At 29.9% G+C, this 120,831-nt stretch overlaps 9 protein-coding genes across 13 annotated transcripts; 5 read left to right on the top strand and 4 right to left on the bottom strand.

Annotated features, from left to right (window-relative positions):
- Nucleotides 1–8,088: 8,088 nt before the first annotated feature.
- On the bottom strand, nucleotides 8,089–9,780 carry Mthfs (methenyltetrahydrofolate synthetase). Of its 2 annotated transcripts, none has more exons than XM_015512210.2 (5): nucleotides 9,489–9,780; nucleotides 9,181–9,346; nucleotides 8,668–8,795; nucleotides 8,477–8,604; nucleotides 8,089–8,406 (listed from the first exon to the last, which is right to left on the bottom strand). In XM_015512210.2, exons 2-5 carry the CDS (start codon nucleotides 9,289–9,291, stop codon nucleotides 8,186–8,188), a joined length of 588 nt encoding a protein of 195 aa, XP_015367696.1. In that variant the 5' UTR covers nucleotides 9,292–9,346; nucleotides 9,489–9,780; the 3' UTR covers nucleotides 8,089–8,185. The 2 variants fall into 2 exon arrangements, with proteins under 2 accessions (XP_015367696.1, XP_015367697.1); XM_015512211.2 differs by having other exon boundaries at nucleotides 9,520–9,780.
- Nucleotides 9,781–10,634: 854 nt separating this feature from the next.
- Nucleotides 10,635–11,404, top strand: LOC149058456 (uncharacterized). Its single transcript, XM_089220061.1, has 3 exons — nucleotides 10,635–10,848; nucleotides 10,939–11,061; nucleotides 11,139–11,404. The coding sequence occupies exons 1-3, from the start codon at nucleotides 10,713–10,715 to the stop codon at nucleotides 11,402–11,404; spliced, it is 525 nt and encodes a 174-aa protein (XP_089076187.1). The 5' UTR covers nucleotides 10,635–10,712.
- LOC149058455 (uncharacterized) lies at nucleotides 10,798–15,008 on the bottom strand. Its single transcript, XM_089220062.1, has 5 exons — nucleotides 14,719–15,008; nucleotides 14,308–14,594; nucleotides 14,117–14,199; nucleotides 13,931–14,008; nucleotides 10,798–13,528 (listed from the first exon to the last, which is right to left on the bottom strand). The coding sequence occupies exons 2-5, from the start codon at nucleotides 14,329–14,331 to the stop codon at nucleotides 13,267–13,269; spliced, it is 447 nt and encodes a 148-aa protein (XP_089076188.1). The 5' UTR covers nucleotides 14,332–14,594; nucleotides 14,719–15,008; the 3' UTR covers nucleotides 10,798–13,266.
- Nucleotides 11,665–12,787, top strand: LOC107164386 (E3 SUMO-protein ligase ZBED1-like). The gene is made up of 3 exons (XM_015512192.2): nucleotides 11,665–12,134; nucleotides 12,208–12,321; nucleotides 12,400–12,787. Exons 1-3 carry the CDS (start codon nucleotides 11,665–11,667, stop codon nucleotides 12,785–12,787), a joined length of 972 nt encoding a protein of 323 aa, XP_015367678.2.
- A 232-nt stretch (nucleotides 15,009–15,240) lies between the features above and the next one.
- On the top strand, nucleotides 15,241–16,380 carry LOC149058454 (uncharacterized). The gene is made up of 2 exons (XM_089221334.1): nucleotides 15,241–15,399; nucleotides 15,479–16,380. The coding sequence occupies exon 2, from the start codon at nucleotides 15,719–15,721 to the stop codon at nucleotides 16,331–16,333; it is 615 nt and encodes a 204-aa protein (XP_089077460.1). The 5' UTR covers nucleotides 15,241–15,399; nucleotides 15,479–15,718; the 3' UTR covers nucleotides 16,334–16,380.
- Nucleotides 16,319–18,552, bottom strand: LOC149058453 (uncharacterized). Of its 2 annotated transcripts, XM_089221335.1 has the most exons (4): nucleotides 18,330–18,552; nucleotides 18,184–18,263; nucleotides 17,163–17,504; nucleotides 16,319–16,606 (listed from the first exon to the last, which is right to left on the bottom strand). In XM_089221335.1, exons 3-4 carry the CDS (start codon nucleotides 17,446–17,448, stop codon nucleotides 16,389–16,391), a joined length of 504 nt encoding a protein of 167 aa, XP_089077461.1. In that variant the 5' UTR covers nucleotides 17,449–17,504; nucleotides 18,184–18,263; nucleotides 18,330–18,552; the 3' UTR covers nucleotides 16,319–16,388. The 2 variants fall into 2 exon arrangements, with proteins under 2 accessions (XP_089077461.1, XP_089077462.1); XM_089221336.1 differs by lacking the exons at nucleotides 18,184–18,263; nucleotides 18,330–18,552 and adding an exon at nucleotides 18,006–18,075.
- Nucleotides 18,553–21,099: 2,547 nt separating this feature from the next.
- LOC107164411 (MBT domain-containing protein 1-like) lies at nucleotides 21,100–31,352 on the top strand. Its single transcript, XM_015512234.2, has 16 exons — nucleotides 21,100–21,423; nucleotides 22,770–22,906; nucleotides 23,828–24,071; nucleotides 25,186–25,394; nucleotides 25,778–26,026; nucleotides 26,093–26,222; nucleotides 26,303–26,437; nucleotides 26,501–26,618; nucleotides 26,696–26,814; nucleotides 27,982–28,229; nucleotides 28,303–28,527; nucleotides 29,399–29,642; nucleotides 29,699–29,826; nucleotides 29,887–29,994; nucleotides 30,120–30,257; nucleotides 30,317–31,352. Exons 1-16 carry the CDS (start codon nucleotides 21,402–21,404, stop codon nucleotides 30,455–30,457), a joined length of 2,595 nt encoding a protein of 864 aa, XP_015367720.1. The 5' UTR covers nucleotides 21,100–21,401; the 3' UTR covers nucleotides 30,458–31,352.
- Nucleotides 31,353–32,498: 1,146 nt separating this feature from the next.
- On the top strand, nucleotides 32,499–66,748 carry crp (transcription factor cropped). 2 transcript variants are annotated; one of them, XM_015512231.2, is made up of 7 exons: nucleotides 32,501–32,994; nucleotides 36,718–36,943; nucleotides 58,505–58,670; nucleotides 59,410–59,499; nucleotides 63,389–63,585; nucleotides 63,659–64,006; nucleotides 64,078–66,748. In XM_015512231.2, exons 1-7 carry the CDS (start codon nucleotides 32,912–32,914, stop codon nucleotides 64,204–64,206), a joined length of 1,239 nt encoding a protein of 412 aa, XP_015367717.1. In that variant the 5' UTR covers nucleotides 32,501–32,911; the 3' UTR covers nucleotides 64,207–66,748. The 2 variants fall into 2 exon arrangements, with proteins under 2 accessions (XP_015367719.1, XP_015367717.1); XM_015512233.2 differs by lacking the exon at nucleotides 59,410–59,499 and having other exon boundaries at nucleotides 32,499–32,994.
- On the bottom strand, nucleotides 65,235–118,067 carry nan (transient receptor potential cation channel subfamily V member nanchung). Of its 2 annotated transcripts, XM_089220893.1 has the most exons (17): nucleotides 117,811–118,067; nucleotides 112,646–112,824; nucleotides 98,364–98,448; nucleotides 98,115–98,291; nucleotides 97,152–97,341; nucleotides 96,720–96,873; nucleotides 91,162–91,312; nucleotides 89,569–89,672; nucleotides 89,241–89,323; nucleotides 84,634–85,093; nucleotides 82,048–82,227; nucleotides 80,270–80,421; nucleotides 79,458–79,567; nucleotides 76,815–76,996; nucleotides 73,735–73,851; nucleotides 68,439–68,564; nucleotides 65,235–66,306 (listed from the first exon to the last, which is right to left on the bottom strand). In XM_089220893.1, the coding sequence occupies exons 1-17, from the start codon at nucleotides 117,899–117,901 to the stop codon at nucleotides 66,148–66,150; spliced, it is 2,700 nt and encodes an 899-aa protein (XP_089077019.1). In that variant the 5' UTR covers nucleotides 117,902–118,067; the 3' UTR covers nucleotides 65,235–66,147. The 2 variants fall into 2 exon arrangements, 1 of the variants encoding a protein (XP_089077019.1); XR_016190491.1 differs by lacking the exon at nucleotides 65,235–66,306 and having other exon boundaries at nucleotides 68,535–68,564; nucleotides 73,735–73,838.
- Nucleotides 118,068–120,831: the final 2,764 nt, after the last annotated feature.

The following is a 120,831-nucleotide window of genomic DNA, read 5'->3' as shown; positions in this document are numbered from 1 at the left end:
ACGCCCTGTGAAAATAGCTTGGTTATCAGTTGTAACTTGTAGTTATAATACATTTATAAATCTATAATATACTATTCATATGTTATACATACATCATATCACAGCATCTCCTTCGTTAAAAATTAATCCGAAAAATATATTAAGTATTTTAGTTTAAGAAATATATCACTCCTATTGTAAAAATACCTAAGTTATAATGGGTCATCAGTTAAAATTAACAAATACTGATGTGTTCATTTTTAAATATTTATTTTGTCTTTACATTTTATAATAATTGCATTTAGAGCCTATTTTTAATTTTGTAAATTTTCAAATACAAGAATACAGCGTTAATATAATTTATGATTTGTGATTATATTAATTTATAGCCATATGGTATTTGTAAATTTGTAATATATACGAGTATATACATTATACATAAATATGCTTATTGAATACTAGAATTGGGAATTTACAATTTAGGAATGTGACTAGTATTCATTTATAAAGAATTATGAATTCATTAATATTTGTATACACTATATGTTAAACATTTTTACAATAGTTATTAGTTTATTGTTTATACTATACTTATTAATAAGCTTATAAAATAATTTTATTGTAAATTAATTGTAACAATAATAATTTATAAAATACAACATAATATAATGCATTTATAAATATATGTCAAACTATAAAATGTAAGGTAAAATTTATTTATTTTAGAGAAAAACATTTTGTCGATCAAGTGTAAATGTATAAAAATATATTGATTACAATAAATTAAGGGTACTACCTAATTTGCTGAACTGCTAATTTACTGAACTAGGGCCATTGCGGACGTAGTGTGGGAAAATCAAGTCCGAATGGGCCTATACAACTACGTACCAAATTCCAAGTTGTTCAGTCGAATATCATATTTAATATGAAATAAATTTCGTGTATTTATAAACTGGATTATTACGATTATATTATGTTCATTGATAAACTTATTAATTATTATACTTATATTGTATTTAAATATCACATATTAATCATAGGCATAGGCGTGCGCACAGGGGGGCTGGGTTGGCCGCGGCCCCCCTGCGACCTCCGGCTTTTTCTTTAATAAATGCATAGATATGTATATTATACTAGACAGCGAACATTTTTAGATTTTATAAAAAAAAAGTAAAGCCAGTTTTAATCTAATAGTATAAATAAAATATAAATGTGATTAATTTATTATTTTATTAATTAATCGATTATCATCATACAAGAATCTTTAGTTCGGACCTTTTTAAAGGCCCCCCCCTGCGGTCAAAGTCTGCGCACGCCTATGATCATAAGTCCATTGGTCCATGGGTATAACTTCGGGCCTTATATACAGATAAAGATATTGTATTGTATCTGTGATATTTACGTAATGTGAACGTAGTTTTTCTGTGAACGAGCATTTAGAAATACCCACTCAGTAGCAAACTATCACAGTAATTCGATTATTACTCAGATATATGTAGTATATTATTATGATGTGTGTAATTTAGAACCCGTAGGGCTATTCGTAACATTAAACCAGGTTGGGTTCATCTTCATTTAAATTATTTGAAAGTAAATGTGCTTACTGTATTGTTTCATATTTAAAATTTAAAAAACAATAACTCTAAAAATTAAAAGTTATAAAAAAATTACTATACATATTTCTTATGTGTAATGAAGGGCACCGCGAGGGGGGTGCAAGGGGGTAAAATTGCACCGCTCTGGCTTTTAAAAAAAAGTCGTGGATGTCGCTCTGCTGTACAGTAGGTTACAAGTGGGTTACTGTAGTAATGGATGGAATTAAATTTGAATCCAATGATATCATATCATTGTATACGAAAAACGATTCTGAGCGAAGACGGTTTATCTGTCTAGGATATATTAATTATAGATTATTAAAAATAATTATCAATTCTTAGATTTAAAAAGAAAATTTTTTATGAATTACTAGCATAAAATAATTTACGAATTTTCGTGATTTTTACATAATATGTTGTCAAAATTTGAACTTTAAATGCTTATAAAAAAAATCGTGCCTACGAATTTTTAATATTTTTTAACTGCTATTTTTACAATGTGTTAGAAGCCTTGTATTAAATTTTCAAGCTTTTCTACCAAACAAATAAACTTTTATCGATATTTATAGAAAAAAAAACTAAAAAAGTTGAAAAATTAAAATGTCAGTAAACAGCTCAAAACAAATCTAAATATTTTGAAAATTTTATCAAATATATAAAATGCCTATATAAACATTCAGTCAAAATTTCAAGTATCTGTGATAATTTGTTTTAGAGTTACACCAAAATAAAGAAATCGCTAAAAGTGAAAATCCAATGTTGTAAAAATTTAAATTTCAAATGCTCATAAAAATTTAATTTGAATTTCCGGTGGAATTTTTATTTGTGATAAAGATTGAAAAACTAGTAAGGAATCTTGTATTAAATTTTTAAATCTTAGTTTAAAAAAGAAATTTTTTTATTAATTACTAGCTTAAAACAATTTGCGAATTTTTGTGATTTTTACGTATTTTGTCAAAATTCAAAATTTTAATGCTTATAAAAAAAATTGTGACTATGAATTTCTTTTAATTTTCAACTGCTATTGTAACAATATGTTAAGAGCCTTGTACTAAATTTTCAAGCTTTTCTGCCCAACAAATAAATTTTTGTCGATATTAATTAAAAAAAAACTAATAATGATCGAAAATTTGAAATGCCTATGAATAGTTCAACTTAAGTCAAAATTTTTTGAAAATTGCATGGTGGATAGAATATACTTATATAAACATTAGGTGAAAATTTCATGTATCTATGGTCATTTGTTTTAAAGTTACATCAAAAACCAAAATCGATTTTGTCGAAAAATGAGTGTGCGTAAAATTTCCCGTTTTTCCCTTAATTTTTAGTTTGTTTTTCTCAATTATTTAGAAAAGTATTAAGAATTTTTTACTTTTGACCACCCAAAGTACCAACTAGATTCACTTTCTGATCGAACGAGGTACTGAAGTCAAAAATCGAAGCATTTTTACTGCCCCAAAACGTGATGACAGACACAAAAAAAAAAATAAAAATAAAAACACACATCATACTAAAATCAATACATTCATTGCTCCGCTCAGAATCTAAAATCTATGTTACCTATTGAAAAGATTTTTTTTGCATAATTATCTATTAAAAACTTTGTATCCGACGAAAAAACAAAAATAATTTTGTATCGTCATATAATTTGAAAAAATATTTCTACGTATTTAATTAAAATAATTTAAACATTATTTAGAAATCAAAGTATACTATGCACGATGCGCCTCCCTGACAAAATCTCTGGCGGTGCCTATGTATGTAATACTTGTTATTTACTATACTACATACTAGATTATTCAAAAGATCTATTAAATGTTAATAACAGTGTAAATTGTAAGAATTGTGACAGTATTAATGTATAAAAATAAAACACCAGTATATAGGTAAGTATTTTTACTATTTTTTAAATAAAATTATAATGCATGAACTATTCAGGGTAGACTACGTGGCTTGATTATGTGCAGAACGGCCAGAACGGGACATAAAAACCTTAACAATTTTTGGTAGCGCCCGAGGTAGTACTTAATAGGAAACTCTTCTCACATACTCCTGACACCCCTGATAATGTGTGGGTAGGCAATCTAACACTACAATACAATCTATCCACGACGCGGTCGCGGTGATAATAGCGGTCAGTCGGAACGACGATTGTAGCACAGAGGAAAGGAAGCAGTTAACTTGGGACTTTGCATGCATTTAATGACTATGTTTGCGCGCTCCACGGAAAAATAATTTTTTTCACTCTCCCTCCTCACCCCCCCCCCCCCAAAAAAAAAAAAATATATATATATATATATATATATATAATATAAATACATTTTATGAAACAAATCATAAATCAGTTGTTTTGCAATATTGTATTGGATAACTTTATAGTAATACAGATTCTAACGTAAACCTAATCTTTTTTTCAAAGTGAATATTCCATTCATAAATATACATAATATATATATATTATATTAAAAAAACAGATCAACACTTATTATATGCACAATGATTAATAATATGTGTTTTTATATCAGGTTAAATACATAATATTTATTATCAATTATATATAATAAAATGATCAATACGTACCTTATAATTTTTTTCTTGACTTTTGAGAAGTAAAAGTGTCAATAATATCATTAAAATTAATAGGTTTTGTTAAATCAGCTTCAATGTTGAGGTCGTTGAGGATTGCTTATCGATTGCTCCCGCATACGATTTTCTCCCATTGTTGATCTTAAATAATTGTTGACACTTGTATAAAATTATCTTTCCGTTGAGCAATTACTTGAAGCCTTCAAGTTGAAGGTGTACATAGAAACATTCTTAGAGCAATATCAATATAAAGATACACTTTAACTGAACTATTCTGTTTTATGAATACCAACATATATTGAACAAAATAACACATTTAGGTACAATTTTACTCTCCTGTAGTAAACTTTTTAAATATACCCTAAAATGAATACATTTAATGAGGAATGATACATCCAAATCTTCCGAATATAGTTTCTGAAGTTGTTAAGCCTTAAGGCTAGAATTCTAACGCTCCTATATTCTGGTTTTAGTTGCTTTAGTCTTATAGTGGTAAAAGAAATCAAAAACTAGTATTGATGGAAAAGTTCATTCATTTATTGTTTTCGTTTTTCTACTTCAACTATAATTTTATCTATGGTTACTATATACTAATTACGTGGTTACCTTAAAATCGATAGAAGCGGATCCGTCATCGATGAACACTTTTCTAAGATTTTTACGTTTATTGGAAGTTGTAAAGTCTTATTCAATCCCACATTTTTCAATGACAAATTTTATGTAGTATTCGTAAGTGTCATAAATTCGTAAGTCTCTTGTATAAAAAATCTGCAAAGTCTCATATATCCCAACCATAATGTCCAATTCCATATCAACTGGCCGTACATTTGACACGATGCGTCAAACTTTTGACGTACCATGTACGGAAATAATTTCATAATACATAGTTTTGTACCATTAAGAAATGTTTATTGAAATTTACAATAAATAAAATAGTAAATAAGTAATATGATATATCCGGGCCGCAGGGCTAGCTTAAAGAAGCGGACCACAGCGGGCGGTATCAGGCCTGTAGAGGCGCGATATACTTTTACAGATTGGAAATCTGTTTACAAATAAAAGTATATGATATTGAATGGGTAATATTGAATTATACACGGACCTTAATAAGTCGTGATTCAATATCAACCGGTAGTGAAACCTATGTAGGTGCACTATAATCTGAAAAGAGCCTTTTTAAGTGAGCCGACTATGAACAAACCCGCGTATGAAGCCGCTGGAATTTGTTCATAGAAGACTTATTGGCGTTGGCCAATCCGCAATTGCGCTGGATAATTGTAGCCTTGGGGCGAGTGCCTTCGCTGTCGACTGCCGCACGTAGAATCGTCGGTTGTCACCTCGTTTTGACGAGTAACTTCGCTGCCGTAAGTAGAATCGTCGGTGGCCGCTTCGTTTTGTCGAGTGTCTTCACTGCCGTCGGTATGATCGTCGATTGCCGCCTCGTTTTGACGAGTAACTTCGCTGCCGCAGGTAGAATCGTCGGTGGCCGCCTCGTTTTGTCGAGTGTCTTCGCTGCCGTCGGTAAGATCGTCGATTGCCGCCTCGTTTTGACGAGTGTCTTCGCTGCCGTTGGTAAGGTGTTGACGATAGTATTGTTGGCGGATGAATGAATGTTGCTCTGCTACTGTGATCGGTATATATACTATTTCCCGTACCGACTCGTAAACCACCGGTGTGCCGCCGTGCGTAACTGTGTTTGCCGTCGGTACGGTTTGCCTCGCTATTTGGTCAATTTTGGAGTTTTAATTATTATGATGGTATATTTTATTTCGTCACGATCTCCTCTTTCTATAGCCATATTTGTTGGGAATGTACAACGCCTAGAAGGGTTTCAAATTCGCCCCTCAATCTTTGTGGCATTGTATTTTGTAAATTCTGTTTTGTGATTGGTGGTCCTGAAAAGGACCGTTTTATATGTTGGTAATATACTAGGCTCCGTTACACATTTTTCTATACATGTTGTATCTATCTATTATATCAAACAAAAAATTGACATGAAAACCATTTCTAATTTCTAAAGATAATAATTGTTTTAAAATACCACTGGCTTCACAACGTGTGTTTTCTAAGTCTCATTACTCTTAATTATTTTTAGGTCATAGATTATTGATGTCCAATATTTTTTTCAAAGACTTGCAGGCATAATATCTGGCATACTATCACCGTAGCCATAAGTTCAGCTATATGACTGGTAGGTATGATCTAAGCATAAGAAACAGTATATTATGTAACGTTCTCTCTTCACGACCTAACCTACGGTGTGCGTTTTGTTTATATTACGAGGTCTTGGGGTCTCGACCTCGGCGTGTGTTATCATTACTAAAGATCAATATTTCTTTAAGTAAAACAAAGTAATCAATGTGTATACCTATAGGTGTATTGTATTAAATAATGTCTCTTGTAAAAACTTAATTGCAATGCTCTACCGAGGGAGAAGCCCTCCTACATTGGGAATCAAGATTCCCAAAGAAGATCACAAAATCCACGATATAAAAAATAATGAAAATCTAAAGATCCAAAACTGAAGATGAAAAATCTCAACATCCCTTACAAAAATCAATATTTAAAATTTTTGTTCAGAAATGTTTTGAGATAAAACTGCTTAGAAGCCTTATTTTGATAAGCTTCTTCAAAATAGTCCTAAAAATGAATTTTTAAAAAAGCTCCAAATTTAAAAGGGTCCAAAAACGAGATCCGGATTTAAGGGGGCTACGCTCAGAAATTAGCCAGGCATCCACTTGGATTACTGGTTGAGTAAGGGCAGGCGGTTAGAGCATTAATATTGTAGGAAATGTGATAATTTAATCTCTGCAACTCACTAACCGAAGCCAATGTCACCTTAGGTGTTGAAAGTATAGAAACCGTATGTGTAATTGTATGATTGCACTTTTGTTTTAGTATCTCATCTTTAATGTTTCATAGGCTACTTGATAATTTTTTCCAGTTGTTTTGAAATACGTGTCTACCGAACCAAAAATCTCACACCTTGCTACTGATTTTTAGTGTATACATCAATAATCAAGATCAAGAGACTATATTAGAAACTCAATTACTAAAATTAGAATTATACTGATTTGAGTATGACGACTCTGATTTAAATGTGGTACAAGTATACTCTTGAATGTTTTGTATTACCATTCAGACACAAATTTAATAGCAAATCTTTCATATAAACTATTTATTTAGGTATTTGGATGGATTCTAAGTCATTACTAGTTTAGTATATTGCTTTATTTAAGTAAATGTGCTAGAAATATTGATATGTAATCAAAATTAAATTTAAAAATAATAACTAAATAATTAAATGACAAATCTTTAATTTTAATCATAACTCAGGAATGTAAATAAATTATTTCAATTATTTCAATTATTATCTGATGTAAAATGTTACTTTATTTTAATTAATGTCCTACTTGATTACCTTGCTGAACTGCATTCATAAGTTATGCAATAAAATTGATCAAATTTTTGGGGTAGACCATAGACACTAGATTTTTTTATGGTATTTAAATATGTACAAAATTTCATAAATATAGGTAAAATGGTAATATTTTTAATTTTAGGAACTATAACAAATGATAATAATATGGACAATTTTTAATCTTTTTTTAAATAATATATATGCTAAATAATCTAAGAATAATCAATATATTATGTGCATTTATATATGCTCAAAAAGGTCAAATATACAAAAATATGCAAAATAAGTTAACATATTAGTAATCTAGAATTCATGAATCGAATTTATGTCATACTCGGGTATAATTTTGGTAGCGTGAAAAAAATGTGCCAAGTCATAAACATCCAAGTTCTAATAATGAACCTTGTGAAGTTTCACACCATTCAGACTTGATTTGTCCACGCTTGGTCCCAGTTTAGTAAATCAGCAGTTCAACAAATTAAACCAACTCTCAATTAATGCATAACATTCTTAACCTTTCACAAAAATCATAACATTTATTATTATTTCTATACATAAGTAATACAAACATATTATATATAACACTAATTTATAATCATAATAATTAAGGACAAATTAAAAAGTCAATCAAACTATCATGTTGACTCATGGGTATGTCATCACATATTTGTTCACTAAATGCTAATCCAATGGTTTTCAAATTATTAAATGGATATTTCTTTTTATATTCAATTATGCATCGATCATAATAACCTTTTCCTCGTCCTAATCGTTTTCCATCTATGGTGAAACCCAAGCCTGGCACTATAATCAAATCTAAACCACCTGAACACCAAATAGTAAATCTGTATTATTCAAAGAACATGATAGATAGTAAGTACCATTAATAAGGTACCTGTTGTTAATGCATCCTCATGCATATCATTATCGGCTGGTTGTGATATATTCCATTTGGTTTTAGGCAAACTATTAATTTCATCTAATGATTTTATCTCCACCATAAGCATTTCAAATTTGTTATACCTAAAAACCAAATTATTACTTAAAAAATGTATTAAAGATGTTTGAAAAAAACTATTAACACACTTTGGAATAAAACATGTTTTTTTTGAATGAAAAATGTTTTCAACAATATTATTTGTTTGGACTTCAGAATCCATACTGAGGTATATTGACACTCTGTTGCTTCTTGTGTACACTGGATGAGATAATACCTGAAAATGTGATATTCATTATTCTTCCTATTAATTAAAAATATATTTAATTAAAACAAGTAATTTATAAAAATATGAACAATTAATAATTGTAAAATAGTTAAGTATTAATGTATTATAGCGTATAATATATTTCATTAATTGCGATCTTTAGACTATTCAACTTTAAAATAAAGAGTTAAAATATAAATAATATAAAGTATAAATATATATCCTGTATATAATGCATATAATTAAATATTATTTAATAGGAAACCAATGAATCAAGTTATAATATATGATAAAAGTAATAAAATTAAATATGTTCCAAGATAGGTAACTTTAAAAACAACATTATAATATTAAAGTATTTAAAGCATGTTGATTTATAATTTATACAATTTACCTTGTTAGTTATGATTTTTGATTGTTCTTCGATTTCACTAGCAGTCATATGAGACAGTTTTTTTTTTAAGCTATTGCGTAAATTTGTTTTAGCAATGTTCACTAGCTCCATGATGCCCAGTAGTTGATTAAACTTCGAATTATGAATATAATTACTGGTTGTTCAACTAATGATAAAATGTTAAAATTTAAAAGAATACATACTTAATGTGAAAATATGAAATTAACAGTTAATTAATTTTAAATAAAGAAAAACTTAACATGTATCCACATAATATGATATGTAAAAATCCAGAATCCATATCTTACCTTCAGGCTTCGATGTAATTAGAGTACTTACCAGTATTAATAATCATAAACTAGACCATTACAACAGGTGGCTATGGCTTTTATGTCTGAAGAAAAAATGTCCATATCAGTATATCACTGCCGTAGTCCTATCATTTATCACTACCATGAATCATGATAGACTTCGTGAAGACTTTAACACAGAATTCTGTGACTATAATCTTACATTGTTACATCATTTACTACATGGCTAAATAATTAGCCATGATTTACTATGGATGGAGCCACAACGGCACAACGTATTATTTAATATTTTGAATAGTGTTGGGCAAAATATATCGATATTTTAAAATATCGATACTCCGTATCAATATATTGATATTTTTGTATCGATAATAAGTCAGTAATATTATCGTAGTATCAACTGATATTATTCCGATACAATACAAAAAATATCTAAATATAACTCGAAATATATAAAATCCCAATAGTCAATACTCAATAATATACACTAAATGCATTATATTATTATGGGTGATATTCATTTTTGGTCAACTGGTTATTGCCTAACTTTTGTTTTCACTGCGTTCAATTTAAGAAAAAATGAGTTCTGTAAAATACAAAACAGTTAAATCTATATTTAATATTTTAATTACATTGATATTTCAGAATAACCCTTCGAATCATCACTGGTGCTCCCTGGTATGTAACGAATGAATCTATTCATAACGACTTACAAATCGAAACAGTAAGTAAACTTTCAAAACGTCACTATAAATCCTTTTACATAAAACTGCCATCGAACATTAATCACCTAATTCAAAAAATGTCCTCAAATCTTATCCCTGACCAACCTCCACATAGACTGAAAAGAAATTGGAATCGTGACTTACTACTCTGAAAAAAAAAATAACAACAACATCAATAATTATACAATCTTCCTTGCTACACCTAGATATATAATATAATTGTCGCGGAAGTATTGCGAAAACAGTTCCCGCGGCGCCGTCGGTTTCAAACTGAAAAAAAAATATAATATAATATAAATTATAATAAAACCTAAATATTTGTGTGAGGGGTATTACCAGTGGGTGACTTCCCCTATCATGTGAATCATGCTATGTTCATTTCTAACAGTTATCATAATGACTTATTGTACAGATTATGTGTATAGATTGTCTTTTTCTTAATAATAAAAAAAAAAAAAAATTACATTGATAAATATAATTCTAAGTGTAAATATGCATGAAAAATGTAAAAACTAGTGGAAATACCACAAATTTAAAAACACATGTAATGCGGCATCACAAACAGATACTTTTGGACAATGTAGATGATCCTACAGCTTCAAGTATTGAAAATACTGCAGAAACAGATAAAGGTATAAATATTAAATTTATAGAAATAAAATACATATATTTATTCATGTTTCGTACAACAAAATAGTTTTTTTATACTGTATTTATTTTAGAAGCAACTATGTTAGCTTTAAATGAAAGACCTGAAACAAATTCACAAGATGAACCTCCTACTAAAAAAAGGAATATCCAAGTATCAATCGACCAAGCCTTTCATTCTGTTCAATCTTTTTCTGGTAAATATTTAATTAAAATGTTGATAAAACCATGTTCATATTTCAATGACTTATAAAAAACATTTTTAATATTATAGAAGGAGGAATAAAACATGCTAAATTAAGCAATACTTTGCTATTCATGATGGCCAAGAACGGTCTGCCATTAAGCATTACTGAAAAACAAGGTTTTAAAGAATATTGTAAAATCGCTACTCCACATTTTAAATTGCCTAGTAGGCATACAATATGTCGTATGCTAGACAATAAATATGAAATTATTGAGAATGCTTTCAAAAAAGTTTCAAGTTCTAGTGGCATATGTTACTTTAACAACCGATATGTGGACCGATACTATGAATAGTAAAAGTTACCTTGGAGTAACAGTTCATTTCATAAATAATAAAGAAATAATGTCTGGAATGTTGGATGTTTATCCTTTATCAGAAAGACATATGCGGCTGATTGTCTCGCAGAAATATTGTTGGAAGTTCAAAATAAACGGAACATAACCAGCTCAAATGTAGTATGTAAGTATGTTTAGTCTCTGATGGAGCACCAAACATTGTTAAAGCCATTAATGACACTTACAGTGATCATAAACACTTATATTGCTTTGCCCACATGTTAAATCTTATACACCAAAAGGCTATTTCAAACATACCAACTTTGGTTTCACTTCTGACAAAAATAAAACAAATTGTCACATTTTTAAAGCACAGTGTTGTAGCTTCTGACAAATTAACTTCTTTACAACTCCAAGATGGGACAAATAAAGAATCTATATTGAAACTAAAACAAGAAGTTCCGACAAGATGGAACTCTACTTTTTATATGCTAGAAAGATTTAAATTATTGGCTATATCAATGGTTTTGTTTGAAATTCCTAATTCACCATCAATGATAAATGTAACAGAACTTAACGACTTAAAAGACATAATATATCTACTTAAACCTCTAGAATTGGTCACTAAAGACATTTCAGGACAAAACTACATAACAACAAGCAAAGTCATCCCACTAGTACATACTATAATGTACAAAGTAGAAAACCTGGATGCTAAAAGTGATGTTGGTAAAGCTTTAAGAAAAGAGTTAATAACACAAAAAAATAAATATTTTGAAAAAATTGAACATTCACATATAGTTGATATTGCTTGATCCCAGATTTAAGAAAGCTCACTTCAAAATACCTATAGCCAATTCCAATGTAATCCAGTATGTAAATAAAGAACTGAAAAAAATAATTGACTCTGATAAACAAACTACTCAACATTTAAGGTAATGTAATAATAATATATATTTTTTAATGTTTATAATTGTCATTTTTTATTATAACAATTACAATTTTTATTTTAGGCCAGATCCTAGTTTAATAACCGAAAGGAATGAAGACGATGGGAATGATTTATGGAGTTATCACAAACAGGTTACCTCAAATCACTCAAATGGTATTGCAAGTTCTAATTCTGACATGGAGCCAGAACTTAGGCAATATCTTGATTTACCTTTGGTCAAAATTGATGAAAACGTACTAGAAGTTTGGGAGACTTATAAATCAGTGTTTCCCAATCTATTTAAATTGGCTCAAAAGTACTTTTCTTCTGTTGCATCATCGGTTCCATCAGAGCGATTGTTTTCAAAAGCTGGTAATATACTCACGGAAAAACGTAATCGAATTTCTGAAAAGCGCCTTTCTAAACTTTGTCTTTTACAAACGATTGCAGATGAATACTGGGACATTTAATACAAAAATAATGTTTTGAAATCAAATTGTCTTATTTTGTTCTAAATTTATTAATATTATATTATTTGTATTTCATATTAAACCATCATTCAATGAATTTGATATTATGACATTATTTCTGTTTTCTGTAATTATTCAAAGGGTTCATACAAAAATATTGTACTATAAAGTTTAAATTATGAATATGATGTACAGTCAGTGGACACGTCATAACAATATCAAAAATATCGATATTTTATTAATAATATTTTGTTATATCGATAATTCAATAAAATATAGTATCGATATTCTCAAGAATTTGCCCATCACTAATTTTGAACTTTGAAGCCGATTGCCGATATTAGCGAAATAGCGACGAGTCTCCGATTCAGGTGTTCAAGATGCGCATGCGCAATTTATTTCGTTGCATAATTGTTATCATTGGGCCGTACTCAAGGTCAAAATATAATAGTATAACATGTGGATAAATAAGCGACGAATTATATCGCGCATGGGCATATCGAATCCCTAATTCGGTGACTCGTCGCTAATATCGGCTTCATTCTTTTGTATTGGTATAACAACGCTGTGGCTCCATCCATAATATATGATCTAAGACTATAATAATTAATATTATTAATAAGGCAATCAAACTCCGCTTCTGTCGCTTCTGATAACGTCCAGAAATGAGTCGCAGAATTAAACGGCCGCAGGTGGCGCTGCGTATGCCAAGGTTGTTGCTTTAATCGGCGTATATTTTTTCTGTATCAAATAATAAATTATAGGCAAAAATACATAGATAATATATAATATATTAACTGTGCAAAAATATAAAAGATGTCCAAAACAAAATAAAAATCTTCAAATAAAAATAAAGTCACTTAAAAGAAAAAATACTAGACTGAGAAAGTGAGAAAAAAGCTATTTGTCTAAATTAATCTATATTGTGATACAATATATTTTTGTATGATAAATTAAATTTTTAAACATTTAAAATTGTTTACAATATATACTTATACAATATACTTATATAAACATTTGGTGAAAATTTAATGTATCAATGGTGATTTGTTTTAAAGTTACATCAAAAATCAAAATCGATTTTGTCGAAAACTGATTGTGCGTAAAATTTACTTTTGACCTAGCCTAACCTAACCTGCTTACCTGCGCCAAGGATATTCACTTTTACATCGGAAACCACCCCCAAAGTTTGAAATTGAAGCATTATTTCGACTTGTTATGCTGTACACAGACACAAAAAAAAACACACATCATTGTAAAATCAATACATTCATCACTTCGTTCAGAATCTAAAATATATTATAATATATTTAATATTTATGAACGTACAAATTTGGTGGCCCTGAAAAAATCGTTTTAAATGGTTTGTTTTTAAAAGAACCGTTTATATTTACTGCCGACGTATACGATTTCTGAAAATAAAACATGATTTTTTTTTTAATATGGCGTATTATGAATGATACGATCAAAACTTTGGTCATTTTTTAAATAATTAGTGTTATGGTACTTTAAGTACTTACTCTGCATTTTAGCACTCGGGGCATTGGCAATTTTCTATATCCCTGGTCATAATACTTATTAAATCCGATACCAGGATTTATACCACAAATTGGTCCTATACACTACCACATCTTTCCAGGATATTTCTACGATATAACCATTCAAAAATGTATTACGTATCAGCTACTGAATCAGAGTTACATCTTGTTAATATATACGTTTTAACTTTCTCCAAGTTCGTTTAATGTGAATGTGTTGAGTGCGAATCTGAGCAAAATTTTTAGAATGATTTACAACACTATGATCACTAAAACATAAGTTTTCGTTTTTACAGTATTTTATATATAGATAAACAAGGATTTTAGGTTTATAAACGACATTTTGTATGCTTAAAAGTTTGTAATAACAGCAAAAAAATCTTAAATAATTACCTAAATTCAATTGATGGAAGATCCATTTGCAATCAACAGGTTTGAAAATTAATTATAATAGATAAAAATACTGTATTATTTGGTCGTATGATTATGGAATAGTTATAAGCACTATAATAGCGTTTTCGATTTGACGCACTTTTTGCACTCAGTGCGCACTGAGTGCAAAAACGTATTCGATTTGACCAAAATTCTGTGAACTGGTGGAGTGTTTTGTATTCGATTTGATTGCAGTGCAACACTCGTGTGCACTCAGTGCGCACTTTCTGCACCGCCGATTTTGTGAGTGTTTTTATTACTATGAACTTAACTTCTCTATTGAGGGGTCAAAATATTATATTTTTTTCCCCCGGTAATTTGTTTTAAAATTGTTATTATTATTTGATTATTTTTGTTTTAATTATTATTATTTACGACAAGTTTATTAATTAAAATTAATTTAAGTTATTAATTAATTAAATTCTATTAATTAGAAAATTTCATAAATTATAAATACATAATATTATGGATAGTATACAAATAATAACATTGATGAAATCGGGTATTCTATCATCCTCTTCATCTTCGGACTCATCTGATGACGAAGAACTATATTCAGTGATTTGTAATGGAATACATCATGTAAAGCCCAAAGTTAAGGACTTTGTGGTAAATGTTGTACATAGTTTTACCGATGACGAGGTATGTTTAACAATTCATAATTTAATAAGTATTAAATAGAGATTCTTATTCAATTGCAGTGAATCTTCTTTTTTTGTAGTGTTCAATAGGGTAGTTGAATTCCTACTGAATATTTTGCCTAGTATAATTAAAATGCCTACTTCAGATTATGGCAAAATACAATGTGCCTACGAGTTTCAGCAAGTAATACTTAAATAAAACTCACTATATAATAAAAACTTTAAAAAAATAAATAAGATTGCTTAGAAATTAATTTGAAACTTTTTTTTTTAAATGTTAGATTGCAGGTATACCTACTATACCTGATGTACTTGGTGCTATGGATGGTTCGTATATAAGCATTAGAAAACCAAAGCACAAAATTCGATCCACATATGTTAACCGACATCATGACTGCTCTTTAACTTTGCAAGGTATTTGCAATGCAAAGAAAAAATTTGTTGATGTTTTTACTGGAACGCCCGGTAAAATGCATAATGCCCGCATACTTCAACACTCTTTTGTATATAAAGACGCATATTTACAACAAGTATGTGGATCAAAGTACCACATTTTAGGTGATGCAGCTTATCCGTTAGAAGAAAATATTATAACTCCTTTCAAGGATTATGGAAATCTTACAAACAATGAGAAATTATTCAATAAAAATCATGCCAAGACAAGAGTTGTAATTGAGAATACTTTTGGCTTATTAAAAGGACGTTTCCGCCAATTGTTAAAATTAGATTTTTCATTAGCTGAAAAAGATTCAAATTTTATACTAGCTTGTTGTGTGCTACATAATTTGTGTACAGATGATGATGATCTCGTTCCTGAGCAACCACCTGTAGAAGTAGAAGAATTACCAGAAAATGTAACTCTTAACATTCACCCAGGAACTCTCCAATCTCGAGAAAAAGGATTTCAAAAACGAAAAATATTATGTTCTTTGTAGACTTTGATAATTTTAATTTTTAGAAATATATTAATACATTTTTTATGACAGAAATCTATTTGTTATCCAAAATTTTTTTAAGAATATCCATTTTTTCTTCATGACGTTTTTGACGTTCCAGTTCTCTCTTTTGTCTGCCTTCTTCTTTTTCTTTATGCATGGTAATCAGCAGATCATTCAGAGAAGTCTTGGCCTTCTTTGTAGCTTGTGGCTCAACATCTTTAGTTATCTTATCATCTTTTAAAATTCTTTTCAGTCCAGAACTAGATGTTCCTAATAATGTAAAATGTAATGTGTTTATTAAACAAGGTTACACAGCAAAATTTGTTTTAGTGTGAGAAATGAATGTATTGAATAATAAATTAATTTAGAATTGTGCAATAGCTCAATTTAGTTAGATTAATTACACAAAATGAAAAATACACAGTCATCAGTGTCGGGGATGGGCTGTTGGATTCAGTGATCATGTACCTAAATATTGCATACAAAAATATGTACAATACCATACCTACGTCTATACCTAAATATATATTTTTATATTATATAATAATGATGGAGGTTTGACTTTTTACTTTTAAAAGTTTACTTAAATATTATTATTCTTATATAGCTTATGGTTTTATCATTAAAGTGGAAACTATAATACAAATATAATTTTGGGTTTTGTAATTTCGTTTCTGTGTAATTAAAGATATAATAGATTATTAATAGTAAAATAAATTACTTAATAGCAGTAACATCATCATGTGTTAATAGCACATGCTGTCATGCTGATATATAGAAACCATATTCACTCAAAATTGTAATTTGTTGCTAAAATGATACTAACCTACACAAACAGATGGTTCAATAGAATCATCCAATGCTGTTATCTTACTAAATTCTTCATCAACGCTACTGAACTTGGGAGATGATCCAGAAGTATTGTTGTTTTTCATATATGCTTTGTTTCTTTTTAAAACAGTTTTATATCTATTTTCAATTTGAGCTTCTGTAAATACACAACCTATTTGTTCTACCATATCTTGTTTGATTCTTGTCCACATTGCCTTTTTGTTTCGGAATTTTTTCATAGGGCCTATTTGTTCCATATACTTATGGAAACAGTTTAACATAAATGATGTATTTCCATCTGTCCAAAAGGTAGTATTTGTGGGACTTTTATTGTCAACTGTTAACACAATATTAGTGTATTAAAATCACACATATGATTCTGTGAAACAGCTGCTACTTAAGTATTAAAACATAAAATTATGAAAGTATAAATATTAAAAAAATAAATGATTTTTGTATTTAAATAAAAACATAGGTACAAAACTGTAGTGTATTTGTGTCTCTATTAAAATACAATTTTTATTTGTATATTGGAAGATATTAATACAGTAATTCAGACACATTTTGAGTTAAATTTGTAAACAAATTTTATTAGCATTTGTACTTTTAAAAATATAAATATAAATATCAAATCTACCGTTTGTTAATATTATTTATCGACTACAATCTACAAGATGATAACTTATAGTATAGTAAACACTATTACAATGTAATATTTAAACAATCAATTTAGGACACTGCTTTTTAGAACTACATTAATTAATTATTAAAAGAAGCATGCAAAATTGAATGAATAGCCACAGTAGAAACATATATAAATTATACATATTTAGTTAACCTGACAATGAAACTGAATTTTGTGTAAGCAACTTTTCATTTTCTGTTTTATTCATAAACAGTTTATCACTTTCTATGATTTCTTCTGACCTATTAAGTATTATGTATAGAAGCAAGCACATATTGGAAGAAACATATTTTAAGTAATTAATATTATTAAGATTATAATTCGATATTACCTTTGAATATTTATATATTCCTCTTGGTTGCATGTATGAATTGAAGTGTTGGAATACACATCAAAACATTTATTACAAATCTGCAGTATGAATAAAAATAGTATTGATAATTAAATTAAAAACCAATTTTTAAAGTAGGTACTCACGTAAAATGTTTCAGTATCGGAATCAGACATTTTACATTTTTAAACTTCTAGGTACGAGGTACGACTATGCCACTATGGAAAATTTATTAAGTAAAGGCAAACGGAAACGACAATTATTATCACGTACAATTATTATAATTAATTTATTAATGAGAAATAAAATAATCGAATGTGTGTGACATAATACGTCCTACCTACAGGCTACAACTTTGTTTCGAACAAATTGGCGGTAAAATATTATTTATCATGGTTAAAAATGGTTATGACATGTATTTCATCCATGATGATTTATCCATCCATGATTAAACATGTAATCATATCTTTTCGTATTTGATTTGAATGAATGAGTGCATAGTGCACCGTGCACTAGTGTAGTGTCAGTTCAATTTCAGTGCACACTTTTATTGTCAAATCGAAAACGCTATAAAATACACTGAACACCGTAGATTTAGGAGTTAGGACCAGTTGTACCGTCTCTGATTAAAGTTAACCGGAGTTTAATCGGCCGAATTTGCACGGTTTAAATATCTGTTATCGGCTGATTAAGCGTAATCGAAGTTTAACCGTAGACGGTACAACTGGCCTTACAGCAACAAAACATTATCATTTTATTTCATCAGTATTTAAGTATTATTATATGTATACATATATCTTAAACCGGATTAATAGGAATGTGTAGTAATTAAACCATAGACCATAGACCTATTATAATAAATCTATGCACAAAATTAATACATTTTTCATGGAAGGACTCTTGGAAATCTTAACAGATAAGCTGATACCTACCACTTGTTGTCCATGTATTGGCGGCAGATTGATAGTACCGCTAGGGCAATATAGAACTATGTACATTCAGGGGTGTCATTTCAGGTTTTTTTTCGGGTGTGCGAAGTTTCAAGCAGGCCATTTTGAAATTTCGCCAGGCCATATAAAAATAGATATACATACGTATATGTATATTATCCTGCATTCAATTATTTCCATACATTATAGACCGGTTATTACAATTTGATTTTAATCATATAAATAATTGTGCATTCGTGGCTCGTGCATTATTTTAGGCTTCAGCAAGGCACAGGCCAATTGTAACATTCTAAAAGTAAGGGGTGCAACCGCACACCCTGCCACCCCCCAAATGATGCCCCTGTGTACATTTATTTTATAGTGCCGGAGCACATGGGCCAGTTTTTTTCTATGTAAATCACAGAAAAGATTTTCTTTGTACCTAATAACATAATGTAATATGAGGTTAAAATTTAGGTGTATGAGATGAACATTTTTATATATATATAAAAATTATTTTTTTAACTTATACTTATTTATTGTTTTTGACTTTTTGTCAAGTAGGTATTGGGATTGAGAATTCCTTGAAAATTTTTTGGAATAATTGCCAATTTTCTTGAAATAGGAATGATTCTTTCTAACTTTTTTACTGCGTCTTCATTTATAACTTTATAAGTAAATGTATAATATATTTAAATTTATCATATTTAATGCATTTGAATTGATATGTAAAGCACAGGTGACAAACATTGTAGTTTTGAGTTAATTCTGTCACTCCTATCAATTTGCAGGCTCAATTTTTTTTTTCGTCGCTTTTAAACTGTTACTTATATAGTTATATTATACGAGGTACATTAAATTACAGGTGTTTAGTTATATAATATAGTATATAGTATATACATTAGATAGATACTTTAACATGTTATATAGCTTTATGTAGTATTGTCTATTATATTATTATTTTTCGATTGGCTCAAATTGTGAAGATAAAAATATCAACAATTCATCACATTTTTACATCTCCCACGTTACATTTATACCCAAATTAAAAAAATTGTCTAAAATCTAACTTAAAATCCTCATAATAAATTAGATAGATATATTAAAAATCAAACGATTTACAAATTTTTACAAACATTTGAAAAAGCGTGTAAGAAGACTCTTTTCTGCAAAAAAAAAAAAACATTTTTGAAAAAAGGCTAGCCCCGTAAAGTAATTTTGTATCAAAATTATTGTTGATTTATGATTTATGATCAACTAACTTTCTTTAAATTTTCAATCATAACAACTAATGAGGTATTTTTTATTCAATTTTCAAGTTTTTCGACTGAGTGCAAATTGTTTTTTATCAATAATTTAAAAAAAGTAAAAAATTCGAAATTTTTTTCCCTATAAATAGCTCAAAAAAGTTAAAGTATCATGAAAATTATGAGGTGTATGGAAAATCTAAACATTCGTTGAAATTTTAGGGATTTATATATAATATATATACTAGCAGTGCTTCAGGGATCTGCCAACTGCCAATCTTAATAAGTAATGTAAATTTATAAATATTATTTTAATTAATATATTATGAGATATTTATGTTTATTTTATGTGGTTAATTTGTGAGTTTGACGGTAAAATTACGAAAGGTTTGGGGTTTAAACAATTTTATTCGCTCGCTAACTAAGTTTCTCACTTAAAACTAATTACCTATTTGGATATTCGTTTTCAGGCATTGTTATAATGGCTTATACATTTATAATTATAAATAATAATGTGTTTTTATGTTTCTTACCCTAAAATAAAATGTACATTCTATATTATTGTTTTTCAAATTTAATTTTAAATATGCATTCCACAATTAATATAAAATGGCTAATGATATTTTAAGAATTATAATGGTATAGATATTGGCAATATTTGTTATTCAATTCTTATCATCGTTATCATAATACGTTCTGATACCGCACACATCCCTCTACCACCACCACGATTAAAGATAGATCTTTAATCCTGACCACCACCAACCCTATGAATAAATTGTTATCATTTACTGGCAACTGGCGAAGTGGCGTATGTTTATATCTTTCCTTTATTTTCTATTCTATTATTTGCAAAAATGTACCTAACCGTGTGCTTGGTGGCTCAACATTTTTTATAATGAAACAAATTCACACGTCGATCATCCATGTAATGTTCTATTCATAACTTGTTCGTTTGTCGTGATCGATGTCGATCCTATGCCATTACCAAATTCAATTTAAGTATTTCGATTTGTGGATTTGATCTACACTTTTCACGACAATGGATTATCCGGTTCATAAAGGTAAACAATCTTACAAAATTCTACTAGTTTATTCCTCAATCATTCATGTTATATTTATTAGTTTGACAAAGAAAACTATGTTTTTAAATTTAAATTGTGATCATAAGAATAATAAAATTATGGTCATAAATTAGATTAAATTTAGGTTAACCATATTTTAATTATTGCAGAAGTTATAAGTACTACTTGATTAGTTCTATTGATTTTAAATGTATATCTAAATAATAATAAATAAACAATTTTAAAACTTTAGACTGTATTTTCTATAAATATTATTTTGAAGTTATTAATTTATTATTCTTTAAACATAGGTAGTTACCTATCTCGAACGAGACAAAGTATCTAGGTATAATTTTAGATAAACGTTTAACTTGGAAACCCCATCTCCAAAACAAAAGGAAACTTGCCAACAGTAGACTCCATCTCTTCCGACCTCTTCTTAAATCTAAACTTAATCTAAAAACCAAAATGTTATTGTATAATACAATGATCAGACCTGTCTGGTCATATGGTATTCAAATATGGGGGATGGCCAAACCCTCAAACATTCGCCCCATCCAATCTTTCCAAAACATTGCCCTACATACTTTAACTGGTGCTCCATGGTACATGACAAACCTTTCACTTCACAACGACCTCAAAGTTACAAATGTCAATGACTACGCCAAAATTCACTACCACCGTTTCCACTCCCAACTCAACTCCAGTACTAATCCTCTCATTAAAGATATGGCTTCACTGCATATCCCAGGCAACCCCCTCGCAGGCTCAAACGTAATTGGAATCGAGATCTCCTTAAGTGATCTAAATCCGACTATAAGTTCTTAGGTGTTACCAATGGGTGACTTCCTTAAAAGTTGTTGTTTTTTTTTTAAATAAACTATGTATATATTCTATATCAAAATTACTAAATGTGCTTGTTGTACAGATTGTTTTTGAATAAAAAAAAAAAAAAAAAAAAAAAAACATAGGTAGTTAGTAGTTACTTGTTTATTTCTAAGCTGTTGTATCTACTTTCTACCTATTAAATTATTGGTTTAATTGATCACCGCAAATGGTTTTTGATAAAAAGTATTAACATATGAAAATCTTCTATAAAGTTAAACCCTAAAATAATGATATAATTATGTATAGGTACCTATGTAGTTTCATCTAATAATTAATTATTTAAAACAAAATATGATTACATTATAATAAATAATTTTAGTTATATTTATTAAAAATTAGAATTTCAATATTAATTTTAAATTTTTTAATATTTCTAGTACATTATTGTAAATTAATATAATTTTGTCTAAAATTAAGTTGTTAATTTAATATTTATAAGACATTTTATTTTATTTTAGATCATATGAATTTTGTATGGATGAATGGAGAAAATAATATGTTTATTCCCCATTCTGAAAATGAACACACTACAGCATTAGATCCGGTGTTCTTCAATAACCCTATGCCACCGACAGAAACTATTCAACCAAGAATGGTAATTATACATATTTATAACTATTCAATTTACTGTGTGGTTAATATTTATTTTTATGCATAAATACATGACCTACTTTTAGCATTGAGTTATATATGGTTATATATAAATATAATTGATTAAAATGTTAGTACACATGTGTGTATTCCAGTAAAACACAATAACCAGTACTTGATAAAAACTAATTGTGATAGGTTAGGAAGAAACCAATTTTATTATCAAACTGAATTTATATTATTAGTTATAATATACACCTAAATTATTTCGTTTGATCTCAGTTTTTACTAAAGATGAAAACTATGAGAGGTTGAATCCAAATTTAGTCCCTGTAATTTGTTTTAAATATAAATCCCTAATTTAGCTTATTGATTAAAAGTATTTCAGTATAATATAAGAATATTAAAGAATATTTCATGAAATGATTTAAAGTTACTTAAAATACAATTGACCCAAATACATTACATTCCAGTTGAAAAGCAGCCAATGATTGTCTGAGTTAGTACTAATTACTGCTATCATAATCTCATGATATATTGTATATTAAAAAATAAGTTATTAAAGAATAAAATATATCCATTAACTTCAGCAAAAAATGTTTTGTCAGGTCAACTTCTTTGATCTTTAGGTCTTAGAATTATCAAAATTTTAAACTGCACTGAGAAGAACTTTATCTATGTTATTGCATTTAAATTTTTTTGACAGAACTACCCAATTAATGTATAATTAAATGAAAAAAATAACCTAATATTCTCAAACCAATAAATAGTTTTTATGTAAAATTTGCCATGTTGTACGTTTGTAAGATGGAGACCACACATGCAGGTACAACATTCCTAATTAAATTTGCGTTGTTATTAAGAATGCGCTGTATATAATGTTAGTTATTAATTTTAACAAAATTAAATTAAATTATGTGTTTAGGAATTGAACAATTACATGTTATACAATCATCAAAAGGATGTGGATAACTCAAATAGAATATGGAAATTTCAAGCTCCACGTGGTATTCAAAATATTGGGTTTTGTGAACAAGGAAGAAAAATAAACGTACCTAGCTCACGAAAAATTAAACCTATTCAAAATCCTGCATTAAAATTAAAAACCCCTATCGCATATCAAAGAGATTCAGATCCTAACATGTTACCTATTGAAAAAGAAGGAAGAGGTAAAAATATACTTTAAATTTATACATTGTTTTATCAATTTATTTGTTAACAATGATATTTCAAATAGTATTCATTTAAACTAATAATTATCATAATGGTTTGGTAACATTTGATTTTGATTTGTAAATTTTATTAATCATGTAGAATAAAAAAATATAAATAATAACTGAATGTACTAATAAGTGGCATAACTGAATAACATTTTTTTTTTAAATTACCACTTCTTTTTTTACTAAATACTAAATTGTATGTAACAAATTACCATAGTAAAATATTCCTTGGGCCTAGTGCTATATAGGAGTGTGCTATAGAAATACTAGCCTTATTATTTTAGAATACATTAGGTATCTAAATATTCAACTCTGCAAAAGAGTATTGTTACATTGATTAATTTTGATAATAATACAAATCAGCTTTCCACAATAGTTTATTATATATAATTTATAATTGTTTTATATTGGGGTGCTAAAATGTTATTGCCTAATGGCTGTACAACCTTAAATTAAGGTACTGTGTTAACATAATATTATGAAACAAAAGAAACCAGTGGCACTGATACCAATAATAGATATTATTTTATACTTGTCAATTATTTTTCAGAACTTTTTTTTTTGACATGCAAAATAATTTTTGTTTATATTATTGTATTTTTTTTGTTTTTTGAGAATCAACTTATTAAATATATAATATGGCAGTAGCGGATCTGAAGGTCATTTGAGAAGGGGGTGAATTGGTATTAGAGATTGATAGGTACTAACAAAGGCGTAAGTGAATACACATATCCGATTTTCATATTTAAAAAAAATACCTTTTTTTTATCATTAATTTAACAGTTCGAAGTTATTGTTATGAGTTATGACTTTATGAATTTCATATTCATTTTATCGTACGGCGCTATAATTCAAGTAAAATAAGCCCTAGGGAGGGGAGTAATCACCACAAGGCCCTCCTAAAGTCTGCAACAGACCTATGAATATGATAATTATTAATTATGTATCTATTAATATTAAAATCAAATGTTATATTTTAAAAACTTTCAAAATATCTTTTATTGTATTTGCTTAACAAAATAATCTAAACGGTAAATATTACATAATTATTATGTTTTTACAGCTGTTTGTATGAATTGTGGTGCCATTGGTGTTAAACATTCATTTTACACAAAATTCAGAAATTTTTGCAGTCAAGCTTGTGTTAAAGCAGTTATGGTAAAGACTGGAGCCTATGGTTGGGCTGGAGAACCTAAAATAAAAAAAAATATTGCCGAAGAGCTAGAATCATCTTCTACTTCTGTAAATGATGAACATTTATTAACTGAAATGGTATGTTTTTTTGAATTCAAAAATCTTTGAATTACTATCTAAAAAATTGAGATTGAATATCAGTTAAAAATCAATGTATTTAATTCCTTTAATATTTAGAAGTACATTAAATACAACAATTATACACATTTTTTATTTATTACACATTATCACTGTGTTAAAATGAATATAATTTGGCACTTTTTTCTATGAACTATTGTCTATGACAACTAAAATGATTTAACATGTATTTCTGCATCAGTAGCTATGACTGATTAGCCCACCTTCCGCCTAGTAGAATTACTATTTGTTGAGAAAACTTCTCATTTGATAAAGAGTTTGTAGATGTGAATAATATTGTATATTAAAAATAATTTAAAATTGAATGATTATTTATTCTTTAGCCCAAAATTGATGTGGATATAGATAATTATCTTATTCCTGCTGCAAATAGTGAAGTTAAAGATCACCAAATTGTGGAAGATGAATCTGAATCTGATGATTCACTTTCTTTTACTACTTATCCTGTTGAAGAAGATTTACTGTTTCCTCCTGATAAAAAACCTTGTCGACCAATTCCTCAAACATATGATTGGGTTAATTATTTGACTAACAAAAATGTTGATGTTGTTCCTGTTCAATGTTTTCGTTATGTATGTATTAATATAGATAATAGTTTATATCTACAAGTTTGACACAAAAATTAATTTTATGAATAGGCTCCTATGGCTGATTGTTGGGATGATATAGTAATTGGAATTAAAGTTGAAGTTGTTAATACAGATTGTGATAATTTTAGTGAAGAATTTCCTGACTACTATTGGGTTGCTTCTATAGTTAATATTGCAGGTTTGTGTTTTTTGTGTATTGTATTATATTATATACATTATAATTACTATAGAAATAAATTAATGAAACTTTATTTCTAGGATATAAAGCAAAGTTACGTTATGAGGGATATGACTCTGAAGAAAGTTGTGATTTTTGGGTAAATTTATGTTCTAGTGTTGTACATCCAGTTGGATGGTGTGCAACAAGAGGTAAACCATTAATACCTCCAAAGTGTAAGTATTAAATTCAATAAATTTAATTTAATAATATTGTTTAATTTACTTAACATTTTTTAGCTATTCAATCAAATCAATGTGATTGGAAAGATTTTTTAGTCAAGCGTTTAACAGGAGCTAGAACATTACCTACAAATTTTTGTTTAAAAATATTTGAATCTTTGAAGTCAAAATTTCGGTAAAATTTTAGTAAATTATTATATATTTTTAACTTATTTAAATATGCTCTCTTAATCACACATTATTGTGTTTTAGAATTGATTTGAATTTGGAATTAATTGACAAAGAACATATATCAAAAGTTAAGGTAGCAAAAATTCTTAATATAATTGGTAAACGGTTAGAACTAAGGTATTATGATGATGAAGAACAAGGTAAGAACTTTTTTTGTACACTCTGATACACACCTTTCTCATACAAGGGTATCCTCGGGTACTTAAAGTTTTTTCTATTTTGGTCAGCTCTCAAAAAAATTGATTTTGTCAGCTTTTGATTCTGAACAGCTGCAGCCTTAAAAATGCCTTACTATATTCATTTTAATAAATCGTTCGAGAGTGAACACTCAGTTAATTTAAGTATGTCTGGTACAACCATTGCAAGCAGAAACCCCGTCATCTGAGTTTATACTTATATGAGACAGATTTTTAAGTTAAGAAATGTTGGTAGTGCAATATTTGTTTTCTCTTAGACCCATGCTTAACATAGATATATTGCATACATGTAAAATCATTTTTTTGTGATTTTTGATTGATATCTTGTAATGCAATTATAGATCATAATATTTTTGAACATTAGAAATATCGATTTTATATTTTATTATAAGTTTTTAGATAGTTAAATGAATGTTAAATTGTTTTGGGATAATATTTTAGACAAATCGATAAGTCATACCCTCAAAGATATTACCTTCTATTATTTTTGTATTGAATAATTTTACTCTAAAAATACTTAAGAAGATGCTTCACACATATTTGTTGTCTCCGTCTTACAAGTGTGTAACATACCAAATTTACACTTAGCAGATCATGTTTAATTCCGTTAGTTTAAAGATTTGTGTAAATTGACCTATTATGAAACTTGTTGGTAAGAACCTAGTAGGTACGTGGTTTTTTTTTACAATAACTTAGTTTTTAAGTGAGTTATGAGCATTTTTAATTTCAATTTTTCATATACATATAACTTGCTACAAAATTGAACTATCGTAAAATAACACACATACAAACACAAATAATGTTCTTATTATTAAGTTTCATAACAGGTTGATTCACTCTAATTTTTAAAGAAATGGAGTTAAACGTGATCTGCTGAGTGTAATTTGCAATGTTATGCATTTGGAAGATGAAGACTACAAATGGTTGTGTAGCGGGAAAAAAATGATTGTACATGAAAATGATTTGACTATGTTGTGAATGGGCCAAAAAATAAAATAAATAGTGCACTAATATTCTCTTGATTTAATCTCGAAGAACTAATATATGTATAGTGTTATACAGTTTTATAAATAAAATATTAACTATCAATTAAAATTATATAATTTATAGTATTTTGGGTACATGAGGACTCACCATTAATTCATCCAGTTGGTTGGGCTGGTCGAGTAGGCCATAGTTTGTGTGCTCCTGATGAATATTGTGATAGAACATCGAAAGGTTTACGCGACAAAGATGATGCTACAGAAGATCTTTTTCCAATGTCAATACCATTTAAGTCAGGATTTGAAGTTGGAATGAAGCTTGAAGCAATTGATCCTTTAAATCTTGCATCCATATGTGTTGCAACAATTATGAAAGTAATGATGAAAACAATATTTTGCTTAAAAATTAAAATATAATATTTATTTCATAAAATGTGTTATGTTCTAGGTGTTGAATGATGGCTATTTAATGATCTCTATTGACTTTTATAATAGTACGCCAAAAGATTGGTTTTGTTATCATTGCACTTCAGCAAGTATTATGCCAGCTGGATTTTGTGAAGCACATGGTATTAATTTAAAACCACCTCAAAATTCTATTAATCCTTTTGTATGGAAAGACTATCTAGTCAGTTCTAGCAGTATAGCAGCTCCAGAACATCTCTTTGATATGGTATGAGTTATACATAAATTATTGTATTTATATGTACAATAAATTAATAATTTAAATAAACATGGGTTTTCGGGGTGAAATATTCTATCTAAAATTTAGTTTGTTGACTTAATTCCATAATTTTGTATTTTTAAACAAGACATTAACAACTAAATATTATTTACAAAATAATAATGTAAATTATGTTATGTTCATGCTGTTTGATAAATAAAAGCCTTAGCCTATAAAAATATAGTCATTATATTAAAATTTATTAATATGTATTAAGTAGGTACTAAACTTGAGTAACTAAAGGTTAAGTTGTGCACGGTAGTTTCACAAATTATTTGAATGTTTTCTTAAGATGATGTCACTCTCGTCATTTTTTGTATCTGTGTAACTCTTGACTGTTCTTGTATTACAAATTATTTATTAATACTTAACTGTATGTCAATGTTGTGCGTTGTCGTATCTCAATATTGTATGTGATTTTGACTGCATTGATACATAGTAATGTAGTAGCTTACATGAATTAATTTATATTTTATTTGAAACATTCAACATTTTTCATAAAATTTGTTTTAATATTTTAAATTTTGAGCAGATCAATTATATGTCTATTTTAAAATCAATTTTCTTGTGAATGTCATCGCTTTTTGAGGTGATATTAATACTTTGATTTTCCATTTTATCATCTTTTCTGGATGGAAACTGGGTTTTTAATTAGTGATTGGGGGGGGGGGGGTTATACATTTTTTTAAAATTTTAACCCATATACAATGTAATTAATAATTGTCTATTAATTTTTATAAAAATAATGCTTGATACTATACTAGTCAGTACTACCTGATTATGTTAATACTTATACATTTAAATTAAAAACTGTCTCTAGGAAATACCCGATCATGGATTTAAATGCGGTATGAAACTTGAGTGTACTGATTTAATGAATCCTCATTTAATATGTGTGGCGACTATAGTAAGAACAGCAGGAAGGTTAATTGAAGTTCATTTTGATGGATGGGAAAATGACTTCAACCAATGGTTAGATTGTTGTTCCTCTGATATATTTCCAGTTGGCTGGTGTGAATTAGTTGGTTATAAATTAGAAGGACCTATCACACAACCCATGCAAGGTAATAATTGTAAAACTTAAATTCATTTAATTGATTTAATTAAATTTTTTCCATAGAGCATCGACCTAGTAAACATAAAAAGAAAAAATCACGGAAACATCAACGTGTACAAGCCAAAAAGGTTACTGTACCACCTTTAGTAGTTCCTATAAAGGTTCCTACTACTTGCTATACTTCTGTGGATGTAATAATATAAACATTATTATTATGAAACAATACTAATATTATGCATTATTTTATTTAGGTTTCTCAGAAATGGACTACTGACAGTAAAATAACTTGTGGAAGAAGTCCAGTTTCAGCAGCAGAACCTATTGGTCCAGATCAATCTCTACCAATTGCTAGTGTAAATGTTGGTATTATTTTTATTTTTAATTAAATGTATACAAATAATTATTTTATATATATCATCTTGGAACATTTATGAAAATATATAATAGATTGAACTTTAAATTAATTAACATTTATTTGTTCAAGAATGCAACAAGTATTAAAGAAGATGAACTAGAACGATCATTTTTGGAAAAAGATACAAATTTATGGAGCAAAAAAGATGTATCAGAGTTTTTACTTTTTAATCAGTGTGCCACATACTGTGATGTTTTTTTAAGTCAAGTAATTAGTTGAAAATGTCTATAATTTATATATTTTATTATACATAAAATTGTTTACAGAATATTGATGGTATACAATTATTGAATCTCACCAAAGAAGAAATTATACACATGACGGGAAATAAAGTTGGGCCATCACTGAAAATATTTGATCTTATACAAAAATTAAAAAACAAATCTAAAAGAAAAAAATACCTGTGAATTGACCTTATAACTTATGTTTGTGGATTTATATGCATCATATTTTATGTTATAATATTTAAAATGATAATTGATAATAATAATTATTATAACTACCTATGATTATTAGATCAAATTAAACTAAATGTTAAATAAATATGTATTTAGTATTTATAGTTAAATTACTAAATTGTCTAGTGAACAAATGAACACTATTCGACTTAGATTGGTTAAATAGTTTTAATTTGTATTTTAATTAATATTAGGAATAATAACAGACTAATAATGGAAATCATTTTTGCTCAACTAGTATTTTTAAATCTGATTGAAATAATATTCATTATTTTTAGAAAATTTTAATTTTTTATGAAAGATTGTAATATTCTAAATTATGTTAAACTGTTTATCATAGTATACATGGGACTAAGGGAGTTTCATATTAACACCAATAAAAGTGTTATTTTACAAATTCTTTACTTATTAGAGACATGATATGGCTATTTTAGTGTCAAGTTTTTAATCGGATGACTAAAATCATTTAAGAAATCACTTGTGTATAAAATATTACAAATTAAAATATTGCTAGAACGATTTTAATACTATTAATTTTTTTTTTTTATTAATATTATGATATGATAAATTCAAACAATAATACTGTATCATTATAAGTTTGTATGATATTTATTAATTTTTTATTCAACTTATGTATAATTTTAATATTTATTTTGATCATAAACAGCTAATAGCAATCACGATGGGAAGGGAGTTAACATACCTTTTCCATCACCACTGTGGCCTTTTTTATACTTACTAAGCAATAATTTGTACGCATTATTAGAATTAGATGTTATTGTAACATTGTAATACAATCGCAATCTAATAAAATATAGTTAAGTACTATACTATTGAATATTGATTTTTGACTATCTTATGGTTTTTTGTCATTATTATGATCTTTCGATAGCCAATAATTCATAAAAGTTAAATTAATTATTCACGCTAAGACAACGATAATACTTGACTTATTATATATTATTTTATTATTTTTAGAAATGTATCCCTATGAACGAATTATTCACAATAAATGTCGTGCACATGTATAAGAAAATCATACATGAGTCATAATTATTGTTAAAGTGAAAATCGTCAAATGTTTTGATGTATATAGAATATTCAACGAAGATTGGTAGGTACCATAAATAACTAGATACCAACATTGGCGATCAAAAACGTAAACTTTAATAATATTTTGAATTAATATAGTGGTGTACTCAAACCATAGTAAACAGTTATAACATTTAATAATTCAATGTGCCCATTTAGACATCAAGTATTCCTTTAAATCGACGGAAAACCATAATCACATTATTTTTACGTTCCCATTCTCCCATCAGCAAATTGAAGCGATACGTTTTAAAAGGTTGAAATACCTACCTACCAAACTGAATATATTATAAAAATTTTTATCGAGTACGACTTTAGTACTTGGACAGTGTGCCTGCTAGGTCACATCTCCCTAGAAATTGAATGGTCGGCAATACCGATCAACAAGTGTCAACGTTTTTAGAAATTGGACGCGACTGAGAGGAATTCGAAAAATTTCTTCATTTTGGGTCGTCGTAACATCACGGAATTTGAAAAAAATTGGAGGGGCAGGCTTAGTGGCCGTGGCGTACCCCGTACATGTATTGTGTGCTTTTCACGGTCGACGGAATGAATCACGTCACAGATAGTGTCGCTCCCTGGCGGACGTTACCGGGCCACCGCGGTCCTTGGCCATCGCCATATACCCGTCCGGTCTATCCCCACCGCCGCTGACGGGCCGGCCCGCATGTGAGCAGTACCCGTGTCAAAAAGGCCGTTTATCGGCCTTTATGGCCGTTTTGGTTGCCACTGATCGGATAACCCAAGTTGGTGGCCTTTACGTCAGGCCGTAGTCGCGACCGAAGGTCGCTGAGCGTAAAAAATGTTGGGAAAAACATGGTGGCCGCGTGCGTGGCGTACGAATACGCGCTTGTCGCTCTGGCGGCGGCATCGGTGCGCGGCGCAGCGGACAGCTGTTTCCCGCCATAACGCAGTTCATTGTGTTGGCGTACGTACGTGCATCGGTTACGCGCGCGCGCCATTTTTTTTCCTCGTCAGCTCCCCGTTGCCGGGCAAACCGCCGCCGTCACCGTACGAACGCCCCGTCGTCGAAACCGCGCGCAACCCGACCAGAATTTCGCGTCGTCCGCCAGGCGAAATTCACCGAGGTATAATAATTTTAGTAGTAATTAATAATATCGACGATCGCGGAATAATTACAGTTCGTGTGCGTGAGGTATCGTTTGGAGAGTAAAAAACAAGGGGGACGTAAGTTTGTTCTGACCGTGCGCTACCCCCTCGCCAAAACAAACGCCCAAAAACCGCCTGTCCGGTTCGCCATCGCCGTAGTCTCGCGCGCGACCAACGTCGGATCGGCGTTTCGCACGTATCATGGACACGGCTATAACGATCAGATCGGAAGACCGGTTCGACGATTTGCAGCACTACGACCACGAGGATTTGAACTATTGCAGGTGAGTGGAATTTTCTGTTTTTGTGCGGGAGGGGATGGGGCGATATTTAATTATTGGTATCATTTTACAAATTAATGTCGGTTTTCGAATCTGTCTGCATGTGTGTGTGTGTGTATGAGTGCATAGTTATCTGCCGTGTCGTACACGCCCGTCAGCTGTTGTGTGCGGTGTGTTTATCAATGTGCGAGAATGAAAACAAATGATCGATAACAAAACCATCGTTGTTTATCATTTCCCATCAACAGCCGACTCTTTGTGATGACAACATACGAAAGTAGTTGAGATGTTGGGCTATATTGACGACTAGTCGGAGATCGGCATTTAATCGGTGTATTTAATCGCGTAGACAGAAATTGTATTTTGCAATTTTATCGCGGCCATCGTTTTACTGGAGTTTTTTTTCACTACTAGGAATTATCATTTTACTTTCGAAAAAAATCCTCTGGTTGGATCGCCCCCAACTCCCCAACTACTAAAGCAGGCTAGGCCTCGCGCGCGGCAGATGGTCGATCGGTCGCCGGCATCCAGCTGTTGTGCCAGCTGTCCTCCCCTATTGTTGTCGTCATCCTCACCGCGCGCGCTCTCTTGTGCGCCGGTGTGTGTACTAGTCGCCGCCGGCAACCGGTTTCGACAGGCACAGCTGTCAAAACGGCAGCGTACACACCGGTGGTGTATAATAATAATAATTATTATCATTATTATTTTAACTACAAGGCATACACAACGACGACGGTTCAACTATGTGCCCCGTCGTGGTGTTTGGTTATTTTTTTTATTCGTTGTCAGAGCATCGGTGGCCGGCCGGCAGGCTACACGGCTATGTAGGCCACGCTCGGTATTCATGGTGGCCCTCGTGGAAGGAAGGCCGCACACCGCCACACCGGCCGGCCGGCCGGCCGGCGTGCGTGGTTCCGTGTGCGGCGGTCTGAGGAGCGGGGCACGGATGGTTGGAGCGATCAAGACTAGCCGCCAGCCAGCCGTCTGCGGTCGGCAGTGCGCGCGCGCTCGATTTCGCCCGTCCGTCCGTGGGCAGAGCGTCACCGCCGTCGCCGTCGCTACCCATCCTGTCTGGAGGTCACGGCGTCGCGCAGGCGAGGGTACTCTGCCGCCGCCGCCGTTTACAGCTGACGAACAGAGATAATAATTTGTATAGTCCAGGACGGAACGAAATGCGTGATTTCGATGGCTGGTGGGCGGAGGGGGCCAGACGATGATTATTTATGGCAAAGAAAAATGATAGTAATAATAAGCCGCACAAGGACACGGACGTGCAAAAAATAGAAAGAAATAATAAAAGAATCGTTGATGGCGGTGGTAAAATTTAGAGAAGGAGAAGAGTGCGTGCTGACCACGCCGAAACGAGTTCGAAAAAAATATTATACCATAATAAAATGACCATAGATATGACGTTATTCTATGCCCACCTACTTATTTTACTTTTATTGCCATTGCGTCAGGTTAGGTTAGGTTATGTATATACAAGTATATTATTATGTATGTTCCTACAACCCAGCTTTGGTCTTAAAATATCCTCTTAGTCATGCGCACATGAGTCACTGAAGCGTGATAAGGTTAAGCTTTTTGTGTATATTTCGTCGAACGGCTGAAAAGTTACCCATGTTCAGATGTCAAGTAGTGTAGTTTTTTATCCACACGTAGTATTTAACATTATTTCTACCAGGTTGCATGTTGTTCTCTGTGTGATATACAAACGTCTATACTGTCAATGTACTCTCGAATATACACCGTTCTAAGTCTAGAGTTTTACATGGCAACCATACAAATAAATCATTTACATTATGTGTAATACGTTTAAACAGTAACCATCAGGGTTATGGTATCTTCGCATTTTTACCTGTAGACAAAACTGCTGTATGTAAAACACTGCGTGTTTCACTCGTATATTTTACGAATTAATATCTACCTGCGTTGTGTATAAATACCATATTAATATCAAATTTGCATTAAATTTCGTGTTTACTATATTTATATTTGGACTTTGAAATTAGTTAAAACTATTATTATGTATAGATGTATCAAATTGCATAATAAACCTGTTAAAAGATGCCTATTCAAGATGTTAGGTAATACGCTATATTGTGTTTCTCTATTAATCCAAATAACGGATTGAAAGAAAATTCTAGATGAATTCTATTGTTATTTTCGAACCACAATTTTGATTAAACATAGATAATGCAAAAGAAAAGTTGAGAAATAGGTGTTTTAAAGAAGTACTTTTAAACGAACTAATAATTGTGATAATTTATAGTAGGTAACCAATATTTTTAAATTCATTGGCTTTTTTGGTGAACAAAGATCGATACATTTTATTTTTAAATTTGTATTTTTTTTTAGATTTTTTACTGTTTGGTAGTCACGTGTCATTTTTAAAGTAACAGAATCGATAATTTTTTTTTGTTCAACCCTGTTAGCACAACTACACCGTTAAAAAATGTGTGGAAACTTCAGTACTATTGTATATTACCCATATATTATACAGTTTGTATGGTAACAAACTAACACAGTTTTTTGCTCCTTGTATAAATATATCAGAAAATAACCCTCCCGTTAATATTTGTCTATATCGCTCTGACATTATATCGTGCCACGATGAAAAGAAAATACTTAACATAATATAAGCGCTTGCAAAAATAAAAAAATTAATGATGTATATTGAATTAATCACTGCTATCGTCCTATTTGTTGTACAAGTTGTTTTGCCATGCTTTGATTTGTTTAGTGTTTGTCGAGTCAATACCGTTTATAACTTGTTTATTAGATAAAGTATGATGATAATGAAATGACGAAATGAAAAAATTTATCAGAAAACTCTTATGATATTATAAAACAATACCTAATATAGTATATCGGCGTGGTATTACGGGTATAGTACCTACAATTTCGAGTTATAGCGGATTATTAATTCGTAATTATTAAAAATGTCAAAATGTTCTCTATACCTGTGTGATTTCTTTACTTTTTTAGCCTAATGCTTATCCTACACTTACAATGATAATTCTATCAAAACACTATAGTAAGGTTAGAGTAGTAGTTCTAAGGTTGAAGCTCTCTTGTCATCGATTAAAAATTTAAATAAAAATAAGCATATTAGAAAATGCCACACTACCAAATCAAGAATTAACTTCGTATTGTAAAATATGGGACTGTAATTTGTATTCAATTTAATTATATTTTATTGTGCGTACATGTTTGGGGGCGTGGATAAAACTTGAAGCTCTGATTTTAGTATTTTACTCTATATTCTATAAGAGTCAATCCCATTTTTAGGAGTTTTGGTCTCAATTTAGTTGAAATTTTTATGGTATAAAACCTTTTTATTTAAAAACTTATTACCTACATTGTTAATATAATTGGGTATGATTCCAGAGCTGATTTTATTATAATAAATACTTTTTATTATGTATGCTTTTATATTTATATGTATACTAGTACATAGTTTTCGTATTTTGCATTTTTTATGTACAACCATACAAAGTGACCTAGAACCACCGTGTACATTTGCGATCAAACATCCTGCAATTAGGGTTTCTTTACACCTATCGTTCTTTCAACGTTTTATAAATATTGTTGACAGCAATGATACCTATTATTCCCATTTAATTATTGGCACCGTAGGATTATTTTTGGAGTTAGCTATAAATCACTTGTCTCCTACCTTTTAACGTTTCAATATACTGATATTAAATTGATTTTTACATATAGTTTGACAAACGCATCTGAGGAAGGTGTGGATTCACCTCCAACGGGACTTACACCCATCGTGGTAGGCCACAGGACACCCCAGATGAGCGTCACCATGGAGCACGAGAAACGAATGCGTCGAGAAATTGCTAACTCCAACGAAAGACGACGAATGCAGTCAATAAACGCGGGCTTCCAGAACCTGCGGACGCTCATACCACACCACGAGGGCGAGAAACTCAGCAAGGTGAAAAAAAATATTAATTATGCTTTAATAACTATTTATTTTTTTTTACTTTTACAATAAATGCAAGTGTAGATTTAATATAAAATTATAAGTATATAGACGTATTAAACATAATTATGTTTGTATAAGTACGCACACGTTTCAACGTTATTATTTGGCGGGCTACGTTGGTGTTTTTGTTTTTGGCGGTCGGAAAACGCCGCATCGTCGCCTTTTTACTATCGTTCTGATTATTATTATTATATTTTTACGTTTGCGTCGTCCTTGTCGATGTGTGTACACATAATAATAATATACGCGCAACGATTTCATTCATCGAGCCCATCATTGGCGGCGGCGGCGGCGGCTCGAGTACACAATAATATTATACAGCATACACACACAACCCTCACACCTGCTACAAGTACGTAACAACGTAACTCTGTAGGTTTTGTGTGTGTGAGTGTGTGTCGACGGCTGTGGTACGCGACTACGCGAGACTCGTGGGGCCACGATATGGGTGCCGCAGCAACGGGCAGTCAGCTGTTTATCTTTTGGTTTATTACATGGCGTGCTTGTGTGTGTGTCTCATTGCCCCGTCCGACCGAACATCAATCGAAGGTTCCCACTCTTTTTTTCTCAACGTAACGACGTTTTGTACGACTATTATAATATAGTACGACGTCGTTCGTACGCAAAGACCGCCGCCGCAGTTGTACACACGTTGTTCAGACCACAGCTGATGAAACCGGCGGTTATAGAATTATTTATCACTCCTCCCTCCCGCCGTCTTAACCAGTATGTGTACACAAGCTCTCGGACCACTGTTGCCAACTTCTAATAACACAAACAAAATGTATAATAATAATTATAGAATGAATCAAAAAAATCACTTCGGATCAGCTATTAACTTGTCTGGTCCGTAAACGCCGCAGATGTGTTGTAAACTGTGACGGTCGTACGGGTTGAAATGGTTGAATGTTACGACGTAAATAAAATTATTTCCATTTTCCTCCCGCGTTTGGGTCACGACGACTGGTATAACTTTACTCTGCGAGCACAGATCGCCGTCGTCTCGGGTACCTGCGGCTCGGTTGGTTCAACGCACTCGTTGTCCTTCACGCCTATAGTTTCTCAGAACTGACTTGTTCTTCAGTTCTCCATTACTTTTCCGTTCGCTGTGGTGCATCCATTATTAACTACGTCCCGACCCCACTCCACGTCTATCGTCCAGTGTAATGTACGATAATTACAACAGTACATAGTTGCGTCGATCGTGCGTGCGTGAAGTTTCGTTATGTATTATTTTTAGTATAGTATATACAATGTGAGAGCGGCTTAACGTTTTACCTACGTCTGCTGGTATTGTTTCTAAAAATAGACGACACGTAGGAAAATAAAATATGCACGACTATTCCGGGGGAACATTATTAAATAATAATAATATATTACAATCGTCAATCATAGTTGCTAGTCGTGTACCTCAACTGACCTACGGTATCCGGTGACGTGGTCTATGTTTCTATGTAGTGTGTCTGAGCTTGTAACTCGCTTTATGGTCACGGAGTCACGGTGATCATTTCGACGGGTAAAAAAATAATAATAAACAGATAGAAACAATTGCTTTTTTGAAGCGATGTTTCCGTACGTGGCACATCGTGATCGATGACGACGTGAAGCTCGCGGGGTACTCTTTTGGTGGCAGTGGTAGATGCCCCACGCCCCGCGACGCTATCGATCCCGTCGCGCGGGAGCTGACGTCAGCCGACCGTACGCTTGCGCCCGTACGTGACGTCAGCATCGTTACTACCACCACCCGACATGTTTTTCGGTGGGTATATCGACCCCGCACACCGCCGTTTTTCGAAACGCTTTTTCGAAAAATTGCGCATCTTCCCCTATCCACTCCTACTCACAGTATCCGGTGACCCGTTTGGTTACCGTGGTAACGCGTCTCCAATTTCTTCCTTACGCAAAAACTCATGTAAGGGCTCTTCAGATTTAATGAACGGTTAAAATTGTCGCGCTCATCATCACGGTCTACTACTACTACTACTACTACTACTACTGTCTACTACTACTACTACTACTATTACTACTGCTACTACTACTACTACTATTACTACTACTACTACTATTACTATTTTTTTTTTTAATCAGAATTGTCGAACCGGGGGAGTACTGCCTCTGCTCTGCATTCCCGCCGGTCCGCCATCATTTATTGGTATAAAACTACTACTACTACTACTACTATTAATAATATACTAATCCAATAATTTATTATTTTTCCGTTTTTTAATTCTAGAACAGTCGTAATGCATAACAAATACATTAAATATATTGTATTGTTTCTCTGTGTGATAACGGAGCCCAGATGTTATGATATTAATATTAAGAGTGTATAATGCATTGTCAGAACGCATTTTTCAGCCGACTGGTGGTTTCCACATGGTTGTGTCGTGTCGCGGTATGTTTTCGTTGTGTGTTTTAGGTATGTGTATCTAGAGATAATAATGCGTATCATCCGTTACCTATATGTTTTTACCGAGGGGCAAACTGTCGGAGAGAAAGTTGTGCGCGGGAATTGACCGACAGGAAATGACTCAGACGCGCGCGGTAGATTTTCATTCAACGCATTGCCGCATATGGATAACCGGGCCTCGGGTCAACCGGCAACTATAATACACACATACCTATAATAATATATAGTATTATACGCGTGCATTCCATTGGAGGCGGCGGTGGTGTCGGTGTCGGTTCATACTATAATGTATGTACTAGGTGTTATTGCGCATGCGCACATGTGGTATGTCTACGACCGCCGTCGCGTGTATGACGTGACGCTACGTTCGTCTGTCGCGTGTGTATAGTTAGTACTACTACAACTATTTTAGTATGATAATAAATTATAATAATAACGTACGGGGCTAGTGCGAAGAATTCTTAAATATCCAAAGTTGCATATCACGTTTTTCACTGTTGACTCTTGGATCATTGAACTCATTAGGGTCGAGGGCTCCTTTTATAATTACTTTATTTTCGTTTTCGGGGATCGTCTAATTTGAAAATTTAATTTTTAATGTTTGGTAGCATAAAAGGATGAGGAGGGAGCCACTGCATTATATTATGTATAACATGGTCGAAGTGGGGTACATAATTGATTTTTGAAAACCATTCAGTTCAGTCGGTGTTTTTATGACTACGCCGTCCAAATATTAATTTAATATTACACTTGAGATATCCTAAGTATTTATGTACTTAAGTAGTTAGTATTATATATGCATGGTTTAAAAAAGTGTTACAATTCATTTTTTTTAAACCATCGTTGAGTTTTACGCACTTGTTATGTGAACATATGAAATGTATTCATTTGGAAAAACATAGAAAAGTAAATAATAGTATAATTTTAAAGTTGCGATTTGTAAAGCATATTATATATTATCTATAAGTTTGAATTTTAAATGTTTTCCTTTACAAATTGTTAGTAATTAAAAATAAACATTTCTATACAACAATCATATTAAATCGTATATATTCTTTTAGGAGATAGACTTCAACCATAATACTTCGTAACTATAATAGTTGAGGTGTCGTGTTATATTGTATGTTTCGTGGTCAATTATTATTTATTAGTAAAGGGTTTGGATTAAGAAGCGATGTTATTAATTTTCTTAGAACTATAATTTTTATGCAAGTTAATTTCTGATACTATTTTTATAAATGCACTTCTTTGATTTTTGTTATAGGATGTTCTTTTGATATGTTTGTTATTAGAGGTACATAGACTGCAGACTATGGTACATTTGTTTTACATAATTAATTTTTTTTTTATTACACGCAATCAACAAATACTGTTATGAAAATATAAATAAATACCTAATAATAAACTGTTATGATTACAATCATATGTTCCTCTTTTCTATGAATGCAGAATGTTAATATTACTGTTATATTATGATAGGTTGGATTAAACCCCTGATTAAACTAATGTTGAAAAATCAATTTATCACAAACATAATATTGTATTCAAAGTATTACGCATGAGTAATAGATACAAACTTAAAAGGATTTTTCACCACACTTCGTTTATGTTGTAATTCTACTCTATGAAACCATAAAATATTATTTTACAAAGTTCAAGTGTGTTATTACCTTTTTTATCCTAATAAATATTATGTTCTGAGCTTATACCTAATGTAGATACTAGATACACAATTGTATTATAAAATATTTATGTATTAATGTGTATAGAGAGAGTACCTAGTTATATAGATATAAATATACCTAAAATAATACAAAATATTCTTATGAATTATTTATCTTTCGAAGACAACTTGTATGAATGCACTACCTTATTCGTTGGACTTTCGCTATAAAATGTTTGTATTTGTATAATATATACATTTTATTGGTTCCTAATGTTTAAAAATATACCATTTTTTAAAATCTTAAATTTATATTGTGTTTTTGTTTTCTTATGTTTGCATACATTTTTATAAGTATTGTTGTTAGTAGATTAGGAATTCAAATAAACTAAATTGAAGGACAGTGTTTACAGAAATATAACAACTCTTGATGTTGTTGTTGGAGAGCGCGGGGATATAAACGCGATGTTTCAGATTCATTCGGAAATCCTTTAGGAGGACGTTACACCCGTATGTGTTGTTTCCGTCTTACAAGTGCGTAATATACCAAATTTTGCGCTCAGCAGATCACATTTAGCTCCGTGAGTTTAAAATTAAGAGTGAATTGACATCTTTTAAAAATTAAAGGCAACATTATTATCGATGGCTTTTCATAGGCGTTTTATTATATTTTAATTTTAAAGCGAGTTATTAGTATTTTAAAATTGTGAATTGTTTGTATATCTTAAAATACTCATAACTCGCTTTAAAATTAAAATATAATAAAAATCTTATGCAAAGCCCTCGATAATAATGTTACCTTTAATTTTTATAAGATGTCAATTCACTCTACATTTTAAACTCATGGAGCTAAACGTGATCTGCTAACTGTAACATTCGCTGTGTTACGTACTTGTAAGACGAAGACAACACATGCGGGTATAACGTCCTCTTAATCTTTTCACTCTAATATCACGGGGTAAAATTTGAAACAAGCTATTATTTTATAGACTTGCTTAGTTTCCTGAGAAATAAATGTTAAGTTTATATTTTCCCTCTAATAGCTTCACTCATGAATTTTTTAGTAACCATAATCAACCTTATAATATTAAAATCTAATATGGACGCGACGATCATGTTCAATGTATTATTGGTGACAAGAGCTTTTAAACGTAATTTAATAACCAGTAATGTATTATTAAATAATAACGTATTATTACGTGTTGTTATTTTGTTAAGCGCTCGCTCTATAAAAACATTTGAGGTGAATTTCATGTTTATAAAATACTACCTAATATCCCAATAGGTATATATTTTTATTTTATGCATCTGTTAAAATAAGAGAATTTTTCAAAGTTCATTTTTTGTGATTAGATAAGTTTTCATTATTGCTGTCTACTATGAATTAGTGTGCGCCGGGCATTGCCGATTGAGCCCTGTAGTTATCTAAAGGCGGGGAAAACTCCACTTTTCTAGACACGTTTCTGCTAAAAATAATACTTTAAAGCTATTTTATTCTGAAGTTAAAAAATTGCAAAGATTATAGTACAGGTAAACTTCGTATTTTTGTTTTTATTTTATGTGTAAAATATTGCTTGGAGTAAGGAGTTGTTATTTATTTCTATATATTATGTTACATATTATATTACTTATTAAATACTTTTATCAATGACTTGGTAGTTGGTAATGATGCGATAATCTGTTTCAATCAGTTTAATTAAAGTGTAATAATAATATACAGTATATTAAATAGACAAATGAAGAGGATAGAAGCACATATATTATTAGTTCTACTGTACTGAAATGTTCTGTTGTGCTTCGCCTAGAAAGGGATAATAAATAATGCTTTAATATCATTTTGAAAAATATTTTATGATCGTTTCTCATTTAATTTTGGTATGAAGGATTAAACATTAATTTAAATCTGTTTAATTTAAAAAGGTTAAACTCGCTTCTTATTAGAAATGACATACACTTTAATAATTATTGTGATTTTTGGCATTTTAAATATACTTGTAACCAATCATAATGTACACGAAGAGCAGCAATATTCTCATCAGGCTAAATCAAAATAATTACCTACGATCTACTTAAAGCCACATAATTTATATCACATTAATCCTCGCATTAAACAATTTTCATCCACCTCAAAGAAAAAAAAAACATTTTACACTTTATAAGACTTTTTTATATTTTTTTATAATTCTATTTTGACAATGCTTTTTTTCTTTATAAAATATAAAAATCTAAATGTACTTTCGTAAATAATTAGCGAATGAGTGAAATCGTGTAATACATCTTATATCATAATTATGATAAAGTTCAACTCTAATATTTGTTTTATTTTTAAAGAGAGTATATCTATGATATCAAAAAGTAAAAATAAATTTGTGACCTCTATAACTATCACAAGTGAACTGGTTAAATCATTATTTTATGTTAAAACTTGTTTTTCATTGAAAAATTTAAACATATATTATAATAGGAACATAATTTTTGTTATACTCAAATATTCAATATACTTAATCTAGCTTTTTTTTTACACCAAATTTATTTAGCCTAACACGAACTATAGTTTTATATAAATTTATTATTCTTTATAACTGATTTTAATGTACAGCTAAAATCTTTATTTGTCTTAAGGTTTAGTGCCTATACTTTTTTTTTTTTATAGATTTAATCGATGTGAATTCTGGTATATGGTTTAAAATGTTAAAATATTTTCGAAATAGCTAAATTTAGTTGGTGTTATAAATAATGAGCTAGGTATATTTTAATATGTTGATAACATTTTATGAACTCGTTTCAAATATACCCATTTTATTATGCTTTTAGGTTTAAACATTATTTTACGTAATATATTGTATAATACCTGTTATAAATGTTATATTTTATATTCGTTAAATGAGGACATTTATAAATAATATACATAACATATATTGGTAGGTACCTACATTTTTTTATTTTACTCATTCACAATTTTTTTTATTAAACTACTGTATTATTATGCTATTTTATTAATTTTAGTAATATCACGTTTAGTATTTAGTTTGAAAAACGTTTGTTAGATAGCAATAACAATATAGGTATGTTATATGCACATATTAAATTGGTAAATATTGTGTTCAATCTGTATTGATTTTATCCAGGTTAGACGCATACTCGTCAATTAAAATGCACTTTATCATGTCGTAGTCATAACACTCTTAATAAACGCGTGTTCAACGTAATTCATTACCTACTTCATTTGTACCTACTTAAATTTTTATTTTGAAATCTACTACAAAACGCTATTTTCTTACATCTTATTTATTGTGATGGTTCACTTGTAGGCTAAAACAAAATTATTTTAAAATTAACAACCATGTTTCATCACGTGTATTCTTATACATCAGTCACATGCGTCTGCACCTATTTAAAATTCCAAACATTAAAATTGATAAGTACTAACGAACTACTAACGACGTGAGTTTAGACTGTTTAGAGCATTGCTCGAATTATTAAAAAATGCGGAGTACATTAAAAGTAGAGAAAATTAAAAAATGTATACTAATTTTACTAAAACTTATAAACTTAAACAATGTGTGATCTAAATAGAATAATTAAGTGGGTGGTACTACTAGATTACTGGACTATTAAAAACAGAAAAACTAATTTTTTTGATCGCCGGGGCCGAACGCGCGGGAATTTGGTTAGCAGCTGGTTTCATTACCAACTATATAGTTTGTTTAAACCGTGATTAAAATTCCTATATTTTTCCTACCGTTGACTGTCGTAAGTTCGCCGACTGCAGCGCAGCTGATTATATTAGTATCAGCTTTTACTCGTCGTCGACGATCATCGCATGAATTCAACATGTGGACACGTTAAAGTCTCGTCCCTCTGCAAGAGAGCGGTGTTAACGATTTTGGGGATGTCACGTACGAATGTACGATAGCGGAACAACCGTAGTAGAGTATTTCGCCGGTCCCTTTCGGGCGTGGCACCAATCTTCTGTGATAATGTATGTATAGTGTATGAGAGTACGCATGATATTGTATAATAAGGGATGAAAGTGTACGGCATGGTGGTGTAGGAGACGTTGACGTAAAATATTCCCAAGTTACATGTTTTATACCTGATTTATATATATATGTATAATTTGTATTATTATTATTTTAGTCTGCGCATGCGCGTATATACTACGGGCTGTTGGGCGGCGGCGCGATTCGATGTCGTGTGTAACCCGCGTGGCGTACAATATTATACGCGTGGTTATACCGCTGCGTGTGTGGATATAGTAAACCGCCGTCGAGACGGCCTAGAGGGTTTTTATTGATCCGTCTGCGTCGCCGTCACCCGCGCACCCGACTACTATAATTTCCCCTCATGGTAGCTGTTTAAGGGCGTTGTCCTGTGCTCTTAGGAGGAGGGGGGGGGGTGAAAATAAATATAAAAAAAGTCATTTTCGGCATTCATTAATTACGACGACGCCTCCGCTGCCACCAACGAATGATCGATCGAGGCACGTGCGCCAAACATACTTTTCCGTCGTTACTTGATTGATGATTAATATTCGTAACGCGAGTTTCCGCCAGATCCCCAGGATATAAATGAAAATTGAAAAAAAAAATTAAATTAAAGGGGTCTGTCTTTCCCGCACCCTCCTGTCGACTAACTAATGTAACCCCCTATGCACTATCCACCCATTTAAACCCACTCGTTCCATATTTTGAAACCACATTTCCACGGTACGATGGTAGATATTATAATATACGGTTTGCGGTAAATGGTTCTCTATAAAAAACAGACACTCACACACATATATAATATATATAGTATATACGTAGCACAATTCTGCAAAAATCCTACCAGGGACGTTTCTGATACAATAATTGATTCAACTTATGTAAAAAATAAAAATTGTCCCCAGCATCCACTCTTGTTGTTTTTAGGAAATATTTTCGAATTTCAAACTTAATGTTTAAACCGTTTGGAGACAATATATAGAGAAATCAATTTGTCATTTCCTCAAAAATATTATTCTTTATCAATTTTATAATGGGTGATTTTAAACTAAGATTCTTCAAAAACATTTAAAAAAAAAATGATTCTGCGTAAATGCGTTTTGACTTATGTTGCTCGTGGGAGAGAAAACAAACTGTGTTGACATCCTCTTAATGATTTTTCGCTTCGTTACAATTATTGTTGATTTTTGTTTACAATAAATTTTCGTATTGTCGAATTTAAGGCGGATAAAAAAAGTTCGAGATATTGTCGTTAAACATAATAAGAATTTACTGTTTAATATTTGTTCCAAAATTATGATTGAAAAACTCATCTTTCTCTATAATATCTAGTTTGATTTGCACATTTTGGTTTACTGCTTTGTAAAATATTTCTAGAAATTTAAATTTTGAATTATACATTTTCTTTGCTTTTATTATACAAAATAAATGAATGCACACAGTTTATATTCTTATATATAGGTAGTGTATTCAAAGTTTAAATATATCTTAAATCAGATATTTAATTTTTGGGCTAGGCTATAACTGTATGTTAACTTGTACAATATATATTTTCAAATTGATCATATATGAATTTTTTCTCATCACGCATGGGTTATAAGTTAGTAGGTAGGTACTAATATTATGAAAATTAAATTTTAGTTCAATAATTACCAAGTATTAAGTATACCTTCTTTGTAGGTACCATATTATATTATTTTGTATTATATAATGTTTTTAACTGAAATTAATTAGGTTAATTTTAATTATCAACTTCAATATATATATATATATGTATATATTTACCTATGTGGAGGTATATTTCTGTTTTGTATTGTTTTAATAATTAATAATTTCTATGGTTTCACAAATAATACCTTTTATATTTACATTTTTGTCCTCGAGATGATAAATATTTTACTCTTTTTCCTTAATAATATTTGTAATGTTTTGCATTTTTAAATCAATAAGTTTAAATTTGTATTGTAGAGTAAAATAAATTTTAATTAAATATTATTTATTTGTATCGTTATAATAGTTCATTGTGTAATTTTATTCTAGCTATGACTGCATTTTTTATAACAACGCCGTATCGTTTCAATAAATTATAAGTACTGGTTTTTATTTAAAATTACAATAATATATTATGATTTTTTGAATTTATTATTGACATACAATTTATTGAAATACAAATACAAAATTTTGGTTATAGTTAATACTTAAAAAGTGTAATTTTTAATGATTATACTTTCATATTTATAAATAGTTTGTCAACGTTGTAGTTATTTTTTTTATTTTAGATTTTTTGTCCGACAAAATTATGAAAGCAGTACTTGTAAGTTATAAGCTCAAAATGTATTTCGAGTTGTACTTATTATAATGATAAGAAAGAGAATATTTCTTTTGATTTTCAATATGTATTATACAACTAAGGTCTTGTTTCTAAAATTAAGTCTATTGTTATTTAAAATACACTGTTTTTCTTTTATGCTATACTTCGTATTTTTTAGAAAGTCATTATTTAATGTTTTTTTATTTCAAAAGAAATTACGCTTCACTTCATTATAATTGTAACTACATGCCCATTTAAATTATTCTATTATTTGTTCTAATTTTAAAATAAGTGCCGCATAAAGTGTTTCCTTGATGTAGTAACAAACGCAAGGGATTTCAACTATACGTCTATACTGACATATTTTAATCGATTTTCATAATTTTATATTTTTATGACTGTATATTATTGTATAGACTATAGATAACGTATATCTTTATTTACACTGACTTTTGGAGTTTTGAATAATGTTTTCATATGAATTAAAATATATTCTATTATGAACAATTTAATTTTACTGCAGAGTAGTTAAAGATTAATACATTTTCACGGATTTCAGAACTACAGGTTTTCGTAGACAGGTTAAAAACAATCGTTTTAATATAATGTATTCTCCTACTAGTTCTTTTTGAATTCCTTATTTAAATTTTAAATTTATATGTTGTATGCAGATTGTTAAAATGCAACGAACCGTTTTTTGGTATCTCAAAGCATGTTTTTTACTACATAAACAGAATGCTAACCGCAAACATTCAACAGATTGACTCAAATATATTAAGTATCATTACGTCTTTAAAAAATTATATAGCAATCAGGTCTGTATTTTGATCCACTTAACAATTTTTTTTCCATTTTAAGTTGTCTATAACTATCGTTTGGTTAACTCGATTATGTAGGTACTCGTAGTATAATAATGCGTTTACCAATTGTATACCTAAGTGCATGGTTTTCATATTTTTCTGGTACCATAATTTTGTACACTGCGTCAGTTCATTTGTTTTTATCGTCATTGTTTGGAGCTGAATACGATGTTTTTTAAATAATTTTAACTAAGCTATTTAGGTGAGGAAAAATGTATTTCGATTCTTGAAAGATAATCAACCAGACGATTCCATCTCATTATATATTTATCGTATTCCGAAGAAAATAAAAGCATTATATAGTATTATTTGTGTTATTATGGCGTTGTTTCACGTGTAGAACCGTCTAAAACATTATAAGGAACGGTTTAGTTGGAGGTCTGTTAGTACTAACTCTTTTATGGTATTGTATAATATTTTACTGAATATTTTAAATAATTATAATTTGAAATGGTTTAACTAAATTATAAATTATGGTATGCAGTATCTAGAAAAACACCTGTTTGGTTTTGAATAATTCAATTTTGGCCCTTTTATGTACGGTGTAACTTTTCTGTAGTTCGTTACATCACGTCTTCTAGACGTCCGTGTAATATACTTTAATATTGCTGCGCTCTTGCCCTATCCTCTCGACCTGAACATTACTGCAAAGCATTTGTTGACAACTATTTTACCGTCTTGCCGAATGCCGACAAAATATTGATCGCAAATCTTTCTCACACCGACATTTTTTATTTCAAACGTATCACAACAGCATTTATATGAATAATATGTCTACATAATATCCTATTATTCCGTACACTATTCAATGATAAAATTTTCGTTAGTAGGTATGTATACCATTATGAACTGTTTAAAAACAATATTCACGTGCATCTTAAAGTATTTTGTTGTGTGTTGATAAGTGATAAAGTGGTATCACTGTCGTATATAAACATACACGCTTTCTATAATAATATTGAGCGTTACTCCAAGGGTATATACCAACTTATTACTATTATTAATGGTCGAAGTAAACCGTAAACAATCATATTGGTGGTCCGAGGGCGGTTGGCCATTCGCGTGTATCGCACATGGCTACCTCGTGTGTCCGACGACGACGTAGTGCTATATGCGATGATACTAATTAATGTTGTAATAATAACAATGCATTTTGTTTCCGCTAAATGTTCAGAATCTCGATAAATTAAAAAACTGTGGATTGACCGGCTAATATTAAAAAACAAACAAAGAATAATAACACAATATTATTGTTGTATAATATAGTGGCGCGACGTATTAAATTTTTCACCGTTGTCGAAAACCCAATCGTGTGACATTGTAGTCATTGGAGGGGCTGGGGTGGGGGTGCATATTCCGAGGTCGTCTGGTGAAAAGTATATTATAATATTATAGTATATAATGCCATTGTGTACATGTGCAATACTTTATTATTGGGCGGCCCCACACGGTGGTGTTGAGTTGACAAAAATCGATATCGGTTGTAATATACCTAATATAATATAATGGTGCGTATATACAGTATACACTATACACATTTTATTATATTACAATGATATGTATTATTGTGTGTGTATTGTGCGTAAATTTCGAACGGATTGTGTAATGAGTAATGATTGATGAAGTTTGTGTGTGTGTAGAATGCTTTCGTATGTACATATTATACTCGAGTGTTCTGCATATATAATATATATTATGTAAATAGATATATTGTATACCCCTCGTCACGTCTCGGAGATTGCCTTGGAAGTTGGACAATAATTCCTCCCTCACAGCGGTTGAGAATATTTATTGCTTTCTCGTCAAGTGGACATTCCAGGGTATCTATCTTGTTTAGCAAGTAGAAATAAGGCGTAGATGCGGCCACTTCTCTTTCGAATTTTTATCACACAGAATTTTCTCTAATCACGAAAAATAAATTTTAATGAAATTAACTTGATCGATTTAGTCTAGTACCGCTCGGAAATAAACTCATCAAAAATCGGGCTTCGTTAGTGTCTTATTATCACAGTTTTTAAGAAATCAATTGAAAAAAGTCGAAGTTTTGTCTGAGCTTGAGAAAGGGAAAATTGATTACGATTGGATTGAGAAGCATGATCTAAAGAAGCTATATAAACGGATTTTTTATTATAAAGGCATCCTTAAAAACTTACACAGGTATTCTTCTTGCATGTGTAAGCATATACATAAATAACAGTTGCACTGTGGGATTACTGCAAAATACGTCTAATAGAATTCATAATATTTACGTAAGTTGTTATTGTTAGTTGCTATAAGTTTTTGTACATTTTCTAAATTCTCGAAGTATGTTTGAATAAATAGTTAATAATTAAATATATTGTTATTTAGTTTTGAGGGGAAATAATAAAAATGTTTGAACTGTGTCCCGCTTTTTTACGGTCTCGTGTTATCAAAGCGACGTAGCCCCCAAATCGGTTGACGGTGGTAGATACGGTACCATCGTAATACTAATAATAATAACAATAACAATAACAACAACAACAGCAGTCCAATGTACTGTTATTGATTGGTGCCGGTAAGCGCGACTCGTTCTTCTATACTAAGGGGGGAGGGAGAACTAACCTGGGGGGTCGTTTACTACGTCGTCATTTCCACCTATTTCTGTGTACAGCCTTGAGACGTCGACGTGCAAAAACTATTCGATCGTTGTTTACCCGAACTGACAACAAACCGTCTTGATTACGATCGGTGCAGTACTTATTCAGTAGGAACTTTTTTCTTCTCCGACTCATTGTAATGTTATTGTTAATTTACGAATTCGGTTCCGACGACGACAACGACATTGGGCGGCCGCGCTCGCGACGTACACACATTCAAGGTCATTAGTTCTTTCACCTGAACGCCGCCGCTCACCGGTTGGCCTTGGATGAATGATTCTCCTGAGCGACGATGGCTACTCGACTGGCCGACGATGTGGACGACGTTCATACGATACTGTCGGTCGTCCGATTGGTCCGTTGTCGTCACGGCCAAGCCGAGACTCGGCAAACACTTAAGATGCTCCGGGTATAACAACAACAACAACAACAACAACAATAATAATAAAAATAACGCTTCGTAATAGTTAGTTGTTATTGTCGTCATCGTCGCGTGTGGAAACTTAATACTCGGCGTGTAGTATTTGCGGTGTAAAAAAATTCCTATCAAGTGCGTGCGTTAATATTATTACTATTATTATCACCAGTTGCAGGATTAATTATTCGTCGGGAATGTTTGTGTGTGAGGGCGAAAAGTGATCGAGATGGAGTGAGAGAGACAGCCCCACCCCATACACCTGTCCGACGCTCATCTTAGTCAAAGACTTTGGCGCCGGTTTTTTTCCGTTGGCACCTTTTCCGTCTCAATATTATTGCAGCTGTTTTCGTGCGTACGTTTTTTTTCTTCTTCAGCGGCCACCGCCACCGCCGCGCCACAATATTGCCGACGTCATAACCATAATATCGATATCGCTTTCTCGTGCTCAGTATAATAATCTAGTCGAATGTTTTCGATAATAATCGAACTCCCTCGGTTATTAAAATTGTTATTACGACTACTTCGCTCTATAGAACTTTTTATTACTTTATGATGAAATTTTGTTCTCTGCAAGACAAAATAATGTAAATCGGCCCGCTTATGACAAAACTTGCGGTTACCTGCGTAATACATAATATGCCAACAAATCGATTCCCTGAACATACACATTATGTATGTAAGTATATAGGTTTTAGATAGTTACCTATTTACTTTTTTTCATGCACTCGGTTTCCAATTCCAGTTAATGATGTTTCATTTTATTGAATTGTTATCGATCGTTAAATTATATTCGAAGTATAGGAAATTGTCGATTATTATTTTAACAAACGACGTAGGCATTATGTTATATTTATATATAATTATAATATTGTATAATATACATCGTCACCACTATATATAAAGCGTCGATTACACTGAGCGAATTTCATCGCTAATCGCTGGCGATTCTGAGTGGCGAATTAACTTGCTGCGACTGAAGTAGCCCAATGCAATCGGTCCAGTCGCTTACTCGCTCGCTGCTCGCCCGCGATTAAAGTTGGGCTATACTTTCGTCGCTAATCGCTGGTGTTTTTACACTCCAGCCAGTAAAATCGCCGAATGTAATCGCCCTAGTTGGCAAAATCGCTATTGGGCCCAGCAAGTAGTGACTGCGTGTGCACGACTAGGACTTGTGAGAGTGAGTGACTTTAATCGCTCAGTGTAATCGACCCTTAATGGCGTGCGTGTGTGCGGGTTCTGTCATCGTCGCGGGCGTGGGTGAGCCGCTCGTGTAGTCCGCCCGCCGTCGCGGTATGTAATAATTGATAGTATTTTATACGTGCCGTATGATTTCGTGCGTTTCGTTTCCGGAACGACACACGGAAGAGATTTTTTTTATTAATTTATAACGATAACGACAGATTTATTAATAATATAGTGTAGAGAGTATAGTACTTACGTCTTAATCACGAGGTTACGATATTATATAATAACTGTTTAACAACAAAATAACGAAACACTAATATACTATCTGAGAAATTAATATATCGATGATACATGCACTGTGTTGCAGGCCTGCAGATATACATGTTAACATCTGGTTGAAACATCTGTTGTCATTGTACATATAAATAAAAATAAGAAATATGTCGATTTGAAGATATTATTTAAGGTTTAAATTTACCATCGGGTTCATCAATATTGAATAATTAAAAATATTTTAATGATAAGTGGTTAAAAAACCAAAAATGTGCACTGTTTAATAAATAGACTAGATTCATTTTAAGCTTATGGAAAATCTGTTTTCGACGATTTTTCGTTGGTTAGGTCATTATTATTATTACATATTAGTAATGTGAATTGAATAGTTTTATTATGTATTAGAAAAATATTCGTCTTGCTAGTTCTGCAGTGACATCCACCATCACCCTAGGTCGTCGGATATGTGCAGTGTGTGGTTCAGTGTCCGAGAGTATGATGGGTTTATGAATTTCAACAGTTTTCGGCGAAAAGTTGATAATTGATTTTTAATTTGCATGTTTACGGCTTTCGAGACTGTCGGTCTGACCATAAATCTAATATTGTGTTATTTACGACGTCTTAAGCTGTAAATGCTCGTGAATGGTTCAACTATACATTACAAATTGTATTCGTTTAAACTTTTTTTTTAATATCCTTGACGTATTCGTGTCATTTTTATTGTATAAATAGAATTTTACGATGCATTGAAATTATTAATACTGTATAATTTAGAAAATGGTTTATTGTTATGTAATAATCTTACAATTGCTTTGTGTTTATAGCTATTTTTTAAATCATATATGACTATGTAAATTATCATGCATAGTGTTATTACATAAGTTTATACTTAACATACACAAATTTAAGCCAACAAAGTAAATACCTAAGTACTGATAATGTTAATCGTATTAAAATATGTTACTGTGTACACTTTAGTACTGTACATACATGACGTGGTATATTTTATTATCTATCATTTCGTGATTTTATAATGGGGAGAAATTGGCTTAAACATTTTTAAGTAATTGAATAGATAAAGTTTATTGTGTTCATTACACGCAAATAATTTGAAGCTTTTGAAGTTATAAACAACAATTTATGCATTTTATTTATTTATTTATTTATTTCAATTATTTGAAATTTAGTTATATAACTTCCAACGTTAAAATGTATAAATGCATTCTTTGAATTCTTCATGGGCTATACCATAGTTGACCAACTTCACCATACTGTATATTATTATAGTCGTACCATTGATAAGCCGTTGACAATTTTGAGTGGATTCAATACTGGATTTAGTGACGTTCATGTGAGCACTTAGTACATATTAAAATACAAAAAATCCAATAAATTCCAAAAACAATTATTGTAATAATTACTAATACAAATTTATTATTAATTATAAAATGTATAAATATGCATCGTTAAATATTTTATACCTATTGTTAATACAGTTTTATATTGTACAATGTTTCTCATAACCCTCTACTGTGATTAAAAGAGATTTTACACAAAGATATCATCCATTTTTATAAAACCCATTATTTTTATAATAATATATCAATTCGAACATCAAACTGTACGCTTAATGGATACACAAAAATGAAAAGAACCATGGTATGTTTTTTCTATTACTTTCGGTAACTGTTGGGCTTACCTTTGTCTTCCACAATGTTATAAGTCTGCAGTTGATGAAAATAAAATAATTATATGATATTAAAATTTATTATTATAATATTTTTACTGGTATAGAATCATTGAAAGAACAGGGTTTACTTTAAATTTATTATTTTGTAGTATAAAACAAACTTTTCATCAATCAGATCCTTTTCTGTTAAAAAAAAAAAAAAAAAAAAAAAACGAGTATAATATATTAAATGTTTTTTTCCTGACTATATTCTAGTATTATAATAAACTGTTTTTTATTTAAAATAATTTAAATTTGTTGTTAAATTATAAAAATGAATTAAATATCTAATATAATTTCTATTATTATACCATAGATTATTTTTTGCACATTTTTGTTACTGATATAATGCATTTTAATAAATAACATGTCATAGCTTATAAAATATAATTTAATTTAATCATTTATAATTTATTATGAAAAATTGAATTACTTATTAACTTTAAACCTGGCGATTTCATTAAATATTTTAAAACATATTTTTACATTTTAATTACAAAAAATATATCATGTAATTCAATCGTAAATACATTTAAGCATCAATACAGCGTGTTCTCTAGACTCCTGTTATGTAAAAAAGTTTTTTTTTGAAAATGACTATGTACAGTATGTTTTTGATGGAAAAATTAAAAACACGATTTAGGCTACTGGAAATGGTTATTACTATGATCAAATACCTATATATATATATATATTAATTGTCAATTATTGATTATAATGAGACGTAATACAATTAGTGTTGTCTCAAAGGGAGTAGGACATTGTTTATAAATATAAATGTTCATATTTTAATGGCTACGTATAAATACTCCCTCATAAGTCGATCTTACACAAATTTTACGCTGTTGATATTATAACTATGATATTTATCAGTATATAATATATACTGTTGTTTAAAGTTAATAATTTTAATTTTGATGATTTAATAATTAAAATTAGTTAGTAATATAGATTTTTGAAAACCATAATGTCCTGCTTAATGCTTATGATTTATTAACAGTGATAAAACGTGATGAAAACGTTTTATAACCAAGAAAGTACGACTTGGTTGGTTTTCTAAGAAATGGTATGTAATACTATATCTATTTATAAATCCTTTGTTATTTTAAACAACATAATATTGAATACACTATACAATATACATACATGCGCACTAATTAAAACATAATACGATTTTTAGACTATTATTTTTAACATAATTCAACATTTTTGGAATTAGTCCAAAATCGAATATTTTTCATCGAACTATGTATGAAAAACATGTCCTATAAATGAATTTGTTGATTACAAAATCAAACTATGAATACCTTTCGAATTAAAAATAACATTTGATTTTTAATTACTTGTCGGTAATAAAAATGATTATCTGTGGGATTTTCTCATAAGGGATTACTTGTTGGTTTAATTTCCAATAGTCGTGTATAAGTGGCTGACTTCTTAATTATTTAAGTACATAGTTTTGTGTGCAATCGTGAGAAAAAAAGGAAATTGAATAATTGGAAAGTCTCCGGAAAAATCATATTATCGTTGATAGTTTGAACAAACGTAGTTCGGTTTCGGGGTCAAATGTGCAATTGTAAAACGGACTGTGTTATCGATGCACTCTGCCCGTGATTATGTGCATTATAAATTATAATTATACACCCCGGTTGATAATAATAATGATAATTTATAATTTACCTAATCAGTTATCTTAATGGTAACATTATAAATAATAGTTTATGTCAGCTGTTATTTATTACAGTGAATATATTAGTTATTATGTTTATATAGTATATTTTATAAACGATGCCAGCGATCGTAATACTTTCATAATATACGTCATTTACGCTACTGACGACGATGTTTTCTTTTCCCAGACGGGTTGAAGATTGAATAAAGTAACGGTAATATTATTATGAAATAATAATATATTATACTACGCCGCATATTACCAGTGACTTTTTAAATGCTTAAAGTTGGAAAGGGACAGGATAGGTTTTTTTCATAGCAGTTTTCTAAATGGCGAGGTGTTTTTTTTTTTCTAACGGTTGACAGGGGAAGGCCATTTTTCAATATTGAAGTCGGTTTTTTTTTATATTTAAAAACTTTTTTTAAAATTCTCTGAGCAGGATATATTCTTAACGTTATATTGTTGTTGGGCTGTCAAAATAATTTTGTTTGAAAAAATGTTTAATGCCCTATTCTTTTGAGTGCGGTGTGTTTATATGCTTGTAGGGTGCGGTCTTTTATGTCCGATAAACCCCTCCTTGAAAAATACCCTCCAACTATTAGGTATGCTCTTAAAATAAATTAATCTATAAACCGGAAAATGTAATATTAACATGCAGCTCTTGTTTAAAAACGCTTGACTTAATAATCGTGTGTTTAAAAACTCACTACGTTAAAGTACCACCATCTATGATTGATATAGTTATAAACACACGTGGGATGAAAAAATAATATGTCACGCCAGACAACTTTGAAGTTTATAAGTGTTAACGTGCTTACATTTTATATTTGATTTTTTTCAATATTTGAATATTTATAAACATAATGGTTGGTGTGCATAATTATTAATTATTAATATATTTAAAATTATTTAATTTATTAGCCGTGTACCAATTATCATATCATATCAAAGAATAATTTTCGTACTGCAGGTTGATGTTGCATTTTAAGTGATTATCCTATATTTTGTTCGTATTTCCGTGATTTCCTGTCTGTTTCAAAAAACAAAACGGTAAATAGATTGTCAGTGTCCGGCGACGGTTAAGTATTATAAAAATCGTATATTTTATATCGGTATTAATTGACCATCGTCGCTGCTATCGGGAATCAAAACAATTATTTTAAATTAAAATATACCTAGTTAATATTATTTTTATGAACGCCTGATTGATCGATCCATGCGAGGTTAATGTTGTATACTCATATCAAACTGTGAACAACTCAACTATAGTATTATGATAATGTGATGTTTAATCTTGTATTATTGTACGACATAATATTAAAATTGGTCTATTCTGAATATTCTGATACCCAAGTCTGTTGTGTGTAATTTGAGATTTTATAAATTTAAGTCCCGATTTGCTATAGAATCAGAATTAGTATTACGTCACAGCTACAGCTTCCAAGACTTCGCTTGATCGTTGGGCCACGTCCCATAACATCACTGCCTCTATAAGTGCATTCCCAGTATTCGTTGAGGCTTATAAATAATATGTAGGGCTTTTTTTTTCATACACAGGATGTTAGGCCGCATCCTAACATCGTCACTTGTAATGTGTGTCCAGTCGTGTCCAGATTTAAATTATAACTTGGCCATATTCTCGGGCTGTAGAGGTATTTCACTTTGCCCACACACAATGTTTAAGTTGCATAAATAATAAAATACTATATTGACTATAATATTATACTGTTAATGTTTCTTCAATAAACCTATCATATTATTAAAACGTGAGTCTCGGCAATTTGTAAAGCGTAGTGTGGGATCACTATTCACTACTCAACTATATTATACTTATTAAATAAAATCGGGGGCGTAAGTTTGTAGTGATATGCACCGGTTCCGTCCACCCACACCACTCTTGATATTTTAATATAATAATATGAATCTATTTTTATATAAACCATATCGAGTCACGTGCGTGCTGTAACCTGTAGAAAACCGACGGAGTTGGTCGTCGATGGACCTCGCCCCGACATCGTCATCTGTCGCCTCTCTAAGTTTATTCTCAGTATTCATTGGGGCGTATATGCAAGTTGTTTGGGTAACATTGCCGCTTGTGTATAACTAATATCTCGGCGGAGTTCTTTATCGTACTAAATGCACTATGTCCCCTCATTTATGAAGTATTTAAATAAACATAGATATTATTCAAATTTCGAATCGACCTTCTTCTTTGTTCTACCTTAAAACATTTCCAAGTGTACGACGCAACGTTGCGACCACACTTTACATGATCTTCTATAAAGCGAAGTGAGGGATCACTACAGGGCTTGGTTATCTCGATTATCTCAATCAAACATTGATCCTAATATATTTTTTTTACATCCAATATTCATATTTTCGCAGGCTGCAATCTTACAGCACACGGCCGACTACATATACCAACTAGAGCAGGAGAAAACGAGACTTCTGTCGCAAAACTGTCAGCTGAAGCGGCTAGTGAGCAAGCAAGAGGGCGAGCTGTTGAGCTCGGCCAACGTGCACAAGAAACGCAAAATCGACGACTCCACTGGTAAGTACGCGGCTTTGCGTTGTGTGTCGTGGGAGGGGGTGGGGCCGGGGACGAGCGACGGGTGGTTTTGGCTCGTCGTTGAGCGGTGAAGCGGAGAGGGTCAACGCTGCGCGGCAAGGTGGCAGCACCTGCCGGTTATTACGTTTATTTTTATTTTTTACATTCTTCTCTTTTCCACCGCGCTGTTTAAATTGCATATAACATTATTATCGTCATACAGATGCTGCACGCACGCACGCACTTACTCGTTACTATACGCTGCAGTGTGTGTGCGTTTGTGTTATCTCCGTTGTACCGTGCTCGTTCATTATTATTGTATATAACATTATATACCTATTAGAGAAAGAAAGAGAGAGAGGTGGGCTAGGGACGGAGACTACCATAATAATACGACGCAGCGTGAGCCAGGTGTTTTTATTGTTATTATATTTTATTTTACGTTTTTCCCCCGAGTATTATTGTGTTTTTCTCGTTTTCCGCTACGACGTATTATATAATATATTACCTATATATGACGATGGGCTACATACCCACGGGCGGCGGTTGCAGTGTGTAGGCAATAGGAGGTACCTACTACCTACTATACGTCTGTACGGTGCTCGTGTCATGTGTACTCCATTCATCCGCTGAAGGAAAAAACAATAATGGCATACTTAAAACCCCAAAATAAAACAAAAAATCCGAATGTGACCCGATGGAGTGCAATGATTATAATGATTTTTATGTCCGTTTTATATAGGTGTGGTGATTTTGAACACAAACGTTGACGGTGATCATCGTAACGGAGCGTTATCTCCTGATAACATCCAAGTGATCGGCACCTCATCAGGTAATATTGTAATATATTATTATGTGCATCGTTCTTCTAAATCTAATTCGCTGTTCATGTCATTACCGTCTTGGTTTCCTTATTCATCGTTCATCCCTGATTTATCATTATCGACTTATCTCCCTCGTAATTCAAGTCGTCACCCGAAAATGAAAGGGCGGGCGCTTGGTTGAACATTAGAGTGGTAGAGTGTCTAATGACGCATTTATTCATATTATTTTCATCACGAGGAACCAATTTAATAAAATCATAAATAATTGAAGAAATACATTTATTTTACTACAAAAAATGCTTAAGGATAGCTACTGTCGCCTCGATGACAGTGGGATACAATATTTATAGCATAATATTATTGTTTTACCGAGAAAAGTTGTGGCGTCCTAGGTTAATATATTATATCGCTTCGTCCTAGCTCGTGCGTTAAAATGCAGCACAAACGCATTTTCGTAAACAAATAATTTTACATTAAAAATCTTATAAAAAAATTATGAAAAGGACGACGTTTAAACAATAGTTTTAATATACGAAGAGATGAAAATTTCTGTAAAAATTTGATATTCTTTTTATAAAATGTAATAACTAAGCAAGTAACATCATCTTTCGTTTTCTTATAATAAACTGATTTGTATTATTTTTCCACAGTTTTAATATTGTGTGACATCTTCTTAGAAAATATTTTACAGATAGAATAATATCTAATGTATATTTTATCTTAAAAGTATTCTATCCTTTTTTCACGTTTGATAATAACTATAAATGGTGGTGTAAGTTGCAAGTATGCAACTCTGTTATTATTCTAGATGTCATTATTTTGATTTTGTTATCCGATAGACTATATTTTAAATTAACAGATATAGGTAAAGGGTTATTGACGAGGATCTCGTTATCTTAGTGATTAATATAGGTATTACTAAATGGAAAATAATATTTGGTTTCTCTCATTCTTATTGTAATAAATATTTACAAAATCGATGACTGGAGAATTCGTTAGTTTTTTGAGATACCAAGTCTTCCCCCACTCACCAATCAACAATGCCCCGCTTTCGTACTTACAACGTCGTCCTCGTTACTCCGCCCTTCCACCGTCATCATAATACTACAATGACGGTTCTATATTATGTAAATATTGTATAGCTCTAATATCAATCGTAGTCGTCAAAACATAAATAAAAATGATTTCATTATATACAGGTATAAAATGTGTAGCACATAAAATTACTCCTTATGCACCATCAATGGAAAAAAAGTGGGATGTTACGTGTGTATGCAAAATGTTTTTCGCCCTCCCCTTCTTTTAGGACTTGACAAAAACCGCCCCTGTAATAATATAGTATTACATCATGTCGCCGCCGTTCTGATATTATAATGACAAACAGGACAGATGCGCTTAGCGTGCTCCGTTGTCTGGGTAGGTAAACTATATCATGTTTATATATATTGTGTATTTGTATCGCGTGTCCTATCGGTTGGCGTTTGTCTTTTCGACGTGATGGATATTTTTTTCGGGATAATATTCGTTTTGTCTCGTGCTCTGCGCCGAGAAAATTATGATGTTTCATATAATATTAAAATTGATTTAAGTATAGTAATTCACCGTTATAATAAAATGAACACATTTGAGTTTGTTTGAACAGCAACGACCATTGTGTAAAGATGTCCGGCATAATTGTTTTACGCAGTGTCTGTAAATAAAAGAACTCGTGTGTATTAGCTACAACTTTTAATAATAATTATTGTACTTTTCACATAACCCAAAATTATTAGTATACAACAAAATATATTGAAAATGGCTTCAAATATTAAGTTTTTTTTCAATTTATCTCGAAAAGTTAGTATTCCGTGTTTTTATACATTTAAAAATTAAATAATATTGTATTGTAGGACAATGCATTTTGTTTTAATTCATTCTTATACAGTTTTCGATTTGTAGTTAACTCTTTTTTTATATTCCTATATGTTTTGTTACAATTCTAGATTAGAATTTGTAATTTAAGTCTAAGACCTACGTAGTTCTACAATTTTATACGACACTCTGCATTATTATATAATAAATATAAAAGCATAATATGTAGGTACATCATATACATGCGTATGAATAGAGATTAAATATTAACATTGATTATAAATACTATAGTTTCAGCTCTTAATGCATTTAAATAAAACAAATACATACATGATATGAATATTTAATTATTTTGACTTATGAAAATTTCCCAATTTTACAACCAAATTAAAATTAAAAATTTGTTACTATAGCAAGTTGAGTCTAGTTCTATCCCGTTCTTAACCAACAATATATTTTTTCACCTTGATGATATTCAAAATCATTTCTTACTATTAACAAATTAACTACAAATAAAGCGACTACATAAAAATGATGTGTTTTAAATAACTATTACACTGCATTGTGTATTTATATATACAGTATAATATGGTTGTTTTTGAAACGTGGTATATTGTGTTTATTCTGTTTTATACGTCAGGGTTACGATTGTGTTTAATGTTTATATATAATAATATTATGTGTGGTTACATTTTGATTTATGACACATAATAACGGGAACTAGGAAGTTGATGTTGGTGCATTTAAATAATTGCTTACAAAGCGATTAGATTACATTTTTAAGTTAAATATTTCGAACTAAATTACACGTGCTATTATTTATATGTATAGCTCTTATAGTGAATCCATATTCTATAACATGGTTCAGTGACACACGACAGGACATTTTAAACATTTTTGCTTGTTTGTAATATTATTTTGGATGTCAGCATAAAAAGTTTCTTTGAATAAATTAACACGCTATGTTAAAATAATATTACTTTTAGATTCTGATAGTAGCCATAACGGTTTTACAATAATGTATTTTTTTTATGGATGTAGTTTGAATTTTGGCGTTGGTGGTGGGAGGGAATCAAAAGTAAAATATTATTTTCAATATTTTTCAAAATAATCAAGAAAAACTAAAACTAAAAAAAAAGTACGAGAATATTTATACATACCAGTTTTCTTCAAAAATCGATTTTGTTATATTTTTGTTTTTATAATTCAAGATTCTATGGAGTTTTAAATATTATTTTTTTTATTACAGTAAAAGTTAAAATGTTGACTAAATAATAACTATTTGTAAATTATTTTTTAATGAAAAATTCATAGGATTCTCGGTTTTAATAGCTTTCAATCATTAACATTTTCAATTAAATATTCACGTTAATTTTATGGTATTTACCCATACATCTTCGTTTTACAGCACATAAGTACAAATGTTAATAATGAAAATTAATATATTCTGTGTTTTTGGTAAACTTATTGTATTTCTAATAGAAAAATAAATGAAGTAGTAACATAACATAATATGCATAATAAATATACGTTGACACAAATGACACGCCATTCCTCAGAATCGTTTTTGTATGTTTGATTTACGATTGAAATTTCAGTTACCTAATTATCCAAATTACTAATAGTAGGTTTCGAACAATTTATTCAATACTTAATTTTAATTCGAAAAATTTCTGTTGTTTTTATTTATTATTTTACTATTAAAGAAGATAGATAAGACCATTGATTGGATCAAATTTATTGACCTATGTCCTATATGCTATTACTAGTTTGTTACAGTTAATTAATCTGTGATTCATTATTTTTCATTGATGTAAGCGTATAATATAATTGACATATTTTGTAATTTATCTGGAAGAACATTTATTTTCTGATTAATTTGTTTACTTTAACACTCATGCTCCTTTAAAAAAATATATACGTACTAAGTTGAAAGCGGAGTCGAATGCGTGATAGCGGTGTTAGCTGTAAAAAACTAGAAAAAATAAATAGTTTATGTTCTATCTTGTTTGACGTTTGTTCATTAATAAAAATTTATTTTTTAAGGTTTAGACGATGGAGGACTGATGATCGACGAGGTAGCCGAATTAAGAGCGCAATTAGAAAGAGAGCAAAGTCTACGTGTCGAGTTAGAGGAGCAAGTAAAAGTGTATTCAGCTCGTTTAGGCGAAGTGTTTGTAGACCCAAAATCTACCACCGACAATACTCAGACTACGATCCAATACCATCATAATACAAACTCGGTAAGAGGATCATTCAGTTTTAGTTATTGTCTTTTATAAAATTCGTCACTTGAAAACAATTTTTACATTTCAGTGTGTGGTCGGTGAAGAAGCTGGTATGGAGATTATCGAAGTGAACGAGTCTGACAATCTGGTAATCCAGCGAGAGCCGGAAGAAGATTCTGCACTTGTTAAGACTGAGATCACTGTTGCACCTGAAGACGATCGATTGAATCCAGCCAAAGAAGAGCCAGCCCCACAGCAGCAGCAAGTACTGCCGTCCGCGCGCGTTTACCTCACCAGTACCTCCAGACAAAATTTGGAGACCATTGTCGAAGCAATTAGACACCTAGAGGGTGATCACCTGTTTAGTGATGATCATCAGGAAGCACCTCTTGCGTTAACCAAACACGCAGCAACTAGCAATCAGAAATTGTTGAAAGTAAGTTTTGTTTGGAACACACGTTCAAACTTGAATTGATGTACAAAGCTAACATACATTTCTTTTTATAGGTGGAAATGAACCCTTTCCTCCAGTTCCACAGTGGTTCTCAGACTCCTCAGGGTTCAACGGTGGTAACATCAAATAGTCCTGTACGGCCGTCCAGACCTGGTGTTATTGTTGGCAAACAAGCTTCGTGACTTCATTAATAAAGGAGGTTGTACATTTTGTGTTACTACCACCCCTATTTTATCTTCAATATCTTCTTAAATAAATTCTGAAACACTGTATTGTATAAAAATGTTCATACTGTTGTTTCGGATTTCTTTACAATTTCCCAATACATGTTAAATGTTATTATACTCAATTGGAATGACTTATGTTTATACATTTTTATTGCATTTTATGTTTATAAACATTTTACTATTGTAAATACTAATTAGAATATTTACCAACATATTTAGTTCTCATGATGCCACAAGTGAATACCGTTTAATCAATTATATTAATTAATACATTAAATATGTTTGATAGCAAATTACAATGTTTTAATATAAATTGTATGACAAATAATAGCTATTAGCTATTATTATGGTTTTATGTCCAATGTTGAAGATTTTGAATACCAATTATGTTTCCATAAGTCATCATTCTTTTACTTTTATTCGATGTTAGTATAATTTCACATACATTTATATATATATATATAATGTATATATTAAGGCTTTTTGTTAAAAATGAATTTTCAGTTTGCAATATATTGTTATATTTAACATTTAACCTCAACTATTTGCAATATAAAAGTATACGCAGAAATAGTAATAGAATTCTTACATTTTTTTTTTTTTTATTTACTATTGTTATTTATATATTATTAATACTTTAAATGTAATGAATAGGATAAAATATTTTTTATATTTTTTATTTTATTATTATTATTTTTTTTTTAGAATATAGTTTTCTTGTTATATTTGTCTTTATAAAATCTTAAAATGCCCTTTTTTATTTGTATACAAAAAAATCGGTGCTATTGATTTTGGGTTTTTGTTTATGTAATTTGTTTGATGTATTATTCAAATTAATTCAATTTACGTGGATTGATCGGTAATATTGCTTGCGTGGTATACTTGTGCCCTGGTGGTCACAGTGTTTAATATGTTCCTTGGTCTTCTTATATTTTGAATGTAGGTAATAAAATTATCAATGGCCAGTTATTGAACATTTAGTAAAATTTAATGTTGTTTTTCTTCTATTACGGATACAATAATTTTTGTTATCATATTCTGATCCAGTATTCTTGCTTTGTTATGTCTAAACAAAAAGTTATAAAAAAAGGAAAAAAAAAATAATAATAATAAATAATTAGTGTATTTATTGTATTTATAATATACACATTCAAATATTTAATTATTTAAATTTAAAAACAAAACACAAGGAAAAATAATTGTTGTTTTTCATATTTAGCATATTACTATTAACTTAACATAATTGTATTATTATTATTATAATTGATTAGGTATTATTTTGTATAAAAAGGAAGAGATTTGGAGTGAAAAATTATTATTAAGTAAATGTTGTACGCCATTATCATAATCATTTTTTACTATTAAGATTTTTGGGAATTGGAGACTGATAAAATCAATTCTTTTTGAGTTTAGAAACTCGTTTTAAGCAAAATTAAATAATATTCCTATACTGAAAAAAATTGCCCTTTATTAAATTTTAGTGTGTGCTCTGTTCAACTACAAATTATTAAATTATTAAATTTGAACTTTTAAATAAATTAGCTAAAGTAAATCTCATCAGTTATTTACGTTTAAGAATAGGTAATGAAAACATTAGCCAGAGAATATTTACATTTTTATTTTTTGTTAATCATTTTTCTTAGATGTTTAGGACAACATTTTTACTGTAATCTGTACATGTATGATTAAATTATTTTTTTTTCTTTTTCATTATGTTTAGGATTTATATTGTTGGTTTTTATTTTTTTCTTATTTTAGCTAACAAAATATCTTTGCTGAAAGTATCTTAATTATATACATTATAAATATAATTTATGTATTTTATACAGCTATACATAATATATATATAATTCTGTACATACTTCTTATCGACTTAAAATTATTATTATACAAATATTATTTATTTGCTTTTAGATTAATTGTCCCATTATTTGCATTTTTTCCGCACGAAGACGTTAGTTTGCTGCTCAGGTCTCTAGCACGCATTCTTTCAACATACCGATTGTGAATGCGTTTCATTTCCAATATCTCTTTCATTTGCTCCTTGTCTTCATCCTGTGTACATTCAATATTTAAAAAATTAAAGTTTTGTCTGTAGGAAAAAAAATACTGAATAATATAGATGAAATATGAAGTGTACACTAACATTTATACTGGCCAATACTTTCGATCTATTATTAATAAGATACTATTACTCTACTTTTAGTACTATATGCATTTTAGAATCTCTTGTGGTTCATATGTGAATCATATTTTGTAGTAATCTATGTATTTGTGCGGACAACTGAAAAATCCAATTTCTGTATATTTATTATATTGTTTATGTAATTGTGTTTATACTCTTTACTGTGTTTTGTACTGTAACTTTATTATTACTATTATTATTATTATTATTATTATGATTATTATTATTATTATTATTATTATTATTATTATTTTTGTTTGTTTTATTTTTCGATCTCGTAACTGTAACAATACAGTTTAAAATATTTAATAACTTTCTTCTTTTTTATTTATTTTGTATTTTTTTATACATATATTGTTTGTCATACATTTGTTTAATATTATAAACAAATGTTTGATACTCAACTAAATTGTTGTATATAATGTATATGTACTACCTTTACGTACATCATTGTGCATACTATAATGGCATCAGGGATTATACTATAAAACCTTCTTGTATCTTATTTAATTGTACACAAAGTTAAGTAGTTAAAGAAATATGTTTATCTATTTACAATGAATTGTGTATACAGTATACATAAATGGTGAACCGAAAGTTTAAGGGCCGTTCTTACAATGTTCGGTTAGTGATCGCAGGCACTAACTGGAAGAATTTATCATGAGTTAACTGATAGAATTCTACCGGTTAGCCTTAACCGACACTTAACCGGACATTGTAAGAACGGCCCTCAATAGACTAATATTTTTAAATTTTAACTTCTTATCAGAAGAATATTTGGAGTATCTGATGCCAATTATAATTCAAAACATTTCTTCCTACTTCCTGATTTATTCATATTTTTGGCTCTTTCAATGTTTGTATGTTTGTATTATGTTCACTCATCTATCAAAACCTAGACTCTAAATTGGGAAACTAAAAAAAAAAAAATATACACACTCAGGACACTCAATATAGTACAATACTGAACAAGTCAATGAACATACACAGTTGATTATGTATAAAATTTGTTAACACTTCACACATAGTCTAGTTGTCCACTTGTAGGATGAATATAGTTTTATTTTTTTCACATTATTATCTGTACACACACACTAATGACTGATATGACAACAATAATTTGTTCACAGTTACTTTTGTTTTCAAAATAAAATAAGTTTATAACTTTTAGACAATTAAATAATATATTTATTAAGGGTTAATTCAGTAATATTATGTAAAATAGTTTTTAGACCTTGAAAATTTTGTTTAAAATGTGAATAAGTTCATAATCAAAAACCATCTACTCATTCATTTTTCTCTGTATTAACATTTTTCAGTCAAATGTATTGTTAATTAATACATTAATTTATGAGTTAATTTTTATTAAAAAAAAAAAAAATCAGTATCTAAAATAGTTTAGAATTTTGAAGTGTTATAAATATTAATCTATCACCACTGCGGATAGTTAAATTATTGATTAAATATTACATTTTATATTATATTCTAATTGGAACAAAATTAATTAATTTCAAGTTTATCAAAAATACTTTTAAAAGGTCTTTATATATGTCAGGTAGTCAAATGACTATTCATATTTGTATTTTAATAGGTTTCAAATAAACAAAATGAGAAATGCATTCAAATAAAATATAGTATAGGTACCTAAATCTAATATTTCGATCACACGATACTAACGGGTCCAGGTCCAGCTTCAACTCTCTGTACTTACCAGTGAAATGTAGCTGTCAGAAATGATTATTAACATAATATTGTACAGGCCACCTACCTATCAAATTATTTATATTGTTGACATTATCTTTTCGAGATAATATAATACATATTGTCATAAACTCGTCGAAATGATAAAGCTACTTTTTTGTTGATTTGGAGAGAACGAGTTAGGAATTATAACATGGGAATAACCTCCGTAATTTACTGAATTCATGATGTATATGTAAATGTTATAATTTATTATATCATTGTAGGTAGAAGCGTTTTAATTTTAGAGTGATAATCTTACCGTCTGATTGAGTCGTAATACTAACGCCCTCCGACCATCTGACATCGGTTGCGAGTAGTACATGAGCTTTTTGAGCCTTTGCGACGGGCTGACACCTCTCTCTACTACCAGTACGATCCGAGCCCACTGAAAACATTGCGGTAATGTAACATTAAAATATTGTTAATATAATGATAATACTTGATTATTATAATATACAACAGGTAAACACCAACAATATCCGTTACTAATATATTGTGTGTATTACCTTCCTATATAATATAATGTTTATAATATTTTAGAAATATTACATTAAATCGGTTTCATAGTGTGATGGATGGTGTTTTGGCCATCATACTCAATCAATAATCTAACAATTAGTAATTTTTTTAAATTAAAAACGCCTTGTATAGTTGTATCTATATGCATTTTATTTTCGTATGATATAAATCATGTTAAATAAACAGATACATTTAGGTACGAGTACATAGTTAATATCTACTCCCAATAAATTAATACAATCCCATTTTTTTTCCTGTTATTCCGAAAATTACTGAGAATTTTTTTTAATTTTGACATCCCAAGCGTACCAGTTGGATTTATTGTCCTACCGGAAAATGTATTAAAGTTGAAACAAATCATTTTATATTTTATAAAGTATAAATTGTGCATAACAGGTAAGTAGGTACATAACATACATACAATATACAAAGATCACACATCATTCAATCATTGAAAATCAATATATTCATTATTCCGAAAAAATACAAATGTATCTATAAATTACAAACAAGAGAAAAGATTTTTGCAACAAAAAATAATTCAAACCTATATCAAAGTGACGAGGAGATTTCAATTTGACACGGATTTAAATAGTAAAAATAAATTATGTTAATTTATCATCATTAATAAAATTTTATTGTAGGTGAAGTTAGAAAAAATTTAATGCTTGCAATTTAATTCGTGTTTGGTATAATAACGGAATTAATTAAAATAATAACTAACAATTAGGAAGAAACATGTTTTGGATAGGATGACCTTTTGCTGATAAAATCAATTTTAATGTTCAGCAAAAAAATTAAGTTAATTAATAAGACAGCGTTTTCTTTTTCTCCGAATTAACTTGGCAAATATTTGAGAACATGTCTTTAAAAAACTAAAAATATAAATTTTAGTAGGTACATCGAACTAAATAAAAAGATACGTTTTTACATAATACGTCCACTTAAGAATGATTATTTTCTGTTAGCGAAGTAGAACACAGCCATGTAGGTCATAATAATATATAATATATATATACATATGCATGTGGTCTGATTTTAACGAACAGTTAATAGAAACAATGAAAGGAAAATTAGATTTTGAACTAAGAATTTCTGGTATGGACTATGGGGTAGGTAATAATAGGAACTACGGAGGTACCCGTTTTGAATTTGTGTACCTGTAAGATGACGAAAAGTTTACGCGGACGAGAATAGACATTCTTGACAGCTGCTAACGTAGGTAAATACAATGAAATAATATACCGTATCACGTGTAACACAACACATCGACACGCACACCCACACGTAAATGCATGTGATATACATTATACGGAATTACAGTGACCTATATTATGTGTATTAATATACCATGGAAATGCATAGCAATTTAATCTGCACGAGCATTTTTGTACGATGTTGTTTGACCTGCTGTTTGTGACTTTAAAATGATTATAATAATGATATAAATTTGGCTAACTTTTTACTATAGTACCTACAAATTCGTCAGTCGTCAGTGATTTCGATAGTGAATATGCATAATAATATAATACAGTTTATAATAATTATATTATAATCATAATATATATGTTATAGGTCATCGCTAGGCATACACTGGCAACCGTGGTTGTCAAACTTTCCATAAAATCAAACATGTTTGAAGTTTATCAATCAGAATTGTTCATATTATAAATGCATTGCTGATTGTCATTTTTTGAATGATAATGTATGGCTGGCTTAATAAGAACATATTGTCATGCGCTAGTATATTATTATCACAACTACATGAATTTGCTGCAATCAATTTACTTATTTTATTTTTCTATATAATATACATGTACTATATTATACTATAATCGCCACGATATTCGGAAAAATGCTTCATCGATATAACGAAAAATCCGTGAGTTTGACGTGAGTTTGACGTGAATATATGTATTATGTCCATACTTATTATAGACAATAATCCATAAAATTAATTATTAGGTAGGTTATATGTATGTTGCGGGGATAAATGTGAAATCATTATATCTATAGGTATACCTATTGCCTTTTACCGGACATTAATGACGATTAACTAATTTTATAAGGTTACTAATATCGTACCATCTAGGTTTCATCATAAATTTCCAAACACAACGATAAATTGGTTACCTATATTGTAAAAATACAAATATTACACCTATTTTACAACAATCGCCAGTAAAAAATGTGAATTTTATAGGTTACTGGCCTTACTGGACAAACATATTGTAAAACAATAATCACCAAAATGAACTTGATTTTTTTAATTAGTAGGTAAATGAGTTATGAGAATCGGATTGACATAAAAAAAAAATGTGTTTTAATTAAATATTATTTTATAATTAGATTTTAACCTAACCATAACTTTGCCTAAAGTAATTGGTAAGTAAGTACTACCTAATATTGATTATTTTACACGTGTAGGTAAGTATAGGTACTAAATAATATATTATATTATTGGTAGTAAATTGGGGTACGAACAAAGTCGAGTGTCATTGATAGTATTCATTAGTTGTTGACCGATTGATATTCTTTCTTTTTTCGCAATTTTATTCAACATAATATATTCTTCTAGATGTACAGGTGATAGGTATATATAGATAAACCTATAACAATAACAATAAACCATGAATTACATAGGTATATCGTATATATATTATGTACCTACTCATCGTAGTATAGTAGTATTATAGGTACATGGATTAAACAACAGTCGATTACAACTGATTTTGATGTAGAAACTTTCCCAACGGACAACAATCATTAACGTTTCCCGAAAGTTTTCGTGTACATAACCGAATATAATATATACCGGTATAATATAATAGGACATCGTACGATTCGAGTGTGGTGAGATTTTGAAGATTACTGTCGTCTCAAAAGTAACTTACATTATACATTTTAAAAGTCAGTGAGTCAGTCGCCGCTATTTAATATGTTATATTAATATATTGTAACATATTTGTACCTATTAGTTACCAGACATAATCTTATACAAAATTGTTTAATGATTGATACATATGACTGTACCTAGTACCTACATTTTATGGATAGCAATGATCTTCAGAATAACAGATTCTACCTACACTATACCTCATCAATCCTTATTTTTTAGACTTTTTGTTATTTGATTACAACCTCAAGAATAACGATAATAATAATAATAAAAAAAACTAAGCAATGGAACATTAGGTAATAGATACAAAGCGTTTGAAATTTCAATAATTCTTAATTAATTTAATTATAATAAGTTATAACCGTTATATAATGTATGAACTGTATGGCCATATACATTTTTTTCTGGATGGGGGTCCATGTTAACATTATTTTTATTTTATTTTATCAAGTGCTGAATTTAAGTTTTGAAGTATCGTCAAAAATATTTGGTAATAAATCTACAACATCCTTTTACTAATTTTTTAGTAATAAAAATAACTATTTTTTAGCAATAAAACGATCAAGATTCAAAAATCTATACGTCGATATATGTATTATAATAATTTTACTAACTTATTCAGATGTAATATTAGGTATTGTTGTTGCTACTTGATTATCGTCATCGACCGCGGTCATAGTGGCCGCGTCTATTAATTACAACTTATTGTTAGACTAGGTATAAAAATATAGTCATAGGATATAAAACTGCGATCTTTAAAAATCTTAAAATATTCAATTTAAACATGATTTTAAAACGAACCATTTTTATGACTAATTTTAATTCCTCACAAATTTCCACTCTATATAGAAGGTTTATCGATATTGAACAACTCTTTATAGTTTCATAGTGCTTATTTTAATTCCTATGATTGTCCACCGCATAAATATATTTTACTGTATACTTGGGTACTTAATTTATTATAGACATTAAAATCTATATTAATTTCTCTGGACATGAATTTGTAACGTTTGAATTAAAAACAACTGAAATTGAATGTACTTATTGAAACTTTGGTGTCCGAGAAAAAAAATGTTTGACTTATCTAAGCTACAAAAAAGAAAACTATTCCAATTAGTTATTCATAGCGTTACATCCCATCTCGCTGAAACCCATTTCGCCGAATCCCATCTTGCCGAATCATAATAAATACTATAATAAAACTAAAGTTAGTATTATGTTAAAAAATTTAAAATATTAAAAATTAAAAATATTAAAATATTAAAATTTAAAATTTATTCATAATATTTGAAGGAGCACATTAAGAAATCAAAAACAAAAAAAATAAATAAATAAGAGAAATGAATACATCATATATTTATATCACATAGAGTCGGATGATTGTGATTTTTTGAAATTATATTGCAGTTGTTTCTGACTTTAGTATTGCTCGTCCTCCACAGTTGTTGATACATTTATAATATTCATTATTTCCGCTACATTTATCTAACCTACGCATGTATATAACCATCTACTACTAATTGCTTTTTTTCACCATCACGGTTTGAATTAATTTTATACTAAGATATATTCGGTTTTAAAATTGTGTATGATATAAATTTGTAAAATATATCGCATAGGCGACTGCTGACTAAATGCTGTGACTGTGCGTATAAACCCATTATATGTGAAAATTTTAAGATTGAAGATTTTATTATTATCGTCACTTCATCAGTGATAAGATAACGGAAATATGTTTTCTAACAAGTCACCTGCGACGAAAATATCTTACCTATTAGCCATATGCCCATATAGGTACATAATATTAAACATTAGGTATATAATAATATACTATAATATAAAATGTAATAATTAATAATAATATTATAATATACGAGTATATACATTTATTTTTTATTTTTTTTGGCAACATGAGATTTGGTAAAATAAGATTCGGCGAAATGGGCCTAAATCATTCATAGTGTATCCTACCTATAACCTAACATAAACGTATATATTCTTTAACTATTCCAAAATGCATTTGAGATATTTATCTGCTTATATAATATAGCTCTACTATTTTACATATTATTTAAGCTTTATAATTGAAATGATTAATATCAATATTTAGGTAGATATAAATATACATTCAACTCACTTGTCTCTGCCATTCGTTTCTGGTCTCGGCGATCTTTTGATAAGTGTTGCCCATCATGGCGATTAACATGTTCACCAGCAATATGGCCACGATTACCATGAAAACTATAAAGCAAAACTACGTTTCACGCGGCAAACGTAGTGTGTAGAAAAGAGTTAAAAACACACGCACACACATCTACACACACACACATACATACACACACTGCACACTCACACACATGCACGCACACGTCAACAATATGGGGTACACCGTAATATTTTAATAAAATACGGAGTGATTCATTGAACTCTCAAATCGCCACATTTATTTTTACGTAAATTTTATTGCTTTAATAAAAATGTATCTATATACGGATTGAAGTATTATTATTATTATTAGGTATAACATAACAATATTCTTCTGACATTTTATTCATATTATTATTTTTTTGAAAGGGGGTGTTTAAAAAAAAAATATATATAATTTAAGACATGCTTTTAATTTAATTATATCGATACCTAGCAGAATAGTTTTCTAAATATTTTATTTACATTAGTATATGTACTACTATACCTAAAGGATATTATTAATCGTGTTTCAGTAATAAGCATTTAAGGTTGTAATAAATAAGCTTTGTAAAATTACCCGGGTATACTGTAAAATAAGTGGTCCGCCAATCAATAATTTATTAATGAAAATAATAAAAACAATTTATTTAGTGTGGCTTGGTGAGGCGCGGTCGTACGCTCAATCTGCGGAAACGCACTGAGCGTACGTACTGTCCGCAATTGCTAGCTCCCGGATGGGTGACCACCCGGGATTTTTAGCAACATATCCTTGCCACACTTACACAAACACGTGTTACAACCCTACCCAATTAAAAACCTACAAACAAATATACAAAAATAATCCCTACCGCATCACCCCACACCCAATGGCCTATGTTGCCGCGGGTTCTCCTTACAAAAAAAAAAAAAATTTATTTAGTTTACAATATTAGCAGGTAAGTAGTAGTAAATCACAAAATACATCTAAATTTTTATCTCTGGTTATGAAATTAAAAAATATAGGTTATTATTAATTAAATAAAAGACCATAGACACATCACATGCAGTGTGGATATTAAAAAGAGTATACAGTAATAGATTTGTATAAATAAAAATAGTAAATCGTGTTTAAAATTTCAAACAATGAACTATGGTTTTATTCAATAAAAAAAAAACTTGGCTATAGAAAATGTGTGTATAGTCAAGAAAAATATTTAATGAGCTAAATGGATCACCCTGTATATGTGTATAATGTGAGTCGGTGGTTTTATGTGTATACGCAGTGTCATGCGCTCGTATAATCACAGAAAATAAAAATGCATACATAATATATATATTTTCATATAACAACACTCATTTTTTATTGTTATGCGCTAGACTGTATTAGATATATGCTGTTTGTGTGCGTGCGTGCGTGCATGCTTATATAATATTATAATATGTATCCTCGTTGTTTATATATGCGCACCGTGGTGGCGTCGAGAAGTAATTTTTCTTCTTCTGATGTTGTCTTTTTTTGTTAGAATCACGTCTGTATTATATAATATAATATATATAATATAATGGGGGAATATATCAAATTATGGGGCATGCGATTTTCCAAAAATGAGACGGATGAAAAGAAAATGACACACACACACACATACTCATTGTTAGGTTAGGTGTATCGAATTTGATAGTAATAAATCGTTTCCTAAATAAGGCGTATCGAAATAGAATAAAAATATAATATTCATTTATATTGTTATTTTACTGTTTTGTTACATACATATAATATCATTACTAAATAAATAGATATGATAACAAAAATCAGTTTTCGACTGGTTGGCGAATCTCCCCCCCCCCACACTATTCTACACACAAAACTATTACCTACTTGAAGTTCACAAAAATTCATTGGTCATGATAATGGAATATAATAGAAGTGGAGAGTTTGCCGAAGTAAGGGTGGTATGCGTATCACAAAGTTGTGATCATACATATTTATTTAGTCGTGCATAATATTATACACTTGCGACTTTGTGAGTTACAGCTATACATAGTGTACAGTGCACAGTCTTTGTCCGCAGTGGGGGGTGAGGGAAGGGCACATAAAAATGCCTGAATCAAAGATTCTCGGGAATTTTTAAAGGATTAATTTACAATTTGTTAGTAATCACGGTTAAGTTTACCGTAAAAATGTACTACTTGTTCACAATCACATCACAGTTATCACAACGCCTCTAAATAAACAATTTTATAATTATAATAAACTATTTTCAATGTGACTGCAAATTTTTAAATTTTTGGATGAATATTATGTAAATTATAAATAATATATAAACGTAAAATTAAAATTAAATTTACATTAATTTAAAAAAAAAACACGGGCCACGGGGGAGCAGTGCCCCCTCACCAATTCGCATGCCTATGCAGTGTACACATCATTCATAAGTTGTAACAAAAACCAAATCTAGATATTTAGAAATATCGCCATAATATATTTGTATTTTGAGTTTTGATTCATCAACTAAATTAGTTAGGTTTAATAGGGATATGGAAACTCGCGTGGTGGTTATTTTAATATCTTAAATTTATTATTCCAACAACTATAAACATTTTATGAAAAATTCAAGATTCGTAGGTGTAAAGCATTTTAAAATATTGATCATATCATTTCCACATTTAATATTAATTGTTAGTAAAAAACTAAAAACAGTGAGCTTTTGAATTTTTTGAAAAACCTCTATTTTTGTACTTTATTAATAATACACAGGGTTAGAGGCTGTTGGTTTAGGTTTACAGTGTCATAAATCATAATAATATTATTTAATTGTAAACCAAAATCACAAAATGAATATTTTTTCCTTCAAAATCTTAAGAATGTATCTAGACAGTAGACATTAACTCAGACGTTTAAATTAATCACTGACGTTGCAGAGCATTATGATCGTTTGAAAAATAAAATAAAATACTCAAGTAAGTTATACTTTAAGGATTATTAGTAGATACAATAATAGTTAAACACGTTCGGAGGGATTGAGAAAAAAAATCCAAAACTGCGTAACGTACCTTTGCGACCAACGTGTGACTGGTCTTGTCGAACGCCGTGTAGTAATCTGTGAACGTGTTGACGGACATGAGAAACATCGCCATGATGGACTCGGTCGGCGTGGGCATCGGGTTCAGCACGGAGTCGTCAATTCCCTCTGGCGTCAGCGGATTGTCATAAGACAGGAAAATCACGTAATAAGCTGTGAAATCAAACGTTTTTGTATACATAGCTACTATATAATATACTTTTTATGCCTTTTCCGGTCGGAGCGATTGTAAGCATTCCGTTTGCGCACATATTCCCGAAACGTGACCCGTTCGCGCACACTTATTTTTTATCAAAAGGATCTTTTGCGTGCGCGTCACCGTTTTCCGCCAAAGTGACCCTCAACCATTATCAACATTACCATTTTCCGACCAAAAAATGTATTTATTATTTCGAGGACCTTTGAACCTAAATCCATCAAATTGAAATGGTTACGATATACACGTGCCTTACATCTCACTTCACCTTATGAAGTCACTTTATCATAGCAATATCACTAGCTTAGTGTCAGTTTAGCGTTTGGTTATAGGTGGTAAGTATAAATTGTTAATTGTTGTAGTATTATTTATATCGGAGTCGGTAAATTGCGTCCCCCAAAAAAGGTCATAGTTATATACTACGTAAATTGCGGCCAATGTACTTTTAAAATATACGTAAATTGCGTCCCGGGTATATTTGAAATGTACGTAAATTGCGGCTTGGGATATTCCGATTTCCGATCGGTTGTACAATTTAAAGATAACTATTAATCTTTGAATGATCGATTTAGATAATAATAATATGTTCACTTATATAATATATTACTAGCAGTCAGTGTGCATTTGATCGAAGACCTTATTTAATAACACATTATTACTAATTGCTAATAAAATATTTTTTAATTAAAAACAAAAAAAAAAACAGCAAAACCAATATTCTTAATCATACCAATACTGATACAATTATACTGACAGCTCCACAGCCCTAAGTCTGGAAAATGAGAAGAAAATACTGATTTTAATATTATTGATAAAAAATATTTGGGTAGGCAATAAAAATTATACTCTGCAGGCCGCAATTTACGTATGACGTGCAAAATATGCCCGGGCCGCAATTCACAGCGACCCATTTATATTAAACACAACTGCAGTTTAAATAATTAATTTTGATATGATTTATATTTTATGATTCGTACATAAAATACGAATATACGATATTACAAGTTGAAGGTAACTATAGTGTCTAGTACTAACTACAACCATTTTATTCGAGTTTCCGGTAATCTTGATTTCTGGATTAAAATATAAGAATATAATTGGGTGGTCGACTATAGCTCTGGAGATATTAATCCGATCAGCAATTCTGGAAGTACCATTGGACATCAACTCAAGGGTTGGGGGTCGGTTGGGGTGTGCTGCAGCTGTGCAGGCTCAGTGACAAAGATACTAAGATGTTTAGGAATATACTTTTCAAACTGTAGGACGTAGGTAAATATGTGAGATATCACATAGTCAGTAATTTATAAGTTGTGAGTTAGAGTGAGGGTTATGAATCAACAACCGTAATTTATAATTGACAAAATAAAATGTACTACCTATATAATTATATTAATTGTCAATACTAATTTATATTTTCAAAATGTATTTATATCATAATGGCTATATATTGTAGTACAAATTATTTTTCACCATTTTATTAAATATAATACTATAGAAAAATAAACAAAGTCGTGGAGGTTTTGGAAGGTTCTACAACATCCTATAGCTCCCCCCCCACATTTAACTACGCTATTGCAATCTAAGTGCTTATAAATTTTAATAATGATAACCTACTGTGTCATCGTATGGATACGCACCTACCAGCAGCGGCTAAAATAGATATTTTCTGTATTACGTATATACTTTATATAAAACTTAGCGTTATGGGAGGGGCTTTGCCTCCACACTTTTAAAGTGTATTTAATCTATATAAGTACATATAAATATGGAATAGTTAATTTCTGTTTTGCTTTATCTAAAGAACAGGTACACATACTAGGTACATCAATCAAGGTATAATAATCAAGCTTGAAAATCTACCTAACCTAACCTATACCTATGGTTAAATCATTTTCCATAAAGTGTGTATAATATTTAATTTACAAACTATGGATAATATATAAAAATTTTGGTAATAGGTATTATGATAAGATTTTTGTTTTGAGTTTGAGACCGGCAATCATGATCACTAACCGCTATTGTAGGGTTTACAGTTGATACGTTTAGTCCATATATTCGTGAGTAGGATTTGCCACTAAGAACCAAAGTGGTTGACCATCCGGGGATTAGTGGCATCAGCCACTGCCATTGTTGGCTCTTGGACACGTCTTGTGAAGTGTTTATTTTATATTTGTTAAAACGTAAAAACGTAATATTATTTATTAGATTATATTAGACTATTAGATCAATCAAAAATTAAATGAAGAAAAAACAGTATAAAAATACAGTTAGTTGTCACTTCAGGCATTATACAATTTTAAATGTTGTATTACACGCTTAAAATTTCGTACTATACAAGTACATAAAGTGTGTCGTACTTCTCACAATTTAAACACTGGTATACCTACGCAAACAATTTAGTAATGATAATATTCTCACCTTGCGAAAATCCCATCACAAACACCATGTAAATGGAAACGAACCTCAGCAAGTCTCCCATCACCATCCTATAGATCATCACCACGAACGGCCCAACAGTTTTGAAACCCCTGTTGGCGAGAAACGTCCGTTAAATGTATCGTAGTCACTTATTATAAATTAATTAAATATGGTTTATTGATCAAAATTAATATGATTATGAATAATTATGTATTATCGATCGTAGGATGTCACGTGTGTCTATGATATTATATGTGTTAGTGAATTAGGCACACATTAAAAAGCCAGAAACGAATTTGAACGTCAGAAAAAATCTGACATTGATAGATTCTAAAGGTAAATAATAGTTAAGAATAGATTCAAATTTAACGCAAATATTAGAATACAATTTTTAGATCGTAGCTAATCGAGAATAATTTTTTTTAGAAATTCATCAATGTAGCATAGACGCAAGTACGTTATTTAAATGCATTATTTATTATAAAATTAATCAATTTTAAATTAGATTTTTAGATTTCCTAAAATCCTAATGCTGTTTTTTGATTAGGTACCTTAACTGTTTTAATTTAGTTGACTTAAGATTTAACCTGTGAGTTGAGCAAAACAGTATTAAAATATCACTAAAATATTAAGTCAACATTGACCATAAAAATATGACGCAACGATAAAAACGCCTAAAAAAATTGTTGGAGCTCAAACATGATTTTTTAACTTTTTTCCTAGCTTAAACGTTTCTAGTACTTAAAAAAAAAGATTTGTATTTGCATATAAGCCCATTATCTTCTTACAATCTAATATATATGGTTTTTTACCTGCAGAAGAACAAAAAGTACGGACAAGTGGTCAACATGATAATTACGGCTATTATGTCTTCGGCTTTGTCGTAGCACATCATTCTTAGCGGTGGTATGGTCATCATGAGGAGGCACGAGAACAGAAACATCACTCTTGCCGGTGCTATGGCCTGTGTGGATGCACACATTTATGATATAAAGTATTTTCAGTTAAATTTTTTTTAAGATTTAAAAATAAAATTAAGTTTCAATGTTTTTCATTAAAATTTAAAGGAAAAACGATTTTCAATCTTTATAACTTAGGTAATGGATAGGTTTAATTTAATTTTTCCTCAAAACTATGTTAACTCAATGTTTATTTTTCTTATCAATGGTAAATTATTTTCACTCAAACAAGTTGATTTGTATATAATATTACGTTATTATTTAGGTAATTAATATGTACTTAGTGTAACATAATGTATTGTGTTTTACAGATCGATAAGAATGAGCCAATCAGATGTTTTATGTCAAGTAGTTAAGTTGAATTTTTTAAAAATATTAACTTCACAGACGTAAATAAGTTGCATAATAATATTGTTAAGTAAAGTTAGTAACTAAAGAAACTTATGTTAACTGTTAAAAGTTCGTAATCGTTTTTCACTTCACTAATTATGTTAAACGTCTATAACAAAAGAAAAATAATATTGAAAGTAAGCAAATTATTAACACAAATTATTTGTATTAACAGAAAGCTTGTGTATTGTTGATGACTTTGTTGGTTACTTATATAATATAGCGTTAACTTTAATAGGTTACTGCTTAAAGAAAAAATGTTCTTAGGTATATAATTGTATTGTTGTAATCGATATGGATACCAAACATTTATTCGAAACAAATAATAATAAATCTTATCCACCAAAATATTAGAGTCGAGGTAATTTATGGAAAAATTACTTTAACTTTTAGCGTATGACTTTTGAAGTGTTTAACAACTAACAACCATACCGGAATAATATTTTAATCAGTTTCAATAGATTCCACAGTTTTGTATAACACTGTTGTTGTTGTCTTGCCATCGCCACGACACCACTCGAATATGTGTAGCAACAACAACAATTTTAGATATACCTACTAGTAATTTGTATAGGTATAATGTCGACAGGATATCTCGTGACTAAACTCGCAATATAAGATCAAGGGAAAGTATACTTATCAGTTATCATGCTAAACGAGTTTAAGTTAAAAGCTTAAGCCGATTAAAACTTGGCAAAGTCCTCATAAATTAAGTAAGTACTTACCAAGTAAACATATATATATTTTTAAATAAAATATAAATAAATATAATTGAAAAATAACTTTAATTTTGTTTTTACGATGGGTATTCTGGACAGGTTATAAATACATGAATAATAAAAATTGTTGTTTTTTTCGCGAAAGTGGTGAGAGAATGATGTGATTTTATATTGTTTAATCAAATTCATGTGTTTGTCTGCAGCTGTGTATTTTACTCCGTTTAGATATAAAATAGGGATAAAGGTATTGATTATAAGTTATGCATAATTGATGAAAGTTTAAATTTGGATTTGTATGGCACATTTTTCAATTACATTTATAGGGGATGCGGCCTCCTTCTAAAAACTTGGGTTTTTTCATTTATGGTTATCAGTAATCAGTTATCAGTTATCAGTTACCACGGGTGTAATTAGGATGATACTTAACATGAAGGCACAATATTAATTAGTAGGTAATTACAATTAATCTAATGTAGTTATTAAGTTAATGATTTTAAGCATAAATAATATCTGTTTACTGACCAAGTTTTCAATGAACATCTGCGTGCCCAAAAAACCAGCTTCCCTGACGGCGGCTAGTAGATAGAGGAAGGCTCCTACAAACATTCCCACTTCCGATCCCATTCTGATTAAATCGTCAGTCGAGTGCACAACCATTAATCTGCACACCTTTTGACGCTTGTTCCACCAAAATTTTCTCGACTGTTGACAAAATTAATATAAGTTCACCTTCACACTCGTTTATAAATTATAATTTAAAAATCAAGTTATGTAAAATTAAATGTTGTATCTTGTAAAGCCTTATAAATATAATAGATAAAAGAAACATTCAAGCGATTTGAAATAAATTATACGAAATTGATAATCATAATACTGTTTGACAAATCGTCTTTAAATTGTTGATTGTTGGCTGTCGATGACGAAATAATATATATAGATGATTGATTATTTTAAAATTGGGAAGAGTAAAATACTAAATTAATATTTTTTAAACCTTAAGCTAAAATAATGTTTATCAAAATATATTTTTATAATTATAATTATTTTTTTATATAATTTTATAATAATTCATCATTTTTTCCATTAATTTTTATCCTATTAATTTAATGTTACTTTACGTTTACATATAGTTTTTAAGGGTTTAGTATACATTTTTATTGAAGTTAACATAATTTATTTTATACACTCTAATTTCAACGATTCGAATTTTCGGGAACTAATTCAAATAAATTCTGTATTCTTATATTTTAAGTTCAATACATAAGTACAACATTGGATTTTATCTCACATGAGTTACACGCTTTCTTACATTTTTTTTTATTGTTGTTTTAATATGTTATGATAAAAGTAAATAGCAAAAACAATTTAATGTCAACTGCAGCTATGTCGTTGTACAACTGAAATTACTTATTTTCTAAACAACAATAATAAAGAGAATGTTAAAAGGGATAAATATAAAAATATTGATATATCGTGATAGTTTTATATTATCTAACTCATTCGAATTTCCGGACATAGTGAATTAATTTGTATAAGAAAAATAGGTTAAATAAATCCTACTGTTATTTAATCTTCATTTGGAGCGCAGTATTCTGCTAACACAGTTTTAAATACGGTTATTATTTAAACGAATTATTATAATGCTACTTTTATAATTTATTTTATACCAAAAAACAAAATATTTCATAAATTATACATGGCTCGTTTAATTTTTAATCAAAGTATATTCAAACCAGCCAATGTGATTTAATGCATACATTTTTTTAAAGTACCAAACTTGAACGAAGAAATATGAAAAACTTAATACTTATATGTACTAATTGATAGCACATATTGTATGAAACAAAAATATTCCAATTGAGTCTATAGCTGGGGAATGAAAAATAAATTACAGTGAAACCACAAAAAAATGTTTTTCTCACAAAGTTTGATGGGACTCGGTTAGTATTGTAATTTAAATTGCACGGGACTCAATTAGTAGGTATACTTTAGGTATTTACCAAAATAAAAAACCTCTCGACTCAATTTGTTTTTAAAGGATTCATTGAAACTCACTTCGTATGCAGCCGCATATCTTATTGTAGGTAAGTAGGTGCTCGAATTTCCTAGATCCCAATTAACATAATATATAAATTGAAATAATTATGCAATAACTTCACACGCATGTGATGCTAATGTATCATTGCTTCCATTATTTTGCATAACATTTATCTCCCGTAAATTTAACTCAACGGTAGATACCATTTACAGTACAAAATATATACACACATGTTAATTAAATGCTGTTTGATAATAATATGACTATGTATTATATTCTGAGAAATGTAGAGTTAAACCCATTGTTGCCAATGGCCATAGTTGCCAAAGCTTAATTCAAATAAAAAAAAAATAATATATTCTGAGAATTTTTCAGTCAAATAAATAGTTGATTAATGCAATCATAAGTATCTAATATATATATATATATTGTCAATATAAAATAAATAATAAAAAATAAATGAATATTCAATTGGCAAATAAATATTTATTATAGGTAGATACTTTTTAATTTAGTATTTTATAATAAAAAAAGTACTTTTTTCTATACATATATTATGTATACTTTTAGAAAACTTAAAATGCCGATTTCATCAAAATCGTTTCCTGACAATTTCACATAATACGGTACTTGTATACAGTAAGCGTGTTAAACATTTTTTCTTTATATACTGTGAAGACCTCAAACTAAAAATCCAGTACTTTTAAGTTTTAAGATTGAACGACGATAATATATGTGCAAAATGTCTCAACAAATCTATACATATTTATATTATTTTGATGGTGACTTTTCACGAGAATTTGAAATGTATATATATTATTCCAATCCCAAAAACCTATTTTATCTTCTCACGATTTCTTTGTTTAATTCCTCGGGGGAGAGATATCCCCCCCATCGGCAGGAGGAATTGGATATTTTTACTGTCAAAATGTACAATAATATATTAAAGTATACCCTATATCAACATGCATTAACTATTCTATACATTCCGACGTGCCAAGTAACGTGATCATGACTTATCGCAATGTGTATTATTATAATGATAATATGGTGTCGCGTGTGCCGCCTACTTTGTTGTAGTTGTACGTGTAGTTGGTCTTGAACGTATGGTTGGCCGGATTCCACGTGCTCCTGTGTTTGCCCCTGTCCGAACCCGAACTCTTTCCGTGCAAGCTTACGGTCCCACTCCCAACACTCACACCACCGTCATCGTAGATCAGTGGCGTCCTGATATTGCTACCGTTATTGGCATTGGCGTTCTCGTTGACCATCGCCATTTCCGTGGTTATCCCCGTGTCGAATTCGGTCGGACCACCACCACCGATCATCATCTCGTCGTATATGACGTTGTCGGGCAACATGGATTCGTTGTCCACGAAGTCAAATGGCGTGGTGGCCACCGTGGTCGACGTGGAAGTGTAGTTGATTAATGGCGGCTTATGACCGGTGGGCGGTGGTCCGGGACGCAGCACGAAACATACCATGGATATTGAAAAGTAAAACGCGAACAAGATGAATTGCCTATAGAACCTAAATGAGAATATCGATTTTAATTCACGTTCGTCAGTCACTATCGACAAACACTTTCATTATTTCGATTTTCACCAATTACCTACTTCTAGGTTCTAGACATGATATAATTTTTTAATAATTATTTCTTTTTAGCTATTTATAGTCACTCAGAATATTTATTTTCATTAATATTGTGATAACAGTTTTTTTCAAAGTCATAATATAAGGTTTCACATAATTTAATCAAAAAACCGTTAAGAAATTTCGAATTTCTAAAAAAATTTAAGTTTAAAAAATATGTTTATAGCTAAAAATCAAAATATTTTTTTTTAATTTTATACAAAGTTTTTCAGAATTTGTTTTAAGTGGAATTTCAAAAAAGCTTACTATAGAGCTACACTAATCTATTATGAGTGTTTGAAATTAAAATTGTACAAAATTCAATTATCAGACGTAAGTCATATATCTATAAATATTGTATTTTTGATGTTATTCAAAATATATTAATAACTAATATGGAAACTTTAAATATTATATTTAAAATCATAATTTCTTATATGCAACAAAATGCTCAAAATATTTAGATTTCTAACTAAAAAACGGACCATTAAGAGATAACTAAACCTAAACAGTGCGCGCAGAGTAAACGAAACAAAGACCCTACCTCGAATTTCGATTTAACAATCATTGCGGACGCGCAATCCGTGGTATTCTAATCAGTATTCGGTTCAGGTAATATACAAATAATTTAGTTGAACAATTAAGACACAGTTCGTCTTGTAATATCACTTCGCCAATTCGAACATGCAACACGCAAACGTAGATAATAATATTATATATATAATCATCGCGTGCCACACTGTGCGTCGACAACTATGGACAGGTAATTTACACTCATTTTATGCCAATCCTGTGCAATCGACGCACTGTTATTTTGCTTATCAATTTTAATAAAGGTCTACCCATAAAAATATTATACACTCAACGCATTTATCCACGTACCTATATATATGCGTAATTCATAGTAGGTTATATGTATATATTTATATTTGTATACAAGACACTCGTGTTTTGCAGGAACGCATTGTAGTTGGCATTTGAAATCCCGCTGAAATAGCCGCTGTGAATTGGGATGATTTTGTGTGTATGTGTGTGTGTGTAGGGGGGCAGTGTGTGAAAATATGGTCCCGAAGCTATATCGCTGAGAGACGTTGAATATTTATATTACATGTTTTTATTTTATTTTTTTTTGTTATCTTATTATTTTCATTGATTTATATGGCTCACGGGACTCGCCTGTCTGTCACACCGACGACACGCGATAAAAACGAACAATACGAAGACGTGCACGAGTTAACATATTTTGTATTAGGTATACTTACATACATGCAACGTACCTGTATAATATGTTTACATAAACTACTGAGGGTTCCGTGACCGAATTTTCTTCTTAGAAGACTAAGCGGTTAAAAACGTAGCTTTTTTCAACGAGATATATGATCGATGATAACTTACTATATAGCGTGGAGATGATGATGTCCGAGTATAAATGAATATTATATATTATTGATGCGCACGAGAGGCTTGCATTAGGGCAACCATTATTTACACGATCTCCTCCCACGTTCGGACTTGCAAAATATCTTCTTTGGCTTTACATTTGAATGCGCAGATGTAATGTAAACGTCTGTATTGAATGTTATTCAATCAGCACGATGATATTGCGTACGCTCGCACACCGACAAATGAGAATTCGAATAATATTATAATAATTTTGAAAGTTATTAGCGATCGACCGTGTATTCTACAACAATGATTTAATATTTGTATATACATACGACGTACATTAAACGCATACCACAATATATTTAATTATACCAGGTCTGGTAATCGTTTCAAACGACTGCTTACGAGCAATCAGCTTTGCGTCTGAATAAAATAAGCGTATACCGCTGTTTGGAGCAACGCCTATTATTATATGATGCGTGTACCGCACGGTTGTAATCTAACGGCCGCGACGAATCGCAAGTTGGTCAGTTCGGTTGGAATGGCGAGCACGTTCCTACATTTATCATCCGAATGTGCATAGTTTTAAAGAACCGGAATTTAAAAAAAAAAAACCAAACTCACGAGTTCCGGTTTTACTACAGCAGCCCGGAACTTTAATGAAACTTTCGAATCGGCCGAGGGAACGACGGCGAGAAAACGTTTATATTATAATGACTACATTACCATGTTCACTTAAATATACGATATATTATATCCTCTCGTGCGAGGAGAGACGGCGTTAGATCGATCGATAAAAATTCTCCGAAACAAAATAATAGTGCGAACGCATACGTTTCGAAAATAATATGGAACTGCAGCAGGTTTTAAACACAAAGATCAACAGTATACATTTTCTTATCCATAGAATTAGTTGTGTTAATATTATATTAATTAAACGGATAGCCTTAAAGACTTTATTTTAAAACTTTATTTTTTTACGCCATTAAAGAAGTGTCCTGCAATAACGTAAAACTATTTTTTCAAAGAAACCTACCTATTTTGTTGTTATTTTTTTGAAAATGTTGATGTATCTAAATCGACATTTGAACAAATAGTTTTTTTTAAGTTATTAAAACGTATATATTAATATACGTATAATATTAATCTTTATGATGATTTTATAAAATAGATGTATTTCTTACTTAGTCAAGTGCGCATGTTATACTCAAGAAAATGTTTATAACTCATATAGAATTATATAAATTAAAAAATTCAGATTGTTATAGCCTCCATATTATCTTCTCATTCTATAGTCATACGTATATTACACAAAACTAAATAAACTTAAAAAAATTAGATATTCAAATTTTGATTTATTGGTATTATATGGTACATCATATTATTGTTTTATGAAAATCACCTTACATCCTATGTGTGTATAGTAAAAAAGTGGTTCTCAAAAAAGGAAATTTATCATCATTATAGTAAAAGATTTAAAATGTAAGTATTGTTAGATATTATAGTACAGGTATACTTTACAATTTCAAAAATTATAATGTGAATAAATGCATAACTACAAGAAATATGGCGTACATTTAAAAAATAATTATTTGACGTTTGTTCTCGTCGATTACATATTATTGTAGAATGTAGATATACCTATTGATAAAGCTATTTTTACTTTTTACATTATTTTATTTATATTAAATGAATTAGTATTATATAGGATCGTATAAATATTATTATCATAATAAGTAATTAGAAACATTGTCACATATAGTGCAGTATAATCCAAGGGATAGGAGATAAACGAGCTTCAGCTCCTTCTATCATATGTTATTAAACATTATTGTTATATAATAAAAGACAAAGTACAAACCGTTATATTTTTGAAAACGATAGGTAGTATCAAAACGAAAAAAAAATCAAAAACGTCTTATCAAATATTTGTAGAGGTAATTACGGTCACAGGATACAGTAATAACTAATAAGTAATAACGACCTAGTATAAAATAATGGATATCAAATTTTGATTTGCTTTGTTTAGTCCCCTCCCTCCATTGAAAAATGCTGGGTACCTGCACCACTATAGTCACATGAAATATACGTTATTATACATTTTTATTGTAGCTGCATAATAATATATTATTTCTTTGAACTCATCTGAAATATCATAAGTCATATTATACCGTAATTAATATATTTTTATAATATCACGAAACCTTGGATCAAAACTCTGGTTGTATCAGGTCACATTTGTCAGTTTGGACGTTTCTAAACCCGAAGTGTGCGTCGTGAGAATTTTAGGATATAGTTTCTCAATCTAAATCTGCATGACGCAATTGCACGTACACATACTGTTTATCGTATAATATATATTATAAACTGTAATACACGTCATGTAGTGTGCACACAAGTACCTACATGAACGCCGCTGGGGAAAATAAATTTCAGTAGGTTTTCAAGCCGATCCTTTGCTTAAATTATTTGTGACCGTTTCTTTCGCCAACACAGGTGACACACATTATTATTAAAATAATAATAATAATAATAATAGTACGTAAACACGAATCACGTTTTGTTTGTTCTACGACGTATAAAACGTGACCGTAATACTTTTGTCCATGATTTATTATTTTATATACTAGGTTAGAAGGTCCTCGCACTGGCGGCTTACCGGAATTTCACGAAAGCGTTCCATTTAGCATTTAGCAGATCCACCAACACACCGTCCATCATCTCCAAGTGTTCTGGACTTTCCTATAAAACACAATCAACATGTTAATGTTTTTGATGTGGTGTGGTTGCATATATTAATATGATATATTATTTAGACATTAAGTTATTTTGTAGAGTATTATTTAAACATAATAATCAAAATATGATTATATGTAATAAGTGATTACAACGCTACGCCGTGACTTTTCCTAATTGTCTTAATATTAATATTAAAAATATTTATTATTTGATATAATATATAAAATATGTGTAGTCTATTGACTCACGCCAAATACGACCAAGTTGAGTGCTGAGTTTCTGCTGATCTGCCCCGTGTCGTTGTCGATGGTGTCAATTTGGGTCAGGGGGTACGCAGCACAAGTTATACTGCCTAAACATAACGTATGCCGTTGTATTATCTCATTATTAGTAAATCACAAGGAAGCATCAAACATTCAAATTTGCAAATAACTTATGTAAATATAAATATATTATTCAGGTTCACCGTTACTGTTGACACATTGAATGTTGATGGTATTCTCCCGTTCAGTAATAATGAACACCTTTGGATGCCATTTAAAACATAATATACCATATATGAACACTTAAGAAGTTATTTTAATATTTTAACGTGACATAACATATATGAATAAATTATAAAACAATAATAATCAAGTCTTACACGTAAGTAATTTAATTCAGTGTATTTTAAAAATTATTTTGCTGGTGCAAAATGCGAATTTCGATTAAATTTTATATTTTTATATTTTGGTCTAATGTAATGTAATTTTAAATTTTAAATACACACGTACGACTCTTCAGTTCAATACAGTATACTACAATTGAACAATAATAAATGTAAAATATATATATATATATGCAAACGAAATGGTAATCCATGACTTCAATTAGCCGGCCAGAGGGCCATAGTTCAGAATTTCCGTATTTTACTTGATTGATTTCTTACAAATCTTAGCCGTTTAAAATTAGAATAGTATAAATATTTCAAAACAAAGAAGTTTAAAATTAGTATGTAATAAATATTACACGAACAGTAGCATTGTTCTGCTATAAGTAGTTATAATTCAAGTCAGAAATATTCTACACAGAAATGTACCTATTTTGCCTATATATTGCGCCGGGTTACAAAATATTGTACAAAATTAAATCTTCAAGAATACAGGGCCACAAGTCATATATGCATTTTTTAGTTATGAATACTTCTTGCTTTACTTGTTAGGATAATAAGTACATAATATTTTATTTATATAATTAACATCTCAAACAAAATGTTTTATATTTGTTGAAAATTATTTTAAAAATCTTCCTATATATTAATATTATTTAACATATTCAAATAACCGGTGTTAGTTTTAAGTCTCTGAGATGATAATTTATTTATAAAATAAAAAAAATTGACTGTATTAAAATATCATCGTTTTATTTGGAAGTAGTATTTTGTGGAAATACTTATATTATTATATCATGCATAAACAGAATATTATTTTAAATTTAAAAATTATTTTTTATGTTATAAGACAAATATAGATAATTATTCAATTGGCACAAACTATAGATTTGTTATAGTTTTAAATTAATACATAAAAAGTGATTTTTAGTTATTAAGTAGGAATTCTCATTTTTCGTAGCACAGTAAAAGTGTACATATAATAATATAATAATGTGTATTTGTGTAGTTTGGCCAGAGTTTTCTATATCGCCTGTATTTACACACATAACGTGTATATATATATATATATGTATAAATTATTATTTAACTACGCGTGGATGTGTATGTATTATATAGATAAATATATATTTGTGTAATGTAATACGCGGGTGCTGTGGTCCGTGCAAGAAGCGATTATAGTTGGTTTTACCGATTTGCCAATAAATTTCCCGTTCGATTTTGAGTATGTGAAAGAACATTTGGATCCGAGCCAGTTTTGCGGCCAGTGTGAGTGGTGTCAAATTTTGCACGTTCCTAATGTTGAGCTCCGCCCCGATTTCGTAGGCCATGTCGAACGTCGACTGCCGGAAACACACGCACAAGCATATATTATTATCATAAAATGTCATTCATCGGTAGATTGTGAGTTATAATTGTATATTTTAATAGTCAATAATCGTTATAACTGGTCATTGGACATGGATAGATCTATTATCTCCTATAAGTCTGGCTCTTTAAAAAGTAATCAGATATACCAGTTAATCATGAATTGATAACAATACAGTGCTTATGTAGGTAACATAATGTTAGAATATTCCAAAAACCAGCTGATATCATTAACAAGTTAAATTAGAGCTTAGTCGCGGAATGGGCCTTTTATCAACGAAAATAAAATTAAATACTTAGTATGTTGACTAGATATGTGTGACCAACTCATAAAAAGAAACACTAAAAGTAGACTTCTACTCTTTTAAGCAACAAGTAAATTAGATTAAATATCTAGAAAACACTAAAAACACTAACAATAAAATTCATAATAAAATATAGAGGTGACTGCCCAAATTAATAGACCACTCACTTTAATCTGAAATGTGAAAATGACTTAACGCGTTTTATTATACAACAGTCAAAACTTGTTAATTTTTTTTATTTAGATGCGCTGGAATGCGAATAATGGGAATTATCTTCATATACCATATTAGCTCGGTTAGCCAACAGGTGTAGCGAATCTTTCTCTCATAAGAATTTAAAACTCGAGCGTCTAAAAGCAGTCCTGTAATCTTTTAGGCTAAGTGTCCCATCTGGTAATTCCGTGCAGTAAATTACGGACGCTGTGACAGAGATATATTTATTATTTAATACATCACATTATTATCATCAAGAGTATGCGTGTAAAGTGTGCTAGTAATTTTTTTTCGAAATAGCTCTTTTTCTTGTCATTGCTACACCGCTGAAGTATCTCTCACCTCCATTCTACCCACTATAAAATAATATATCGAAAATACTGGCACGTCACGTCTTGGACCTATCACTATCGTGAAGGAATTTTGTGTTATATATATTTTTCACACTTTTCCATTACATCCCGTTTATCTTGGCGGCTAATATTTATCACACTTTGCGGATAATTAAAGGCAAATAATATAGATATAATATTTGGTGAGCGTCGTGTGGTCAATGTTTGGCAAATGAAAGAAAATGATTTTATGCCGAACCGGAATATTGTCGCATCACACGTCGTACACACACTTAAATGGTGTACCAAAATAATGATATTTGCATGATATGTATACCAAATAAAGATATTATGAAACAAATTATTTTTTATATTGTAAAAAAAAAAATAACATTTCCACAGTTATCTACTATAAACACATATTCTATAGATTTAGTAATATTCTCTCATCACGAGAAGCTTCCAAACTCTTAAACCCTAGAGTTTGTATATTCCCAACAAACTGTTTTTCTTGCTTGTTATTTAATTTTACTATTTTAATCAGTTTGAGTATTATTTTGAACCACACTTTTACACAGGTCATATTGTATCTATTTCCAATTTCCAATTCCTAATGTTATGTACAAAATTTAAATTAATTTGATAGAAACAACTCGTAAGGTAATGATTTAAATGTATTTTAACTAGGTAATATAATATGTGATGATCACATTAAATATTTTAAAAAAATTGCGTTTTTATTTTATATATTAATATAATCTGTAGACTATATAACCTATAACAACCATTTATTTAAACAAACAGATTTTCATCGTGAATTGAGATTTAAATCCTTGTTTGGAAACCTATTTAAAATTTCAATTTTGGAAGATCCTTTTTATTGCATATCTATATCATTATTGGAGCCATTATATTTCAAATTTCAAGTTCATACAATTATGTACGTTTTGTAGTTTTTGAAAAGTAGCGATTATATATTGTGGCATTTATATATATTGTGACTTAACATAAGTTTTGGCCTGTGTTTAGAATAATGAGTACTCTTATCTAAAATACATTATATTATCTATTACCGACCTTCCTATCCAGTTAGCTCTCACGGTTTGGCACACGTGGATGTCGTCCACGTTGAGTGCTGTGTCACATCATCGTTGGGATCAAAGATAGTATGGTCGTGGAACGATCTATGACAATAATGACAATGGTTGACGGAAATTGTATAATATTCTCATCGAAAAATGGACAAATTGTTGTCGCTCCAAGTGGATGTGTATCGGATAGCTTTTTTTTTCATCTGGTGTTTTTTTTAAATATCATATATCTTACATTACAAGACAAGAACTGTGTATAACAACAGCATTATGAATAGCGTAACACCATCTCGAATTTATGTAGCTTGTCTTAACTTTAAAATACAATAATCTATATATCTTTATTCTATATGTCTCCGCGTTACTATACGTAATATTGAAAAAGCGAGTAAACAATAAGCGCCTTTTATGTTGTTACGCTTATACATACGTTACATATTATGTTCATTGCTTGTCTAGTAGTATAAGCCTATGCTTAATAAATTACTCATTTATCATTGTTTGTTCCACAACCACGATTTAAGATAATATATACACTATAGTATAGTATAGAACTTGTAGAAGGTTCATCGTAATTGAATTTGATCTTTCTAACTGTTGCCACAGATATTGTCTCTATTTCTTCTTGATTTTGAGTCATTTTTTTTAACCATTTGTCCATAATTGTACAAAAGTACAAAAAAAAAAAAAACGAATTTATTTGAGAAAAAGTAGTATTAAATATACAACTGCGTACACGTATCGTATTCGATGTACCGTATGTTACTGAAAATAATCAAAAGTTTTGAACGTCATTTAGGTACCTACTAACACTAATTTGTTTCAGATAAATCGCTATCTTTTCAATAGGTATAACTATTAATCTGGTTCCGTCGTTTTGATACGGTGGCTGTAAACTCGTAATAATTGTCAATTTCGCAGATAATGATTAACGAAAAACTGAATTTGAACTTTGAACATCAACGAAAAATATAATATTTTTATTTCGATGGAATAATATATAAATAATTTATAATATATAATTATTTACGCTGAGAGCGCTAGCTGTATTTAATAATATGGTGAATAGCTGATTTTTGGATATACACCTTGACATCATGGAGACTAGTAAGTTTCTATGCGACATCGAGTAACATACGAGTAGATACCTTAAATCGTATCCGCCACCACGCTACTTCTAATCGTGACACACGTCAAACTAAAACTTCATAGACCATAGTGGTGTTTCTTCGCAACTCCTCAACACTGCATTCCTCATCCATTCAATCTAAATATTATTTGCTCCAATAGCTGACACCCAAAAACTGTTTTTTTTCTCTACTTACACGTCAGTCGACCACACGAACACGTTTTTTAGATTATTAACACATTAATTTTGGTGAATTGACCAATTCTAAAATACTGGTTTAAATGTTTAAAATATATTATATCCAGTCATAATTACAATTTTATTTTCTGTAACAAGGGGCAGCCCTATATCATAATCAAAGTAATATTAGTTTTTCGAGTTTCAACAAACTTCTAAACCTCTCTTATAAAAATGCGAATTTCACAAAATTCTGTCTTATACAGAACCTAGGTTTATAGTAATAAGTACCAGCATTCTCTCAACGTCTCAAATGAATAGGTTCAGCAATTTCAGCTATACGTTGATTACAAATCAGTCTGTGAATCAGGCAATTTCGACCGCCTGTGGAAGAAAGTTTAATAATGGTTTTGATGTACGTACTTTAATAGTACGTGCATGGGTAGGTATAGAATATTTCAGAGAGTAAGTTTATCAAAACTCCATGATATTTTCGTATAAGTATTTGATGCGAATGGAATTAGTTTTTTGAACTTTATAACGCACTCGCCGTGAAATGTTAATACACGTGTTGCGCTGAGATTCAATAATAAAACCAAAAGGTGAATACGTCTGTTCTAGTATTATTATAATTTATTATTAGCCCGTTATTCTCTGTTACTGAATTTACGACGGCAACTAGGTACCGCCTATACGTGGAAAATAAAAACTATCGATCGTGGGGTGCATTTCCGCTGTCCATTGTCTGTGTTTTAACTTTATGCTAAGTCGGATTTCCGGTTATTTATTATCCACAGATACCATGCAACACATTTTACACGGCGTGGTCTTAAACAAAGAGGTTGTAAGATGATGTGCGCTGATATATTTTCGGTGCCCTAAAGGCTTTCAGTTTTTCTTACCGTTGTTTATTCACTCGACGCAGGCCAAAGCAGCGAGATTAAGTACAAAATAATAATGATTACGCTGATTGTGATGGCCTCAGCTGAGTGGAGGTTTGGTAGTATGGTCGGTCAAGGGAGCTAGAGATTGATGAAAAGCGTAAAGTGTAATGCGTCCTATTTGGCCTCGTGGGAATTTGGACATAATATAAACACGCGCGGGACTTAAGTCGGCCAAAAGTATGTAGGTATATATTATCATTTATGAAAATGACCCACTTCTGCCAAATTAATATTGACTGTTTTTGACAAAAATTTGTTGGATTCCCGTTTCCACCAAATAGGGGTTTGGTAATCAATAATAATTTTAATTTTATACAATATATTACGTGTCAAGTAATAATATGGAATAATTTATGTGTAATAGTCGTTTAGAATATGTAAATAGTCAGAAAAACCGAACGATAATGTGCAGTGATACCTACTTCCCTTTCATTTCTTTAAACTCGCATTGAATGACTCTCAACTCGTACGCAGTTTTGATAATAATATAATAATATAAATATTATCTAAGAATGACGAATCGGAATGACTTAGTATAAAATTAATAGAATAATAGTTATATTGATAAGCTCGAGACGTGTCTTATATGAGCATACAGCGCCTGTTTACTAAACCCTGCACACCAGCGCTACCACCACCGTAAACCACTATGAAAACGAAAGAGACAAATTCGGCAGATGTTTTAAAAGCTATTATTTTTTTTTTTTTGCAATATTAAAATAGGGTAGACACTGTCTCATTATCTTTAATGTCTTTAATGACGCCACATCGACACTAGAAATTTACCAACTTCCACTGCCCCAAATAATCACTATACTTGAACACCGGAAGGAATAATAATAATAATTATATATATATATTTGCAAAGATAAACTTCTCAATATGCTAATATAAGTAACAATTGATTTTAGTTATATGAGTTTAAAAAAATATCATTAATTAAATGTTTATTTTTATAATTTTTAAATATTTTAATACGATATGAGACTTATAATTTACTTGTATGACTTATATATATTTGTATGAAATGATACTAAATATGTATAAGGTAGAAACAGCTGATGTTAAATTTGGGACCCGATTTGTTGACGGAAAAGGGTCATGCTCGTTTACATTTATTGCGTATAACGTGATAGGATAAGTATATAAGTTGTTATCCACTACATAATATTTTGGTTATGATTGACTTACGATTTTTTCGTAAATTACGAGCATATGTAGAACCGTATTACCGTTGGTGTCTTGGTTATTTGGGTCAGCGCCTCTTGCCAACATCAAACGGTAGCTCTCCTCCTGGCCGAGGCACGCTGCAAATGACAGTGGATATTCGCCCCAATACACGTACCTGCGATTTTGAAAACCGTTTATTTTGTAATAATAATACCTATATATTGTAATTGTAGGCGAAACAACTGCATTTGTGTGTTTTTGACTTTTCATACGTCGACAATTAAAATCATACATGACTTTTATAAAAAAAAAAACTTTGATACAAACAAATATCGTAAATTTAAACAAGTTTTTTGTTTGTATGTTTGAGATTTAGACTATATAAGTGATTTGATGAGGCTGTCGTGTGAATATTTTCGGTGATTAACTCAACCCTGTATATAGGTCGTTTACCCTTCGTAATTGGTGTCAGGACACAGGTTGACCCATTCGTGGTCAAGTGAATCTGATCTGGAAGCCTTTTGATCTTCGGTGCTCATGAAGTTCCCGAAGCATCGTTCGTTCAAGTTTGCCCCGCTGTCCATCAGTACCTTCACCATGGCCGGATCTTCGTTGACAATAGCCATGTGCAATACGCTCTCTCCTAGACCAAGCCATCAAACATCGTCTTAGGAACCACAACAGTCAGTGGCATAGCTGAAGCTCAGTCAAGGGGGGGGGGGGCGATTTCAAAACTCAAATATCACAAGAGACAAGAGTTACCTTCGTCACTAATAACTAATAAGTCATATTTATTTTTATACTCACAATTTTTTTTTTTTTTTTAATTACAGCAATATAATAAAAAAATTACTAATAAATATTTGTTTTAGTATATGTTTTTATACAATATACCTATCTTAAAATATATTATAATTTTCAAAGCAATGTATTTCAATTTTTTTCGCTGGCAAATCTATCTATAATTACTTAGACGTCTACTTCAATATCGCAATGTATATTTAATAAAGCCAAGCCTGTTAACCTTTCCTCACCCATCTTGGATCTTATACAGGTTTTAGATAACAATGCAATGAACAAATGATTATATAATCTTATTTTTAGGTCACGATAAGATGTTGATAAAATAAAATCCAATGAATACTTTAGCTTATTACTCTGAGAGCCGTAATGTAATAACCACCTCTGAAAAATCCAAGGGGGGGCGATCCACCCATCGCCCCCCCCCCAGATACGCCACTGACAACAGTAGTGTATAGTTTTTATTCAGTTACGCAGTGCCATAACATATTATAATAAAATTAATAAAGAAATATATACAGTCTAGTATCGATACTTAAAATATCAAGGGGACATAAAATATTTTTACCAATTCTAATGATTTTAATCGAAATCAATCGTCCGATCATGACTCACCGTAATACTCGTCAATCATGTAAATGTCATTTACGAGCTTTGGATAGAAATGTAACAGTCTTTTTGCCAAATCTGCGTGTATAGACGTAGCGTTTAGCAAACATAGATGTAACGCCGTTTCGCCGACAGTGCCCCTTTCTTTTAGATCCCAGCAAACTTCCCGGTACTGCACTTCCCCTACGAGTGAAAAGTTTCCAAATAGTTGTTCGGCGAAAAGAAAAATAAGCCACAACTGCGTGGTGCACTTACCCAGCTTTTCCAGTTCTTCGATGGTGGGAATGTCCTTTTCAATGTCGTAATCATTGGGGTCTTCCATGTTCTTTAACGGAGGGAGCTGTGGATTGACAAACAAATCGCATTAGCAACAGATATTATTAAGAGCAGAGTTTTTGAGGTCTCTGAAAAATCCAGATTCGATCGGTGGCGGGATTAATATTCAACTGGGAAAATAAAGAAAAATCGAATTGACTCGGTTGTCTGTTATATATGTGTTTATGGCGAAAGACTCAATGCAATAATTAGATTACGGTTAACTTATTTGAAAAGTTTTGACTGAAACGATGTAGAAATGGAATAAACACGCCGAAAAGAACGTATGCCGGCCGATGAGCATTGTCTATCACATCTTAAAATAATTCGATGAACTTTATCTATACTATTTTGTTTTTCGCAAGAAAGCATTTTTACAAATATACCTAATCGACTAGATTTATCCATAAAATGTGTGCAACATTACTGTCTATTTTTTCTTTTAATATATTTTCTTTTCTATTGAAAAATCTGTATTAATTATTTAATACGAGATAAAATAAGCTACTGAGGATAATTTTTATCTCGACAAACTTTTTTATAAAAAATGATCATATTTTGTATTTTCTGATAAACTATTTTAATCCAGGCATGGTTGATGATATTAATAATGTAAAGTCACTATCACTATCTACCAGTATGGTGTTTATCCATTTTAGCGTAAACACCATAAAGGCAAAACTATATTTACATAAAAAAAAGTGCTGAATTCTATATTGACAATGTTTTACATAACCAGAGAACTTTTTGTACAAACTGTGTCCAAATTATTACCGCGAAACACTATATTAGTGTAATAGAATAATATGGCTTGATATTCAATTAAAAAATGATAGTAATATACTTACAGTAAACACAAATTAATTTATTCAGTTAAGTACGTGGAAACTGTGACTGACGATTGAATTTTGTTCGATTGTAAGTTATCGTGTTATTTTGACACACTTAATATTATAATAATTGCATTGTATTAATATTTATCGCAAGTCATAACCCAGCCAAAGTGACTATTAAGCTTTCGGGAATTTGGTAAATGTTGATGTCCTTTCTATTCAATTATGATATCACCGATTTAAATTAAAATATTTTACACACATATTTTGAATTGTGATGTTTATTTGAAGACGTGGTCAGCTATGATGTTATAATAAGTAGGTATATAATATTATTAATGGGGATCATATTGCAATTTTTTCTATCATTGAACCAATCATTTTATATTCGTACAGAATAATAAGTTTTAGAATTTAGTTTCATTCCTCTTCCCCTAAAAATTATCCTATGGGCGTCAATAGATGTAACGGTCTATATCCAATAGCCATACATAATATACCTTACGATATTACTTTTTATGAAATCCTAAGTTTACATTTACAAATGAAAATAACGGCCGTTAATTTATTATTTATGGTACGCGTTTTAAATTTCAAACGAAATTTAAATTACGTTTACTTTATTCGTAGCCAGTGTGACGCTTTAATGGTGCATGTCTTCTCTTCCCTTCACGTTAATCTTATGTTTTAATTTGTTATTCCATTCAGCAGTGTAAATTAGCATTAGGAAGTCGATTAATTTGTCGAAGAAGATAAATAAAATAACAAATAAACAACAAAAAACGTTTACGTGGTATTTTTTTTTATTTATTTTTTTGCATACACGTGTTGTATTATATTATTATTATTACACGAAACACAATATATACGCGTGCCGTGCACAAAGCAACGACATAGTGTTTCCGAGCGACAGCAGCTAAAACTTTCGCTGTGATGTCAAACAGATAATTGAAATAATTATGATTACGAACTAAAATTTCGTGAACCGCTTTCAACTCGATTAAATTCGTAATTTTCCAATTAAGTAACGGTATTGCGTTTGTCGTGTAAAACACATTTTATCGTAAATAATAACGCGCCATCGTCGTATTCTCGATAAACGCACACACAGACTAAAGCTCTGTCGTGTTTGTCTATACTACACTATATAATGTTACTATAGGTACGGAATATCATTTTGCTCGTCACGGGCGAGAAATAACTTTTTCCCTTCGTCTTTGCCGCTATAATATAATATTATGTACTGTATAGGCATCTAAACGTATATATTGTACTGCATTTCCTCCGAGTATACAATATTATAAAATCGTATAGATATATCGACAGTTATTATATGTTGTATGCCCTCGAATTTATGCGCAAATCGTCGAATGCGTAATATTATGCATGTGTGTACTTATTATTACTCTGCCACGACCGTAATATTTAATTATTATATAACCGAATCGTTGGGCGTTTCACACCGATAGCAATATTTAAACGTCGTCGTGCGCTTCCAAAAGTTTCCAGAGAACATCGCTATTATAATTATTATTATTGTTCATTGTCGAGCGCCGCGCTACACTGCATGTGGAACCAACGAACGCGTTAAATATTATATATAATTATTTGTAAATATGTATGTAATATGCATATACGAACACATTCGACTTATACGAGTGTCGAATCGTGTATGATATTCGTATAAAATATTATGTATGCATGGGACAACACGAAGGAGTGAACTTACAGGATGCACAATAGTCACATATAGCTACTGGCGAATGCGGAGATCTAATACTGCACATGACTATAGGGTTACAAAATGATGAACTGTTAATGAGGAGAGGACAAAATGACTTGTGTCCGTAAGGAGATAGAACAACGCAATAATTAGCTCCTCCTTAAGTAAGTCAATAATATATTATAATATCGACATCGATATGTCGGATATGTCCGTGTAGATACTTATATAGGGACGATTCTATAGAAAGGAATGGCAAAGAAACTAGAAGCGGAAATATATACTGTAAACAATAACAATCCTTTGGATTAACGAAGCTTTTAGGGCTGTTTTACATAGACACGCGTATCATGCGTGACGTTTCGTATGCACATTTCCCATGCCAGTATGACGCGTATGAACTTAATGTAAACCAAAAACCGCTTGTAGAATACGTTGCATATGATACATACTCATGTGAAACGAGTCTTTAGAATCTCGATTCATGTCGAAGGATTTTCAAAGAAACAATGGCGAACATCGTAAAAGCAAACAGAAGCAGACTATAATCGTAGGAAGGACTGCACGCACGGAGAAACTAAAACTCATTACTTTGTACAATACTGGAAAAGAAGCTGATAAAAAAAATAATTAAATTGGAAGACCAATAATGAGGTAAAAAAAAATGTGAATTTAGGAAGAAGATCAGATTGGAAAGCTAGGAAGCTGACCTGGGTGGTTGTAAAGAAAGGTACTTATACTACGGCTCTATAATACCCCTCAAAAAACAGAAATTATAATAATAATATATTATAGATAGTAGGTTGAAGGTACAATAATGAGTGACGACGACGACACGATTCGAATCGTGTTTTATTTTTGCCTTATTTGTACATTCACAAAAATCCTCATAAGAAACATTTGTATGGGTATTGGGTTTTGTCGCTATCGGGAGAGGAGTTTAAATTTTATTTTTCCCCGAAGTGTGTTAGGTATGGAGTTTTTACAGTACCATTAATCTGTTTTTTTCCAAATCGAAAACTCATGACGTAGTAATATGATTATAACGTTTACTCTAATGCGAATTCTAAGCGTCTTCATACTATTTATAGACATTTTAGCATATTGCGTTATTGGTCATATTATTTATAAAATTATTATTTCACTTACAATCGTTGGTTCGACACCAAAAAAAAAAAATGTTGTGATAATGTGACCAGTGCTTACAACCAACATTACCTCGTGTTCCATACTGTTTCGTCACCATTTCTAATCGTTAAATGAACTTTGTGTATAACATCAAATAACTCTTCATTATAATGTACCTGCGTAATATTAAATTTCGTTATTTTCAGATACTAGTACAATTAATTTGTTAATATCAGCAACTTTAAATACGCCATTTGTGTCAACTATTAACTGAATATATATGATAATAATAATATGGTATACATAATGCGTTAATGTAAATTGTATAGTGTGCAAATCTCAATAAGTGAAGTGAAAAAAATCTATGATTAAAGTTTATAAGAGTTAAAATATATTAATTAAAAGTAGGGCTCGGAATTAAATGATCGAAAAATATATAAAATATGCATGAAAAAAAAATGCATAAAATGGATGTAAAAATATTAAAAAATGACACGAAAAATTATATAAAAATTTATATTTTACTATAATCTTCGTAAAATTTCTTTTTTGTCGAATCTCTTGTTTTCGTGACAAAAAAAAAGATGATGAACGTTAATAATTGATAAACCTAACTGAAAAATGCAAATTTATGTAAAATAAAATGCAACAAAAATACTAGAAAGTTATTGTAAAGCATAAAATCTCCTAAAAATAAAAAATTTTTACCATCAAATTCTATACTTCATGAATAAAATTTATGTATAAACGAGCATTGAATGTGAGCATTAGAAAAATGATGCAAATGCATCAAGTTCCTGGCCCTAAATTATAAGCAACAAAATATCATAAATCTCGTTAAATATGCATTATTTTATTGAATTTTTCACTATCCGAATGGGTCAATATAATATGATTATAGCTCAAAATATATTTTATTACTATACTTTTATAACTAGCGCTAAAAAATAAATAACTAGGTATTGAAAATTATTGTAATAATATCCATAGATGATCAAATATTATTTCGTTCCTATAAGACATAATCAATGAATGATGTATTTATTAAAAATCAATATCATAAAATGTATCCATTACATAAACTTAAATAATTTAAGTTAAATCGTCTGTAAATCTTAGAGTTTTTTGTTCAACGCTGCAGTGTGTAACGATGGCTGATGCGATTATTTTTTTACACCACGATTCTCGGCGTGCTTGCATTAGTTCGTATTAAAAAAAAAAATAGTCGTTATAGCCTTGAACGAAAACATCAAACACTCCCCAACGACACCACACGTGTTCAAAACTACGGTAGAGATTTTTTGAGCCATTAAAAAGTGAAATCGATCGCCGGGAAACTTCGTGGTATTCTTATATATTATTACGATATGCCTGAGTGTATTTATTTATTTTTTTTTTTGGGGGGGGGGGGGGCTTGCGCGTTCAAGTGTGAGCCACGATGTTGTGATCGTCGATTACGGCAGTTAGGTAGGTATAACATAATATGATTATAATTCATTAAATAAGGTGTACCTAGTATACGACTTTTGTGTCCTCTTCTTAATCGGAATTTCATTTCATTTTTTTTTTTAATTTCGTCGTCTATTACAGTATTATAACTGTTGTTAAAATATTAAATTCATGTTATATTATATTATGTTATATAATGTAATCATATTATAATTAGGGGTAGTCGCGAGTAATTGACTGCCTGAATATGAGGCCCCTTGCAGCTTATGTATACCTGCGATCAATCCGATGGGAATTCGATCGAAAATATATTTATGTAGTTGTGTCAGTTAGACACACGTATATAACTGTTAGATCGCAAGGAAACTAGCCAATGTATTAACTAGGTTCTATATTTCGATATTCCGAATGTATTGTTTTTGGACCTGTGTGTGCAAGTGTGAGCTTTGGGGTCGTCGACTTCAGGGATTGGTAATTGTAGTATATTATATCACACGAAATAAAGTGTACGAATTTTTCTCTGGTCTAAATTACAATTTTGATAATTTTAGATTCTGAGAGGAGCGAAGAATGTATTGATTTTACCATGATGTGTGTGTTTTTTTTTAAATTTTTTTAAATTGTTTTTTTTTTGTGTCTGTCATCACGTTTTGGGACAGTAAAAGTGCTTCGATTTTCGATTTCAGTACCTCGTTCGATCAGAAAGTGAATCTAGTTTGTATTTTGGGGGGTCAAAAGTAAAAAAATTCTGAATATTTTTCTAAATAATCGGGATAAACAAACTAAAAATTAAGGGGAAAACGGGAAATTGTACGCACAATCAGTTTTCGACAAAATCGATTTTGATTTTTGATGTAACTTTTAAATAAATGACCATAGATACACAGATACACGAAATTTTCACCGAATGTTTATATAAGTTTATTCTATCCACCATGCAATTTTTTTTTCGACCTAAGTTGAACTATTTATAGCCATATGCAATTTTCGATCATTATTAGTTTTTTTTAAATTAATATCGATCAAAATTTATTTGTTGGGTAGAAAAGTTTGAAAATTTAATACAAGGCTCCTAATATATTGTAATACGAAAAATCCCAAAAATTTGCTAATTAATTAAGCTAGAAATTCATAAAAAATGTTCTTTTTAAATTTAACATTTGAAAATTTAATACAAGATTCCTTACAAGTTTGTCAATCTTTATCACAAAAAAAAAATGTACACTAGAAAGTCAAATTAAGTTTTTATGAGCGTTTGAAATTTAAATTTTTACAACATTGGATAATATGGATAAAAATTTATTAGTTGGGTAGAAAAGCTTGAAAATTAATACAAGGTTCTTAACACATTGTTACAATAGCAGTTGAAAAATATTAAAAATACATAGGCACGATTTTTTTTTATAAGCATTTAAAGTTCAAATTTTGATTAAATACGTAAAAATTACGGCAATGTTCAAATTATCTTAGATAGAAATTCATAAAAGTTTTATTTTTTAAATCTAAGATTTGAGAATTTAATGTCCCTAACATATTTTTACAATAGCAGTTGATAAATAAAATAAATATATAGTCACAATTTTGTACAAGCATTCAAATTTTTAATTTTGACAACATACGTAAAACGAAAATTCGCAAATTATTTTAAACATAGAAATTAATAGAAATTTTTCTTTTTAAATCTATGATTTGAAAATTTTTAATAATTTATAATAATATAATCCAAGACAGAGATACCGTCTACGCTCAGAATCGTGTTTCGTATACAATGATATAATATCATTGGATTCAAATTTAATTCCATCCATTACAGTAGCAGAACGACATCTACGACTAACCCACTTTTTTTTTATCTCGTCATCAGTTATAGTTTTTATTGCAATATATTATACATTATGTTATAAATGACAATACTTTAATTAACTTGGTGGGTGGGAGGTAGGGCAGTAAAGAGCAATTGGGCATCTAATGTGTTCTATGCAGCTATAATACGAGTATATAGTATGCATGTAATCAATGTGATGAGTATTTGATTACTGATATATGGGTCAGTTTGGATCACATAATTTACTGTTTCAATAACGCCCTTCGATGAGTAATTCAAAGATTTACGTATGAGCTAGGGGCCAGAATCAAATTATTTTAAAATAGCAAAAATAAGATGCTAATATTCTCTAAAAAAGTTGAAAATATTCTTGCAATATTCTTTAAAAATCATAATAAAATATGCGAAAAATATGATTTTTTAGTAATACATTCTCTTGAAATAAAAATATTCATTGATATGCAAAATAATACAAAAAAACTGATATAAATAAGTATATGATAAAAAATAATATATGAAAAATAAGCAAAATAATACATGTTAAAAAAAATTTGATTAAATTATATTAATAACAATAAGGTATTTTTAATTACGAAAATTTTCGAAACAGTTAAGAACCATATTTTGCTCCATGTGTTCTAGTGTCATATTTGTACGGCGGTCTGTTAATATATTTTTATACGTTTAAATGAACGTTTGACGTAAACTGAAGTCACGGGAGCATTTTGCAAATCAGTAATTATAGCCAGTGAAAAATTGTCTAGAAGTTAAATTTAATTATTTCCATTCAAAACTTTAGTTACGTTTTTCAAAATGATGAACCCTTGATTTTTTTGTTGAAGTTGATCATTTTTTATTTTATTTCCATTTTCTTCGGGTATTTTTTGAAGTTGACCAATTGTATTTTCAATTAGATTTATCGAATCAACAAAAGACACAATAGACTTTTCCAAACTTTTGATGGATGTTACGAGAACAAAATGGGCTTTAATAAATATTAAATCGTTTTCTATGGTTTCCATGTCAAAAACTGTTTTACATTTAAGTACTGAATGACTGGAGGATTTTTTACAACTTAATTCTTCAATAAATTTTTTTAAATCTTGGAAATTATTACAGTTAAAAATAGCAGCTTCCAACCACGTTCCCCATCTGGTTAGTACTGGTTCAGGGGGTAACGGAATATCTGGTAATATTAATTCTTTATACACGTGTACATGTTATAATGGAGATTTTAGAAATACTTTTTTTATGTTATTAATTAATTAATTTATGTCTGGGTACATTTCTCTAACCCTATCTGCAACCCTATTAAACATGTGACATGAATTAATTTGGGATAGAAAACTGCTAGTGACTGTCCCGTTTTTACCATGTACGGCGCAGCATCTGAGAGCATTAACTTTTTCATCATTTCCGTCCAAGGGCCACAATAATTTTAACCCATCATTCACAATTCGAGTCACAGTAGAATGATTAGTCTTTTCTAAAACTTTAAATGTTAAGAGAAAAGAACGAGTTGGATGATTTGACTTTAATATCCCGTCCAATAAATTCGCCACATAACGGCCATTTATATCCGTTGTCTCATCAACAGCAAACCAAATATTATTATTGCTTATTTCATTTTTTATACTGGTTAAAGTCTTATTATAACAATGTGGTAGATAATTTTTTATTATTAGATTTTCACCGGGTGTATGTTTGCCAGTATATTTTTCTAAAAATGCCCGAATTTGTAGATTTTGAAATTTATACCACGTAATATTTGCGGCAACAAGACTCAAACATTAATCTTCATGAAATTCATTTACATTTTTTTTAGAAGTCGATTCTAATAAAAAAAAATGTTTTGAAGTGTTTAACTTACGATTTTGAGCTGCTTTGTTTGAAAATGTATCTACATATTGTGATAATATTGAGACTTTTTAATGCACGGTACATTTTTATCACACACTTGACAAAAAAAAGTTGTGCCATCAGTTGTAAAATTTATATTGTTTTTATCTAATGGTTGAATCCACTGTGAAATTAAATCTTTTAATTTAGTTGATGGTGTTTTCGGCATTATGAACAATTAAAAACAAGTAACTAATTAAATATAATGAGACTATAATGTATACCTATGTCAACACTACACGACACGCGACACTGAAGTGTTGTACTGTACATATAGTAATAATTGAACGCCTGGAGCTAGCTATTTTTGAAATGTAGTAATAATTCCATTTCTTGTCGGGCATCGTTATCTTAAATAAGTCACTTATCTACTACAGACTATTACAGTTCACATTAGTACATTATTAATCAGGACATAATGATCGTATATACGATGGTTATAATACGTATATAATGTATCTACATCTTATCGCAATTATCGGACACTTAATTTATATTATTTACGCCACTGCAACGAAAAATATCGAATGTCTATAAAAATTAATCAATAAATTCTCAAATATTTTTTATTGTAAGAAATATTCTTAATATGCTAAAAAAAACTTTTGCCATTAATTAACCGGTTTCATGATTTGTAAAAATGTCGAACCCCTGTCTGCAGACTGCGTAGCCTCAAAAAAAATATGCAAAAGAATATAATTCCGGTCCCTACTTATAACACAATAGTTAAGTATAATATTAGCCGATAATTCATATCCATAATTCGCTATTCGTGATTGTAGAAATAGACGATTGTTTTAATAATGATATTAGTGGTTTGTTATTTATAATGTTCGTTAATTATAATTACATAGTATATAATATATATATTATATAAGACGTAAATATATATACTTGCATATTCTCTGTATATATATATATTAGCATTATATTATATATATATATATATATATATATATATATATATATATATATGATGAGAATTGTATAGCCTGAACACTTTGACCATTGTTAAGTTTGTCGACTGTCAATGTAATTTAACTTAAATAATATTTTGTCGATAAATTTATTTTGATTCGTTATATTGTACAAGAAAAACCCAAAAGTATTAATAGGAGTTTTATTATTTTATTTATTTGAACACAATTAACTGTCGAAAAAAGTGTATGGCTAAAATTATATGTAGTTAATAATTATACATTATTGCTGTACACATTGAACAATATTATAATTAATTTGTTATAATAGGTGTTTTTGATAAATGATTTATTTTCAGTCAAGGCAAATTAAAAGAAATTGTTAAATGTATTACTATATACTAATATACTGCGCGTTAGACCTTTGACCAAAATGTTATTACTAAATAACCTATGAGAGAAAAATGGTACCTATGGCTTGTGGAATACGGTTTCATGTACCTAATCATGAATAATTGTAGTATCGAAACCGTCGTTCTAACGTTAAAATCAAAGAAAATACTTTCCAAAATCGATTTCTCAGATATAATACCTATCAAATGAACAGAGTTTTAAAAATTGAAGACCAAAAAAAAACATGGTTTTTGAATTACCTACCTTGATGAAAATTAAACACACAATATGTATAACATAGTTTAATTATCTAATTCATAATAAACAAATTTCAAATTGTTTATAGTATATGAAAAAAAGTTAATATTCAGCTGAAAGAAACTATTTAACTCCATACCAACACGGCAACACACATTATACAAGTTATCTTGAAGTTTTAAAATGTATAAATTGATATAAATAACATAGCCAATCAATCGAATCGTATAATATCACGCTCATAAAATACAAAAAAAAATGTCAATTAAAAGTTTTATTTGATAGTGTATACAAGTTTTCTTCCTAAGAAAGAATTTCTATATGCAAATTTCAGGAAACTACTTTATTGTAACGAGAAGTATTTAAAAAAATATGTTTGGAAACCAATGGATTCTTAGCTGTGCTTAACTGCTTATATTGTAAAATACATATAAATAAGCGAATTTAGATTTTTTACTGCCTTATTATTATTAAACATATTTGAGAATAGTTTAACATTTCATATATTTAAATCTGAGTTAAAACTTCTAAAGCAATTTCAATATAGCATTTTTATTTTTAATTGTGTTGGTATTTTATTATTAACCTTAAACCTACTTCAAAGTTTTAATACGGCGTAAAGTATTTACACATATAAAATATTTATATTATTGGTGCTTTTTTATTATTATAGTATCAAGTCACGAAAGATAAAGTAGTTGTGGTGATTGATTTATTTACAAATATCTATTATAATATATTTGGTTGCATAATGCAATAATCTGTAATATTTAGTAAAAAATGTATTAAAAAAACATTATACACTATATAGGTATCTAAAACTAAATTATGTAGTTCAGTCTAATATGTATTCTTAAAAAATATTTAATTTTTTCCACATAATGCTAAATTCATAATATATAGAAGTAGGTACATAATACGAATTAAGTTATTGTAATATAAAATGTTAATATAGTTAGTTTCTTTAGTCAGTCATTACATTTTTGTGTGTAAGTATTTATATCGATTTCATATAAAACTAGACACAGAAATTACTGCTGAACTTACTTACTTTTTTTTTTTTAATTAATTTTTTCTTTCATTTAATGTAATAATAGTTTGTAGGTACTAATATTAAAAAAGTTGCAAATCTACAGTTGTAGGTTGACTAGCAGACCGTGATAATAGGTTAGATTGTTGATATTGTTAATTAAAACGAAATATCATATGTATATAATATTATTATAAGAATTATTTAGCTATAATGTCATTAAGTTATACTATGTTAAATTCCAGTATTGGGTTGTCATTTAGAAATATGTAAGTATCTAGTATAATGTCAGTGTTTTATTGATCAAAAATAACTATTTAGATTAACACATTATTTATTATTGTTCGTGCTAAATATTTTGTTATATCAGTAGGTAACGCATTATGATACTTTACTAAATTATAAATCGAAAATGTTTTTGGGGAAATATACAAAAATCTATCAATCATAAAATTATCATTAATTATAATTATATCAATCTTTTTGTATCTAAACTTAATTGGTAATTTACGTAGTAATATATGTCGTACGTTTAAAAAATAGCTCATTGATTCATTCGATGTATTTTTTTATATTCGAACGTAATTAAATCAATGTTAGTGCTATTTTATGTATTTTTTGTTTTTAATCGTGGTTTGGTTTGTATTTTGCTAGAATTTATTACATTAGAACCGAAAAATCTAAAGTTACTATCAATTGCAAAAGGGCCTAATATTGAATAGAAACTAATAGATTACGCGAAAATAATCGAATTGTGCGAGTTATACAAAAGACATTATTCTATATTATTATAAAAATTTGTTAGAATAGTTTGACACTTTTTTTAATGAACCAAAATCGAATATTAATCACTCCGTTGTAGTTGTTGAACTATAAATGCTTTAAGTTCAGACAAGCATAGAACGTCGAGAAACAAATACATTATGCCAAGGACATATATATATATATATATATATGTATCATTGTCAATACCACACCTTTTGTTTAAACTTTAAACGTTAATTTAGTGAAATAGCGGCATGATAAATATTCAATTACGCAGTTTCGTCAAAAAATTAAGAACATTTTTTTTTTCATTTATAAAGAATTTGTTATATTTGAAAATTAAAAGTTTTTACTGTTTTCGTATAAAAAATAATAATAGCTTGGGCATTAAAATTAAAAACAAATAAATATTATGTTATTTTAATTAAATAAGTTAAAACAGTTTTAGCAAAAGTAGTATTAATAAGTATTTTAATATTTCGTTAGTATAATTATACTCAATCTACTTTATAAACTTATAAAATTACTTATGCCATGACGGGGGGAAATGGAAAGTTCGGCACGTTGCTAAAAATCTCAGTTTGTCACCCATTTGGAACCTTACAGTAACGTTTAGCACTAACCTCAATTTTAAAACACGGTTATACTTTTACCACCTTTTATATAATATAATTTAAAAACCTTAGGACGATTTTTTTTATGATTTCCTATTTAATTGTACACTCAAATTATATATATATATATATATATATATATATATATGCACACCATAATTTATCATACTACACTATTTGGTTCGATAAATCTTTTACTTTACAACATTTTTCTCCGAAACATTAAATTAAAAAATCAGTGGTCGTAAGTTTTAGTTTTTTCTTCAGCTGCACACATTTAGGTTTGGCCTTTAGAAAGTTTAATGCTTTATTACCAGTTCGAATAGCATTTCGACGGCACGTAACCTATCCGAATAAGTGGCATGTTTGATTTATTAATCCGATAGCAATATCTTGTTCACTTCAATAAGGCCCTGTTCATTTTTTATTTATTAGATCCCCTTTTTTAATTTTTGCTACTTGCTTTTGTTACGACTTAATATTTTACTAAACATACAAAAAAAAAAATTCAGCACCTGCGTGCTTAATTTTACGCGATGATTTTATTTTACTCTACGGCGTTGAAAATATAATCATCTCATATTAATTTTGGGCTTAAAGACTACCTCACCGTCACTCTAAACAACATACCAGACCCACCTACTGATTATGTCCTTTATGGCTTTATCTATAGATCTACAACAAGCAATTCATCTAACCTAACCTAAACAGTTGATTCCGCCATTTTTGATTCCTTCTTATCTTAAAACACCCAAATATTAATTAATAACAAAATACTTATATACAACACCTTTAGAGCCAACTTAAGCCTACATGGACCTTTGTCCAGCTCTGGGGCTTAGCTAAACGTTCCAATATGAACTACAGTATCCAAACCTTCCAACCTAAATCGCCAAATCATTAAGGGTAGGACCACACATAGCGGTTGTACCGCACAACAAATTCAAATTATTTGATTTTAAACGCAATTGCCTGATACGCGTTCACACTTATGCGGTTCAACCTATGTCTGGCCCGGCCTTAAAGCCCAACACTAGGTAGGTATCTTATTCTACCCACGCGCTCAATAATTGTCAACGTTCTTTTAATAAAAAATTTAATTTCCACCTATACTAATTAATTGCAATTTTTAACCTACTCATAAATGAGTTGTTATAGCTTCCGACATTCCTGGTAACTCTGCAGTAACGCGCTTAAAACGAAAATGTTGTTGAAACCTACTAGCTATATAGTAAATAAGTCAATGGAAGGCCTAACATTTGTCCACACATAATCAACTCTACTACACCTGCACTTATTGTAAATAATTATTTTTATAGATTGTGTGATAAAAAAATGTAATGTTGTAAAACAATATAGATTATTAATTTTGAATGTTTTTCACTTACCCATCTTGCTCGGGAACGATCACGATTTCTCAGTAACACGAGTTTGGCAATCGGTATCATTCTGCCTTCACCCTTGTTGTACAGCATCGGTTCCACTTGGGTTTTGATCGCGTTGTCCAGCTCGGTATAATTTTTCGTCTGCACGGCTTTTTTCATCAAATCAACAAGAAGACCACAACCTAATGGAACCAAAAAATCAAAAATCCACCATTTTTAGACTGTTATTATATTGAATAAAATAATATAGTTAATACTCATCGCGATTGTGCAAAGGTCGAAAAAATCCAAATTGATTTTTAACAGCTGGGAACAAGGCTAGAAAATATTTCGGATTGAATAACATGTAGATAAAATGAAATTCTGTATAGGTACGCGTTTTCTTCGGGTTTGACATACGCCTAACATATATCTAAATACTATACTTAAAAGTTTTATTGAACCGTACAATGCATTATTAATTGAATAATACTCCTGAATATAATGCCGCATGTACTCTCATAATATATAATCATAGTAAATATATGCCGACGACACCGACGGTATCCGGCCAAAATAGCGAAACAATAACCGCAAATTTAAAATCGCGAATTAATAACGGTGAAAATAAAAACAGCGAATTTTAAAAAAGAGCAAATATATACGATTATTATAATATAATTTTCGACTAGACCAATATTTTGAATTTGTCACCATATGCATTTAGAAAAATAAAAAAAAACAACCTTGTTGTTCAGCATATAGAAAAACAGTTTTGAATGCATTTATTGAGACGTGTTCAAAGTTCATTATAACCGATGTAAGATTTAAAGATGGTTTTATTTCTAACAAATATTTAAAGAAACGTGTGTATGTTAATTGAGATTGATCCGTTAATAATACATAAATTATAGGACAAACTATGGTTTGGTCACCATATGTTGAATAAGCACATGAATAGTGAACAATTAATAATAAATTGAAGGTATACTGTTTTAAAAGTTCCGTCGACTAATCAATTAGTTGATCCATAAGTTTTAAATTATTTTCGATTGAAAATATTAAAATTCGATTCTGTGAAGCTCCACTGTCAAATATTAAAAACTGTTCTCCTTTTATCGTCTTAGTATACTCATCTCTCTACTCTACGTATAGTGTGTTTCAAATGATGAACTGAAGGCATGGCACTGGCTACTTCAGATCCTATTTGTGCATCTATTTCTGATTACATCATGCGGAGTATTTTGTGTATGATCAGCCGCTTCTTTTATGTTATTCACGGCCATTTTGGAATGGATTTTACATGGATCGGGAACATAATTAGTTGAGTTTTCCTTAGGTTGACTTTTAATTTTCAAAAAATTTACAATAATAAATCTTTATTTTTATTACTTTTTACAAATTCCATTGAAAATAATATTAAATATGTTTTTTTTCACTACCTACACACTATTTTTCTAACTAACGAAAATATTAAATTATAAAATACAAGCTACGCACTGCTGAACTACAACTGTATGAACTTGTCTTGGCTCAAATATAATGACAATCTTATCTCGGTATATTTCCAATTAATCCAATATGAAAAATAGTTATAATAGTAATTAAGATGCCACATTGACGATAACCTGATATGTCCATGGGTACTGGGTGTATAGTGCACCAGAAATCACAGGTAAAAACAAGTTTTATTAAGTTATATGGTTTTATTAAAATGTATAGTATTTGAAAAAGAAATTATAAAAATCTGCAGTTTCGCTATTATGCATAATCGCTTATTTTAAAATTCACTATTTTTATTTTCGCTATTATCAATTCACGATTCTTACATTTGCGGTTAATTGTTTCGCCATTTTGGCTTAGACCCGACACCGATAGAAACGGTCGTACCTGTGAGTATTATTATAATATTATTATTTGATGTGGACTAAGTTTATTTTATCGAGGTATGCGATTTATTTGACTGTAACGTTATAATATTTATATTTATAATTCGTATATTATAAGACGATGGTGAAAATAAAAGGGATATTTAATGCTTTGCTCAAGTAAGCGTGAATTTAAGCCGGAGTAAATGGTACGCGTGTAATTATAATGGGAAAAGGGTAACTAGATTAACATTAATTCTGTGTATACTTTCCATTTTAATTCTAATTTAAAGTTAATTCGTTATATATACGAGTAGTATATAAAAGTGTATTAAAATAAATATTATAATGTGTATAACACCTTTACACTGTGCAAATAATGTAATATAATATAATTTAAAATACTTTTCTGTGAAACCAACTCACATCGAAATCGATTAACAGGATATTTAATTTTATAATAAACAATTTGTAATTACGCCACATAAACAACTGGCCCGGGCACCGACCTACAAGAATATAATAATTTGTACGAGCAAGTACATCACGGTTCTCAGATAGTTTCCACCATAATAATAAGTACCCGTTTATATAGGGTACTTGCGAGTGGCCTACGTCAGAGATCTCGCTTAAAATTTGTATAATGCCTAAGACCCTTTACTCTAGAGCTTAGATCCTGTTTCGGTTGAAAAATCCCGCAGGGGTGGCCTGGTATGGTTCCTGGAAGTATAGTTTGAGAAGAGTCTGGGTTCAGAGGAGCGCATGCTGTAATAATATTTAATATATTAATAATTGATGAAGGACTCTACAATTTCATCGTTGGTCATTTGGACAGGGAAGCCGATGATGATAATTATTGTTTGTATAGCTTTAAGGTTTAATCGACACATCACACATTGATAATATAGTTAACGAAATTTATTACAACATAATTTCTATTTAAGAAATAAAATAGCCTGTATAGTTATTGTGCGTGATATTTTTGCTACGCTTATAGGATCGCCATTGGTAAAAATAATGTTAGTTATAAATTATATGAATGCATAATGATTTTGTTCATAAAAAAGATTAATTTTTATTTGGATTATAAGTACATAATAATACATATGTCTATTTTGTTATATTTTTTTTCCTAAAAAAAAAAAATCACTAAGCTATTTCTTTATATCCGTTATTTGTAAGACAACAATCATATGAGATTTTCCTTATATGATTTCCGGTTATTAATGATTTTTTTTATGGCCAGTGATAACGTACTAAAGTAGTTTGAACAAATCGTTCTTTGAATAAATAAATAAATATTTGTACACCTTCGAGAAGCTTTTGAAAACAAAATATTATTCGATTGTTTAAAAATGTATTATATTTGTTTTATTTATGTTTTAGTGTTTATTTACAATAGTTTTATTACTAATATATATAGCTACTATTATTTTTAAACGCTTAAGTTATAATAATATAAAATGTATAATGTTATTTTAACTTACATTTTATATGAAATAGCGTAAATAAATAAAATATTTATGTATAATTTATTTGGATGTATATAACTTAAGCTATAATCATTAAATATCTACCGGTACTAGTCTCTTTGGAATCATACATTTATTACCAATTATACCACTCAAAAGTATTACTTTTTTTATTTAAAGACAACATAAATAGGTTCAATTTAATGTCATCTGATGGCTAAGATTAACCTATAAAAAATATATATATAGTTTCTTGGTTTCTTTTTAACTTAATACTGATTTTATACCATTTTATCTTCGTCTTACATAACAATGTATAGGCATTAAACATTTGTATAACATTTCAATTCAATTTTAATTAATATTTTGGCACAAACGAAATATTTTTAAAAATTAACTAGTTTGTTGTAATTTGTTGAATTGTGTTAATTAATTAAAAATTAACATTAAATGTACTATACGTTAGTTAGTGATTTGTTGAAAAACAAAAACAACTTTCACTAAGAACTTCATAACATAAGTGCCATTGTAAATTTGTACCTACCATAACATAAAATTCGTTATAAATCATAATAATTGATTCCTTTTAATTTGTATACTGTATGAATTTTACAGTAACTAATGAGTTAAGCGATATGAATTAAATTTATAAGTAAGTTAATAATCTTTATTTATTTAAAAATCAATTTCGTTAAAACGCAATAGTAGTTTGAAATCAGTGATTAAAGTGGCAAGATATTTTATGAAGCTACATCATTTTGGATTATCGTAAGAAAGTTTGGAAGTCTTTTTACATAAAATTTAACTCTAAAATATAGCATCATAAGACCAAGAGTATTATATGATATTAAAAACGCTGGACGATATTATAGAACCTTAAATGGATGAAAATACGGAACCTAATTAAATTAACTATGACAAGCGTTGAAGAGTATTAGGGTATAGGTTACAACCACAGAACCTATATTAAATATTATATTATTAATCTACTAGAAGTAAGGATTTTTTTTGTTGAAAACTTAGGTTTTGGGTTAAATTGCATTATATTTTGAATATTAACACTCAAATACATAAAAACAAACTTATTTTGATTTTGTACAACATAAAATTAGTAAAAGATTTACTTAACTATGTTTTGCCTAACACAGATTTAGAAAGTTTCTCAAAACTTAAACAGCGACCTTGGAATGTTATCACAATGTGTCGATGGCATTGATCGATTGAATAGAATTGAAACGAAAATATTATTATAACAGTTAGTGTTAAAAATCAATGTATAAATAATAATGGGTTTATAAACTAATGTATAAATGTATTGCATTTTGGAATAATGTTATCTTGTATTAAATATTTAAGGCTGTGAAGTTATAATATTATGTACTTACACTTGTACCTATGTAAGAATTTAGAGTAGAATTTATTATTAAGATTATTTACGTAGATGACAAAACGGGAATGTTAATATTATATTTTTAAATTGTTATTGGCACTCTATTGACACTAATTGTTATTATGACTTATACGACGCGCGACATAGAAGCAATGTTGGTACCCATAAAATATTATGAAATTAAAATTAAAAATAATTAAAATAATAATAAAATTGTTAAATTAAACTTTGCTAGTTTCACTGAAACATGTATATTCGTTTTCAAAACATCTGATGGATTCCATATTTTTTGTGTACTCGTACGAAAAAAGTGGCATGTACACAATTTGTGTGTGCTTTTTTTTTAATTTGATAGAGCAGGGCGCAGGTCATTAGTCCTCAGATGTGTAGAATTTAATTATATCAATATGTCATAGAGTAGATAATATGTGCGTCTAACACACGATATTTTATACGAACCTTTCAGGTCGACCAGGTTGTATATCTGCAATGACGATGTGTCGACCTGCTTCTTGACACCACTGGCCACATTGCTCTCGGTGTTACCCATATTTTTTGGTGGTTATCACGGTGATGATGATGACGAAGACGACGACTTTGGATATACTTTTCCCAGGTCTTGTAATACGCGGGATTTCGTCCTCGCCGTCGTCTTCGTCGGTGTCTTTGTCGGAGTCTCCGTCGCCCTGGTTGTTTTCGTCGCGAGATCCGGTCAGCCCGACATTCATGACGTTAATCCGATTTCGCCGCACGGGAAGCCGCGAACCCCTACAAACTCTTTCCTGTAAAACCAACCCCCTCCAAATCGCCACCCTTCAAGCCAGTTGTCGGGTGGGAGACGAATAAACGTTCGCCTCGGTGCCAGGTGCCGGGCAGCACGTTAACCTGAATCCGTCGTCGCGCGTGCATATACAGAGTGTACAATAATATCGTTTTAAGAATTCGATAACGCGCAATGCGGCAGGTATACTGTGAAATACCTATATTGCTTACAAGTATTATAGTATTATATCACGTATTTTCGCACGTTTAACTAATTTTTTATAATATCATACATACAGAGTGTATCTGTTGTGTCATCGTTAGAGTTTTAACTTTTAAGTATGAAATATTTTACATGACATTTTCACTTTGAAATATTTCAGACTTGAAACATTTACCTTTTTTTTTTAAATATTTAAAAATATGATTTTAGTTCGATCCTCTTCAGAAAATGTAATATATTTGCTAGAATTTGGTATGTCATTTCCAGAATGTTTCGGTTTCTTTGGATATTTTTTTTCGAGAGTGTGAATTTCATGATTTACTTTTTTGCCCCCTCCCCTGGCCACTTTTTGGTATCTCCCCATTGCAATGATCATACCTATCCAATATAATAGGATAAAATAACATATTTTTGTTTTGTTTTATTCAATTGCAATTTATTTTACCATTATGGAAACGCCATAGTAAGCAGAAAATTTTTCCGAAGAAGTTTCAAGTGACTTTGTGTACATGGTGTGGCTAACTTCACGAACGTAAACCTTCCGTCCGTCTCTAATATGAATACGACCAATATATAAAGTTGAAATGCTGAAAATATTAATGTTTGGGGTTCATATCATATTTTTATAAAAATCTAAACGAATTTACTAGAATAGTTTAAAGTTATGGTACGAGCATAGTTTAATATGTTAAACTACGTGTGGTGTTTTAAGTTTTTATTGATGTAGGAAAATTGAATAGTACTTTATAGATATCGGTATGAAAATTTTGGTTTTAAAATAGCTGGAATGATATAACTGTACAGTGTACAAAGTACAATTGAGGTTTATAATACGAGACCATTATTTTTGTATGCCATCAGGTAGAATTAACTATAACAAAACAAAGCAACTAAAAATAAATCAATCTGAAATTACCTTATTAAAATTTACGAATCGAAATGCAGCCAGGACTTGTTCTCTTCAAGGCAATTTTAATCTCTTAAAACTATTAATTTGTAATCTATAAAATATAATAAGTTTAATTTAAACTAATTACATTTTCGTTATAATATAATATAATGTTTATATATATTATATTAATTAACTATAACATCCAATGAGGTTAGAAACGAGGGTCTCTCAATAATAAATTATTAATTAAATAGTAATATAAATATTGATGTACTGATAAAATCACAACACTATATGTAGAGTTTTTATTTTATTTTATTTATTCTTGTGAAACAAGTATTATGGGTCTTTCATTGTTATATTTATAAAATCTATTATTGTTTACAGAATTTTTGTTCTTAATCGAATGAAATAACAAATGATTTAAAAGTTTCAGGTTTATAAATTATAAAGTATAAATAAATAATAAACTTAGATAAAGTTGCTTTGTTTTGATTAAAAACTTATAATTTTTGATAAAAATACTAAATGTTCAACGTGTTTTAGTGACAAAGAAGTTTTGTTATCATTTATCATGTTAGTTGTCATTTCGCTACTAAATAAATAACCTTTCACTCGTGGAACACTGGTCTTTTTTATACGTACACATATTTCTCACCGAAATAAGTAAGGTAATTTTACTTCAAAACTTTTCGCTATTGATAGGCTCCGAATTCAAGTTAACTTTAGACGTTTATAAATAATTTGTAAATCCATCGTCATAAAAGTTTATTTTTATTTACCTTAATTCAATTTGCTTTTAATAATACTTTTCAATATAAATAATTCGAAATACAAATATATAGGTCAAAAACCACAAATATGTATTCAGAAATTAGAAACAAGAATAAAAGAAAGCAAGTGGAACAGACAACTCACTGCATTCCGTAATACTTAGATAAGACGCTGAAACTATGATCTGTAGTTTTTAATTTAAATTTATTTTCCTGAAAAATCAAAAATTTGATGAATTATGTTAAAATTTTGAACATAATTTACTGAAACTTAACGAAATAGTCAAATTATGTTTACTATCTCCATGTATTCTTACTAGACCATCGGTAAAATAAAAAAAATATGTTTCTAAATTATTTTGGTATTTGAATATAAGTACTTATATTAAATACCTTTTAAAGTCTTGTAGGTACAACTTTTATAGTGTTTTGTATAATTAAACACTTTTATATTTCTTCCACATTTGGTATTTATCTATCATTACAATAAGTCAAACGATAGTAGTTAATGTTACAATCAAGTAAAACTAAATGTATTGTTATTTTCTATTTTATTCATTTACCTACGATGTATTTAAAAATTTTTAAATATATTAATTTGATTGACAAATAGGTTTAAATAATGGAAGTGATTTAGTCATAAATATTACAGTATATAATATGGACATGTATATTTTTATTTGCACGTGACAAGTATATTATTAATAAGACTCGGCATATCTTCGTATAATATTATATACGTAATACTATATTATCGTTTTTAGTAATTTTTCACGATGTTTTTTTTGGGCTTTGATTGTTTACAGACAGTTTCGATATTTCTACTGATA

The sequence above is a fragment of the Diuraphis noxia genome, unplaced genomic scaffold, assembly GCF_037042655.1.
Source record: "Diuraphis noxia isolate RWA-SAM2 unplaced genomic scaffold, SU_Dnox_SAM2 contig0002, whole genome shotgun sequence".
Classification (NCBI taxonomy): Eukaryota; Metazoa; Arthropoda; class Insecta; order Hemiptera; family Aphididae; genus Diuraphis; species Diuraphis noxia.
Note: the sequence above shows the minus strand (reverse complement) of the source record. Positions and strands in the feature narration are given on the sequence as shown.

Coding starts and splice junctions, on each gene's coding strand:
- Mthfs (XM_015512210.2), bottom strand. CDS start 9,291: ATGGAGCTAGTGAACATTGCTAAAACAAATTTACGCAATAGCTTAAAA. Junction 8,796..9,180: donor CAAAAATCATAACTAACAAG/GTAAATTGTATA, acceptor TCACATTTTCAG/GTATTATCTCATCCAGTGTA. Junction 8,407..8,476: donor TGAGGATGCATTAACAACAG/GTACCTTATTAA, acceptor TTTGGTGTTCAG/GTGGTTTAGATTTGATTATA.
- LOC149058456 (XM_089220061.1), top strand. CDS start 10,713: ATGAAAAATGTAAAAACTAGTGGAAATACCACAAATTTAAAAACACAT. Junction 10,849..10,938: donor TACTGCAGAAACAGATAAAG/GTATAAATATTA, acceptor TATTTATTTTAG/AAGCAACTATGTTAGCTTTA. Junction 11,062..11,138: donor TTCTGTTCAATCTTTTTCTG/GTAAATATTTAA, acceptor TTAATATTATAG/AAGGAGGAATAAAACATGCT.
- LOC107164386 (XM_015512192.2), top strand. CDS start 11,665: ATGTTAAATCTTATACACCAAAAGGCTATTTCAAACATACCAACTTTG. Junction 12,135..12,207: donor GGTAAAGCTTTAAGAAAAGA/GTTAATAACACA, acceptor GCTTGATCCCAG/ATTTAAGAAAGCTCACTTCA. Junction 12,322..12,399: donor CAAACTACTCAACATTTAAG/GTAATGTAATAA, acceptor TTTTTATTTTAG/GCCAGATCCTAGTTTAATAA.
- LOC149058455 (XM_089220062.1), bottom strand. CDS start 14,331: ATGCCCCGAGTGCTAAAATGCAGA. Junction 14,009..14,116: donor TTTTCAGGGCCACCAAATTT/GTACGTTCATAA, acceptor GTCTGTGTACAG/CATAACAAGTCGAAATAATG. Junction 13,529..13,930: donor AGTGAATATCCTTGGCGCAG/GTAAGCAGGTTA, acceptor TATTTGATACAG/AAAAAATATACGCCGATTAA.
- LOC149058454 (XM_089221334.1), top strand. CDS start 15,719: ATGGATGGTTCGTATATAAGCATTAGAAAACCAAAGCACAAAATTCGA.
- LOC149058453 (XM_089221336.1), bottom strand. CDS start 18,060: ATGAATAAAACAGAAAATGAAAAGTTGCTTACACAAAATTCAGTTTCA. Junction 17,505..18,005: donor AAATTCAGTTTCATTGTCAG/GTTAACTAAATA, acceptor TTGTGTTAACAG/TTGACAATAAAAGTCCCACA. Junction 16,607..17,162: donor TGAACCATCTGTTTGTGTAG/GTTAGTATCATT, acceptor TTACATTATTAG/GAACATCTAGTTCTGGACTG.
- LOC107164411 (XM_015512234.2), top strand. CDS start 21,402: ATGGATTATCCGGTTCATAAAG. Junction 28,230..28,302: donor GTGTTGCAACAATTATGAAA/GTAATGATGAAA, acceptor GTTATGTTCTAG/GTGTTGAATGATGGCTATTT. Junction 28,528..29,398: donor CAGAACATCTCTTTGATATG/GTATGAGTTATA, acceptor AACTGTCTCTAG/GAAATACCCGATCATGGATT.
- crp (XM_015512231.2), top strand. CDS start 32,912: ATGGACACGGCTATAACGATCAGATCGGAAGACCGGTTCGACGATTTG. Junction 36,944..58,504: donor AGGGCGAGAAACTCAGCAAG/GTGAAAAAAAAT, acceptor ATATTTTCGCAG/GCTGCAATCTTACAGCACAC. Junction 63,586..63,658: donor ACCATCATAATACAAACTCG/GTAAGAGGATCA, acceptor TTTACATTTCAG/TGTGTGGTCGGTGAAGAAGC.
- nan (XM_089220893.1), bottom strand. CDS start 117,901: ATGGGTAACACCGAGAGCAATGTGGCCAGTGGTGTCAAGAAGCAGGTC. Junction 112,825..117,810: donor CAACCTGGTCGACCTGAAAG/GTTCGTATAAAA, acceptor TGGTTCCATTAG/GTTGTGGTCTTCTTGTTGAT. Junction 66,307..68,438: donor TATTACGACTCAATCAGACG/GTAAGATTATCA, acceptor GAATGTACACAG/GATGAAGACAAGGAGCAAAT.